The sequence below is a fragment of the Pinus tabuliformis genome, chromosome 8, assembly GCF_031772625.1.
Source record: "Pinus tabuliformis cultivar Carrire ecotype Pingquan chromosome 8, CPIR1, whole genome shotgun sequence".
Lineage (NCBI taxonomy): Eukaryota > Viridiplantae > Streptophyta > Pinopsida > Pinales > Pinaceae > Pinus > Pinus tabuliformis.
The window spans coordinates 332,282,205-332,426,383 of record NC_142294.1 but is presented as its reverse complement, the minus strand read 5'-3'; positions in this window follow the sequence as shown (position 1 = coordinate 332,426,383).

The following is a 144,179-nucleotide window of genomic DNA, read 5'->3' as shown; positions in this document are numbered from 1 at the left end:
AATGCTTATCAAACTTAAAAGAAAATTTTGGGGTTTTCAGAATTATCTTTTTATAAATTGTTTGTGGAAGTTTAATAGGTAAATTAAATTTATTCTAATTTTTGTTCTAATTCTTTTAGTTCCCACATTTTGCAAATAGAATTTGGTATTTGGATGTTTCTTATTAGGCTGAGTGACCTAGAATCCAAGTGATGCTAAGCTTATAAACTAACAGGCTCAGCTTATAATGTAACACACTTGGTGTGATATTATTAACCATTCAATGCCATGTAACAATTATATTCAATAATCTCCATTTATTATTTTTCTCAACCAACTTGAACAAAGTGGTTTTAAAGAGTATGGATAGACTTACTAGTGCTATAGAGACAACGCTAGTATCCAATCTATGATGGTTGGAATGAGACTTGCTAGGCCAGGCCTGCATTAGATGGAAACACACCACGTAGGCAAAAGCACACTGAAGCAGGACCTGTAGGAAGACATTTGGATTAGACAAGAACACATTATGTAAGCAAACACATCTAATCAAGACCTATTTAAAAAAATATGGTTTCACATATCGTGCCCTTGCCTATCTAAGTTTAAGCAAGTTGCCTAGGATGAACTCGCACTAAGTGTGCTTGGTTCGGCCTAGCATAGCCAAGAAAATAAGGTTCAAATACTTGGCAGGTGCTAGCATTTTTGTTTACTCTAAGGCGATGAAAATTCTAGGGATGTGATTTGTTCTAATGAGTAGTTCATGGTAAGCTCTTTCCTTTCATTCTACACAATATTAACTTGAAACAAATACAAATGAATCTGGACATTCTTGTTCCTTGCGATACCAATGGTGAGAAAATTTTTATGGAGCTGATCAGGCACTATGCACCCATTAAGAAATCTACTCAGATAGCATAGGTAAGAAATCTGAGCTGGAGGATTATCTATGCCTTTCTTGTATTGAATTTCAAAATAAAAACCCTCTCATGCCCTTCTTGTATTGAATTTCAAAGTAAGGACCCCCTCATGTCTTGACTTTTGTAGCATATGGGCGTCCCTCTCATCTTTTGTGTCATGCCAGAAAAGATTCAGATGAACCTGGCCATTCTTGTTTGTTGAATGCCAATGGTGAGAAGATTTTTATTGAGATAATTACCTGTTGTGCACCCAATTATAATGTAATGAATGGTCGGCTCACAAAGTTGCTTGACATTAGAGAGCAGTCAAGGTGGTTCACTTCCATCAAAACATTTCTAGGTATGTAGCCCACTGATCCGATCGCCACTCTGCTCGGAGCGTGACCATTGTGGTGGAGGACCTAAGGGTGGTAGCAGACCATCCTTCTATATTTTCTTAACCAAAATCCACATTCCTAGTATTGGACTTATTCCTCATGCTCCTAGTATTTGCATTCATATTCTTACCAAGATTCTTTATGTGTACCTTTCTTTGTTAATTTCTTGTTCGAATGATGAACACTCTGGTGGTTTATTATAGTTACATTAGGTGGGTTACAAGGGCCATTAGTATCATGCGTGTTATTGGCTAGGGTTAGTGTATTCTAATTTAGTCCCTTTATAACTTGTAGTCATGGTATCTATTGTTACCTATGTGAGATATTCTCTGATTTTCATATGGGCTTTCCCAAGTATCAATTGATGAATTTGAATGAAGCAAGATAGGATAGATCTTGAATACATTGATACGTCACTATTTAGTATTAACTCAGAACATACCCAATTCACTATGTCTTGCAGCTTACCATAATTGACCAGCAGTAGGTGAGGAATAGCGTTCTTTTATCATTTCCTTCTTAAAATCTACATTTCTGTAATATATATGTGTAATTCATATAAAAACAAATGAGGTTGCCTAAAAAGGTCTATCCATTTCCCTTTTTTGTGGGTCCTTTTTGAGTTTTGTAGCATATCAACAGCTCTCTCATCCTTTGAATATTTGCATATTTAGCTAATAATTTTATTCTCCATTCCAGTGATACCATAGATATGGCATACAACTCAGATTGCAAAAATAATAAATCTGCTGAAGCATTATTTATGTCTTTTTTGTACTGAATTTCAAAGCGAAAACCTTGTAGTTTACTTTCCTACTTGTTCACTAAAATTCCACTGGGATACTGAATACTTCAAAGTTTCATGATCTATTCGAATTTTGAAGTGTTGTCCCAATAAATGTGGCTTGAATTTTTGCACAACATGAATAAGGGCCAACATTTCCTTATCATAGATGCATAACAACTTCTCCTTGTCTATCAATTTCTACTTTGAAAGGCAATAGGCTGCTGAATTTCCATGACCACATTGTTCATGTCGGTGCTCAAAGCGTCATATTTCAATTCAAAATTCTGTCAGAGGTATGGTAGTGCAAATACTGGTATGGGCCTCTTTCATTTGTTAGAAGGTAGCCCCTTTGTGGCATCCATTCATTTAAATAAATCCTCAAAACCCTTGACAAAACTTCCTATATAAAATGTATATTCTATCAAGTTCTCTCAAATGACTCACAATCACATTCTTGGGAGTTGGCCAGTCAAAGAATAAGGAGTGAAATTCAAGAAATAAAGAGTGAAACAAAGCCAACCCTGGATGATTAAGAAAATTGTTAGGCTTCAGGTTCCTTGATCATAATTTTATAGGAAGCAAAAATAATGGTTTTTCATTCTGAATGTCTTGTGTCTTTTGCCACAATAATGTTGGGATAAATGAATATACTCAGAGAAATAATTATAGACAAGCTTAAGTTACTAATGGAGTCTTGTAATTTCACCTTTTGTTAGAAGTATTTGATAGATGCTTGCTTGAGTGATACAGTTTGCATAGATAAGAAGGTATCCCCTCTACCCCCTCTGTCCATTTAAAGCTATCCTTATTGGTAAGATAAATGAGGGTGTGTCATGATGCTTCCAAAGCCCTTCACAAAATTTCCTATATAAATTGAATATTATATCAAGTTCTCTGAACCAATTCACATTCTTGGGAGTTGGCTAGTCAAGGAATAAAGAGTGAAATCCAAGAAATAAAGAGTGAAATGGAGCCAGCCCAAGATGATTGAGAAAATAGTCAGGGTTCAGGTTCCTTCATCACAATTTGATTCTAAATATCTTGTGTTATTTGCCACAATAATGTTGGGATAAATGGAAATACATTGAAAGAATCAATTGTAGACAAACTTAAGTCATTTATGAAGTCATTTAGTTTCACCTTCTGTTACAAGTATTTTGACAAATGCCTATTTGAGTGTTATAGTTTGGCATGTAGAATAAGCTTTTCTTTTGTCATAGTAATTCCTGGGATTTCCTTCTCTTATATATTCAATTCAACAAACTTTTTGAAGAATGAATTACAAAATTTGTAATGTGGTGATTGTGAATAGAACATGCAACCTTCTGATTTTTAGTTTGATGCTGTCTAGAGTCCAAACTGAGCTATCACACTAGTATATAGACAAAGGGGCTTTTAGTATGCACTATATGATACATGTCTAATAATTATTTTTCTATTCTTTCTCTGTCATCCTTTACTTAGGATACCTATATGGGGGATATTCCACTATTCGAGGGACCCAAAATTATATTTCTACTATTCATCAAGTTGAATTGTGCATGTCCTCTGATGCAAATTCTCCATATTTAGTGAGTAAAACTCAACAATGAATATATCTTTCAATGGTGTGTTTCTTTTCATCAAAGCAATATCATCATGCATAAATAAGCTCCTCTGGACATTGATAGTTTGATGAAATAAAAACAAGTCAATTGTTGTACCATATTTGAAAAATACTGAATTATACAATGTGTTTGGTTCCCAAATCCATCCATATAGATACCTAGTTGTTGTTTGCATGGATTCAGCGGTTAGCCTTGACCTTTGAATGCAGATACAGAGGTGCGTCAATCTTGAATGGGCAGATAATTAGGGTGTTAGGCATGGCATCCTCAATTGATTCATTTCAGTTCTCATTAAAGAGAGGAGTTCCTGGAAGATATCCTTAGTCAACCAATTGTATACCGTGAACATAATTTTACTTATAAGATGTGTAGGATCCTGGGTAAATCCTATTTCTGTTACTGAGATTTGTCTCATGAGGTATAATCTTGCTATTTTGTGTAACATTTTCATCTATGTTGTAGTGATTTTCAAGATGATTGGAGGGAAGGTAGAAGGGACTCATCCCCAGGACGGCTATAAGGTACCAAAATTTTTCAGGGGATGGTGGGTTGGAGACAACAAATCCTCTCATGTGAGAATTGAAGGTCTGATGGTCTGGCAGAAATTTTCCCATTTATCTACTTTAATCAATTTTCATAGGGGCTTTCCTAATTATCAATTGATGAATTTGAATGAAGAAAGATAGAACGGATCTTGAATACCTTGATACATCACTATTTAGTATCCTAGTATTGGCCTTATTCCTCTTGCTCCTATTATTTTCATTCATATTCTTACTAGGATTCTTTATGCATACCTTTATTTTTTAATTTCTTGGTGGAATTAGGCGATCTTTGGTGGTTTATTATAGTTGCATTAGGCAGGTTACAAGGGCCATTAGTATCGTGCGTGTTATTGGGGAGGGTTAGTGTATTATAATTTAGTCCCTTTATAACTTGTAGTTACAGTATCCATTGTTACCTATGTGATATATTCTGTGATTTTCATACGGGCTTACCCAAGTATCAATTGATGAATTTTAATGAAGCAAGATAGGATGGATCTTGAATACCTTGATACATTGCTATTTAGTATTAAATCAAGACAAACCCAATTCACTATGTCTTGCAGCTTACCATAATTGACCAGCAGTAGGTAAGGAATGGCATTATTTTACCATTGGCTTCTTTAAAGCTATATTTCTATACTAGATATGTGCAATTTATATAAAAAATGAGGTTTACTGAAAATGTATACCCATTGCCTTTATCATGGGTCCTTTTTGAGTTTTCTAGCATATTAGTGACTATCATCCTTTGTCGTGGGTCCTTTTTGAGTTTGTCGCATATCAACAACTTTCACATCCTTTGTCGTGGGTCCTTTTTTGAGTTCTGTAGCATATCAGCAACTCTCTCATCCTTTGAATATTTTCATATTCAGCTAATATTTTTTTCTCTATCCCAGTGCTACCATAGATATGGCATGCAACTCAGATTGCAAAGATAAGAAATCTATTGAAGCATTATTTATGCCTTTTTTGTACTGAATTTCAAAGTAAAAATATTGTAGTTTACTTTCCTACTTGTTCACTAAAATTCCACTGGTATATTGAATACTTCAAAGTGTCATGATCTATTTGAATTTTGAAGTGTTGTTTGAATAAATGTGGCTTGACTTTTTGCACAACATGCATAAGGGCCAACATTTCGTTATCATAGATGCATAACAACTTCTCCTTGTCTGTCAATTTCTACATTGAAAGACAATAGGCTGCTAAATTTCCATGACCACATTGTTCATGTTAGAGCTCAAAGCGTCATCTTTCACTTCAAAAGTCTATGAGAAGTCTGGTAGTGAAAATACAGGGCTTGGCCTTTTTCATTTGTCAGAAGGTAGCCCCTTTGTGGACTCCATCCATTTAAATCAATCCTCAAAACCCTTGACAAAAATTCCTATATGAAATGTATATTCTATCAAGTTCTCTCAAATGACTCATAGTGACGTTCATGGGAGTTGGCCAGTCAAAGAATATGGAGTGAAATTGAAGAAATAAAAAACAAAACAGAGTCAGCCTTGGATGATTAAGAAAAATATTAGGCTTCAGGTTCCTTGATCACAATATGATAGGAAGAAAAGCTAACAAATTTTCATTCTAAATGTCTTATGTCATTTGCCACAATAATGTTGGGATAAATGAATATAGTAAGAGAAATAATTATAGACAAACTTAAGTTACTAATGAAGTCTTGTAGTTTCACATTATGTTACAAGTATTTCACACATGCCTACTTGAGTGTTACAATTTGCATAGATAAGAAGGTAGCCCCTCTACCCCCTCTGTCCATTTAAATCGATCCTTATTGGTAGGATCAGTGAGGGTGTGTCATGATGCTTCCAAAACCCTTGACAAAACTTCCTATATAAATTGGATATTCTATAAATTTCTCTAAACTGAGTCACATTCTTGCGAGTTTGCTAGTCAAGGAATAAAGAGTGAAATTCAAGAAATAAAGAGTGAAATGGAGCCAACAGAGGATGATTAACAATATAGTCAGGGTTCAGGCTCCTTGATCACAATTTGATTCTAAATATCTTGTGTCCTTTTACACAATAATGTTGGGATAAATGGAAATACATTGAAATAATCAATTGTAGACAAACTTAAGTTACTGATGAAGTCATTGAGTTTCACCTTCTGTTACAATTATTTGGCAGTTGCTCATTTGAGTGTTACAATTTGGCATGTAGAATAAGCTTTTCTTTTGTCATAGTAATTCTTGGCATTGCCTTCATTTATCTATTCAGTTCAACAAACTTTTTGAAGAATGGATTATAAAATTTGCAATGTGGTGATTGTGAATAGAACATGCAACCTTCTGATTTTCAGTCCGATGCTCTCCAGAGTCCAAACTGAGCTATCACACTAATAGATAGACAAAGGGGATTTTAGTAGGAACTATATGATACATGTCCAATAATTATTTTCCTATTCTTTCTCTCTCATCCTTTACGTAGGATACCTATATGGGGGATATTCCACTGTTCTAAGGACCCACAATTATATTTCTACTGTTCATCAAGGTGAATTGCACATGTCCTCTTATGAAAATTCTCTATATTCATCGGGTAAAAATCAACAAAGAATATATATTTTAATATTGTGTTTCTTTTCATGAAAGAAATATCATCATGCATAAATAAGCTCCTCTAGACGATAGTTTGATCAAATAAGAAAACGGCAATTGTTGTACCATATTTAAAACATATTGAATTGTACAATTCGTTTGGTTCCCAAATCCATCCATATAGATACCCAATTGTTGTTTGCATGGATTCAATTGTTAACCTTGACCTTTGAATCTAGATACAGAGATACTTCAATCTTGAATGGGCAGATAATTAGGGTGTTAGGCATTGCATCCTCAATTGGTTCATTTTGGTTCTCATTAAAAAGAGGAGTTACTGGAAGATATGCTTAGTCAGCCAATTATATATCGTAAACATAATTTTTCTTATAAGATGTGCAAGATCCTGGGTATATCCTATTTTTGTTACTGAGATTGTGCCATGAGGTATAATCTTGCTATTTTGTCTAACATTTGCATCTATGTTGTAGCGATTCTCAAGATGATTGAAGAGCAGGTACAAGGGATTCATCCCCAAGATGGCTAGAACATACCCAAATTTTCTAGGGGATAGTGGGTTGGGGACGACAGCTCGTCTCATGTGAGAATTGAAGGTCTAATGCTCTAGCAAAGATCTTCCCATTAATCTGCTTTAATTAATTTTCATAAGGGCTTGTTCAAGTATCAGTTGATGAATTTGAATGAAGCAAGATAGGATGGATCTTGAATACCTTGATATATTGATATTTAGTATTAACGCAGGACAAACCCAATTCACTATGTCTATTAGCTTACCATAATTGACCAACAATAGGTGAGGAATGGCATTATTTAATCATTGCCTTCTTAAAATATAGATTTTTGTACTAGATATGTGCAGTTCATATAAAAAAAATGAGGTTGCCTAAAAATGTATACCCATTGACTTTGTTGTGGGTCCTTTTTAAGTTTTGTAGCATATCAGCGGCTCTCTCATCCTTTGTCATGGGTCATTTTTGAGTTTTGTAGCATATTAGAAACTCTCTCATCCTTTGAATATTTTCATATTCAGGTAATAATTTTTTTCTCCATCCCAGTGCTACCATAGATATGGCATGCAACTCAGATTCCATAGATAAGAAATCTGTTGAAGCATTATTTATGCCTTTTTTGTACTATATTTCAAAGTAAAAACCTTGTAGTTTACTTTCCTAATTGTTCACTAAAATTCTACTGGGATACTGAATACTTCAAAGTTGCATGATCTGTTTGAATTTTGAAGTGTTGTCCCAATAAATTTGGCTTGAATTTTTTCACAACATGCATAAGGGCCAACATTTCCTTGTCATAGATGCATAACAACTTCTCCTTGTCTGTCAATTTCTACTTTGAAAGGCAATAGGCTGCTGAATTTCCATGACCGCATTGTTCATGTTAGTGCTCAAAGCGTCATATTTCACTTCAAAAGTCTGCGAGAAGTCTGGCAGTGCAAATACAGGGATGGGCCTTTTTCATTTGTCAGAAGGTAGCCCCTTTGTGGCCTCCATCCATTTAAATCAATCCTCAAAACCCTTGACAAAACTTCCTATATAAAATGTATATTCTATCAATTTCCCTCAAATGACTCACAATCATGTTCTTGGGAGTTGGTGAGTCAAAGAATGAGTGAAATTCAAGAAATAAAGAGTGAAACAGAGCTAACAGTTTTTTATTCTAAATGTCTTGTTTCTTTTGCCACAATAATGTTGGGATAAATGAATATACTGAGAGAACTAATTATAGAAAAACTTAAGTTACTAATGAAGTCTTGTAGTTTCACCTTCTGCTATAAGTATTTGATAGATGCCTGCTTGAGTGTTACAGTTTTCATAGATAAGAAGGTAGCCCCTCTATCCCCTCTGTCGATTTAAATTGATCCTTATTGGTAGGATCAGTGAGGGTGTGTCATGATGCTTCCAAAACCCTTGACAAAACTTCCTATATAAATTGGATATTCTATCAAGTTCCCTAAACTGAGTCACATTCTTAGGAGTTGGCTAGTCAAGGAATAAAGAACTAAATTCAAGAAATAAAGAATGAAATGGAGCGAGTCGAGGATGATTGAGAAAATAGTCAAGTTTCAGGCTTCTTGATCGCAATTTGATTCTAAATATCTTGTGCCCTTTGAAAAAATAATGTTGGGGTAAATGGAAATAAATTTAAAGCAACAATTGTAGATAAAAGTAAGTTACTGATGAAGTCATTGAGTTTTACCTTATGTTACAAGTATTTGAAAAATTCTTGTTTGAGTGTTACAGTTTGGTATGTAGAATAAGCTTTTATTTTGTCATATTATTTCCTGGGTTGCCTTCATTTATCTATTCAGTTCAACAAACTTTTTGAAGAATGAATTACAAAATATGCAATGTGGTGATTGTGAATAGAACATGCAACCTTTTGATTTTCAGTCTGATGCTCTCCAGAGTCCAAACTGAGCTATCACACTACTAGATAGACAAAGGGAATTTTAGTAGGCACTATATGATACATGTCCAATAATTATTTTCCTATTCTTTCTCTCTCATCCTTTACTTAGGATACCTGTATGGGGGATATTCCATTGTTCCAGGGACCCAAAACTATATCTTTATTGTTCATCAAGGTGAATTGCACATGTCCTCTAGTGCAAAATTCTCTATATTCATCGGGTAAAAATCAACAGTGAATATATCTTTGAATGTTCTGTTGCCTTTCATGAAAGAAATATCATTATGCATAAATAAGCTCCTTTGGACATTGATAGTTTTATCAAATAAAAATAGGTCAATTGTTGTACCATATTTAAAACATACTAAGCTGTACAATGTGTTTGGTTCCCAAATCCATCCATATAGATACCCAGTTGTTGTTTGCATGGATTTAGTTGTTAACCTTGACCATTGAATCTAGATATAGAGGTGTGTCAATCTTGAATGGGCAGATAATTATGGTGTCAGGCATGGCATCCTCAATTAATTCATTTTGGTTCTCATTAAAGATAGGAGTTCCGGGAAGATATCCTTAGTCAGCCAATTGTATACTGTGAACATAATTTTACTTATAAGATGTGCAGGATCCCGGGTAAATCCTATTTTTGTTACTGAGATTTGTCTCATCAGGTATAATCTTGCTATTTTGTGTAACATTTTCATCTATGTTGCAGTGATTTTCAGGATGATTGAAGGGCAGGTACAAGGGACTCATCCCCTGGATGGCTAGAGCATACCCAAATTTTTCAGGGGATAGTGGGTTGGGGACAACAGCTCCTCTCATGTGAGAATTGAAGGTCTAATGGTCTGGTAGACATTTTCCCATTAATCTACTTTAATTAAAAGAATTCTCTACATTTCTCTGAGGATTGCTTCACTTATACCATTGTATTAGTAATGATGATGAAATGATGCAATAACGTCATTTGCATTTTTAATCCAAAAAACTTAATTGCATTTTGTTGCATGTTTCAGTGTAGTTATATGTCCTTTTATTTCAATTCAACTATTGGCAAGCCTATCGAAGGAATTGGTAGTAAATCAGTTCATGAATTTTGTGCAATTTCTTACCTGCATACTTAAACATCTCAAGGCCATTCCAAACTAACGAGGGATAGTGTAGTGAGATAAAATATGGAAAACCCCACCTTGATAATTAGCAAAACCTTGATATATCCTTTTATGAAATCTGGATACAACTTGTTTCCATGCATTGTGTAACAAATGTATATGATATATGGGGAGAGCCCTCTAGAAATATATAGTGTTTTCTCTCAATAATCCTTCAGAAAGGATCAAAATTTAGGGAGTACTCTCTAGAATCTATAATCCTCCAGAAAAGATCGAAATTTACAGAGTACTCTCTAGAATCTATAGTGAATCTCTTTACAATTCTCTAGAACACTCTAGCCGGAAGAATCCACTGGAATGCAGTATGTTACTATGTAATTGGTAGAAATAATCTTGAAGAATTTACAGGAATGCATATTGTAATTTGTATAAATAATATTTGACATCAAAATTAAATATGCTAATGCATTTAAAATATTTTACATGATTCTTCTAACATAAGTAGTTAAATATGCTAACATCTTTAAAATCTATTTTACAATATTAAGATGATAATTTTCTATAGAATAACAAGTTACAACACCTTTCTCTATGATGTGATAACTTCTAATTCGAGTAAGATTATTTTTACCCTTACATGCTAAATACTTGAGAAAGATTTGCATATTTGGAATCGAATGTTTTGGATTTATGTGACATACAGGCATATATATGTTATTTTATGAAAAAATTCTCCTTTTTCATGTATTTGAAGTCAAGCGGTTTTTCAAACCAGTTTTATTCCTGGTTCCAGTCTAGTGTGATATTTTGGCTTTTTCGGTTCTGGTTTTGATAACTTTGTCTGGTACCACATACATTATTTATTTCCTTGGATGGTTGAAGTGGGTTTTGAATCTTGATCATTAACTTCAATTCAAATAATTTTCCCAATCATGTCAATGAACACATTGTTAGTTTCCACTCTACTTTCTATAGTTTAAACTTTACAGGAAATTTTCTCAATTTTCTCCTAGAGGTTCTCTTTGCACTTGCATTCTTTCAATAATAGATGTTAAATGAATTTATGCATCTGTTTTGAAAACTTGATTACCAAAATTTGGATAATGCACGAAAATATGGATCACATGTCAGAGAGTTTTACTACTGTGCAAGGTCCCTAGTAATTCTTATTTATGTTACTGAGATTTGTCTCATCAGGTATAATCTTGCTACCTTGTGTAACATTTGCATCTATGTTGCAGTGATTTTTAGGATGAGTGAAGGGTAGGGACAGGGGACTCATCCCCAGGATGGCTAGAGCATACCCAAAATTTTCAGGGGATGGTGGGTTGGGGACATCAACTCCTCTCATGTGAGAATTGAAGGTCTAATGGTCTGGTAGGCATTTTCCCATTAAGCTTCTTTAATTAAATGAATTCTCTACATTTCTCTGAGGATTTCTTCACTTATACCATTGTATTAGTAACGATGATGAAATGATGCAATAACGTCATTTGCATTTTTAATCCAAAAAACTAAATTGCATTTTGTTGCCTGTTTCAGTGCAGTTATATGTCCTTTTATTTTAGTTCAACCATTGGCAATCCTGTCAAAGGAATTAGTAGAAAATATGTTCATGAATTTTGTGCAATTTCTTACCTGCATACTTAAACATCTCATGGCCATTCCAAACAGACTAGGGTTAGTGTAGTGAGATAAAATATGGAAAACCCCACCTTGATAATTTGCAAAACCATGATATATCCTTTTATGGAATTTGGATACAACTTGTTTCCATGCGTTGTGTAACAAATGTATATGATATCTGGCGAGAGCCCTCTAGAAATATATAGTAATTTCTCTCAATAATCCCCTCCAGAAAGGATCAAAATTTATGAAGTAATCTCTAGAATATATAATCCTCCAAAATTTTTATTTTCAATGATGTTTTATATGGTAGGATTCTTCTTCAATTTATGCCTCTAGAAATATATAGTGATTTCTCTCAATAATCCCCTTCAGAAAGGATCAAAATTTAGGGAGTACTCTCTAGAATCTATAATCCTCCAGAATTTTTATTTTCAATGATGTTTTATATGGTAGGATTCTTCTTCAATTTATGCCTTACGATGTTTCCTTTGCAACATTTGGTGCAATTTATAGTAAGTAATAAAACTAAAAATTACTAACATGAATGACTAATTTAGTCTAAGAACCAAAATACAACTACCTAACATGTACTACAATAATATGAATCAATTTTTTATGTTAGTCGTCTTAATTGTGTCAAGCAATTTAAACTTACAAGAGATAGGGGATTGAAAGGCTATTAAAGATTGGTTCAAAGGTTATACTTCCTTAATCTCTTCTTCATCCTCACATGATCTATAGGTGAGCCAACTTTGAATTATTTATCTCTAATAATTTTTAATTTTAAAAATATTTTTTTTAATAAAAAAAAATTATTTTTATTTATTTTTAAAAAATCTATTCATTGAATCTAATTGGATCTAGTTCCAATTTGAAATTAATTTGAAGCGAAATTTCAATTTTTAAGACTATAATATCAAATAAAAATGACTTTAATTTCATATTAACTAACCTAGATCCATATTAACCCCAGATATATTAAGCGCCGAGAGGGATCCAATCTCTCGAGGTGAAATTTTTTTTTTCAAGTGCAAAACTTGAGGAAATGTTTGCGCGTCGAGAGATTGCATCCCTCTTGAAACTTGATAGTTATAGGGTTAATATGAATCTAGGAACTGGTTATATCATACTATATAATATCTATATTTGTATTTGTGTCTATTTGTTATTCCCTCTTTCTATCTCACCCCCCAAACATATACACACACTCTCTCCCTCTCTTCCCCTTCTTTGTCTATCTCTCTCTTCCCCTTCTCTCCCTCTCTATGTATATCCTTCTCTATATTCCCTCCCACTCTCCTCTATCCCTCACTCTCTCTCCATGACTCCCTTGTCACCCCCTCTCTCTCTCCACCTTTCTCCCTTTACGTTTTTCTTGTTCCCTCCCTCTCCTGCCACCTCCAGTTCCATCTCTATCTCCTCATCTATATCTTCCTTCCTCTCTATACCTCATCTCCCACATCCCTCTATCTCTCCCCCACAAATCACTCTCGCTCTCTCTCTCTCTCTCTTCCATCTAACTCTATCACTATCTCCCCCACTCCCTATCCTTGTCCATCTCTATGTCTCCATCTCTCTCCCTTCCCCTTCTCTACCTATCTGTATCCTCTCCTCTTCTTTCTCTTCCATCCTCTTCCCTCTCCCTCACTATCTCTCCATCTCTCCCTTCCCACTCCTCTCTCTCTCTCTCTCCACCTCTATCTCTCTATGTCTTTGTTCTTTCCTCCCTCTCTCTCCTACTCCAACTCTCTCTCTCTCTCTCTCTCTCTCTCTCTCTCTCTCTCTCACCCTCTCCCACCTCACTCCCTCTCTACCCCATCACTCTCTCTTTCTCTCTTTCTCTTTGCCTTCCAACTTTTTCACTATCTCTGTCCCTCTCTCCTCCCCCTCCCCAACTCTCTCTTAAATTTGATCACATTGTATTGTGTTTAAGAAATTATCTAAATTAAAAAAACTTAATTGGTTGTAAAATATCAAACCTATATTTTGGATCAATCATGTCAAAGAAAATAAAATAACGAAAAACATTAAAAAATCATGCGCGATATTTAATCTATTATAATTAGTCAATTTTCTTGCTCTCATCCCTTGGATCCTTAGCTAAGATGGGTCTATGTTGGCACTCTCTCTCTCTCTCTCTCTATATATATATATATATCTCTCTCTCTCTCTCTCTCTCTCTCTCTCTCTCTCTCTCTCTATATATATATATATATATATATATATATATATATATATATATATATATATATATATATATATATATATATATATATATATATATATATATATATATATATATATAGAACTGGCATACATCCATGTTAGCTTACTTTTATTAAAACCTGAATTTAATTTCTATGGGAATATTTTTAGTAATTGTGAGGATAGAGGGTTTAGATATATCTCAAATTGTAACATTTCCCTTTTAGATTCAATTAAAAAAATGTTGTAAAATTAAATTAAAATAAAATATTTTTACAATGAAATAATTTATGGCTTTTTGGCATGTGGTATTCATAAGCCATGGTATTGGCGCATGGTATTGCAACAAATCCGTTTTACAAGTTAATATCCATGGTAAAGTGAGGGTGAATATCCATGGTTAACAATCTTGTCATATTGTTATAAAATTTTTTGATTGTGAAATAATTTATGTTTTTTGGGTATGTGGTATTCATAATCCATGGTATTGACCCATGATATTATAACAAAGAATATTTTCTACAAGTTAATAATATCTATCGTAATGTGGGGGTGAATATGTATATTTTTATAAAATATTTTGGTTGTGAAATAAGTTATTATTTTTGGACTTGTAGTATTGATAAGGCATGGTATTGGCCCATGGTATTGTAACAAATCCTGTTCAAAAGTAAATAACAATATCAAAATATAACAAATTGAATTTTATTATTTTTATTAATTTAAATTTGTATTATTAATTGAGTTCATATTTAAATGTTAACAGTCATCGCACTATCATTTTTAACTTCTTCTTATTCTTTTTAATTTAGCATCTTGTGCAAAAATAACAAATTATTATTAAAAATAAATCATTTAACTGAATTGCAATTTATATATTTTCTTTTATATTATAAATATTTCTTTTCTTTTTCATTTCCAATTTAGCTTTGGGTTCAAATAAAATATTCACAGATTACAACATGACATTGTAGTATTTCATTTTTCTCTACCTTGTTGATATCTGCTTGAAAATACCAGAAGAAGGAAGACCATCAACGTGATCTATGGATTTCATGGGATTCTAACCCCATATGGGTATGAAGAATTCGGACTCTGGAGAGTTCTTCCTTTTTACTAAAGATGATTCCTATTCTTATGGGTAAACAATTTCGAGGGGTTATATGATCAAATCATACATTTCAACTAGAGTTTATGGTTTAATGATTATGATAATGCAGATTTTGATTGTGACCAACAATTCATCATAAGGAAATGCACAAGTAGGAATTTTGCATGTCCTTATTGTACAAAGGGTTTAATGATTATGATAATGTAGATCTTGATTGCGGCCAACAATTCATCAAAATAAAATGGACAAGTAAGAATCTTTCATGTCCTTATTGTACATATCAATTCACTCCTCCCTAACATTTCTAGGGTCAGAATTTGTGAAGTTTATTCTTTTCTTTTCACCTATTTTTTAGTGGTTGATTTTTTGTGTAATGGAATCTACCATGCCAAAATTCAAAGGGCTCGAGTAATGCAAGAAATTTTTTTGGTAGGATGCAAATATTATACCTTCCTCAAACTTTGTTACATGAAATTAAAATTTCTTGTAATCATGAACATAAAATCTTTTCTGTTCATCCTTAGATTCTGATCTCAATGCCTATAAATTTAAACCATATTACTATATTTCAAGTATAATATACTTATATCCATTAAAACTTATAGCTCTCTAAATATTTGGTTAATTTCAGCTAAAAAGAAGGAACCTGAATGGAATTTGAAATTTAGACTCAATGCTTACAAACAATGATTAAAAATGGAAGAACCCAAATGGTCTAATAACTTTTACCCAACCCTCAATGTCGAAGACCTTTTTTATTATTTTGAACCTAAATAGAGAGTAGAAGAAGAAGAGGAGCTTGGATGAGGTGGACCTTGACTTGCTTGATACTTTTCAAAATCTAGGCATGCCCTTGACTAGAAGAAGAGATTGACCAATGTTGTTGTATATGTTATTTTTGACAGTTTTCATTGCTACCATGCATAGGTAGACTCTATAGGAAGTTGAAGTTACCTTTTGTTCATTATAAGAGGTAATTTGGGAGTCTCTTGATCTCGTTAGGAATTAGATTAGGAGGGTTGTTCCTCCTACTAATTAGTATTATGCTGCAATTTTTTTTTTTTAGTGATAGCTCCTTCTATTAAATCCCCAAGCACACTTTGTCACCCATCAAAATATCCACTTATTTCAGGAGGAATGAGATGGATACGAGGCATTTTGAGAGGATTCTTATTGTTGTATATGAGAGGAGTTCTATTAGGTGAGAGGAGTTATGTTACATATATTGAAGGATGCACTGCACCATTTTATGACACCAATCATATCCAGGCCACAATAGTGGATCTCTATTGCACCAAGGGAGAAATGATAATGTAATCCACTGTAAAGAATTGGTATGTCGGGGACGAGGAATAAAAACATGGGATTTATAATTTTATTACAAAAGGAGGTTTGTGCGATGGAGACAAATCAAGGATTTCGTGTACCTAAGTAGAGACTGGCTCAACAATCACCTAGAAATACTGAAGCATTGTTTTGAAAGGTGATGATGTAATTGTAGAGTTATATTCTATTGCCTTGAAAAATAACTATCAATAGGGGGGACAAAGATGATCCACATAGGGAATAATTGTAGGATAGGATTGTTTCTAAAATTATTTCTATAGGAAATTCAAGGAACTACTACAGAGGATTAGTGCAGGTGCAACCAAATTCTCATAATGGAAGGAATTTTTCATAGTGTGATTTGATGCTCATCGATGGTGAGGTAACTACAAATACTTATCGTTATGTTTAGGTACAATTTTAGTTTCATTCTAAAGTCTCTAATTTCATTTATTGATAGTCCTTCTTATGTCCTTGTCTCTCTTAGTTTTATTGTGGTAGGGTTGGAATGGGTTAAAAAATCAAGCATATCATTGAGTAAATTAGACACCCACATGTCACTACATGTCATTGTGCATACTCTCTGTTTTTTATACAATTAGAAGTGAACAATATGATGTGTGCACAACTACAAATCCTAGCATGCATGAGGAATCTAGTTTTAAAATGGAAATGGAAACCAAGAATCATAAAATATCAATAAATTTGTGACACAAAGTAACAAACACAATAAAAGATTTTATGCCAACATTGCCTATTTAGTCCAAGATACTACTAATCTTTCATAATTTTCAAAGATGGTGGATGTCATGAAGATGCCCCCAAGCAAAGTTACTGACTTGAAGATAAGATGGCTAGTGCAACTATTTACTTTAAATAGGCTAGATTTAGGTAATTAAAACAACATTGAAAATCACTAGAAACACCAGTTACTGACTTGAAGATAAGATGGTCAGTGCAACTATTTACTTTAAATAGGATAAATTTAGGTAATTAAAACAAGTTTTAAGATCACTAGAAACACCACCCCCACATCATTTTATTTCCAGTTGTACAAGATAATATTTAATAAAATTATGAGCACTGCCATTTAAATTTATTGTACATAAAATATCAAACAAGGTTGATGCTTTTAAAATCTATATCCATATTTAAATATAAGATATGACAAGGGTGGCTCATAATTTTAAAGGGTATATCCATCACCAACTATAATATAAGAGTTAATGAGATGAGAAATTTTTTTGTCTTGATATAACATGTAAGCGTCATATTAATTATAACTCATGGATATTGTATCTTATTGTGCATATGTTAATTGTATAACATCAATCTCAATGTTTCTTTACATTTGAATTGTCAAATATGTAGAAGTTACATTACACTAGCTTAAATCCACACAAATAAGATATCCGAAATATGGCAAGGGAATGAGTAAGCATTTTCAGACTAGTTTAAAATTTCCCCTTGGTTGGAGAAGAACCAATTCAATGCTACTTTTGGTGGAGTATTATGTTATTAACCAAAGAAAAAAGAAAATGTTAGTCTCTTAAATGACAAAATAGAGGATATTTAGAATGTTATATAGAAGTTACATTTCACATAGCTATATCTACCCTGACGTAACTATAATATTTCAACTCCATTTTTTTATATACAAGTTACATTTCATGTATCTATAGAATTTACATTTACGTGTTTTAGATGGAAGCTACATTTTACATAGCTATATCTACCCTGACATAACTATAACATTCCAACTACATTTTTTTCAGACATTTCAACATTTTAAATATTTGTCTATTTTAGTGTGATTATGCAATTAAATAGTTGATATTGTTTAAGACATCTCCTATTTTCAACATTTTGAATTCTTAAGTTGGATCTTGGGTAGGTTTTTGTTACTACGTCCATATATCATGTTTTAGTAGAGGTGTTTTATAATTCACCAAAGAGATTTTAGGAGAAACCTTGAACTGCATGCTTGTTTCCATTATACATCTAATACTTGCAACATTTTCCACATGAAGAACCTAATAGCCCATGTTGAACATAGCAAGTACCTCAAAAAATGGGGAATATCAATTATTCTATTTCCAGGGGGGTCTAGTTTCAGAGAGGGCAATGACAACTATCATAAATGGCTTTTGTCGGGTTGTATTTAATGAAATTCCTCTAGAATTTGCTACTAAAGTAAATCAATTGATGAATTTGAAGCTTGAAGGTAGTGTTGAATAGGTGTTTCAAGGTATATCTATAACACTATCTATCTACATGATTCTAATTCCATGAGATGGTGTCTCAATAACACTATTGTCTAGTGACAGGTGCTAGATGTAGATATATTTCTCATGTCCTACAAGTGAATCGTATCATTATATTTCTATGAAATCTCGGAATGTGTTCAAAGTTTGTCTCAGATAAGGAAATATATATGTACTCTTGAATTTATCTATGTTATAATAATATCAAGAATAAAGTTTTCATTGCAAATGATTGGGATCTACCATGTAATTTTACTTTACTACATGAAATTCTTGATTTGTTAGATCCCAACTAGTTAGGTTTGAATTTATTTTCGATGTAATGAGATCAAGAATAAAGTTTTCATTTTAATCACTGAAATCTACCATGTAAGATTTATTGACTACATGAAATGTTTCATTTGTTAGAGCCCAACTTATTAGGATTATGAAGAGTTCTCTTTCATGACAATATTTATGAATGCTCTGTTCTTACTGAAAGAATTACATATCATAGAAAGGTGGAAAATAAATGAGATGCAATTGAATGGTTTCTCTTTTAAAATGTGTGGAGGGAGTATAAAATCATTTTCACTTATGTTCAAATGTTTTGGAGAACCCACTAAAGTGCTTCATTTTCCTCCTAGTTAATTCCATTTCTACTATCCCAATGCTTCAAGAAGTCCTTCTCCAAAGTGATCCCTTAACTATCTTGGAGGGAAATTGATTACTTGATTGGAACCCACAGATTACAATTTGATTAGGAGCAAGGGATGAGAAAGCTTCATATTCTTGAATATATTCCACAAGTTAAAAGCATATCGAACGATTGCCTTTCTGTTTAATTGATATGACAATCACTCGAATATTTGTTAGGATTTTGAGACCCTTTTCAATGATTTTTTTTAAAGTTATGTTCTCAATTAAATAAATTAAAGAAAAGGTGAAAATGATGCAATTGAAGGATTTTCTGTTTTAGTGCCTAAGAATGCCTTGTTAATGTGAAGGGCTTGGTATTTTCTTGACTCAAGATTAGTCGCATTTGACTTCCTAGCATTTCTTTTAATTTCATTTTTGTTGTGTTTATATTGCTATCCTTGAAGTTGGTGATCTACTATGTGTGTAATAGGAAGTATTAACTACTAAGCACTCTCAAAGGTGATATTGATGGATGAATAATTTTAAATGTCCCTACTTGACACTTCAATATTACATGATCATGTAAATAAATTATTAATCAATATTAAAGGGAATATTATTAATGTGCAATGTTTCTTGCCTTGTCATATAATTACTGCATTTTTGTCCCCAATAATATATTTGAGTCTACTTTTTGGTTGTTACTTGTGGAGCTTCCCTTCGGCTCAGAAAAACATCGAGGATAAACGTCCATTGCATTGGCATTGGACATCATCAAAGAGGATTTCACCAAAAGTAGTAGAGGACATGGGAGAAATTGGTACAATGAGCGGATAACTGCTATAGAAACACCAAGGCACCATAATTTATTGTGTATTTAGATTCACTCAATATTAACTAGTCACAAAAGGTACTTTTTTTTTCCGAATATTTTGATGTATACAAAATACTAAAAACGAAATTTTAGACTAATTATTCAAACTAATAATTATCTGATAGTAATAATTTATAATTAAATAGTATAATATGATTAATATTATAGGACACAACTATAGGGTCTAATAGTGATGGGAATTGTGACAATATATGTACACTTCTCATTGTATTAGACAATCATCTCTTAGAGTGTGATATCGATCCAATGAAATGTACACCTAGAGGCCATTGTGGGATTGAAATTTTTTCTTTCAGTGGACAAGTGGCGATATATTTTCTTAGGTCTTACTGTTCTGCTTCCCTATGGTTTTGACACTATTGTTATCGGGAAATCTAGTGTCCATGCAGAGCTGCTAGTCCCACTAAGACTGGTAGCTATCTTAGAAACAAACAAACTAAAACTACCTTCATTTTCCTTTATGAGAAGTAGATAAGAGGGGAGCAAAGGAGACCAACTGTTGTCTTGCGCTTGGTTCCTTGCTTGATTCCTCTCCCTTCTGATAGATCTTTGCCGCTCGCTTCCTCGTCTAACCAGCTTCAAAGAGCACCTGTGGAATCAAAGCAGCATAACACTATCCAAGAACAGAGATCTACTATCACAAACAATATAGGACCAGATATATATTGACCACACAAACGCATATATCATCAATCATACGAGAATGTGGAGGAAAACTTGAATAGATTTATTAATATCAAGAATACCAAAGGGGATTACAACCAATTGTTCTGACCCAGCGTCATCCTCTCAGTAAGAAAGCCCTTCTTCACCTCATGAAAAGCTTAGATCACCCAACACTATGATGTTACACCAGGAAACCAGCAGCACTTCCTTGCAAGATACAAAATTCCAGCCCCCCCTTGGATCTCTAGGATGAGGGATCCATATATAGATTATTGTAGGGAGGTGAGTCAGCTTCTGAGATTTGATTAGTGTCCTCTCTCTGATAGTTCTTGATTCCACTTGGAGATTGATGATCTCTTACTCATCCCTGGGCGAATTCAGAGAGGCAAGTGTCACAGGAGAAGTTTCTGGAAGATTCCATGATCATCCACCTCGCAAATTGACTCTGCCATTTGTCCACTCTCACCCATCGCACCCCATAGAAGGGCTTTTCAATATGCATCGCACCTCCCATGTGCATTTAGGTGGGATGCATCACACTTTGACCATGGAGCAGGTGAGATGGTCCAGCTTTGACCAGTTCTGAGTAGTTTTTCATGGAGAACTTCTGGGAGATGATGTAATCAACTGACCTTATTCTTTTAGGGGATAGAAAAACACTTTTAGGGACTTAGGAGTCCTTGGTTTATGGAGATGTTTGATTGGGGTTGCAGTGCCCAAAAATGTCTATAACAGTTGCCACCTAAAGCATGAGGTCGTTAATCTTTTGATGTCGGGTGAAATGCTTTATCATCAGGATCCGAAGTTTTTCCGAGCTGGAAGGCGACCTGTAATAAGATATAATACAATACATTATCTTCATAATATTTTTATTATCTAGCTGAGGCGGGCATTCCCATGCTCAGCTTTATAAATTCATTTTCATGTACATAAGATAGACAATTGTCTGTGTGCAGACTGATGATTCTGGTAGAGCCATCATCGCTTAGATTGGATGATTATCTGTGCAGCAATGATGTAAATTTGATGTCTTTATTTTCCTGAATATATATAGCAGCCCAGATGGATGAAACTAGATCCGGGGTCTTCAATCTCCTTCGATCTTCACTCAAAGTACAAGTCGATCCATGTGAGAGATGTTCTAGAGTCGAAGATGGAAAGACATCGCCTGATTACCAGCTAGTGATGTAAGTTGTTAACAGGCACGAGAGGAATCACTGGTAATGATGATGACCCTCAAGGTACAAGAGTACAATTCACGTGGTGTGAAAAAGGGACTTGGTGTCGAACACCACAGAAAATCTTTCGGTCGAAGGCCATTGATGTAAACCTGTCGCCGGAAGTGAGAAACTTGCCATTGAGGCATGCAAGCTTCAAAGTACTGAAAGGGGTGTTCCTAGATCGACTTCCTGGATAATGAGCTGATGTCGACAAGAAGCGATCTGTCATAGGAGGGCCTAGATGAATCCCAAATCTACGACACGGAACGGAGCAAATGATTTTAATGGAGGAGAAAACAATTCGGTGATATAAGGTTCAAGGTGGCGCTCATGAAAGAATGGAGCGTAAATGTATTGCAGTTGAAGGGACATAGGTGAATTCTCTGAGCGACTTCTATTGAACATATCGGCGACACTGACATGATGGATTGGTTGCGCTAACCCCAAATGTGGATGGTGTGATGGACCAATGGTGATATGACCAGTGAACGGAACAACCCAACCCAACTCGGATGCGGAGTGAAAGTGTCATGTTCAAGAGCGACTTGCTACCAATAAAGATTCTTCAAGGTTTCCTCCCAATTTTTCCCTAGTCATTGCTGACCAGTACCTCTTTATTTTTTTCAAGCTTGATGAGGATAACATATGCTTGTTCTATAATTTTCCCTTCGGGCAAACCCATCACTATGTTTTAACGAGCCTAGTGATAGTGAAACCCGTTCTTGTTGGTATGGACAAGTTTGTCACTATTCGGTTTTAACGAGTTTAACGACAAAGATAACTTGGTCCTTTTCAATTTTAGAGAGTTTGAAAGGGATGTAAAGGAAAATCCAATAATCCTTTTTCGTCTTATAATCCCTTAAGTCCGAAAAAGTATAAAATAATACAAAAGGGATGAATTTTCGGTAATTTTAACGAGCCGAAAAAAATAAGTGCTCGATCTTTTTGTGTAATAATCCCTCAAGTCCAAAAAGATTAAGATATAAAGGAGGGATAGCACTCCCGATCACTTTAACAAGCTGAAGAAGCCAATTACTTGGCAATATTTTAAAAGGAGACTCGTTTTTCAAGGAACGAGTGATAAATTTGGGTAGCAGCTAATTCCAGGTAAGGTTTGGAATATTCCAATCACGCCAGTGTCACAAGGATGGCTAACAGGACCACTCTTCACAGCTGTTCCTCAAAAAGGGTAAAAAATCAAATGGAGGTGAATGATGAGCCAAAACATAGTGGAGGTGATGATGAGAACACGACCAAGGCTCAAAGTTTGATAATAATGCATTCACGATGGTTATTTACCAGAAATTGGTTCATTTTTTAGCGAATGAGCTTAAACTCTGGGGGAAACATTTGCTCATTGCTTATGTTTAATTTTTAACGAGTTTGAACTTCACACAAAAAATGCTCAATCCAGTCATATAATAAGGATGTCTCATCTAAGATGCCATTTTTTATGGAGCTTGCACCTTACAAAGCTTTGCCCCACATCCTTTCTTTATGAAAGTTAGGAAGAGGACCTACAAATTTAAAAAATAAATGGTTGCTCTTAGCTTGCATGCCAAAAGGTTTGCATGCCCCTAGGTATAGTGAAAGATTTCTAGGTTACCAAAGATTGTTCCATCCACATTGCAAACAAAACACTTCCTTGGCGATGTCTACTGAAATAGACAAAGGTGAGTGGCGCAACTTGCCTCCACTCACATAACTTTGACAGAGGAATCTTATTCCAGTCTAATCTCATAAACTAGTCATATATCCTTCGCGAAAACCTACCCTATGCCCAAGGTTTTCCTGCCGAAACAGACCAGGGTGCATGCCCCCTGGGTTTCAGTCATGTCCTCCCAAATTAATGAAGAATGAGATTAACTCAGACAAATTACAGAAAAACCACACATAAAAACCAGACACAAAATATGGCGGAAAAAGGCTGAAGCCTCATGCTTCTCTCTCATTACTCTACTAAAATAATTGAATATAATGTTACAAATAAATAGATGAGAGACATTGTTCTCAAGATAGTGCGTGCTATCTTAGACACCTTTGGTTGAGATAACTTCTCCTTTGGTTGAGATAATTTCTCACCAGACACACTAATATAGGAGTTACCTAAACTAACTCCTATCTTAGAGGAACAACCCAAGAGTTAGGCACAAATTCCTAACTTGGAATTTTTAATTAATTAATTTATTTTTGGATTTATTATTGTTTTATGAGAGAGTCTAACATTCCCCCCCTCAATGATAAATCCAAAAACGAGAACCATCTTCCAAGTTCTCATGTTGATCCTCAAAAACATTGCCTGAAAAAACCGCCAAAAATGGATGCTGGAAAAAACTCAAATCTGAAGAGAACATGAATCAACTGCATGCTTGATTCATCTCTGAAGGACGCTTGACAACTCCATCATGTGCCAAGCCGCAAAAGGATCCAACTGTCCTTTGCTTGAAAACAACATCCGGTGTCCACTGACACAATTTGATGATGATTGCCCACTGGCTGAAGATGTCGAAAAACAACTCAATGTTGCTTTTGCTATGATGAAAGCTGCTCACTGCTGCTTTGGCTGTCGATCGCCCACTGGAGAATTTGCTGATGCTCACTGCTGATGACAAATGCCCACTGGCTGATGAAGATGCCCACTGGCTGATGAAGATGCCCACTGGCTGCTTCGCCGATGTTGTCGAGACTTTCAGTCTGACAACCACTTGTCAATTTCATTGACATTTTCCCCCCTTTGTCAGCTGAAAGGAGAGACAATCTGCTCCAAAATATATTTGAACTCCCCCCCTTTAGGTGTAGGATAGTTTCACTGTTGTACTCCCTCATTCAACTGCATGAGAGTACCATCATCTGTTCACTGCTGGCTGCACTATGTAAGTTTGTAGTCGGTTGTAGAACTGAGACAATCGTTTGACTATGGATGACCATTCCCAAGGATCAATCCAGTCATAATGTATCTTCAATCTGCCTGATTTTTGGTGGTTGCGACATTTTGTTGAGGAATGATTGGGCTTGCCACAATGGCAACACGGATGGAGATCAAAACACTGATCTTCCTTATGACCGGTTCTTTGACAATGAGAACACTTTGATGAACACTAGCGCTCATCAGGTGGACGGACTGGGGATTGATGAGACATTCCTTGTGCGAAAAGAACATTCAGGGATGGCATTTGACTATTTGCTATGTGTGAGTCGGGGAATGAAAGTTGGTCTACGAGCTTGACCACTCTTCCTTCATGCAGAAAACACATTACTCTAAAGAGCGAGGAGACAATGGCTCCCATGCAATTAATATAGTCGTGTCCCAGGAGTAGATTATAATCTAGGGGTCCTTGGACTACCATTACGTTCATGTGAACGGTTTTCCTTCTCAATGTTATCGGCACATTGGGAAGGGTCCCTAACAGTCGACTGGTTCCTTTGTCAAAGCCTGTTAGATTTATCATCTCAGGCAAAAGCGATGGCAAACTAAGTGCTTTCCAAGCAGTTGAGGAAAGGATACTCACAGAAGCCCCTTCACCTATGATGGTACCGGCCATGACCATTCTGTATATTTGTGTAATGATTCGAGATGGTACACTAGCCGGTAAACGAGATTTGCCTAGTATATTCCAATAGAAGGAAACAACTATGTTGCTTGGAGGTGGGACTGAATAGACGGCCGGATATGACTCTGACGAACTTCCTTCCTGCGGTAAAGGAACAAGTAGACTGCCCCCATGTTTGTCGGAGTCTGACTTTACAAAGAGAATTTGAACGGTGTCGTTCTTGTTCTCTCTGGTGATTGTATCATCTAAGGATGGACCTTCTGAAGGCAAGACCGAGTCAACTGCCGCCTCGACCTTTTGACTTTCATCTGGTGTGAATCCAGATGGTTTATCTTCAATGGTAGACGGTTCGACCGACCACAATGGCGTGTTAGTCAGATTTTCAACTAGTGATGGACTTGGCAAGTGTTTCTTATATCAAGGAGGAAGCCGTAACGGTGAAACCGGACGATCGTCAAAAACTCTTTTAGCCTCGTCTAGGAAGGGGCAACGGTGGATGGCATGATCGCCTTCACATAGTTTACAAGGGAATTTACTTTTCCTTTTTTGTCCCGACATTTCGCTTTCACTAGTTGACAATGTACTTTCAACATGATCATCAGAGGTTGTTGACATCGGATTGTGAAAACGAGGAGACCAGTCCCTTATGATCTGAGGGATGCAAGGACAATCTCGATGATAGTGATCTCCTTTGCAAATGACACATGGAGATTTAGGCTTTGACATTGTAGTGTGTGGATTTTTACTAGATGATGCCTGGTTGCCCCTTTTTGCCTTTGGCTCCTTCTTCTTCTTCTCTTTTTTCTCCTTCCCCTTCTTCTCCTTCTTAGTTACTTGATTTTTGGCTTTACCAGCTCCATCAAGCATAGAGGAAGGAGGAGATGGAGAATCAGATGAAGTAGAAGGTTCGCAGGTAGCTTTGGTATCGTCTAGTTGCTGACTTGATTGCTCAGGAATCATGGTGTTTTGAACAATAGAGGTCGAGAAGAGCCATACGGGCAGGCCGATTGTCAATCCTGGAAGCAACAATGTGGCCATATGGGGTGCACCAACATCTCCCCAAGAGGAGAAAGGACTAGGATTTCCTCCAAGGGGAAATCCTTGGTTGGTGGATTCCATTTTTCTCAACCTAAGACCAACGTAGGAAAGGTGATGCTTATTCCGATTAAAATAAATTCTCGACGCTTTGACACAACTTGTTTTTTCAATTTTTAAGAGTCGATAAAAAACAAAAGATGACTCTAGTCGCCTTCGATTTTTAATGAGCTTGAAGTGACAAGTGCTTAGATGGACCTTTTCCTTTAAGGAGTCTGAAAAGGAATGAAAGAGACTACTCTGGAAGTCTAGACAGAGGGATTACCCAACCAATCGCAAAACTGCAGAATACCTTTTACGGTACGACAGTCAATCTTCCCGAATGCTGTGTTCAGTGCATTGCGATCAATAGGGTGGCAGACATGGCTTCCTATGGATAGAGGATATAGCCTATTGTGGTCTCCCAATGTATACTCGACGGTACATGGGAGTACAAGTCTGTACTGGCACTTGTCGTCTCAAAGTGGAGGAATCACCCAACCAGCAATGAAAACAACAGTTACCAGGCTTTATGACACTGGAATACGTCTCTAGCCTAGACTTCTAAATGTTGTGTGTCAGGTTCCAAAGCATTTTTTGATTCATTAAATATATTTTACAGTTGATCTTGTTTAAGAAATTTTCCTTTTCAGGTTCACCGTGTGATGTAGATATACAATTCTTAAAATGCAATCTAAGATGATAAACAATCATTTAATCTTCTTTTTGCAATGAAAATCCTAACTACTAAAGAAAGAGAGATGATATTGTTTCAACATAGAGTAGAGAGCACACACTATATGCATTGTCCTAAATCAAACCAACAAACAGTCTAAATGCAAATGCACATGCATGTATTTGTTTTTAGCCTTCTTAATGTGTGAATGATAAAAAGAAAGCTAAGCGCAAATCTGAATTATTTTTCAAAGCGACATTACTAACAAGCTTCTTTTCAAGACAAAATGAAGACAATGATGACACTTTGTGATTTGGAATGGAAAACTTGCTTTCGACACTTGAAAAACTACTAATTCAAATAAAATACAAGAGTAACAGTGTAATCGACTATCAAGAACAATCAGATTCTCTTCTATGACTGAAAACGACACTTGCGACACTTCCAAATCAAGAAATGACAGTTCAATTAGGCTACTTCTTTGTAAAAGAGAACTGAAAATGGCTCACAATACATAAAAACATTTACAGTTATTTGCACAATGGAGGCGGAATAATGGCAAGAAAGGGGGTTTCCACAGAGGTATACTGACTACAGAAAAAAAAAACTCCTGAATAGAGCTGAAAAGAGTGAAGAGAAACCAAAGTCTGGAGGCAAAATTAGCCTTCTCTGAGCATCGCACCTGTTACACAGGGATTCTAGTATGCATCCCACCTACTGCACTCGGGAAGTGCGATGCATACTGATATCCTTAAAGAGAGGGTGCGATGGTACAGTGCGAGACTTTTGATCCAGTTCTTGATCACAATTTGTAGCACAGTTTAGGGATTTAGGCCGAGCAAGTGATAATCAGTAAATAAATCACATGGGTAGATCTAAGGAGGTTACTAGAGCCACCACAAGGGCAATTAGGATGTTTACAAATCAATTGTTCAGTTTATAAACAAAACCCGGAGATAGACTGAAGCAACATTGATCTAGTTTGTACTTGCATAGCAAATGTAGCTCAAAGGCTAGCTGGCTTGACTTCAGGTTCCGTCTATAAGTTTATAAAACAAACCAGCTATTTGCTCCCCAGCGGAGTCGCCATTTTGTTATCGGGAAATCTAGTGTCCATGCAGAGCTGCTAGTCCCACTAAGACTGGTAGCTATCTTAGAAACAAACAAACTAAAACTACTTCCGTTTTCCTTTATGAGAAGTAGATAAGAGGGGAACAAAGGAGACGAACCTCTGCCTTGCGCTTGGTTCCTTGCTTGATTCCTCTCCCTTCTGATAGATCTTTGCCGCTCACTTCCTTGTCTACCCAACTTCAAAGAGCACCTGTGGAATCAAAGTAGCATGCCACTATCCAAGAATAGAGATCTACTATCACAAACAATATAGGACCAGATATATATTGACCACACAAATGCATATATCATCAATCATACAAGAATGTGGAGGAAAACTTGAATAGCTTTATTAATATCAAGAATAGCAAAGAGGATTACAACCAATTGTTCTGACCCAGCGTCATCCTCTCAGCAAGAAAGCCCTTCTTCACCTCATGAAAAGCTTAGATCACCCAACATTATGATGTTACACCAAGAAACTAGCAGCACTTCCTTGCAAGATACAAAATTCCAGCCCCCCTGGATCTCTGGGATGAAGGATCCATATATAGATGATTGCAGGGAGGTGAGTCAGCTTCTGAGATTTGATTAGTGTCCTCTCTCTAATATTTCTTGATTCCACTCGGAGATTGATGATCTCTTACTCATCCCTGGGCGAATTCAGAGAGGCAAGTGTCACAGGAGAAGTTTCTGGAAGATTCCATGATCCTCCACCTCGCAGATTGACCCTGCCATTTGTCGACTCTCACCCATCGCACCCCGTAGAAAGGCTTTTCAGTATGCATCGCACCTCCCATGTGCATTTAGGTGGGATGCATCGCACTTTGACCATGGAGCAGGTGAGATGGTCCAGCTTTGACCAGTTCTTAGTAGTTTTTCATGGAGAACTTTTGGGAGATGATGTAACTAGCTGACCTTGTTCTTTTAGGGGATGGAACAACACTTTTAGGGACTTAGGAGTCCTTGGTTTATGGATATGTTTGATTGGGGTTGCAGTGCCCAAAAATGTCTATAACAACTACTCACAACTAGCACCTTCATTCAACCAAGTGAGGTACTCATCTTCGAAATTTGAATCATTTTGTCTTGATAATCCAATATGACGTTGGATCAATCTCACGATCCAAAAATAATAGGTCATAATAGCGAGGAAATTTCAATGAGGAAAAAGAATATCCAAAATTAAGGAACATGACTCTTTTAGAACAAGCAATAAGGATGTATTTACACTGATATATTTTTTTCCATTTGTTTTCACAAGTTATATATTTCCTGATATTTTTAACATGTTACTTAGTTGGTATGATTGTTCCTAAGGTTTTGTTGAAGATTGAATACTAATTTCCTAAGGTGTTATTTTCTATGGTCACATTTTATTTTCTTTGTTTATACACGTCACATAGCCGCATAGTGGCAACAATTGAATCTTGAGGTATATGTCGTATAAATCTTTTATAGTTTACTTTATTTTATATTTAAGTATTCATTGTCTTTCATGTCTTATACTATGCATTGTATTTTATTTCATTTTCAAAAGAAGAACTCAATATTGATGGTAAGAGGCAACAATTGAATAAAGAGGAGAAAAATAACATTGGAGTGACAAATGAAAAATGAGAGAGAGAAGAGAATATGCCTAGTGATACCCTTAGAGCCAATATCTTGCATAAGACACATTCATTGATATTGATGTTCAAGCCTCCAGAGTTGGTGAATTCACTTGCAATGCTTTGGCAACATAGTGATAATGTTTTGAAATGATGAAACAATATTTCATGTGTAAATTGTAGTCCAACTGATATTAAGTTGTAAACTCATATTGTAATACTTGATATTTTATATAATAAAATTTATATGGTTGAAATTATTTTTATTTGGACTTGATATTATTTAGTCTTGTAATTAACATATGTAGCTTTGTGTTATCATATTAGATAAACATGCACATTGTATGGCACTTTTTTAAAATTTAGTCACAAAATCATACTAATTAATTTATGTTGATTAATAATGAACACATAAAATCAATATAAAACTACTAAATTAGTAGTTTATATTAATTAATAATGAACAGTAATAAAATGAATATATGACTAAATTAGTCATTTATAATGATTATGAATGAAATTAAATGAAATGAATAGAAACTACTTAATCAGTCGTTTATATAATGAATATGAAGATACCAGAAAAATATAAACTACTGCGAATGAGATTTTTTTTATTAAAATGATGACTATATGTGACTACTAGTAGCTAATTTACAGTATCTTATAACATGACCAACATTTTGGTCATTAATTAGTTTTCTCGAGGATTCATATAGTAATATATTTTGTTGTATATTTGGTCATTAATTGCGCAATTAATGACTAAACCAATGAAAAATTAATGACCAAATTAATGACTAAATATATTAATAGATGGTCAAATTGAGGAAACCAATTAATGACTAAGCTAAAAATGACTAAAAGTTAGTCACGTTATAAGATACTGTAAATTAGCTATTGTTGGTCACCGACTAAAAAATGGTTGTTTATATGCAAATTTTAGTTATTTTCTTAGCAAGTAATTAGTCATTTTATACTAGTGTGTTCTATGACTCCTCTAATACAAGTTTGCAGATGAAAGAAATCATTAAAAAACCATAAACATTGTATACAACTCTAACAAAAATTGATTAAAATAGACATTATAAATTTTATGATGATTAAAAATCAAATCATGTAGAGTAGGCAATTCAACAAAGAGACTGAACATGATGGAGCCAACACAAAATCTATTGCACAATTCCCACATAGGCTCCATGAATATACATACCTTTCGAATGTAACTTTTATTAATCCCTCAAAAATTAATACAAAACTCTTACGATATATAAAGGAAGAAAATGGGAATTATAACTTAACTATAAATATTCAAAATCTTGCAAGGCAAATAAATTCAGTATAAAAATTGAACATACGGAATAGAAATTAGATCTTGTGCATGGGACCATTGTTTTATCATTTCTTTCTCCTACTAAGGTCTTGGTTTAAGAGGTATGTTGTTGATATGAATTTGGAGTTGTATGCATTTTTAAAACACACATTCAAACATCTGAAGGGTTAATACTTCACTGCTATACTCAACATATATACATTCTTAACAACTTAACACATACAATTAACTTGCCCTTAATAATGAAAATTTTGTAATCTCTTAAATCATTATGAATGAGAAGAATATGCCATTTATATCTGGTGCCCTAAAGTGTCATTTATAACAGCAAGGTGTTGATTTCTTATCTTGTATGTGTTGTACATGCTTTTAAGCAATTAAATCCCTAATCTTGTTTTCCATAATACTTCATTTCTATACTTAACATGTATAGAGTTCTTGACACCTTGATCTATTGCTCCCGTAATTTATTGAGTTGATATCATTGGTTTTCGTGGCTACAATCAATCAAACATACACATAACAAATGTAATTAACGTGCCCTCAATAATGACAATTTTGCAAGCTCTCAAGTGTTATGAATCAGAAGAATATGCCATTTATATATGTTGTCCTAAATTTTTATTTATGATAGAAGGTTGTTTATTTCTTATGGTGTATGTGTTGCAAATTACTTTAATCAATTAAATCCCTCATCTTGTTGTCCATAATCATAACACTTCTAGCATATGGTGTCTCTAATATTATGGTATCTTGATCCTTAATGCTTGATGACTAAGGGATACATTTTAAATTCATATGATCCTTGACATTGCACCTTATACTTGTATCATTGTTGTGGTTTAAATTTTGGCATGAATAGTATTCAAACAACAACTAAGTCCTTCTAGTAGATATGGTTAATGAATGATACTATATGTTCTTGTGCTTCCATTTTGTATGTGTGCTTCACATGGGAATAAACACTTGAATGGTTGATGCTTCTTTAAACAAATTCCATTCCTTTTCCCAAGCATAATAACATTTCATGAACAAGCACATTTGTCTAAAAAAATCACTATTTAAAGCATGTGGTTTGATAACCTACTCATTTGGTTAAACTTGCATTACATCCTAAAAGTGAGAGTTACAAATTTCTTTAGTCAAGTCGAGTTTGAGAACTGATCTCCCTGCTCACCAATATAGCTTGATTGGACCCTTTGGGACACCCACCTTAGGTTAGAAATTTCCTCCTCTTAGCCTTAAAATGAGAGGTGAGGCCATTCCAGTAACAGTGGGTGGCTTTCCTAATAGTTGCTTCTAGGCTCTCCTACCAAGGTTAGGACTTTTCCTTTAGAGACAGTTTGAGTAATAACACTACAAAAACCCGATGTAAAATTCAATCCCTCTATTGAAATTGAATTTTAAAAACTAGGTTCTTCCCAATTGACTTTCTTTTTTGCATGTGAATTGAATAACATCCACCAGATTATAATGAGTTTTTGAAGACAAAACTTAACTGTGACCATTAATTCATTAATATGAGTTCTACAATGTTGTGAGGATAAACCCCTCCATATCATGGAGAAAGGCACCACTAGATGTAAATAATTTAAACCAATCAGGATGTCTTTTACATGATGAGATGGACCTTTTGCATGGAATATAAGTAGAGGATGTTGCCACAAAAAATTTGGATAATGCAACAAACTTAAAACTATTTCAAATAAGCTCAGTAGTGATATGTTTTCTACTCATGTTTTACCAAGTTTTGTTTGGATGGTACTATGCATAAGTATCATCTTTGTTTACCACTCTCTATGCAACTTTGGTATAGTAGAAACACCGACAAGAAAACATATTAAATTTATAATTTCCTTAACTTCTTAAACCCTCATTCTAGATGCTTGTTCCAACAGACATTTCAATAAAATTATTTAACATACCCTAAAAAGAAGTTGTCAATAGTAATATGGCTCACACTCTTCAATGGGTATGAACAAGCAAGGATGTTAGGTGAGGGCCTTGGTTTAAATAGGATTTTGGAATTGAATAATACTAGTAACATAAGGTACCTTTAATTTAATAATCAAAATGCACATTGTAGGTAAATCACAATAAGAGCTATGAAGTCTGGAACATAAGTCTTCTAGAAGAAAACCCCAAGTTGACCATAGATGCAACCATTAGGGAGGCATTAATTGATCATGCTCTGGAGTAAAAATATTTTCTAAAACTTTAAATAAGAGAAAGTGAATCAAGCAAGGATAAACCTACCTTAGAAATGGTTTTGTTCAAAGGTGGGAAATGAGAGTATAGAACCCTCATTAGTAGAAGGATAGATTTAAAAGTTAAAAGATTGATTGGCATTATTAAGGAGGTTCTTTTCTCTATCCCAACCTAAAAATCCCATGAGTTTGTATCAAGATTCAATGCCAAGTGGCCTTCCAAAATAAATGGGGATGTGCAAGCCTCTCTAATAGGTCAAGGATTCTTTATGGATGTGGTAAGAAGTGAGGATAAGGAAGGATATTTGATAACTTCCCTTATTTGACATCGAAATTTTATAATTAGGCACTAAACTGCTAAGTTCAAGCTACCATTACACATCACAATCATTATCCCAGTTTGGGTTAAACAATCCTTTCTCCTGTCAGAATAGCATGACCCTGTTATACTCAAAACAATTAGGAAAAATCTTGAAACATGTGTCAATAGGACAAACCATGGAAAGAACACTAATATCAAGATATACAAAAAACTACATTCAAGTGGAAAAAGGCTGCATGGCCAGAAAGTTGAACCTTAGTGACTCCATGAAACTTCATACTCTAAAATATAAGGTGGAAAATAAATGCAAACATTCTCTCAAATCTAGGTGTTTCACACAACATACAAAAATACCATTTTAACTTTCTTACCCTAACAATAATGTAATTACTTATGAGAAGAATTATGTCTACTAAATAAAATATAAAACTAGTGTATTATCCAAATTAATTAAAAGAAAAGAAAAATATACCACTCTCGATGTCCATGTTTGACATCCAAATTTTTACATCCAAGTTTTTCATTAATCTCTAAACTTACTTCTGCTCCCTTCCTAGGTGTTGATGGTGCTGGACCCACCAACATTTAGGGGATCACCCTCGTATGAAGTCCCAACTAGACCTCACACCATTTGGTGTGAAAGTGCCATCTGGTATGATGGCCTGGTTGTTGTTGTCTTAAGGATTTTCCTCAACTCTTTCTTGTCAACACAGGAAAGTGCTTCGCTTTGTCTTCGAGAAGTAAGGTTCGTGTGCTTGGTGATTTTAATTGTACCTGTGTCAATGGTTCTTTCACTGTGAGGGTAAGAGAGTGAAGGTGAGTTCCAGGTTGAAGGGGATCAATGCCAACTCAGATAGGAACACACAATAGAAAAGGACATGCACAGCTTCCGGTGGAGCAGTAAACTCAAGTGCGGCTATCACAACATATGAGTTAAGATAACAATTATAGAACTCATGGATCAGTCTGAGATTAGTGTGATGGTTGTTGTAGCAAGGTTCTTGTGAAAGGTTCGTCCGATGTCTGGCATAGTAGTCGACACAGACGAGACAACATTAATAACATATACAACAAATTTCCATTGATAGATGATGCATTACAACAAATGAGTCAGCTTAGATGTAGAACACATGGTTACAGCAACATGCATTACAATTTTTAAAGATCAGTCTTACAACAAATACAATACATGTATGAAAACGTGCTAGCATGTTAACTGGCATCTGAATTAAGCGAAAGTTCCAAGATGCATCGTTACAACATACATCACTAACCCCGTTAGCAGGGTGTTGGAGCCACTACTTACTCCTCAAAGAAAATTTTACAAACTCTCTTGTCTATGTGGGAGGAGCTGAGGTGAAAAGTGCTTTCATATACAAATGAGGGGGGTATTTATAGCCAAGGGTGAAACTGACCCTTGTGGCTATTCGACTACCCTCATGACCATTCGACTTCCATGACATCCCGACTTACATGACTCTACATTCAACAAGTGGGTCCCTTGGACTTCCATGTTACATCACATTGATTAACAACAAGCCCATAGTAGAGATGTGGGCAATATGACTCATGACTTGACTCGAGATGACTTGACATGACATTGCTGGTACATTCATGCTACCGCTGGAGTGCATGTCGAGCTAGAGTATTGTTAAGTGATGGATGTCTTCATGGTGTACCATAGCTTCACCTTCGCATGGTGAAGTGTGTGGAGTCTTCAATGTTCCTTGGTTCGCTTGATGAAGCTTTAGCATGTTGTTCCTTGCTTTCATGTTGGAAGGCTTGACAGGCTCACTTGTTCGCAAAGGTGCATGTTCATCACATTTGTCCGCTCTGAATGCTTCACTTTTTTTTTGTTGGTGAACTCGTCCATCTACATGTTCTCTCTTCATTCATCCCGTTCATCGCCTTGACATGTTTTTTGGTGTACCTGTACCTCCAATCACTCATGACGAGATGATATCAAATCCAAAACCTCCTAGTCTACCATGAAACATGATCATTCGAATGCAAGTGACCAGGAGAGGTAGCAAGGCTGTGATGCAGGATGATGGCTCTGGGAAACTGCTGATGAAAACTACATAAGAGTCACTAAGAGATAGAGATAGCCGATCTGAATCGACAATGACTGACTACAAGGTCTAGCTCGGATGGGAGGCAAAATTGCACAAATTTTGGGAGGAACAGTTCGGGCTACTGGAAGGCAATGCAGGCATGCTCTGCACATATTTTGGAATGAACAGGCAGTAGGTGCTAGACAACCAAATTTGAGCAATTTTCTAGAGGAACAAACTGGGCTACATGAGGGCTCAGTAGGCAGGGATTGCACAATTTTTTTGGGGAACTGCCCAGGAGACTAGTAGCCAGATCTGCAAAATTCCCAGAGGAAACTGCAACTAGATTTCTGCAATTCCCAGAAGGAACTGCGAGTTGGTTGTTGAGGTCACTCGCATCTAGATCTGTGCAATTCCCAGAGGGAATTTCCAATTGGCTACAGCGGTCACTGGTAGCCAGATCTGCGCAATTCCAAGATGGAACTACTAGTTGGCTAATCAGTCACTGGTAGCAAAAACTGCACAATTCCTAGAGGGAACAAGTAGTCTGTTGCTGGGGGCTGCTAGCTAGGAAAACTACATTAAGGATGGGAGGCCAGCATGCTGATCATCTCTGCGCAATGTCTGAGCTAAGCTAACTCATGGGCAGCAGGAGCCCTACTCATGAGCACTGCACAATTTCTGAGATGAACAACCAGTAAACTATCTGGCTTGCCAACATGGGTGTTGATTAAAATTCTTGCGGGCATCACAACTTGAAAGAACTAGCTTAGTGCTTCTACGTTGTTCTAGTTGGCAGTTAATTGAGTCGAAAGCAGGTTTATGGTCTGGTTATCGGTGAAGATTCTAGTCATCAAAACTTTAGTAAAAATGACTAAGTGTGTGAAGAGTCAAAAGATGCATAGGTGATCTTACAGAAACACACTCACACGACTTGACGAACAAACAACCAAACCATCCAGATACACACGTTAAACATTACTGACCAATGGTGCAAGCGACAAGCGAGACACTCGTGATTGATCGTTCATGATCAAGATGACACTTGTGGAACAGTGAATGTGACTCCATGTGTGAGTGCGACAAAGGGTTTCATGGTGACCACATCAAACGCATACGAAGCAAAGACTTTGAGCATAACCTGAAAACAGTTGCAAGCATGACTTAGACATCAACATGGAGATACTTGAGTGCATTAAACAAGTAAGGCGAATGTAAAGACTCACACGAGCTCAAGGAGTGAACCCGAGTGTGTGCAGTCATCAAGTGAATCTCTCCAAGGGAGGCTCCGAAATTAGTGTAGGCCAAAATTTTGGAGGGTGGTTGTAGCCACTACAACACTTGGCAACACACTAGTAGAACTTGAGCTTCTCTGTTTCGGTTCATTGCTACCATAGGGCTTTGGTCTTTTAGGAAGTATTGAATTATTGTGCAAGTTCCTTCAATTTCCCCACTTACCCCATGGACATACATGGTTCACCCTTTGCTAACTCAGTGAAACACAATTGAAATTTCATCTTGAATCTCATCATTTCGAATCCGGGAAGGGTAGTTTAGTTGGTGAGTCAAAGATTTTTAGAGTATAAGTTTTCATCTTTGGTGTTGCTTCACTGCTAGTAGGCCTGGACAATACCCCTGTGGAGTCACATAGGAACACACACATTGCTCCACTACTAGCGAGCCTGGTTAGTACCTTGATGGAGTTGCATGCTTCACTTCTCTATGCAGGTAGCCTTTCTCTTCTTTTGCCTTTGTATTTTTAAGAGAACTGTGCGTAGGAACTTATTATTTTTGGGGTGGAAGAGGGATCCCGACTTATTGAGAGCAGAAGAGGTTATTTGTTCAGAGAAGCATGTAAGACCTCTGACATAGGTTTTCTCATTTAGATTTTCCCCTTCTCCATTTCTACTAATTGGATTAGCTTCAACACAAAGAGCAGAAGGTTGATTATAAGCATGGGGTTTCCCTGTGTGGACACAGGTTCGCAGTTGGACCAAAGCTTCCCTTATGAATGGTTCATATTTTTCATCAGGACTTCATTGGCCGAAGGTTGTAACCAAGCACACAGAAAATGGACACATGACTAGCCAAATGCTGCAGTGTCACAATTCTCTTCGAATTTCAGCCACATACTCTATTCGAAAGCTAGAATGTAGTGGTTGGAAGCACTTATTTCTAGAAAAAAAATAGTAATATATCGAATAAACAAAATGCATGTGAAAAAAATAGTAATCAGAATAAAACAAAGCAACAACAAAGATAATAAGAAAAACAAACCAAATGAAACAACAAGTAGTAAGCAAACTATGTACATGGCATGGGCGCAACTCGACCTATTGGAAATAATGCTTGAGGTCTTGGGCGTTGATGGGAAGGTTGTCAATCCTCCTGTCAAGTGATTACAAATGATACGTATATGGGCCAAGCTTCTCATGAATTGTGTACCGACCAATCCACAGGGACTAGAACTTCGTATGTTTGCCTTTGTCTGCATGGGGTTTATCCCATTTTAGAACTAAGTCATCCACATTGAAGCTAGCTTTCCCTGCAGACATCTTATCGAACCACCTCTTGATATGGTTCTAGTGAAGTATGAATTTTTCTTTTGCTTTCATCCTTTCTTCTTGGAGCTTATGGAGAGCATCCATCCTACATAGAGCTAGCTGGCAAGGCTTGCCTTGGGATTCCTGGGAAAGTTGAAGAGTAGGTGAGTAGATATTTGGTGGGAGGATGGTTTTTTTACCATAGATCAGGATGTACAGTGAGGTGTTCAGAGAGGGCTTAGGTCTTACATGGTCAACCCATAGTGAATTCATCAGGGTGGTATGCCGATTACGATGTTCAGAGAAAACAATCTTCTTGATTATACAAATGAGATTCTTATTTGTAGACTCTTCCAGACAGTTTCCTTGTGGATAGTAATTTGATGATTGCTTTAACAAAATACCATTTTTCCATGCAAATTCATAGAGTTTCAAGGACGAAAAATACGTTGCATTATAAAAAACAAGTGATACTAGAATGCCGAAGCGTGAGATGATATTCTGCTGGAGGAAGCTGATGACCTCTTGGTCATTCAATTGTTTGAGAAGAATTACCTCTATCCACCAGATAAAGTAATCAATTGCTGTTAGGATATAGCTGTGTTGCTTTGAAAAATGAGGGAAAATTTCCCCAATAATGTCCAGGCCCCACTGTTGGAATGGTTTAGTCACCGGAACAGGGTGTAGTGGGGCTGCTGATCTTCGTGTTCTGTCGGGGCACCACTAATAGATCGGGCACTTGCAATCATATGCATGCACATCCTTGAATAATGCGGGACAGTAAAAACTGGCTCGTATAACCTTGTGTGTTGTGGTATTCCCTGCAAAGTGACCCCCAGTGGGTCTGTCATGCAGATCTTGAAGTACCTTCTCTGGTTCCTGTGCCTCTAGGCACCTGAGAAAAACTCCATTATTGTGCTTTCTATAAAGCACTCTGTGCACTGACTGGTATGCTAAGGCTTTCAAGCGTAATTCCCTCTTTTTTTTTATATAAAAGTGAGAGGGTGTGGTGCCATGTTCAAGGTACCATCATATATCTACGTAAAAAGAGGTTCTGTTTTTTGTGGGGGGTGTTCACCTTATTTCATACATTTCAATCCCTTGCTCCCAACCGACGAGCTCTTCTTTGCTCTCCCAAGCATGTAATTCTTCAGCTGCAAGTCTTTAGAGCCCATGTCCTTTGATCGTGTGTACTAGCTTGATTTAAAGATCATATTCTTGCAAACCTATCATCCAGTTCGCATGTTATTCTCCCAACTCTTGTTGTACCAGCAGTGTATTCACTTCTTGGTGGGGAACGAAGACAATGCAGTGGTTTTTCAGCAAGTAGGGATTTAAGTGTTTCATGCCTTGTAAATTGCATAAACTTGTTTTTCAATGGCAGGGTAGTTAAGTTCTAGTCCTTGCATGCTTGCACTCATGAAAGAGATGGGACGTTCATCATTAGCTTCATCTTTCTGAGTGAGTATTGTTGCTGGTGAGTTGTCAAAAGTGAAGGTGTATAGCAAGAAATCCTTTTTTACATTTGGGTTGTACAGTGCAGGAATTTCAGAAATGGCTTGCTTAATCTGGGAAAATGCATTCTTTTCTTTCTTTCCCCAAGTGTACACTGCATCTTTCTTGATCATGTCCTGCATGGGCTTGACTATTTGTGCATAATCCAAGATGAATTTATGGAGGAAGTTTATCTTGCCCAAGAAGGACTCCATGTTTTTCTTGTTCACTAGTTGAGGAATGTTTGTGATAGCATGGACCTGGTCTTGATCCACCTTGATACCGATCTTGGAAGCAATGTGCCCGAGGAGGTTCCCCTCTGACACGGAAAATACACTCGTTTTTGGGTTCAAGAAAATCTCGTATCTTCGGCATCGCTCAAAAATTTTCTTAAGATGGTGTATCTGGTCTTCTCGTTTTTGGGAGAACACAGTCACATCATTGAGGTATACCACCACACTTTTCCCAATGAGTCCACAAAAGGCGTTGTCCATAGAGCACTAAAATGTTGTGCCTACGTTTACAAGCCCAAATGGCATCCGTCTATAAGTGAACGTACCCCACTTGGTACAAAGTAGTTTTGAGTCTCTCAGGTTCTGCTACCAGAACCTGATTGTATCCTTAAAAATCATTAAGGAGAGAGAACATATGTGCCCCAGATACTGTTTTCAAAGTATGGTCCATAGAGGACACGGAGTAGTTATCCTTGTTCGAGGAATGGTTAACATTTCGAAAATCGATGAACAAGTGGATTCCCCAGACTTCTTTCGTATAGGCACAAGGTTAGAGACCCAAGTGGAATGATGAACTTTGTATATGATCTGTGCATCCAAAAATTTAGTAAGCTTTTTCTGTATGAGGGGTTCAAGTGATGGATGTACTTTTCTCAACTTTTGTTGATATGGCTTGAGCCCTTGCTTGATTGGGATGATATGTTGGATGATCCATGTGTCATAAGTTTTCAAATCATCATACGTCCATGTGAACACATCTCGGTATTGTTTGAACAAGTGGATGAAGGCTTACCATTCTTTCTGTGTACAACATGTACCAAGGTTGACAAATTTCAGATCCTTTTCTATTCCCAGGTTTATCAGTTCGTGCCTCATGGTGGAATTGTGGGTATTGTTGTTCCTTGGCCCTTGGAACCACTCTTGAAAGTTGTATATCTTTTCTAGTGATACCACACCTTTTGTGATAATGTGGCTTTTCATGTCATCAGCTCCTGCTTGTAGAGAGCACTCATGCTCATCGTCATCTATTGCTGCATCTTTGAAAATGTCAGTGTTGGCCATAAAATGTAGTATCTATTGATCATCATTAAACACACGTATGCTAGTTATGTTATCTGGGATAGATGTCTTGTAAAACATTTCAATAGTAAATCTATCCCTAATAGGTGACATCCTTGAGGCTACATTTGCTAATGCATTGGTAGTTTCATTATGCGTACCTCGCACAACATTGATATTAAATGCTCAGAAGTTTGAGATTAGTCCCCATGCCTCTTCATGGTAGTTTTTTAGATGTGGTGAGAAACAGTCAATGGTGTCACGTACCTGTCGTACAACTATATCTTAATCACCTACCACTTTAAGCATGACCACATTGAGGCTTATGGATTTTTGCAAGCCCAATACGAGTGCTTCATATTTTGCTACATTTTTTGTGCACTCAAACTCAAAGCAGCTTGACACCAGATGCTTCCTGTTGCAAGGGTTGATCAAAACACACCCGGATCCTGAGCCATCTTGTGTCTTTGATCCATTGAAGTACAAATTCCACAACTCATTTATACATGAATCGCTTGATGTGCTAGTGTTGCTGCTACTACTATCACTGCTACTACTACTAGTATTGGTACAATGTACTATACAAGTTTCATTACCAGCAGGTGGGAAGGAAGGACTACCAACTATGTGTCTGGTGGGGTTGGAGCCAGTCGTGCATGATAACACCCCAATGATGTTTCAAGGAGGCAGTTTCCGAACATGAGTTCTGTGAGAGCCAATGGTTCATTCTTGCCATTGATGGGAGTGACATTATGCCTCATGTACCTCTTGGATTCTACCTGGATTTGGTTGCACTTGCTTTTGTATCGAAGCCACATGTGGGACCAGTCTGTAGAAAAATATCCATTCAACTTGCTGGACCAGTCCTTGCTGAGTAATAAATCATATGCTTTTGGAATGTTCACGACCACAATATTGATGCATTGGTGGACTCGATGGTCATAAGATAGTCGTATGATCACGTCACATAGTTCACTAATGGCTAGTATAGATGTTCTACCAAGTTGTATGATTCCCACGGATGTTTCGCTCCATTGTGCATTGATCCTCTTAGCAATGCAAAGTGGCATGACATTGGCTATCATGCCGAAATCAACCAAGCAGTTATGAACATTGTAGTTGAATACTTCAAAATATAGCAGGAATGAAGGGAAACCTAAGTTTTCTTCTTCCATCTGGAGTGTATTGAGCCCGATTGAGAGTGGTCTGGGAGGTGTGCTTGCTCCCCTGCTAGTAGAGGTTGTGTTTTCCATCGTTGTTTGTCCCAAAGTGGGCAGCAGGATATCTCGCTGACTCTGGATCTTAGCCAACTCAAACAAACTGATGATTTCTTGAGTTTTCTTCATGTCAACAACAATGTTATAATCCAAAGGTGGTAGACTCATTGAGGTGTCCCGGGTGGAACGGGTGTTCGTGTTGTCTAATGGAGTGTTCTGCGATTTGCTGCTGATGGACATACTCTTACCCACCGTAGTATTTCCAGACTTATTTTTTTGCTGTTTCTTTGAGGCAGCCGGTGGATCGGTCTTCCTTATTAGCATTCTGACCTTTTGTTGCATCTCCTTAAATGTGAGGGGAGCCCCTCTACTTCTAATATTGTAATGGTCAATTTGCTTCCAGGGTTGCTTCTTGGTGTTCCTCTTTCCATTGTTTGCAAGCACTGATACGTGTTCACCACATGCTCAGAGCTTGATCGCTCATCAGGTGCAACCTTTGCATCATTATATGTGTCTTTCAGTTGCTCCTGCATATCGCTTCCCACCTTGCATGTACGAAAATAAAAAGTATTCGTGACTTGCTTCCAGCCCGACCAAGAGATTTTAGGATGATATTCTTCATGGAAAGCACAAAATTTCGGATCTTCACACCATTCGAGCTGGAACACAAGCTTCTGTGTAGTTTTTAGAATGAACTGGTCATTGCTTGATGAGTTGGTTGATGAACTGCTTGCCTATCTCTGACTTGGCGGGTGATTGCTTACAAATGTGTTCGATCTGCGTTGTTTGAGTTTGGACATTTCAGTGGACAAGCTCTTGACAAGACGAGTGAGATTCTCAATGTCGATTTCTTCCTTGTCTCTACCCTTTATCATTGTTGCTTGGGACTGCCTACTCTCATCCTTGGAGTCCTTCATTGATTGATCATCCTTGATGACTCCAACTACACGCAGGTCTTTCTCAACACTGACAGCCTCTTCATAGTTTTCCAATAGTGTTGGTCTCGCAACTCGCTTGACAAACTGCATAACGCTAGTTGGCAGTGCGAGCGTGTAGTAATCAGTGGTGATGGAGTCATGAGGCTTAGTGTCTAATGGGAACCTATTCAGTATATGAGTGAACCTCTAATTGAAATCACTCACTTTCTCTTTTCCCTCCATCTTGAGGCTTCCCAATTCTTTGAGTAGAATGGTTGGGGTTTTGTCATCAACAAACTTTTCAAGGAACATACGTTTGAAATAACCTCAGTTCTGTATAGAGTTGGGTGGGAGGTTGTGATACCAAGCAGCTGCCTGGTCATCCAAGGTACATGGAAACAATATACATGCTACGTCTTCATAACGTACCTCAAGGGTCTACAACTGTAGGTAGAATTTGTCTAAGTGGTCTTCTGCCTTCATTACACTATCAAGGATAAACTTGATGTTCATTCTCTCCACTCGATTCAGCATCTTATGCATAACATCTGAGAGAGCCAATGATCCCTGAGTCACCCATTCAAGATTTGGGTCAGCCATCTCTTTGTCTTCTTCATACTCTTCCTCTCCTTTAGAGTTTGATGTCTCTAACTTTGAGTCTGTTGGTCTGTCTCTGCCTCCACCTCCTCTGCTACCTTCCCCTCTGCCTCCTATACCCAAGTCTGATCTCGAGGCCACAAGAGCGCCTTGTTCACTTCGCCGTAGGATGGGAGATTTATTTTCGTTTGCGATAGCTTCTCCTAGACCTTCAAGTGTGGCAAGGGTTTCTTCTTCCACTAATGATACAACAACACTTGTAGGAGTGGCCTTTCGCTTCCTCGTTGCATGTGGAAGATGTTGTCTATCTGGGATCAGTCCGACTGCTTTCACGAATTGGCAAGTGATGGGGCGAACGGAGAAAATGTGTTGATCTGAAGTCTCATGTTCAACACTAGGAGGAGAGGAGTAAACAACCGCTGAGTCATGTGTAGGTGAGAGAGAGTGTGAGTTACTCCTTTGACCAGATGTTTGTTGAATGAGTGAGGGGAGTTTCATCCATGTACAACTGGCTACCCTCCTAGCGCCAAAAATGTTGATGATGTTGGACTTGCCAACATTTAGGGGATCACCTCGGTATGAAGTCCCAACTAGACCTCACACTGTTTGGTGTGGGAGCCCCATCTAGTATGATGGCCCGGTTGCCATTGTCTTAAGGATTTTCCTCAACTCTTGCTTATCAACACAGGAGAGTGGTTCGCTTTGTCTTGGAGAAGTGTGGTACACATGCCTGGTGAGTGTAAGTGTACTTATGTCAATGGTTCTTTCACTATGAGGGGAAGAGAGTAAAGGTGAGTTCCAGGTTGAAAAGGATGAGTCCCAACTCAGTTAGGACCACGCAACACAAAAGGACATGCACAAATTATGGTGGAGTAGTCCACTCGGTGTGGATTTCACAACATACAAGGTAAGATAAAACGTACAACACTCATAGATCAGTTCAAGATGAGTGCAACAGTTGTTGGAGCAAGGTTCATGCGAAAGGTCTGCCTGATGTTCGACAGAGCAGTTGACATAGATGCAACAACAATAATGACATATACAACACATTTCCATTAATATATGATGCATTACAACAAATGAATCAGTTCAGATGTAGAACACATGGTTAAAGAAACATGCATTACAAGGGTTAAAGATCAGTCTTACAACAAATACAATACATGTATGAAAACATACTAGTGTGTTAACAGGCTTCTGAATTAAGCGAAACTTCCAAGACACATCATTACACCATACATCACTTACCTTGTCATCGAGGCATTGGAGCCACTACTTACTCCTCAAAGAAAATATTATAGACTCTCTTGCCTATGTGGGAGGAGCTCAGGTGAAAATTCCTTTCATGTACAAATGAGGGGGGTATTTATAGCCAAGGGTGAAACTGACCCTTGTGGCTGTTCGACTACCCTCATGACCATTCGACTTCCATGACTTCTTGACTTACATGACTTTATGTTCAACAAGTGGGTCTCTTAGACTTCCATGTTACATCAGATTGATTGACAACAAGCCCATAGTAGAGATGTGGGCAATATGACTCATGAATTGACTCGACATGACTTGACATGACATTGATGGCACATTCATATTGCTGCTAGAGTGCATGTCGAGCTAGAGTGTTGCTTAGTGATGGATGTCTTCATGGTGTACCATATCTTCACCTCCACATGTCGAAGTGTATGGAGTCTTCAATGGTCCTTGGTTCTCTTCATGAAGCTTTAGCATGTTGTTCCTTGCTTTCATGCTAGAGGGCTTGACAGGCTCACTTGTTTGCGAAGGTGCATGTTCGTCTTGTTTGTCCGCTTCACATGCTTTGCTCGTTTTTCCCTTGGTGAAACTGTCCATCTACATGTGCTCCCTTCATTCATCCCATTCATCACCTTGACATGTTTGTTGGTGTACCTGTACCTTCAGTCACTCATGACGAGATGATATCAAATCCAAAGCATCCTAGTCTACCATGACACATGATCATTCGAATGCAAGTGACCAGGAGAGGTAGCAGGGTTGTGATGCAGGATGATGGCTCTGAGAAACTGCTGATGAAAACTACATAAGAGTCACTAAGAGATAGAGATAGCCGATCTGAATCGACAGTGACTGACTGCAAGGTCTAGCTCGGATGGGAGGCAAAATTGCGCAAATTTTGGGAGGAACGGTTCGGGCTGTTGGAAGGCAAGGTATGCATGCCCTATGCATTTTCTGAAAAGAACAATCAGTAGGGGTTAGACAGAAAAATTTGCACAATTTTCTAGAGGAACAAACCGGATTGCATGAGGGTCAGTAGGCAGGGATTGCACAATTTTTCTGGGGAACTGCCTAGGAGACTAACAACAAGACCTATGCAATTCCTAGAGGCAATTGCCAGTTGGCTACTGGGGTCACTGGCATCGAGATTTACGCAATTATGAGAGGGAACTGTGAACTGGCTATTGGGGTCACTAGGAACCAGGTCTACGCAATTCCCAGAGGGAACTTCTAGTTGGCTGTTGGGGTCACTAGTAGCCAGATCTGTGGAATTCCTAGAGGGAACTGGTAGTTGGATGCTTAGTCACTAGCAACATAAACTGCACAGTTCCTGGAGGGAACAAGCAGTCTACTGTTGGGAGTTGTTGGCTAGGAAAACTACATTAAGGCTAGGAGGCCAGCCTACTGATCATCTCTGCGCAATTTCAGAGCTCAGTTGACTGATGGGAAGTGGGAGGCCTACTCATGAGCACTGCACTATTTCTGAGATGACCAGTGGGTCGACTATCCTGGTAGCCAGCATGAGTGTTGATTAAAATTCTTGCAGGTAGCACAACTTGAAAGAACTAGCTTGGTGCTTCTATGCTGTTCTAGTTGGCAGTCGATCAAGTTGAAAGCAGGGCAATGGTTCGGCTATCGGTGAAGATTCTGGTTGTAAAAACTTTAGTAAAAATGACTAAGTGTGTGAAGAGTCAAAAGATGCATACGTGATCATACAAACACACACTCGGAAGACTTGACGACGAAACAACCAAACCATCCAGATACACACGTTAAACATTACTGACCAATGGTGCAAGTGACAAGTGAGACACTCGTGATTGATCATTCATGATCAAGACAACGCTTGCGAAACAATGAATGTGACTCTATGTGTGAGTGTGATAGAGGGTTTCATAATGACCACATCAAACACATACGAAGAAAATACTTTGAGCATAACCTGAAAACGGTCGCAAGCATGACTTAGACATCAACGTGGAGATACTTAAGTGCAATAAACAAGCAAGGCGAATGTAAAGACTCACATGAGCTCAAGGAGTGAACCCGAGTGTGTGCAGTCATCAAGTGAATCTCTCCAAATGAGGCTCCAAAATTGGTGCAGGCCAAAATTTTGGAGGGTGGTTGTAGCCTCTACAACACTTGGCGACACATTGGTAGAATTTCAGCTTCTCTGTTTCAGTTCATTGCTAGCACAGGGCGTTGGTATTTTAGGAAGTATTTAATCACTGTGCAGGTTACTTCAATTTCCCCACTTACCCCATGGACATACATGGTTCACCCTTTGCCAACTCAATGAAACACAATCAAAAGTTCATCTTAGATCTCAGTGTTTCGAATCTAGGAAGGGTATTTTAGTTCATGAGTCAAAGATTTTCAGAGTATAAGGTTTCATATCTGGTGTTGCTTCGCTGCCAACAAGCTTGGACAATGCCTCGGCAAATCTCTGCAAGAAATACAGTAAGATCATCTCCTAGACTAGGAAATTTATTTTCTTTTGCATTCGCTCTTAAAGTAAGGGGATGATTGTAGCCACATCCATGGCCCCGGAAGGGTTCCTCCATGCAGCAAAAGCAGGTGGATATGGTCATGAAAGAATACAGGGACATCTTGTCGTCGCCCACAGGAGTACCGTTGCATTGTCAGGTCAAGAATTCATTCAATCTAACTCCTAGTGCACCTCTACCCAATGGGCTGATATATCTCCGCTCCATCGTGTAAAATTCCAAGTACAAGAAGCAACATGATCAACATCGGGTGCCACACAAGTTTCAGGTGGGTTACAAAGTCTGGTTACATTTGCAGAAAGAATTCCCTACAAGAGCCAATCAGAATCTCATGCCACTCTGATATGGTCATTACAACATTACGAAGGTTGTGGGAAACAATGCTTTGGATCACAATATTCCTCCATTCCTGGACACATCCGACATTTGATGTAGATTGCCTTCGGCCATATATTCCACCATTGCTAGACACATCTGACGTTGCAGAAGTTCTCACACCAATGAGCTAAACCCAGACTTCATGGAACAAGCCACCACTGATCGGATCATGGGCACATAGATCAAAAGCACTTTCCAGTAAAATATTCAACTATATTGGGTTTTCAAAGCTGGCTAGCTCCTTCACCAAGGCAAGTGGCTCACCAGGGACAAAGTTTAGCAGAAGATTCCCCATCTCCTGGAGGCACTCAATGCAATGGGGACCATTGCTTCCTAAGGGGGGAGGAATGATCCAGGTGGATATTGGTGGCCACGCACCGATTCCACTTAGACCTCCAACATTGTATCTTTTAAGTTTTCTGTTTCCTTAATTGTGGCACAGTTTACTATTTTTGGCAGTTTTTCGGGTCCTGAACTTCTGCAGCTGTTTTGAGGCCCTAAATGACGTTTTTAGGGAAAACAAAGAGACTGAAAATGTTCCAATCCTCTTAATTGTTTACTTTCCGTCTTCTGTTCGAGATCTTTGAAACGAGGTATTATGATAGCCCAATGGAGATTGTATGCCAAAGTTACGACCTCGGGAAGTTGATGTACCAATTTACCCAAATGGGGTCCACAGTTTTGGCGCTTCATCTCCTAGGGTTAGGTTTTTGGATGTTTAGGGTTTTCCATTTTTCTCAGTAATAAATAGGCCTTTGAGCCTCATTGTAACACAGTTTAGAGGCATGTAGCTGCCACATCTCTTCTCAGAGATAAGCTACCCTCACCCGAGCTAGTCTCATTTCTATTCTGTTTGTAAGCATATTTCATTATTTGATTTTAACGAAAGGAAGTATTATTTCTATTACATCTCTGTATTTATGGTTATATCTATAATTTTTTGCGTTCCTGTTTAAATTTGGATCAAAAGAAGACATAAAATCAAGTAAGAAACCTCACAAAAGATGTTCTTCCAAAGTCGATCACAAAAGAGAATGAAAGGATCCTTGAAGAAGATTTTGACTAGGGACTATAGATCCCATAAGCGCCATTCCCAAACCAATTGGTTGTGATTTAAAGGTTAAACCAAGGGGCAGATAATGCTTCATGGTGAGAACTGAAACCAAATTGAAGATGGATCTTGAGAAAGGAAAATAAAGTAGATTAATTTTTTAAAGCCCACTCCTAGGTACAACATTAGATTAACCAATACTCGAATGCCTTGACACGAAATTCAAGGAGTTGTGTTCACCCTAGAAAAATAAAACCCATAAGAAGAAAGGCTAGAGATGTTAAACCAATGATTGTTCATATGCAAGAGTCAAAATGTTCCAGGCACTGGATCAATGACACTTGCAGGTATTTTTGAACTTGTTTTCCTTCTTTTTCTACTTCAAAAGTCAATGGCCACTTTAATGATCTGATGAGATTATGGAACATTAGCTTTGTTAAAAGTTAAAGCATCAGATGACTGAAATATAAATCATTAGTTAACTCTAAATTTATCATATTTGAATTCAAATTCCATTGTTGTTAATGTACATGGTCAAATTACTAATAGCAGTAGACAAAAATTCTAGAATTCTCTATAATTATAGACTCCTTTGGGACACAATCATGTTGGGAGGAGATTTAACCCCACTTTGAAACACAATGACAAGAAATGGGGTGTAACAAGGCAATGAAAAATATATGGAAATGTTTAAATTTTTTCCAAAATACCAGATTGTTGAACATAGAAACCAGAGAATACTGGGTGAAGCATCCACAATAGAGAAGCTTGACATATTTTTCTTTTTTGAGGACTTTGAAAGAAACAATATAATATTTGAATCAAGGGTTCTCACCACTACACTGTCCTACTAAATTCTATATCCATCCACTTGGGAAGAATATGTATTTTAAACTTAACTGAAAATGGGTTCATAATGTCTAGACTTGGTAGCAAGATTGATCCAAGATATGGGTGTTTAGCCTTCACATTTATGAGGAAGCTTCGGTGGCATGCTTTTCAAAGCCCCTGACCTACAATGGAGGCTTTATATGTTCCTCTCACCAACAATTCCAATAGAATGGTGTGGAAAATGAGATCAAATGTTGAAGAATATAAGGTGCCTTGGTGAGAAAAGCCTCTGCAACTTGAATCAAAACAAAATTTGGTAACATCTATGGTTTCTGAACCACTCTTAATGTAGAACATGCTTCATGCCACTATTGCATCACATAAAGTTACTCACCCATAGCAATTAAATCACAAAAGGATGGCAAGGTTTGTAACATTATGTCTTATGCAAACCAGACAAAGAAGCACTAGACTATCTATTTATATTGAGCACTTTGATGGGAAATCATGGAATGGAATGATGGTGGAATTATATATTGGCATGCAACTATTTTGGTCCATTTCAAAATTCAAGACTTTCAGTCCTTGGGAAGACACGTACACCTTTGGGTTGAAAGGTAATTTACAAAGTTCCATGGCTTGATCTACCAAATATTCTATTTATATATACAAGTGTTAAGAATTGTAGCTGAGACATGAACTTCTACACATGTTCACTGTGAACATGTGAGAAGTAGTTCAAGATATTTTTGAAAAGTAATTCTATGTTTGGAAAACTATTATTTTTTGTCATTCACTATAAAAAATGGAAAGTCTTATGTTTAGAAATTAGGTCAAATTGTATCTCATGCATTACTTGCACTAAGAGTAATCTTAAAAATAGATTCTCCCTTAAAACTATAAAACTAGAGAAAGGTAGATTCTTTCAACACACCTGAGCAATTGAGAAAGACAATGACTCCCTCATATTTACAACATTTTCAATATATCACAAAGATAATTTCAGATTGTAGTGATTTTCTTTGATGGCCTTTATTAATCCCTCAGGAACAGGGAAAAAGAGAACAATGACCCAATTATGTCTGGCCCTACCTTGAAAATTAAGTGCCCTTCTCCCCACAGAAGGATATTTTGGATCAAAGCACTTATTATTTAGAAAATAAAAAATGTCCAAGAAAAATGATTCAATATGGGGTTGATAAAGAAGATCATGACTATAAATAGAGAGCATTGGTGTGGTCACCTCCTATTTAGGATTTTGTGGATGGAGATAACTGATCCAAGTGGATCTTCTAAAATACAAGTGGCATGGAGAAAAGGCTCAAGAATTCAAAGTGGTCAAATGCTAGAAAACTCATCATCAGATTGAAGTTCTCATCTCCTTGATTCCAATGACGTGAATGACACTCTATTCTAAGCTCATATGGAGACAGAGTCAGTCAAAGTTCAGGGTTGACTTGAGTCAAAATCCAGCACGAGAATTTGGTCAACTTTTGGGCAAATTTGTAGCATCGTTAATTTGCATAATGATCCCTAAGGTTTGATAAATATTCTAAAATTCCTAATGAGTTAGGAAAAGAAAAAAAATATATAAAAATTGTTGGTGGGCCACGAACCCCATCACCTCAAATCCTAACTACGCTATATAAATCAAAAGTTAGGTAGGGGCGGGTTGTCACCATTGCCACCATCGCACCTAGTAACAAACGATGACATATATATATATATATATATATATATATATATATATATATATATATATATATTAAAGGGGTGTGGGTTTGTTTGACCGGGAAAGCCACCCTGTGAGCCACAGAATCACTACAGATGATGGGATATGGGACCGGTGGGGGTTGCACCGAGACCCACTTGGCCGGCCTCCGAGTGGGTGGTCCCCCAATGTAACATCACAACCTTACATTCAAACAAAAAAAATAACCACACACCTATTTTGAGATGGTTAGTATTTGATTCGCCGACCTCTCTTCAACCAATTTCTAAGTTTTCTATTGTACAAAACCACTTCGTGTGGTAATGTCCACCCAAGAACAGGTATTTGAACTCGCCTTCGTAGATGCGCCTAGGGGGAGCCAACACGTTTTTCATCAAATGTTAAGATTTTATTGCAGAGGTGGAACACGGACTACCGAACCATGATGACACACATTCTGAGATAGAGAATCTTTTTTAGAGAATATTCCTTGATGCCTAAAAGATTCCATGGGGAGGTAAATTTTCATTTTATCATAATGATATGAAGTTATAGTCATTTTAACTATAATTTCGTAGGGAATGCGATGGTAAAACCTAAATCACCATCTAAGCAATAGACTTTTAGATTCCCAACATAGTAGAATCTTTGAAGAATCTTGAGGGAATCTTCTAGATTCCTTGGATGCTGAAATTTTCCAAAAGCAGAATGTAGTCAACTTTATACTCAAAAGTCTCAGAATATTGCAAGGATCATGATGGAGAGATCAGATTTGTGATTTGAGCAGCAACTCTCTAGTCAGCCCATGGAGCATAATCTTTGGAGAATCTAAGGGGGATCTAAAATATTCCTAGAGGCCCAAATTTTGACGGTGTTAGTATTCGACAAATGGATAGTTAATTTTTACACCTATCAAGGACAACAATTTAGTGGTGTAGTAAGACTTTGCATCTAAGCCTTCCATTTTTTAGCCAAATTCAAAGGTGAAGGTACATGAATGAGTTATGTCATGTTTTCCTTCATAATTGTTGGGATGATGTATTATCTTTGAGATCCTTGCTTGATGTTATGTTGTGGGTTCGCTTTTGCCACATTTTGTGAGATGTATTTTGCTTGTCATGTTATGTATTGCTATTGAGATCCCTGTGTAGCTATGTTAAAGGGATACTCATTGCCACATTGTGTGATATCATGTTAAGTTGTCATTCTAAGATGAAGCCTTCTTGAGTGAGAATTCTTGTAAGTGGAACATCTCGTGGAGTGACAAGCCACTCCTATTTAAGGATGTATGTCCTTACTATGAAATAGAGTCTTCCATGTACATTATGATCTCTTTCAAAATTATATGAAGCGAACTCCACCATATTGGCACTGGGCTCAGAGACATAGCCCACATTGGGTGAACTCCATTATCAAATGTCTCTTGTTATGACTTGCTGATATTGTCATTTTCCCTCTTGTTTAAGCAAGCACATGTGGTCCTTTATGATATTTTAAATTAAATTCTAACAAAATCACAAAAGTAAAATATCTTGGATAATTCTGGTAGTTGAAGGAACTCGAATCGAGTTTGGTATCAAAGCGGTCTTCTCGCTAATGTGAATTGCGAGTGTAAAAAATGATTGAATGTGCAGTAATGTAGGATGAAAAAAACATGTACAAGGCCATGCTCAAGATGTCCAAAATGGTGGAAATGTTGTATGAAGCTTATGAGGGACATGAGAAAGAAGAAGTAGAAAGCAATGCTTCATCCACATCTTCCAGTGTACACTCATTGCCTTCATCGTCTTCTTATCATTCGAATGAGGAGTTCAACAAGAGCCTTCAAGAGGATAATGTTGAATTGAATATGCTTCTATGAGAAGAGAAAGAGGATAAGTAGTGATTTCATCTTAAGTTGCGAGCCGTGGAAGAGGCCCTGGAAGAATCGAAGCGGAATGACTAGAGTCTTCAAGTAGACATGTTGAATTAAGGAGGCTTCTACAAGAAGAGAAAGAGGAGATGCAAAGACTGTAGCTTCAGCTACAAGCCATGACATATGCCTTGGAGGAGTTGAAGCGCAACAAAGGCTTAGAAAAGCCCTCATCACCTGTTTCCAAATCGAAATCTAAGGTAAATAGTTGTGATCATTCTTGAGTTTCATCTTCACATGATATTATTTCTGTTGGACATGTGGAGACACCCATTACATGAACTTGCATGAGACTCATTACCAAGATGGGGTACAAAGGTGGAGGACTTGGCGTTAATGGCGGAGGTATGATTCAACCATTCGAGGTTGTGTAAAGACCTTGATTCACGAGCTTGGGATACATCGAAGGAGAATGCTCAAACGTGTCAGATGCTTCCAAGAGATTTTTGAAACTATTGAGGCAAGAGAATGATGGGAACACATCACCATTATCCCACAATAGTACACATTTTATAGAAAGAGTTGAGGCAAGCTCTCATCACCATAATTCCTCGAGAGACAACCAAGAGAGGTATAAATAGTCTCAATATTCTGACATTCATTTTGATTATGATGAAAGGAGATTTTGGGGTAAGGCAAAGTCCCTTTCATATCAAATTTTCAATCCTGATGCCTGTGGGTTATGGCCCACAATCCTATCGGAAGCGTTTATTGAGGCCTTAAGCCTTTAAACACGGACCACACAACTATAGGAATAGACAAAAAACAACACAACTCACTGTCATAGCCAGACTTCAAACAAAATAAACCTGTGTTGAATAATCATCGTGTCCATTCATTAGAGCCACTTCCGCTGCACTCTTTGATCTCCGATTGGCTCATCGACTATCAATGTATTGCTCATCGGCAATCAACATTCTTACTATCTGTTGTGCTTACCTCTACTATTTATGATTAGTGATTAGATCGCGACCGTCAACCCTGACTCTCAATCCAATGGTCCATGATCTATCGCATCATCGCAATTGCAATCGCTCCACAGTCGATTCCGATAACACATAAAGGGTTTCGCCGATGAGATATCAATTGACTCTATTCTCAGTGATATTATCCTACCCATTCATCATATCAAATCAATGGATCCTATACATTGACCCATCTATTCCTCTTTGGCTTGATTTCACTTGCTTGTTATGGATTTACGCCGCTCGTGGTTTCCTTCTACCATAATCCATTTAAGACATGACATTCATATTATCATTGGATTACCATCGATTTATACAGTGATCGATGTTCAATCAAAAATCTCGCAACACAGGACTAACTCTATATATGAAATACACACAGGCTATCTATACAATAATACACAGGCACACAATTCAACACAAAGAACACTTTTCTATTATACACAGAACAATTACATGCTAAGGCATTTCAACCTTAGAGAAAACTCCCAATCGATTACATTTTTCTCACTCGGCTTACAAATCTCTACCTATTACTATCTCTCGTCTCTCCCCTATTGAACATGCAGGTTCATCATCATCATCATATCCTTTCCTCAAATCTCTCAACTAATCTCTCTATATGCATACATATGGCAGATTACATTTAATTAAGTCCATCAAACTAGCTCTATTTTAATAGAAATTTGTCCCCTATTTTACTCCGATGGTCCATGTCCTCCTTGCTCCGCTTTGGATTCCTCATTTGGTTAAGAGTGACAGATGCTCCTACATCAGACTCCCGAGGCACAAAAAAATTTATGACCTCCTGGTCATATGCTTCTCCTTATCCTTAGAAATTCTATCCACTTCTCTGTGGAACTGCCTTCATGATCTTTTGTGAGCTGCAACCAACCTCTGCAGTAAAGGTCTTCTCTGCTACATGATACCTTACCAAGATTTCTCCTCTGAGCTTAGTCTTTTGGCATCCTTTTGGTCCTCTCTTTTGGAACCGATTGAGCATTCCTTGCTCTAGGTTGCTCCAATATTATCACCTTCGGCTATCGCTATCTACATGACAGTAAATACCATAAACTCTCCATATTTTAAACAACTGTACCTCCTTCTCCTTCTGCTTGCATTGCTTCTTCCTTCTCGCAAGAAATATTTTTCCCTTAACCTTTCCTTGCTCTGATACCAAATGATGAAAGGAGATTTTGGGGTAAGGAAAAATCCCTTTCATATCAAATTTTTGGTCTTGAGGCCTGTGGGTTATGGCCCACAAACCTATCAGAAGTGTTTATTGTGGCCTTAAGCCTTTAAACCCGGGCCACATAACTATTGGAATACATAGAAAACAATGAAACCTATTGTCATAGCTGGACATCAAACAAAACAAACCCACATTCAATAATCGTCGGGTCCATTCATTAAAGCCACTTCCGCTGCACTCTCTGATCTCTGATTGGCTCATCAACTATTAGTGTATCGCCCATCGACAATAGTCATTCCCACTATCTGTTGCGTTTGCCTCTCTGATTTATGATCAGCAATTAGATCATGACCGTCGATCCTGACTCTTGATCCGACGGTCCATGATCTATCGCATCATCCCAATCGCAATCGCTCCATGACCGATTTCGATAACGCATAAAGGGTTTCGCCGATGCGATATCAACTGACTCTGGTCTTAGCGATATGATCCTGTCCGTTCATCATATCAACCCAACGGATCCTATGCATTGGCTCATCCATTCCTCTTTGGCTTGATTTCGCTTGCTTTTGATGGATTTACGCAGCTCGCAGTTTCCTTATGCGATACTCCCTTTAACACACAACATTCATATTATCATTGGATCGCCATTGATCCATAAAGTGATTGATGGTTGATCAAAAATCTTGTAACATAGGACTAACTCCATATATGAAATACACACAGGCTATCTATACGGTAATACACAGGCACACAATTCAACACAATGCACACTTTTCTATTATACATGGAACAACTACATGCTAAGTCATTTCAACCTTAGAAAAACTCCCAATCGATTACATTTTTCTCACTTAGCTTACAAATCTCTACCTATTACTCTGTCTCGTCTCTCCCTTATTGAACATGTAGGTTCATCATATATATATAAGAGAACACTGGATTGGATCACTGTGAAGGATTTGATCATATCCTTTCCTCAAATCTCTCAACTAATCTCTCTATATGCATACATATGGTAGATTACATTTAATTAATTCCATCAAACTAGCTCTATTTTAAAAAAAAATTGTCCCTTGTTTTGCTCCGATGGTCCACGTCCTCCTTGCTTCACTTTGGATTCCTAATTTGATTAAGAGTGTTAGATTCTCTTGCATCAGATTACAAGGATATTAATGGTGAACAGAAATTATGGCATTGAAAAACTTGTAGTTTTGGTGGTTTACATAACCATGTGATTGTTGAGTGTTGGAAGAGAATGGCAGCACGAAAGAGGATGAGTCATAAAAGGCCTTCTCCACAATAGGAGAATAAGCATGTTAAACCGATCTGGAGGAAGAAGAATTTCTGTAGTCATTGCAACATAAGTGATCATCAAAAAGCCATGCGTTGGAGGCTCCATCCAGAGCAGAGCCCTATGGACAAACCACCTATGCAGGAACTAGTTGAAAGAGTTGATCAACAAGCAAATCTTCCACAGGGGAATGACCCATTCACTTTGATAAGTGAGAAATGGTTTTTCTAGATGTTTTAGCTTGTCATGGCCTTATTTTTGTAAATCATTTGTTGTGACTTTAAATTGTAAAAATAATTATGTGTTTTCCATCACGTGTTTATGTGACAATGATATTTTGGCCTTGTTTTGATAGCTGGGCTATTTGTTTCCATTTTGATGTAAACTTCACCAAAGAGTACGTGTTATAAACTTGTGGAAAGTATGGGATTCCTAGGTCATTAGTTGGTCATGTAAATTAAGCATGTAATTTTCAAAAATGTACTACAAGTTTGCAGAAGATGCAGGTGTTGGTTCATCACTTATGGCTTTGAAGGACAAAGGTGAAGGAGGAAGGGTGGCCTATCAGAACACTTGTGGTGAAAACAGGGTACACAACTGTTGCAGATAATTTTCATGCTTTTGGAGGACCCAAAGCTCCTAAGTGGAGAGGATTGGTCCAAGTAGATATCTAAAGTACAAGTCCCATAGGGAAAAGGCTTAAAAATTCAAGGTGGTGAAATGTTAGCAAACACAGCATTAGATCGAAGTCCTCATCTCCCTGATTCCAATGGCATGAATGACACTCAAATTTGAGCTTGTATGGATGAGATAGAGTTAGTCAAAGCTCAGGGTTGACTTGGACAAGTAGGAGACTAAAGAGCAGAAAATTGGTTGAAATTTGGCACCAGAATCTGGTCAACTTCCGGGAAAAAATATATATAAATAGGTGGCGAGCCACCAACCCTGCCACCTCAAATCCTAACTGCACTATATAAATCAAAAGTTTTGTGGGAGTGAGTTGTCACCCCTATCACCCCCGGACCTGGTAACAAACGACGATATATATATATATATATATATATATATATATATATATATATATATATATATATATATATATATATATATATATTAAAGGGGTTTGGGTTTGGTGACTGGGAACCCCACCCCATGAGCCATGGAAAAGCTACAGATCACAGGATATGGGACCGGTGGGGGTCGAACTCGCTCGACCCACTTGGCTGGCCCCCGAGCAGGTGGTCCCCCAATGTAGCATCACAACCTTACATTCAAACAAAATAAAGTAACTGCGCACCTATCTTGAGAGGGTTGGGATTTGATCCCCCAAACTCTCTCCAACCAATTTCCAACTTTTCCATTGTGGTAAACCACTTCGCGTGGAAATGCCCGCTCGAGAACAAGTATTTGAACTAGCTTTCACAGATGCGCCCAAGGGGAGCTGACATGTTTTTCAAAAAATGTTAAGATTTTATTGTAGAGGTAGAACCTAGACTGCAAAACCCTGAGCCTAGAGCAGAACCATGATTTGTAGGCCAGAGGAAAAACCATGATGCCACGCATTCCGAGACAGAGATTCTTTTGCAGAGAATATTCTTTAATGCCTGAAAGATTCCTTAGGGAGGTAAATTTTGATTTTATCAGAATGGTATGAAGTTTACAATGATTTTAACTAGAATTTTGTAGGGAAGATTATGGTGAAACTAGAATCACCAATTTGAGCAACACATTTGCAGATTCCTAGCAGATCTAAGTCTTTAAAGAATCTTGAGGGAAGCTTCTAGATTCCTTGGAGGCTGAAATTTGCTAGAATAAGAATGTAGCCAATTTTATACTCAAAAGTCTTAGAATATCACAAGGATCATGGTGGAAAATCAGATTTGTGATTTGAATAGTAGATCTCCAGTGAGCAGAATATTTGGAGAATCTAAGGGGGATCTAAAAGATTCCTAGAGGCCCATATTTTGACGGTGTCAAAATTTGACAAATGGATAGTTGATTTTACACCTCTCGACGACAGAAATTCAGTGGTGCATTTAGATTTTGTAACTGAGCAATCCATTTTTCGGGCTACTTCAGAGGTGAGGGTACATGAATGAGTCATGTCATGTTTTCCTTCATAATTGTTCAGATGATATATTATGTTTTGAGATCCCCTCTTGATGTTATGTTGTGGGATCACTTTTGCCACACTATGTGAGATGTATTTATCTTGTCATGTTATGTATTATTGTTCATATCCCTATGTAGCTATGCTGAAGAGATACTCATTGCTACATTGTGTGAGATCATGTTAAGTTGTCATGCTGAGAGGAAGCCTTCTTTAGTGAGAATTCCTATAAGCAGAACGTCTTGTTGAGAGACAAGCCACTCCTATTTGAGGGTGTATGTCCTTGCTATGACATAGAGTCTTCCATGTAAATAATCATCTCTTTCGGCATTATATGAAGTGGCCTCCACCATCTTGAAACCATGTCTAGAGATGTTGCCCACACTAGGTGAACTTCGTTATAAAATGTCTCATGTTTTGACATGCTGATCTTGTCATGTTTCCTCTTCTTTAAGCATATGTGTGTGGTTCTTTATGTTAGGATATTCTGACACATAGGAAATAGTTAAGTATAACTTGGTCTATTGTAGAGTTAGGTACAGTGTGTTTCTTTACTATGTGCTTTCGTAACTTACAATCCAACGGTCACGATATGTTCTAGACATGAAGTGATCTAACGGTTCATTCTCTCCTCGGTATTACCCACACTTGATCTGTGGCTTAGCACCCGATTGGTCCAGGACCTCTATTTAAAGAGCATGGAGGGTCATTTGTAGGGTAACCGTTCATGAGAGAAGCTTATGTCAATTTTGATCCTTTTATTGATAAATTGCTTGAAGTGGCAACGTTGGCTCAGGCTGTGAACTATTTCCCTCTTTGAGGGTTTTAACCACGACATGCATATTGATGTATTTATCTGTGATTTGTTTGTAAGTGGTGTCCTTTTGTGTTCTTTCTGAGGAACTTAACTTGTAATTCCTACATGGTATCAGAGCTATTTGAGGGCCACATCCGTTGGTGATCCAAATTTGAAGTCGATACAACTACATCTGACTTCTGTTTCCTAGATCTACTGTTTGTTACTGCTTTCAGGCTAAGAGGACTACTCTATTGTGTTAGGAGAATCTTTTCCAGTGAGGAACCCCTTCCATTTCATGTGAAAATGTTTCTGATAGCCCTAGCTATGTCATTTTTAAGATCTGGAGGTATATAGCCTTTATTTGCAGTTCTAGCTATTCATCTCTCTGTTTATTTCAGTTTATTTAGCTCTCTGTTTTTTATTACCAGGTCTATACCTTTCATTTTTGTGTATGCTCTTTGCCCCGTGACTCTGTGCAATCTGGGAAAATCATAAACAGAAAGGAAGGAGTTTTTTCATGCGTATGCTTTTTTCTACGACGCCTTAGTGTGATCCTGGAATATCAGAAACATAGAGGAAAATATTTGGATTTCGGCTAAAGCTAACTTCAAGACGCAAGATTTGTTTTTTTTTGTATGTCTGTGTTGGGTTTTGTGGTTTTTGTTTTGTAGGCAAAAAAGAGTTTTTTCAAGTAAGCATGCACCCCAAAGCTTCAGTGACTAAAAAAAAAACCCTTCTTCTTTTCCAAAAATTACTAACCTTTTAAACTAGCTCACTTGGTCCAAGGTTACTTTATGAGAATCAAGGTCTTGAGTTCAAGTCTTTCTTTTTGTTGAGTTACTTTTTCAAAAAGCACATGTAACTTATGTTTTAAATTTACTTTATGTAAAAGTGTTCTCACCAATTATAAAAAGTGAGTCACTTATAATTCTAAATCCTCTTTATCTTTTATTCAAGTTAAAATTTAGTGGGTAGCTCATAAAGTACCATTGTAAAAGTGACTTTTACTTATTTATAAAAGTGAGTCACATAATTATTTTTTTTTAAGTGAGATAATTAGATTAATTTTGGAAAGGGGGAGGGGGGGGGGGGATTTTTTTAAAATATATTATCATTTACTTCCACACATTCACGCACTTCGTCGGAATCTTCAACAACTTTTCTTCAAAAAGCCATAACTTCTTCATTCAGAATTCATTTTCAGAGCCATTTTTTTTTAATCGGCCTACTTTTTTGATGTCTTTCCATGGGAACACATAGTTTAAGCATATATAGCTTCAATTTCTATTAAAATGGAAAGTCCATGCCTGGTTATTCTTGATAGCACCAACTACTTCCAATGGTGGTCCTACATTGTGGATTTACTTAGAAGTAAAGGTCTTTACAAAATAACCTTAGGCCAAGAAACCAAACGTCAAGATGAAGATAAGGTAGACGAATGGGAAAGTAGGCAAGATCAAGCATGAGGATTGATAGGGATGTCTATTTCTCCAGACCTTAGATTCCATATCGCAGAACTTGATACTCCTAATGAATCAATGGAATAGCTCACTAAATATTTTGGAATTAAAAATGAAATTAGAGCCCATTAACTCGAATATGAGTTGCTTACATTGGACCCCAATAATTTTTATTCCATTGAAGATTTTTTGTCCAAGTACAAGACCCTTAGAGTTCTCTTAGAAGGTTTTAAGGTTAAGAATGAAGATGGTAGCCTTATCTATTCCATTCTTACTAAGTTAGGACTGACCCACTATGTGTTTGTTGCCACCTTCCATTCTATTAGAGAAGCCTTTATCTCTCAAAGACGAGACTATAAGTCCCGCTGTTTTGATGACTTTTGTGATTCTTTAATAAGAGAACAAGAAAATATCTTATATCTTGGTCTTCTTAATCTTGGAAACTCTTCTAAGAAAGCTTTAGCTGCCCAGCAATAACTAAATTCAAAGAATCCTAAGAAGAAGTATCCTAAAAAGAATGGTCCTAAACCAAACAAGGTTCCTATGCAATTTCAGTCTCAAAATGAAAAATCATTTCAACAAAATGATAAGGCAAATAAAAACAAAGGGAAGAAGATTGATAGACATTGCCACTTTTGTAATCGAGATGACCACTTAGAATCCAAATGCTTTAAGAAGATGGAAGCCTTGGAAGTAGCAACGAAGAAGCATAACATCCAATTAGAGCACTCTTCAACTTCAACTTCATCTTCAGGAATAACGTATTCTGCATGTGGTCGTCAAGCATCTCAGTCTAGTTATGCACTAAATGTATCTTATTCTTCTCATTCTCATGAGTGGCTCATTGATTCTCGAGCTTCTTATAACATGGACAAAAAAAAAGCCATGTTTTCTTCTTTAAATGATTGTAGCACCAAAAATATATATGTTGGTGATGATAGATCTCTCAGTTTTCTAGGGACTGGAACTGTTCATCTAGACAATGGTCAATTTAATGATGTATTATGTGTTCCAACCTTATCCTACAACCTTCTATCTGTATATCAAATAACTAATTCAGGTGAAGGTAAAATCGTTGATTTTTCACCTCACGATGTTGTAATTAAGGACCTAATAGATCCTAGACAGATTTTAGCTACTGGCATGGCTGATGATTCTACAAGTTTGTATAAGTTTAACAACTTTGGGCCATCAAATCTTTCCTCAGTATTTGTTGCTCATAACGATGAAGTGAGCAAACATTTTCATGAGCGATTTTGTCACTTAAACTATCGCTCCCTTCAAAATCTATGTAAAGACAATATGGTGACAGGTCTTCCAATGGTATCTTGTAGAGATGGTGTTTGTTCGGAATGTGTACTTGAAAAACATCATCGGGATAGTTTTGAAAAATGTGCTTCTTGGCACGCCTCAACCCCTTTACACCTTGTGCATAGTGATTTATGCGGTCCACTTCCAGTTGTTTCATTCTCTAGCTACAAGTATTTCTTAACTTTCATTGATGATTTCTCCAGTTGCACTTGGGTATACTTCTTAATACTCAACAGTGAAGTATAACATGTTCTTAGCCTTTAAGGCCTTTGTTGAAAAACAATCTGGACATCAAATTCTTAAGCTAAGATCCGATAATGGTAGAGAATATGTGAACAAAAAATTCATCAACTTTTGCACTAAGAATGAAATTCAAATGCAACATACTGTTCCATATACGCCACAAAAAAATGGTGTAGCTGAAAGGAGAAATCACACCTTAAAGGAAATGGCTAATTATATGCTTCAATCTAAAGGAATTAGTGTTAATTTCTAAGCAGAAGCAATTAACAATGCAAATTACATAGTAAATCACACTCCTACTAAGGCTTTGAAGAATATCACTCCAGTAGAAGCATTGAGCTCAATTAAACCATATGTAAGTCACTTTCGTGTTTCTGGAAGTGAAGTATGGGCCCATATTCTAGATGAGAAACATAAAGCTTTAGAACATAAGAGTGAAAAATATATTTTTTTTGGATATTCTGAAGATGTCAAAGGATATAGACTTATTCCACTGAAGTCCAAAAATGTTATCATTAGAAGAGATGTAAAGTTTGCTGAAAATATATCGGCCTATGAGCCTAGTTCGGCAGATGTGCCACCTCTCTCTATTCCTTCTACTTCTGAAAATATTTCTTCTCTAGATGATGATAGTGAGGATGACAATCCTCCCCCACCTTCTTGGGATCCTCCTTCAGCTCCCCAGCTTCCAAAATGGGTCCGTGCTACTCGAGGTGCAGTAGGTGCTCTTACCAGTGATCATACAGATCAATGGCGTACACATTCTCAGTTCAATAGAGCCTCTTCTTTACTGGCTCAAGCTTTAGCGAATTATGATCTTCACACCTTTGTAGAAGCTTCAGGCCATCCGGATTGGGATGCAACTATCAATGAAGAATATCGTTCATTATTGGCAAATGATACATGGGATCTTGTTCCTCTTCCAAAGGGACGAAAACTTGTTAGATGCAAATGGGTTTATAGAACCAAGTATGGACTAGATGGAAAAGTCAATAAACATAAAGCTCTTCTTGTTGCTAAGGGTTTTTCACAAGTTGAAGGTATTGAATATACTGAAACCTTATCCCGTGTTGCCAAAATGAACTCTATTTGCCTTGTTCTTTCCCTCGCTGCCTCTTTCAAATGGAAATTCCATCAGATGGATGTTAAATTTGCCTTCTTGCATGGGGACTTGCATGAAGAAATCTATATGGAACAACCTACTAACTTGATACAAATAGACTCTAGCCTTGTATTTCAGCTTAATAAATCCCTTTATGGTCTCAAGCAATCCCCTCGAGCTTGTTATGCCAAAATGGATAGCTTTCTTTTTGAAACTGGCTTTTCTAAGTGTCTTTCTAACAATACTATCTACACCAAGAAAGTGGATAAGTCTCTTATCATTCTTGTTCTTTATGTTGATGATATTATCATTAATGCTAGTGATCCCAACCCTTTAAACCATGTGAAGTCCAACCTTAAAAACAAGATTGAAATGACAGACTTAGGACACTTGCATTATTTTCTTAGTCTTCAAGTCTTTCAATCAAAGGAAGGTATTCCCCTTTCCCAGTCCAGGTATGCCTGTGATCTTCTACACCATTTTCACATGGAAGACTGTAAGCCAGCCCCTTCTCCCTTTTAGTCTAGAGCCAAACTTTCAGTCACTTGTGCTTCCCCTAAAGTTGATGCTACCTTATACCATCAACTTGTAAGAAAAATTTTGTATTTGACCCATACTCGTCCTGACCTTTCCTTTTTTGTTGGCCTTATTGCTCGGTTTATGCAAAACCCACATGAAAGTCATTGGAAAGTAGCTAAAAGAATACTTCGTTATGTTCGATGTAGAGTTCAGTTTGGGATTCATTATAATGCAGAAGCATCTCCTCTATTGGTTCGTTTCACTGATTTTGATTGGGCTGGTGACCCTGATGATCGAAAGTCTACTACAGGTTATGTGTTCACTCTTGGTTCAGGACCTATTACTTGGGCTTACAAGAAACAAAGTCCCATTTCTCTTTCTTTAGTAGAAGCATAGTATCATGGTGCCATAGAAGCTAGTAAGGAAGCCTTGTGGCTTCATCAGATCCTGTCAGAGTTTGGCTTTCAGCAACAACATCTGACTACACTTTAGTGTGATAATCAAAGTGCCATTCAACTATGCAAAGATCCAGTCCAACATCAATGCAACAAACACATTGAACTACACATGCAATTCATTAGAAATCTCATTCATGACCATGTTCTTGAAGTGCAATATTGTTCAACAGATGATCAAGTTGCAAACATCTTTACAAAGGATCTCACAGAGGCAAAGTTTACTAAACTTCAATTTATGGTTGGAGTTCAGGAAGTTGTCACTAAGGGGAGATAGGCTCTAATGCCTCCTTCCTTCTCATATTATGTCATATTTGTACATCCTTCAATCCTATCCCAAGTTGTTCTTAACGGGGGATGTTAGGATATTCTAACACATAGGAAATAGTTAAATATAGCTTGGTCTAGTGTAGAGTTAGGTAAAGTGTGTTTCCTTATTATGTACTTTTGTAACTTACAATCCAACGGTTACAATATGTTCTAGACATGAAGTGATCCAATGGTTCATTCTCTCCTCGATATTACTGACACCTATCCATGGATTAACACCCAATTGGTCCATGATATCTATTTAAAGAGAATGGAGGGTCATTTGTAGGGTTCATGAGAGAAGCTTATGTAAATTTTCCTTCTTTTATTAATAAATTGCCTGAAGTGGCCGCGTTGGCTTAGGCCATGGATTGTTTCCCTCTTTGAGGGTTTTAACCACGTCAGGAATATTGGTGTATTGATCTGTGATTTTTTTGTGAGAGGTTTCCTTTGGTGTTCTATCTAGGGAACTTACCCTGTAAATTCCTACACTTTATGCTCTTTTAAATGCAATTCTAACAACATCATAGAAGTAAAATATATTGGATAATTCTAGTAGATGAAGGAACCTAGATCAATAATACGGTGACACATTTCAATGAGGCATTGTTGACTAATCCTCACTAAGCTTTTTCTAGCCACTAGTAGGCAACATTCAAAAATCATTAAATGAGGTGCCATCATTTCCTTGTTTTGCAGATGAATACAACATAAAACATTATAAAAAACTAGAAAAATACTGAGCATCTCCATATTCAGTTATGGAAGGAAGGGTACATGATATGATATACCAATAGGGTTGAACCATTACGCTCGTTATAACAAAACCACCAAACTATGATCCCTATAAACCAATTACTACTTGGTATCCCATCAGACTTTTACAATTATTGTTCATTGTTCTTACTTAGGTCAAATATGCCCCATGTGCTCCCCTGTTGATGTGATTTATATACATATGAGTTGCACCAATTGCTTTATCAATTCTTAAAAAAATCATCTTTCATCTCTTGTCAAAAAATCCATCAATTTTCAGTTGTGTATGCTTTTATTTCCAAGTTCTCTAACAAAAGCATTCTAATTCTAGTCCATTCCAATTTAGAGTCCTTGTTTAGCCCCTTGCTTATAATGTAGACATAAGTGAGGCCCGTCGACCATTCACAAAACTCATGATGCTCATTCTGTAACATTTTTTTTAATTCCCTAACAAATTTACCCATACCAGACCTTCACTGTTTGAGTATTCTTGGTACATTGAGATCCTACTAACATTATTTCATCCCATCTCTCTATATAATTAAATAAGACAACATCATTAACTCCATATTAGAATATGAAACTACTTTGTTCAATTCTTTTGTAACTGAAATAGATATGCACAATGATCTAGTAGATGAGATGTTCTTGCCCTCAAACTAAAAAAAATCATGCAAACGTTTTACACGTGAGATGTTCTACCTCTTTGTTACTTCTACTTTAAGCCATAACTCTTAGTTCTTTTAATTGTACCTTGATGACTAGACAATCCTATTAGCAGCCCTATAATTTAACAAAGGCTTTGCATATGAGTCTCATAGTTTGAGGCATTGCGCAAACTGGATACACTTAGTTTTCCTGGTCAATCATTTAGCATCCTTTACCTGAATTTAAAATGTTTCTAGATTGCTTCAAAAATGAATGCATGTCTTTGGACATGTATGTTCACAATTCAACACTAATTGATTAAGTACAATAACAAGGTCAAGACTCAATCAAATTTTACTAGTAACAAAAATGGGAATGAAGAAATGAAAATGCATATATCTCCGCCCAAGATACATAGTCAACTTAGACTTTATGTCACTCAAGTACCCAATTAGTCACTAACCCAAGTTGTAGTAAACATGTCAAAGATTACAAACGCTGTTTTTCAGTTTGTAACATGGCCCAAGATGTATTTCTACCCAGAACAGACACGTTTTAGGTTTAGGAACTCACTTAAATGTTTCACTGAGAACCCTGAAAAAACAGAGAGACAAAAAATGGAAATTGTCCTCCTTTTGGAATTTCCATTAAAATTTATTGATTCAGCTGAATTAGTGGATCATCCTTGTCTACATGCAAGATCCACATATTTGATGTCGTTTCACTAGGATCTTTCATGGAGAAGGATACCATAGAGAAGAAAATGGATCCTTCCCCCATGAAACTGAACCAAATTGTCTGCCAATGATCGATCCTTTATTAAAGAACTCTCAAAATTTGGGGGCTTGTTTTGAAAACAAATCAACATTGAAAACTATTTTTTAAAGCAAAAACTACAAAGGGAGAAAATCTCAACTTCTTATAATGACAAACATCAAAATTTGGAACACTGAAGCTTTTGGATCAAAATCCATCATCTACAAACTGAACTTCTAGCAAATCTAAAGACTATAGGTCTAGGATCCATCATATGCATATTGAAGTGCTTCAAACTTCAATTGACTTCAACCAACTCATGAAAAGGTCCTGAGAAATGTTATGAAGTTTACAAAAAAATGTAGAAATATTATAGCCCTTGCTCTGTTTATAGAATGGGCATGTAATTTGTCAAACATCTACAATCATTTGCATGGTGGTTGAGAGCTAAAGAACATACAATGTCATTAAAGTGTGATCTAATTTACTTTCACTGCAAAGTATATCGTTCTCTCTTTAGATTGACACTTTCAAAATTCAAATTTCTAAAGTCCAATACCCATGTGAAACACTTAAGGAGAAGATCCTACATGGTCTTAATATTAACATGTATAAAAAACTCAATATTCTATGCAATTAACCATCAAAGAATTCTCACTACTACTAGAAATAATCCTTAGCCTATGTCTTAAAATTGAGCATGTTAAATATCATCAAAATTCTGCTGGACTATGGCATATTGTAGAAATATAAAAAAAATTTATAGATATTCTACAATCGGTCTACAAATTGGTCAAGGATCAACATATCTGCATTTTAAAAATATAACATATATACTATTTTTGAAATTATAGAAATATTTTTATATTTTCTTGCACTTGAAATTTCCCAGCCATATCTCGATCCTAGATTTACAAAATCAAGAAGAAATGCATCACGGTAATTTAGTTCTAAACTAAATGTTGTCACTCACCTTTTATTTATATTTTCCTTTCATTAACTTTAACTTCAACATTATAAGTTGAAAGTTGGACCATGTACAAGATGTTTGGAGATGGAATCAAACCCATCATACCTCACATGAAGAAGATAGAAACTATCTTTTCCATCTTTCAAAGCACTCAACAAATTTTCTGGCATTTTAGCATATATTCAAAACAAGGCCATGTACCCCTTCATCCTCCAACCCTTGAGATTGACACCTATATGTTTCTCAATGATGAATGAACACTAATATCATTACTACATTAAATTTCCACTTATTTCTATCATTATAATTTTCTTGATCATTTGATTCCAATGTTCAAGATATTGTGTAGATATTTTATATTTTATGTTTTTTAATTGACCTGTTTCCCTATTTCCCAAATTTTTGAGGGTTATGTTTCCATGTCGTATCCCTTTCCATGTTTCATGCAACGTAGTTGCTAACTTGAAATTTTTGTTTCATGTATATCTAGGGGAGAAGAAAGTTTGTCTTCATAAAATATTGGGATAAATAGAAAGGGAATTGAGTTTCATATCTATACAAAGGCACAAGAAATGGAACAAGCCAATTAATAAAAAAAGAAAGAGAGGAAGGATCTTTCCAAAGAAGTTGTCCAAAATTGCCAATACCGAACAATAAAAAAAATTCAAACCCAATATCTGATAGATACCAACTGACCAAGCATACCATACTTCGCATTTATATGAATGTTGAGCTTTTGGCATCGGTTCATGCATTTACATGTATTTTTGTTAAGTTGTATCTACCTTTTTATTTATATAAATGTTCAAATTTTGGCATCATTTAGTTAACGGAACATGGATTTGCAGGTATTCTTGTTAGGTTGTATCTGGCTTTATATTTATATGAATTAGAAATTTTTAAAATTAGTTATTTCATGCATTTACATGACTAAATCTTATGTCCTCCAATGCAAAATTACCTAGTCTTTACAAATGTACATCTTAAATTGTTCGTGATTTAATAATACTATTCTATCCACTATTTATAATTCTATGATGTCAGACTTCACAACCATGCCAACAAAGTGTTTATTCAATAGTGAGGTCAAAAGAATGTTAGGCTATGCATGAGGATTCCATTCTCACCTTAATCTTCCCCACTCATATGGCATGTGTTTCAAAGGGATGTGGCTAAGTGTAGGTCCAAGAAGAATTTTTCATAATAGATACCACTGAAAGCTAGTACCAAGGCCAAAGGAAGTTTAATGATGTCTAGGCTATCAGAGGTTTGTTCTACATCTTTTAACAAATAGAGAAGGATGTTCACTCCCAATTTAATAGTTCTTATTCTCTCCTTGTCATCCACATAGGTGGTTTTCTCTAACTTCTCCTAGGAATGTATTTCCAATAATATGTGACATACAAGCCAAAAAATTGTATTTTTGATAATATTTGAGAAGCAAAGAGTCGATTTTGTGTCTATGAAGGGAGAAATACCTCTGTCAAGGAGATTGAAAAAAGACTAAAGAAAAGAAAATAATAGGGAAAAGAAAAGAAAAAAATCAAACCTCTAGCTTCAAAAGGAATGGGGAAAATAAAAGAATAAACTCCAACCTCCAGCTCATAGTTGGCAAGATATGTTTTCCAAGACAATACAACCAAAAGTGAATTAGACATGAAAACCCAGATTAAACCCTAATCCCTTAAATTTCAAAACACCACTTGTAGGTAAGAAAGCAACAAGGAAATGAAGAAACTTTCTAATCATAACCATCCTTTTTTTACCATCATGCATAAATAGATTGGCTATCTCTAGCCAAATAAAATGAAAAATATGGCATTATGTGAACAAACAACGATATGTTTCATGTGAAATGTTCAAATGTAGCCAAAGACAATTGATAGCATAAATGAGAAATTGTACAAACCATGGTGAAAATACCAAGGTAGAAAACACCAATTGAGTACTATGTAAGGAAAGTCCATGTGACGGCTAGCTCATTAGAGATATAAAGAGAATAATATATTGATATAAACTAAAAGAAAATAAGTACCATGCCAAGAGTAGTTTTCAAAACAACAGATGGCAACACACCTCAACTATATAAGATAAGAAATATCTTTCAAATAATAACTTATTTGTAACAAACAACTAATAATATACAGAATCACTAAATAGGGCTTAGACAAACCTATGAATACTAGCAAGATTTTTATCTTTGTCTACCTTTTTATAAGTTTCTATTACAAACTTCTCCATATTTGTTTCAAGCCCCATATCTCATCTTTAATCTCCATCAACCCCTCATGAGGGGCCTTCAACATATTCTAAGTGGCAAGGTCTCGATCCCATGGGACAATAGTAGCTACCATTGATCATTTTGTGAAAGCTTATAGTATATTTTCATATCACTACAACCACAGATTGAATTGTAAATTTTATTCTAGAGTAGAGCCTCTCCCTCTGCTAAGGTATTACTGCAAATATTCAATCTTGATCTACATATTCACTTCCAGCCCATCTGCGAAGAACCTTACAACTAAATTTCCAATGCTTAGGATCACTCATATTTATTATTCAGGTCCTTTGAAATTTCATTTGCATGCAAATGTTTTACCATTTTGGTTTTGGATAAAGGAAGACAAATTTTCATTTTTATGCATAGTGGTTCTTGGGAAAATCTTCCCTCTCCATGAAAACTTGTCTTTTATACTTTAACCCTGCCATAGATGAATATGAGACCATGCTGAATTGGGATATATTCCTAAAACTGCTGCAATATTTTAGGGAAAGTGCAATTCTTGAAGGCATCAAGCACTAGTTCGGAAACTAAAACTCTCCCTCCCTTAAGATTTTACTTTAATTGTTCAATCTTGAAGGAAAATACTTTTCGCAATAAAGGTTTGATATGAAGATTCACTTCTGGCCCCTCTATAAAGAACTTTACAACTGGATTTCCAATGCTTAGGATCATTCAGATTTATTATTTAGGTTCTTTGAAATTTCATTTACATGCAATGCGTTGACCATTTTGGTTTTGACTAGAGGAAGGCAAATTTTCAGTTTTTTAGGATAGACCCTGGTTCTTGGGGAAATATACCCTCTACATGAAAACTTTTCTTTTTAAATTTTAACCCTCCCCAAATAAAAAAATATAATAGACAACATACCGATGGTTTACATTCTAGTGGTCAAAGAAATCTCAAATTTTGACAACCAGAGTGTAAATATTATCCATGAAGTTTGAAATTAGTGAAGCTGATATAATTCATAAAAAGTGCATATACAACAAAAAAGACAATGTTTAAAAAAAAAGAACTTGCGCTAGACTCATGTTCGAAATCAGCCAACCAAGGTAAACATGTGATGAGAGGCTAATATGATATGATTCGACCTCCTAAGTCACCTTAAGGAAGTGGAACCGATGGAAACACACCATACAAACTTTCCACATAAGCAACATGAGTGCTAGGAACCATCCTAGCCTCTTAGGTAACTAGCCCTTGGGTCCCATTGAGTTTTTAGACCAATTAACCCCCATATGTTCCCATGATATGGGGATACCTGCATCCACAAGGCTTTGGATGCTCCCACAACATGGTATGCCAGTGTCCAAGGAATTTTCTGCTCAGTGTTGTGTCATCATCCCCAGGATTTGTGGCATTTTTTCAGACCCAAAGGCTAGGTCATTGCCTAAAACTAAATGTCACCTTAAGAATGAAGATATAACAAAGGAATAATGTTAAAAATACAATTACTTGAATAAGGGCTTGACTAGACGCCCACTAGCCATGACAGACATTTCGTCAAACATATTACAAATATGTAATCTACAGGTGTAAACAACAAATTTAAGCATAGGGGTCTCATACTTATCTGAGAATAGCTATGAAGAATTGTTCCCTTATATCATTAGCTACATTATCATATATTACGTCATAGATACATTTTTCATTCATTTACAAATCAAAACATGAGGAAAGACATACATCATCACTATCATAATTCATGCTTATAACCAACATAATAACAACAAGAATACCAAGGATACATCAGCCATAAATTCCAGATATAAACCAATACATTTATACATAATATGTGAAGGAGTGAACCTCTTATTAATGAATTGAAAATCCAACCCTAGATGGGACTACCATGTTCCACCTGACCATAGAATGATTGAGCGAATTCTCTTTTCAGCCATTCACCCCTGTGCCATATTCCAAGCATGAATGTGGGACTCAATCCAAAAGAACGAATCCTGAGGCTAAACCACCTCACCCTCATCAATAGAAACTATGCTTTATTATAATCCATCTCAGATCACTAGGCCAACACAATAAACATGTAATAACAGACTTTACTGTGATCTTCGCCAGATCACTAGGCCAAAACAGGCATGGACGCCACTAGATTTCTCCACCTACACTGTGAGGAATTTCCCTATCTCCTAGTCTCTTAGGATTTACCACAGTCCATAGTCTAATCCAGGGATCACTAGTCTGTAAACAGAGACACCACCCTCTAATCTTTACCACATATCTCACCATTCACTAGGAAGGATTCCTAGGCCTAATAAAAAGAAACCACCTCTAGGCTTTACCCTATATCCTGCCATTCACCGGTTGAGGATTCCTAGGCACACCGAGGTAACACAAAAGTCAACTTTACCACAACCCACAGTCTGGTTCATGGGTTACTAGGCCATGTGTTATATTATTCAGAGATCCACCTCACTCAGCTTCGAATCCATCCAACAATCCAACTCAACCAAAACATGAGAACCCCATGACACCATGGATATCAGGAAATGGAAAGGCTAGGATTAAAACACTGTGACACCTAGCAAAGCCCATGCCATAATAGGAAAAAAACCACATGCAATACTATGCATGCCAAATATAGCAAGGAAAACACACATGAAAATTGATACCTACAAACAATCTTGTTGTAGCTACTTGATCCTGCTCTTCCTTGTTTTCTCCTTCATTCCTCTTGCCTTATTCTCTTTCTTTCTCTGATGCAAAAGTGCTCCAAGAAAACTCTAAGTGTCTGATAGCGAGAGAGAGAGAGAGAGAGAGAGAGAGAGAATAATGAGAGAGCTCCAAAATTGAACTAACAAAAGGTACCCACTGATCCTCATAAGTCTTTTTATCAATTATGCATCTATTTTCTTCATTTTCCATTATTTTCCATTATTTTCCTTTATTTTCCTCCTCACATGCAACCCGTTACCTTTTGTTGGGTTGTGTTATATTCCTTCCACAGCTAGCCCACGTAGTTAACCAAGGGGTTAGAGGGAGGCAGATCCCCCCTTCGTTGTGCCGATTGTGTAGAGGGAGGGGGGTTCACAGGGGGTTTGAGGCATACTCATAACCCCACTTTATGGGGTCTTGGGCAGCACCCCAGAAAATTTTAGTTTTGGACTCTATGTTAGGATGGGCAGACCCACCTATGGTTTTGTGCATGTTTTTGTATGCGATGGATTTCGGTCTATGATATTGGATGCAATGGTTTTCGGTCCATGGTATTGGATGCTTTAGCATGTATAAATATGTATTATAACATTGAAAGGAACATAATGAAAAATCAAGCTGGCAGTCCCGGTTTTGGGATCCAGGGGAAAATCTCTATGTATATGTGTTTTATGTGTTATGCTCTCACATTGTTTATTTTATGTGTTTTAGAATTTGTATGCAAGTAATTTTTGTATGGGGTTAAAACCTACATTTGGTATCAGAGCTGTTTTTCACTTCAAGGGGATGCCTTTGTTGCTGAGGGGTTTCACTTGGGCCTGTGGTAGACCCTATTCAATGGGAGATCTATGAGATTGATTCTAGTGGTGAAAGAAGATGGCGAGCAGTGGAAAGATAGAGGTTGAGAAATTTAATGGTCAGATTTTTGAGTTGTGGAAACTCAAAATGGAGGATCTGTTGGTGGATAAATATCAGTGGATCGTGGTAGATCCGGGTAGTAAACCAATGGCAGTGTCCGATGAAGAATGGAAGAAGTTGGATTGGAAGGCAAAGAGCACAATACGATTGTGTGTCTCATATTCAGTATTGTTGAATGTATCAGTGGAAGCTACAACAAAGGATTTTTGGAACAAGTTAGGGACTTTGTACCAATCTAAGTCTCTGGTGAATACACTGTTCCTGTGGAAAAAACTATATAACCTGAGGATGGAAGATGGAGACTCGGTCACAGAGCATCTGAATGCATTTAATACTGTGGTAAGTCAGTTAGCATTTGTTGATATTAAAATTTCAGATGAAGATAAGTGCATTAGTTTGTAGTTTTCTCTACCAGATTCGTGGGATAGTCTGGTTATTGCAATAGGTAGCAATGCAACTGCCTTGCAGTTTGATGAAATAGTCTCAGCTTTGCTGATGGAGGAGATGAGATGACAAAATATGGAGAACCAGAATGGTGATGCCTTTTCTATATGAGGATGGTCCCAAAACATAAACAAAAATAAGTCATCGAGTGGGAGATCTAAATCTAGAGGCATCTCTAAATCTCCAGGAAAACCTGTAAAGGTGGTGTGCTGGAAATGTGGAAAGGAAGGGAAGTACAAAACGGACTGTAAATCTAAAGTTCCTGACAAAGGAAAGGGATCTGATGAGGCTCCTTCTACAGAGGCGAAAACCACCTCATATGAAGGTGAGGATGTGTACTTGGCTTCTTCAAGTACACATGTAGATCATGAGGCATGGTTGATTGACTCAAGTGCATCCTTTCACTTCACTCCCCATAGAGAGTGGTTCTGTGAGTATGAGAAATATGATGGTGGTGATGTCTTCTTGAGGGATGACGGGAAGGCTAGAATCATTGGCCGTGGAAAAGTAAAGTTGAAGCTGCAAGGTGGAAGGGTTAGAACACTTTTGAGTGTTTTGCATATTCTTGCATTGGCCAGAAATCTGATTTCTGTAAGCAAGCTAGATGATGTAGGTGTAAAAATAGTGTTTGAGAAGGATACCTGCAAAATTGTTCGGGGACCACTCGTATTGATGTGGGAAGTTCGAGTTGGAGCTCTGTACAAGCTGAAAGGTAGCACTGTTATTGATGGGTGCAATAGTTCTGTGGTTCCTGAAAGTGGAGCAAAAAATCTAGTGGTCTCTGGAGAGAAGACCATGTTGTGGCATCAGAGGCTTGGACATATTGGAGAGAAGCGCCTTTGAATACTTCATGGTAAAGGTATGCTAGAAGGTATGAGTAATAGCTCGCTAGATTTTGATTTTTGTGAAAATTGTGTATATGGGAAGAAGAATCAAGTGAGTTTCCCCTCTAGTAGTAAGAGGGCGAAACAGATATTAGAACTTGTGCATAGTGATGTGTTTGGACCTCTGAAGGTTCCATCACTGGGTAAGTCTATGTAGTATGTATCATTTATAGATGACTTCTCAATGAATACATGGATGTATTTCATTAAGAATAAATTTGAAGCCTTTAACAGGTTTAAAGAATTTAAGGCTCTCGTGGAAAATCAGACAGAGAAGAAGATAAAGGTACCGAGGAAAGATAATGGTGGAGAGTTTTGTAGCAAGGAGTTTGAAGAATTCTATATGAAGTTTGTTATAGCAAGATAGAAGACTACTCCATATACACCTCAGTAAAATGGAGTTGCAGAAAGAATGAATAAGATGTTTATGAAAAGGGCAAGAAGCATGCTCAGTGGTGCCGGGTTAGGACAGGAATTCTAGGTAGAGACAGTGGATACTGCATGTTACCTAGTCAACAAGTCACCTTCATCAACGTTGGAGGATAAGACTCCACAAGAGGTATGGACTAGTAAGAAACCCTCTCTTTCACATCTGAGGGTATTTGGATGTGATGCATATGTACATGTTCGAAAGGAGAAATCAACCAAGTTAGATAGTAAATATGAAAAGTGCATATTTATTGGGTATAAGGATGGTTTAAAGGGTTATAAGCTTTGGAACCCAGTCACACAAAAGGTTGTGTACAACTGAGATGTGGTGTTCAGAGAGGTGAAAGATGTTATTAAACATGAAGTCCAACCAAAGGAACTTGAGAAGATAGAGTTTGAGCTAAAGGAGGAAGAATCAGAATCTACAGCAGGGGAGGAATCAGAAGATGAAGAGCCTCAAACTTGGAGTGTGAGAAGATCAGTTCGAGAAAGAAGGAAGCCAGAAAGGTATAGTCCATTCGCTTTCCGTTCAAATTTTTTCTTTATGTATTACTGACGATGATCCCAGAACTTTGAAGGAAGCAGTACATTCAGAGGATGGCAAACTCTGGAAAGAGGTCATGGTTGACGAAATGGCATCTTTGCACAAAAATAACGCTTGGGATCTGGTGGAGTTACCAGCTGGAAGGAAACCCATTGGCAGCAAATGGGTGTTCAAGAAGAAGACAAATTCAGAAGGAAAGGTGGAGAAATACAAATCTCGATTGGTAGCAAAAGATTATTCCCAGGTGCTGGGAATTGATTTTGGTGATATTTTTTCTCCTGTTGCCAAGGTAACTTCTATTAGGTTACTTTTATATGTTGTTGCTGCTTTTGATTTTGAGGTAGAACAGATGGATGTGAAGACAACATTTCTTCACGAGGATCTGGAAGAGGAGATCTACATGAAGCAACCTGAAGGCTTTGCGGTGAAGGGTAAGAAAGAACTGTTATGCAAGTTAAAGAAGTCTCTGTATGAGTTAAAACAGTCACCAAGGATGTTGTATAAAAAATTTGATACATTTATACGGGGACTTGGATTCAATAGAAGCAAAGCAGATCACTATGTGTATTTTAAATTAATTGGTGACCATGTTATTTATCTAGTCTTGTATGTGGATGATATGTTGCTGGTTGGAAATGAAAAAGAAATTATCCAGGATTTGAAGACCCAATTATCCCCCAAATTCGACATGAAAGATCTTGGTGCTGCAAACTATATTTTGGGCATGGAAATTAAAAGAGATTAGGCAAAGAGCAAGCTCTGGTTGAACCAGAGGAAGTATGTTGAGACAATACTGCAAAGGTTTAATATGCAGGATAGTAAACCAGTGAAGGTTCCTATTCCTGTAGGTGTGAGGTTATCTATTGAACAATGTCCCAAGACACAAGAAAAGAAAGAGGACATGTCCAATGTTCCATATGCAAGTGAAGTCGGTAGCTTGATGTATGTAATGGTCTATACTAGACCAGACATTGCACATGCAGTGGGAGTATTGAGCAGGTTTATGTCAAAACTAGGGAAGGAGCATTGGACAGTAGTGAAGCAGGTTTTCAGGTATTTGCATGGCACTAGTGATTATGGTTTATGGTACAAAGGAATACCAGGATTGGACAAAATGTTGGATATTCATGGTTTTTTTGATGCAGATTGGGTTGGAGTTTTGTATTAGAGAAGATCTACAAGTGGGTATGTGTTTAACCTATTTGGAGGTGCAGTTAGTTGGATGAGTAAGAAACAATCTGTAGTGGCACTATCAACTACGGAGGTAGAATACATGGTAGCCATTCATGCAAGCAGGGAAGGAGTTTGGTTGCAGAGATTGTGTTCAAGTATGGAGTTAGTACAGCGAGCTATAAGGATAGACTGTGACAGCCAAAGTGCAATTTTCTTGGTAAAGAACCCCGCATATCATTCAAAGATAAAGCACATTGATGTTCAGTATCACTTTGTGAGAGATATGATAGAAGACAAAAATGTGTTGCTGGTAAAGGTGGACACTTTGAAGAATACTGCAGATGCATTGACAAAATCTGCGAGCTCTGAGAAGTTATCTTGCTGTAGAGAGACAATGGGAATTTCAGGGCTGGAAAAATGACAAAGCTCTCTTGTGGCCCCCTGTGGAAAGAAAACAACAAGTGGGAGAATGTTGGGTTGTGTTATATTCTTTCCACGACTAGCCCATGTAGTTAACCGGGGGGTTGGAGGTGGGGCGGAGGCCCCCTTCATTGCACCGATTGTGTAGTGGGGGGGGGGGTCACATGGGGTTTGAGGGATACTCGTAACCCCACTTTATGGGATTTGAGGTAGCGCCCATAAAAATTTTGGGTTTGGACCATATGTTAGGATGGGTAGACCTACCTATGGTTTTTTGCATGATTTTCACACATATTTTTGGACACAATGGTTTTCGGTCCATGGTATTGGATGGTTCGGCATGTATAAATATGTATTATTATAACATTGAAAGGAACATAATGAAAAATCAAGCTAGTAGTCCCAGTTTTGGGATCCAAGGGAAATCTCTGTGTATATGTGTTTTATGTGTTATGCTCTCGCATTATTTATTTTATGTTTTTTAGAATTTGTATGCAGGTAATTTCTGTCCGGGGTTAAAACCTACATCTTTCAGCTGCCTTTTCTCATAATTTCCATTATTTTCATAATAAATGTACCAAAAATTTCATTACCTTTGTCGATTCCCTTAGCCATAATAAACCGAATGAACACCCAGTAAGATGATTTGCCCAACATTCTACTTGGAATAAGTGTCCCATCAATCGTGGTTATTATTTTTGCCTTTATTAACTTTTATTACATGGAATTTTCCACTAGGGTTGTTACGGAACCCTCCCCCTTGGGGGAAACCATCCTCGGTGTTCAACCACACCTATACCTCAGCAAAATCAATAAAAAGAAAACATACTGCCCATGGATCTTTATAACATAGCTCGATGCAATATTTACAATGATCACCATGATAAAAAGGAAACTAACATGAAAACATAACAACATGACAACTATAATGACATGACACCCATACCACTTATTGGAGCTTTATAACATAGCTCAATGCGGTATTTAAATCCATATACATATGTACATATATCAAAACATCACCCAAACATGTGCCAAAACATACACCAAACATCTTACCAAAATTTCTTTGCCGAAACTGACAAATAGTGAAGGATACATAGCCCGCATATGATCCACCATCTACCATGTAGATTCATCGGGTCCAAAGTGCTTCCACTACACTTAAACCTACTCAATTGCTCGGATCCTAAGAAAAATCACCTTTTTCTACAATATACACTAAGGTTTTGACTTGAATTCTCCATCTAGCTTCACCTACAACATGGAACAATCAATCACATGATCAACATATTTAACATACTTCTTAAGCAATCACACATGGAAAACATCATGGATTTTCACTATCAGAGGTAGTGTAAGTCGATAGTCTATTGGCCCAATCCTCTCAATAATCTTAAAATGTCCACAAAACCAGGGTGCCAGCTTGGCACATGAGCCAATCCACAAGGAGCTCTTCTTTGGTTTGATGCGCAAGTACACCTATTCCCCAACCTAGAAATCTTTGAATAACATGTTCTGATCTCCATAGCTCTTGTTCCTATCTTGTGCAGCTTTCAAATTCTTCTTGATTACTTGCATTTCTCACTCCATGTCTACCAATATGTCCTTTCTAAATCTTAACTGGATCACTCCAACTGATGGGAGTATTACAACTTTTCCCATTCAATGCCTCAAACACGCTCATCTCAAAATATTCTTGATACCTGTTGTTATGAGAAAAATCAACTAGTGGAAGATACGCTTCCCACTTTTGTTGTTCATGCATAATGTACATCCTCAACATGTCCTCCAATATCATGTTAACCCTCTCAGTATGTCCATTTGTCTGTGGATGATAAGCTGTACACAAAGCCAACTCTATGTCTGAACCGACAAATAATGCCTTCGAAAACTTGGAAGTGAACTTTGCATCCCTATATGACACAATATTCTTCAGAACTTCATGTAATTTGACCATGTCCCTAATGAAGACTTGTGCTACATTACTCGTTGAGAATTTAGATTTCACTGGAATAAAGTCTGGAATCTTTGTCAGCATATCCACAACAACCATGGTGAAATCATGCTGCCTCACTTCTTTCGAAAACCCTATGATAGAGTCCATGTAAATGACCTCCAATTTCCACTCAGGAATTGTAATTGGCTGTAGCAGTCCACTTGGATGCCTACACTATTCATTTACCTACTGACAATCAAAACACCTAGCCATAAACTGTGCTATGTCTCTCTTCGAATTCGGAAAATAGTAAAACTTATTCACCTCTGTTAGTGTCTTCTAATAACATGGGTGAGAAAAATATGGTTTCACATGAAACTCCCTCAAGATCACCTTCTTGAGCTCACTTCTATCAGACACATATATCCTATCTCTAAACCCGACCAATCTATCTGCTGTGAGACATTAGTGCACACACTATGCACCTACATCTGTACCTATACCTATACCACTACTTGTACATGTACCTATACTCTGCTAAAACTTGTGCACAATCTCCATATTGTTGACATTATGCTGACCTTCCTGCAAGATCCTATCTTGTAGATCTGTCCCATGGGAACTCATAGTTTCTATATGATTTACTTGTACCCGCTTGCTAAGAGCATGCGATACCTTATTCTCATTTCCTTTGATGTATCTGATATCAAAATAAAACTCACTAATCATGGCCAACCATCTAGCTTGCCTGGCATTTAGATTTGACTAATTAAACAAGTATCTCAACCCACTGCGATCGCTCATCAATGAAAACCTCCTGTGAAGACGATAGTGCCTCCACATCTTCAATGCACGTATGTTCTTTGTTAGCTCAATACATGCATAATATAGTTATGGTCATGCTCATTCAATTTCCTTGACTCATAGCATACTACCTGTCCTTCCTGCATAAGGACCCTAGAAATTCCTCTCTCTCAAGCATCTGTACATACTACAAACACTTTTTCTAGATCTGCAATCTTTAACATTGGTGAATGTGTCAACAACTTTTTAAGTTGCTCAAAACTGGTCTCACACTCCTCTATCCATTAAAACTTCTGACCTTTGCTCTACAATGATGTAATAGGATAAGGAATCTGTGAGGAGTTCCTGATGAACCTCCTGTAGTAACCTGCCAATCCCATGAAGGATCTCACCTCATATACATTTATAGGATCTTCCCACTCCATGATATCTCTTATTTTGTTTGGATCCACTGCTATGCCCTCCTTGAAGACAACATGTCCCAAGTAATGTACCTTAGTCTAAAAGAATCTTCACTTGTTGAGCTTAGCATACAATTGATTCTCTCTCAATAACCTCAACACTGCTACTAAATGCTCAACTTGGTATTTCTCATTTTTAGAATATACCAATATGTCATCAATGAACACAATAACAAACTTCTCAAAATTGGGATGCAACACACTATTCATCAAACACATAAAAGTAGTTGGAGCATTAGTCAAACCGAATGGAACTACAACAAACTCATAATGCCCATACCTGGTCCGGAAAGTTGTCTTGTAAATTTCCTCCTCTTTAATCCTTACCTGATGATATTCATATGTCAAGTCAATCTTATAGAACACTATTGCTCCCTTTAGCTGATCAAACAAGTCATCAATCCTCAGCAGTGAATACCTATTGTTATGGTCTCTTTGTTCAACATCATGTAGTCAATATCACATAATCTGAGGGTACCATCCTTATTCTTCACAAACAATATCGGTGTGCCCCAAGGTGATACACTTGGCCTAATGTATCTATTGTCAAGCATAGCTTTCAGCTTCAACTTTAACTCTAGCAACTAAGGTGTGCTCATCCTGTAAGTTTCTTTTGATGCTGGAGCTACCCGAGGCACTAACTCAATAGAAAATTATACTTCCCTGTGAGGTGGAAAATATGAAATCTATGTGTGAAATAAAACCTGAAACAACTGTAGAATTGGGTACCTACTCAAAACATCTACATCCTCAACTTTCTTACCTTTTTCACTAGAAATATGCACTGTAAATAACACACACCCTTTCCTATGACTGCACTTTTCCTGCATAGCTATCACCATCCTAAATTATGTGGATTTCTTCTTCCCCTGTAAGACTCTTGGTTCCCCATTGTCATCCAATCACTTAATGGATTTTTCATTAAAATCCACCTTGGTCTTATGAAGGTACAACCAATCCATGCTTAACAATAGACTGTATGATCCCAATGGTAATACATTCAATGTGTTGTGGTAGGTATACCATTCAAATCAAATGCAAAAGCTCTTACCCAATAATGAACTCACTTCTTTATACCTATAGCCAACTTCACTAACCAAGATTTTTCATGCACTTATTTATTCAAACCATACTCATCCACCAAGTCAGGGCTAACATAACTATAATTAGATCTCGGGTAAATCAAAATATAAACAACCTAATCACAAATCTTACCACCCATCTCAATGATAGATGCCTGATGGTCTCCCTATTTGTTATCTAATGCTGCATATATATGAGGAACGCTCTAACCAACATCCCCAACCATATGCGCCTCTTGTGCACTATATGTATGAGGCCTATCACCCTAATTTTATGGGAAATCTCTCTCAAGGCATTCCTTACCACATGTCCAACACTCCAACCATCTAGTACCATCACCTTTATCTTGCTATTGTGATCTATGTCCTTGCGTAGATACATTGAACTTCTTTTATGGTGCCACATTTTCTTTCTCTTCTGCATTGTGAGGCCTTGTTATTTTCAGCTGCCATTTACCCTTAGCTTTATCCTTATCTTTCCCTTTCCATCCTTGATGAGATTCACTCTTACACTTTTACTATTAATAACAATGCTTCAATTTCCCAATAACTTCCTCAAGTGGCCGAGGCTCATCATACTCAATCTGATCTTTAAATGATAATGTAAAACCACTGACAAATAACTGAACTTTAGCCTTCTCATCTTTAGGATATGGTACATGCCTCAATAGCTCCAAGAACTTGTTCATATACTCTTCATATGTCAACGATCCCATCTTTAGCTCATAGAGTTCTTTAGCCTTATTGTCTTAGTACCTTTCTAACAAATACTTCTTTGTCAAAAGACTCTTGAAATCATGCCAACTCAAGTCCTCTGTCTTGATATCTTTGACCCACTTCACATCTTCCCACCAAACATCTGCTTTAACTTTCACGCCGAAGATAAAATTTCTAGCCTTCATGTTTTTTGTGTACTCATGCATGTCAGAGAACCTTTCCATCCCAAGTATCCAAGCCTCTGCATCTTCTGGTTTCTTCATGTATACATCAAAATTATGTGGATTTTCTTTCTTAAATTTATCTGGAAAGTATCCCCTATCAATCCTCCTATAAGAATGATATTGATCATGATCATGATGTCTGTAAGAACCAAAACTAGAATAATACATGTATCCATCCCTTCTTCTATCCAAAATATCCAAAAGTATGCCATCTCTAACTGTGCCATCTCTATCCAACCTATGACCACCATGAGACATACTGCCATACACCCCATTAGTTATGTCATCTTGTCCATGGTTGATCCAAAGTGGCCCCTGTTACTACAATTATGGTAAACTCTGAAGAAGTATGGCATTAACTTCTGCTTATTTCTCTTGTGCCTGTGTGATTTTGTCATTGTCCAACTTACAACTCCTTATTTCTTCCTTCAATATTCTCAATGTCTCTAATAAATTAGAAGATTTCCCAACACCACGTTTGTCATCCAATTCATAGGGAGAATATTTATAGACTGCCATCTTTCTAGTCATTTCTAATCTCTTCCTACAAGGTATATCATGTCAACTAAACCAAAACACAATAAACCGAGGTACCTTAGCAAAATTTGGGGAGGATATTTCATCTGTAATATCAACTAAATGAACATAATAGATTTAGAAACATAATCATGACATCATATATAAATATAATGCATAATAATATAACCATATAACCAACATTCTAGCTAAATTCTAGTCATCATTGCATGACCATATCACTACACATACCATGAACTCATGCATGACAACAACAACCATACCAAGGTATACTATCAATAAAAAATCATAAACAAAATTTAACCAATCATACACTCATGATGACACACTTCACAACAACAACATCCTCCTTCACATGGTGACACCACTACAACCATGACCGACACCATTCATATGTAACAAGTACATGGTCTTATATTCACAAGAAACACACATGCAACCGACATGAATGAATGAGCAACACACAACCCATCTAGTGTGACGGGTGAACCATGCTCTAATACCACTCGATAACACCCTTCTCCCACATCTACCCAAGCAATCGGCCAACTAGGGTAAACATGTGACGAGAGTCTACTATGATATGATTCCACCTCCTAAGTCACCTCAAGGAAGTGGAATTGATGGAAACACACCATACAAACCTTCCACATCAGAAACAGGACTCCAAGGAACCATCCCAACCTCTCAGCTAACCGACCCCTAGGTCGCACTGAGTTTCAGACTAATTATCCCCTGGACATTCCCATGATATGGGCATGCTTGTGTCCAGAAGGCTCTTGATGCTCCCACAACATGGTATGCCAACATCTGGGGAATTTTTTGCTCAACGTTGTGCCATTGTCCCCGGGATGTGAGCCACTTTTTCAGGCCCAGATCCCAAGCCACTGCCCAAAACTAAATGATACCTTCAAAACAAAAAGATAAAAAGGTAATATTGATACAAATACAATTACTTGAACAAGGGCATGACTGGACCCCCACTAGCCATGAGAGGCATTTTGTCAACCTTATCAAAAATATGTAATCTACATGTGTAAACAATAGATTTAAGCATAGGGGTCTCATACTTATCTGAGAATTGTAGGTTTTAATCTTGTATAGAAATTACCAAAGCATTCCTAAACTCTAATCCATTAAACCTGGATTAGAACACAACTGTAGTTCCCTTGACTAGATATACAAGATACCATGGGAAGAAAACCATGATGCCCAAAACCATGTGCAAAAGCCATGCACAAAACGATAGGTAGGTCCGCCCACCTAATATGGGGTCCATTTTTTTTGTTTTCTTGGGGTGCTAGCCTGAACCTCGTGCAGGGGGGATATTGCCCACATGCAAACCCATCAACGCCCCTGTGACGCCAGCACTATGCCCTTCTTCAGGAAAGAATATAACACACACCCAAAATTATCCCACTTGTTGTTTTATTTCCACACAAGGGCTCATAGTAGAGCTTAGTCATTGGTCCAATCCTGCAGTGCCCATTGTTTCTATACACCAAGAAAACTTCCCAGTGCTCATAGACTTTGTCAATGCATCTACATCATTATTCAAAGTGTTCAACTTTACCAACAACACCCTTTTTTCCGCAACCATATCCCTCACAAAGTGATACTGAGCATCAATGCGCTTTTTCTTTGAATGATTAGTAGGGTTCTTTACCAGAAAAATTGCACCTTGGTTTTCACTGTCTATCCTTATAGCTCGCTGCACTAACCCCATACTTGAACACAATCTCTGCAATGAAACAAATTCCTTGCTTGCATGAGTGGATGCCATGTATTCTTCCTCTTTAGTTGAAAGTGGCACTGCAGATTGGCTCTTTCTCATCCAATTGATTGCACCTACAAATAGGTAAAACTCATACCCACTTGTATATATTCTTTGATACAAATCTCAACCCAAGTTTGCACAAACAAGGCCATGGATATACAAAACTCTATCCAATCATGGTATTCCTTGGTAGCATAAACCATAATCACTAGTGCCACACAAATACATGAAATCCCGCTTCACTATATATCCTTCCATTCATCAGAAAAGATTACTAGGCCTAATTAAGGGAAACCATCTTTATGATTTACCATATATCCATCCATTCATCGGTTCAGGATTCCTAGGCCCACAGAGGCAACACAAAATCCTACTTTACTGCAACCATCAGTCCAGTTCAGTGGTTATTAGGCCATGTGTTCTATTATTCAAAGATCCACCTCACTCAACTTCAAATCCATTCGGCAACCCAGCTCAACCAAAACATGAGAACCCCATCACACCATGGTTGTCTGGAAATGGTAAGGCTAGGCTGAAAACACTAACACACCTTGAAAAACATATGCCATGACAACAAAAGAACCACATGAAACACCATGCATGCCAAATATAGCAAGGAAAATGCACATGTAGATAGATATCTACAAAGAATATTGTTGTAGTTGTTTGATCCTGCTCTTCCTTTCTTGATCTCTGCTTCCACTTGCCTTCTTTGCCTTTCTTTCTCCAATGCCAAAGTGCTCCAATAAAACTCTAAGTGTTCAAGAGTGAGAGAGAGAGAGAGAGAGAGAGAATAATGAGAGAGCTCCAAAATTGAACTGAGAAAAGGTACCAACTGATCCTTAGAAGCCTTTTTATCAATTAGGCATCTATTTTCTTAATTTTCCATTACTTTCCTTCATTTTCCTTCATTTTCCTCCTCACATGCAACTAGTGACCTTTCACCTTTGTTTTCTCCTAATTTCCATTACTTTAACAAAATAAATGTGCCACATATGCCATTTCCTTATCCATAATAAACCAAATGAACAACCACTAGGATTCAACTTGGAATAAGTGTCCCATCAACTGTGGTTATTATTTTTTCCTCTATTAACTTTTATTACATGGAATTTTCACCAAGGTTGTTACACTAGAATGAAGGAACGTGCCAAAACAGGGCATTAATAAAAACTAAACTCCAAAGAGAGGCAACCATTGGTTTCTAATAGGAATTGGAAAATGTAATTACCTGAGAAAGGCCATGTTCCTAGATGTCAAAATATGACAGGAAAAATAGAGGAAACATATGAGAACCTACATGGAAGGACAAATTATTAGTGCCATTATAAAATCTTTGAAATAAAGAGATAAATAACAAAATAAAACCTATAGAACTTGACAATTAGCAAGTAACTATGCTTTGCATAGTATTCAAGATTTCCTCTATGAACATGACATTTATTTAGAGAATAACAAAGGAAACACTGGCAAATGTGAATAAGGAGAGCCAGGGTCGAGGGAAAATTCTCCTAGCTACTGGAAAATTTGCCAAGGAAAATAGAGAAATTGAATTGAATTGAATTTAAATGATGTCCACGACAGGTCTAAGGGACATAAAACTCCAGACAAATAAAACATCACATTCTAAAGTTTCCCTCTAAGAACCCCTCTTTCTATGAATCTTCAAAAATTCACATTTCTGTGAGACCTTGCTTCTTCAAACAGCTCCCTTAAACTATTCAAATTACTTTCAAACTAATTAGGAATGTCCTCATAAGTCAATCGAACATTCCATGATGAAGTGCCACTAGGTTTCAACCACTCTTTTCCTACAAAAGATACAAGTTCTTTCCTTCGACTCTTCCTTAAGTGTTATTCATCTACCTTTTTCACACGTAAGATGGTGAGATATGTTCCTAAACTCCTATACTATTAAAATTTTATCATTTCCCTTGATTGTGGCACTCTTTTAAGTTTTGTCATCTTGAGACTGTGTTGAGTTGAAATTTTTGACATGTAGAATTTTTTTCACCCAATCTATTTTTCCCACATGCAATCCTGAATTTTTCAAGCACCTAATTTCTTAATCTCCTTTTTATAATCCTAATAATATTTCCAATTAATTCCACATTTTCTCATCCACTTGTCATTTTTCTTCCTCCAATTTTTCTTCCTATGCTTTAGTTCCTCTAAAATAATCATCTTGGGCCAATAGTGCTCAACCATGCTTTCCATTTTTTTAAATAACTTAACAAATAATGATTGTTGAAGCCTCCATAGGGAAGATACTAGCCTCAGCTAGTAGGATCTCATATGGGATCATTGACTTAGCCTTGATGTTACTAATGATCAAGTGTTGTTGAATTATTTCTAGTTGTCTCCACTTGTGATTTGACATGTTGCACACCCAAACTTCACAACCATAGAGGACAACTGGGGTGACCAAGACCGAAAAAGAGTTGTCTGGTTTTTACAAGCCAATTATTCTACTTTCCTGCATATGTTTTGAAGAGGGTAAGAATCTCTCCATCCCCCTTGAATCCATTTAGTTTTGCACATCTCCCAACTGATCCTGTTGTAAAATACAATTCATGCGTACTCTACCAATACCTCCATGGATTTTCCCTCAAATATAAAGCTACTTTGTTGTTTTTTCCACTTCGAAGAGAACATCCTGACTTCGGTTTCGCTAGTGTTTACTTGCATCTCAAGCTCTTGACAAAAGAGCTCTAATTCCTTCAAATTCTCCCTCAAACCATGAGCATATTTTTCAATTAGGATAAGATCATTAGCATACAAAAATAACTTTATCACATAACCCACTAGTTGAATACCATCTCCACTGGTGTTATTTAACCATTATTCTACCCTATCAATATATAAAGAAATAGAGTGGGGGGAAGCGGGCACCCCTACTTGACCCGAATGCCAATTCCAAAAATTCAAAAAAATCCCTCCTTATTTCTCATTTTAGCACTAACTTTCTCATAAAGTTTATGGACACCAACTCTATATTCACTTGGGATTCCATGCTCTTCCATTCTTCTCCAAATCTTGTCCCTAAGAATAATGCCAAAAGAGTTTTTGAAACCAATGAAGCAACAAAAGGCTTCCCTACTCTAGATGTCCCATATTTGTTTTATGAAGTGCCTAAGAGTCATGCAATGATCAATTCTAGAGTGCCTTAGTCTAAAACCAACTTGTCCTTCTTGTCTTTTACTCTCTTTTTCTCCCTAGTTGTTGATTCCACACTCCATCATGTTCTCAAATAATTTTCTAAGAACAAGTTTTACCATAATAGTGTGATAATTAGAGGGATTATTAATGTCTCCACTTTTGTAAACAAGGATAGCAACACTCATTGTCCATTCAACTGGAAAATCGCCTTGTGTGATGTTATTAAGGATCCTTTTGATGATTGGGGCCAAGATCTCAACACCCCATTTAAAAAAAAAATCTTGCAACCCATCAATGTCTTGGGCTTTACCAATTGCTAACTTTTTTATACCACCCTTGACATCCTCCACTAAAAATAACTCAGTTGTATTGTTGATTATGGGAGGGCTACTTTTCTCTTTTTTTCTCTCGTAGACTCGAGATTAACATATTCCAACCAATGTGTATTCGAGATATTATTATCTATTTGATTTCTATTTTATTGAAGTTCCCACCATAATATTTTATGGTTGTGCTTTCCCAAAGATATTAATTCATTCCATCTTGAAGTCACATAAATTTATTTATCTTTTTTTATTGGATTTTTATACCTTTTCCTGCTTTCATTGTTTGTCTCCTTCTCCTTAAGGAATATTTTAGTAGCCTTGCACTCTTCATCATACCAAGTATTAGTTAGAAAAATCTTATTATGTTAAGTTATTTTGCACACCTTCAAGGCTTTGTGGATTAGAGAAATCAACATTTGATGCAAATGCACTCTATTTCTACATTTTCTTGTTTTCTATGTTGCTTCTAGTTCATTGAAAGTGTTTTTCAAAAGTACATGATGTAATCATATTAACTTGGGCAACATTATGAGGAGGATTTGGTGGAGGGAATGCAAAATTTCCCATTAGAGAAGAGTCTTTGAGAAGACCAACACCAACTTCTTCATATGGAGTAGTCGATTTTCCAACAAAAGGAATACTACTAGTAGAATTAGGGTCTGAAGTGTAATAGGACAATTGGTCTACTTTCAAAATTTTTCCTTTGTGAGGAAACATGATCATTTGAAAAAATGATGAGACCACTATTGACATGGCATAAGTCCAACTTTGGCTAAGTAAAAGGTTATAGTCAAGTTGAACATCAACAACCTCAAATTCAACTGCAATTTTTTTACCTTCTATTTCTATAGGTAAATCATTTAAAATTCCAAAAGGGTAAAAACCTCTTCCATCAAAGGATTTCAAAGTTGTGGGAGACTGATTGATTGTTGGAGAACCTAAAGCTTTCCAACGAGTAATAGAAATAATACATGTATACACCCCTTCATCAATTATTGTTCGAAAAACCCGTCTAGTTTTGACATGGACTGGTATCTAAAAGGCTAGTTGATATGGGAGTCGTGGGATATGATTTTTGAGATAAAAAAATAATTAAATTATAGTCCTGTAGATCTATTGCTCCAATAGCTGATACAAGTAATTTCCTTTGTGTTGGACAAGTTTGCAGCACTTCAAGAGATGACATAGTTGAAGGTGACATAACTAAATCTTTAAAAATGTCATAATTCTGAGTAGCCCTAGCATGAGGGTTAAAGGATGACTTTCGAAGAACACCCTTAGGGGGTGGTCGAACTACCATATCAGGTTTCATTCATAAGTAGCAGCATTAGATGTGGAAGTTTGACCAAGTGAACTGGAATCATCTCCATCTTTGATAGGATGTTTTGATCCATAGTCTTTAGATATCGCTGCTACCATAACTTGCGAAGACATCATCATGATATCTAACATTGTGGAGGAGGAAAATTGGTTATGAGAAACCATTTTACTGTCTTAAGGAGGGAAAGGGTCCTTCAAAATAGTTGGGGTGGGTTAATCTTTGATGAATTTAGAAAATTCGATGGGATGAGGGCACTCCTTAGTGTAATTATATTCATCACAAATTAGACAAGGATGATGTGGTTTCTTCTTTTTATTAGATGTTTCTTTCTTGTTTGACTTCTTCTTAAGAGAAGTGTCTTGTTTAGCTTTTCCTTTTCCCTTTTCCTTACCTCAAGATTGCTTTTTTCCCTAGTAGATGATTCTATAGGGTTTATTTCATAAGTAATTTCAGGAGAAGGACCTTCTTTGGGTGAATCAGTTAAAGTAAAAATTTGCATTTTCTTAGAGTTGTTCTTTTTATTCTTAGATTTTTGGCTCACAGAACCAATCATACCATCAACAAAATGTGAGCCTGTAACGGTTGGGTTGGTTTGACCAAGATGAGGCAAATATGGGATCTCCTCATACAAATTGCCATATTGAGTATAAAAAGGATCCAAGTATTGGGTAGGAGCAATAACTTGCTCCTGAGTTACAATTCCCCCCTTTGGCAACATCTTCAGTAATTACCAGCAAAATAAGTTTTATCAACCATTTGTCCAAAATTTGGTCTGGGATATAAACTTTAACCAACCAACATCTTCTTCTCCATTCATGAATGTGATTTGAAATATAGGTTGAAGTTTACTGTTCTAAAGAGGTTAAAAGTTCAGTTCCATTATCGTATCGAATAGGTAACTAAGAATGTGTCAAAAAAGGAGTAGTAAGGGCATTGAATGTACTAAAGGAATCTCGCAACAATTATACATACCATTTGGTTCCAAACCAATTAAGGTTCGTTGAAAAAGACATAATCTAATGGAATCATCAGTTAATCATTTCGGCGTGCCCCAAAAATGATAAGTCATAACATGATTTAATGGGTATTCTCCTATTTACCTTCAAATTTAGGAATATCACTGAGCTACTTCATAGGGATTGCCGACCAATACGTTAAATAGTAAATAGGATCATTGGTTAACCAAGATAGGTCAAGTAAATCCAAAATTGCAATAAATGTTAACTGGTACTTAGGATCCTATTGTACATGTTGATAACCCCGAGGGAAGAGTCCTGTTCTAGGAAGAGGATATTTAGGATATCTTGGAATAGCCTGAGTAGTTGGAATTTGGATACCTTTTGGATATTCGAGATGAGCCATACATGATTTCGATTGAATAAGTACTTGCAAAGTATGACGGGGGTATGGTTGATATTGGAAAATAGGACCTTGACCCATTTTACTTAGATAAACTATCCTTGAACGTGTTGATTATGGTATGATTGAACTTGAAAGAATTGATTTTGAAAAGGTTGGCCTTGAAAAAACTGACTCTAAGGTTGACTTGGCAGAACTTGCCCATGAAACGACGTTTTCACATACGGTATACTAGACTGCACCATAGGTATTTGGGGTATAGACTGAATTGTAGAAGTAGTTTGATAAGAAAATACCTGAGGAATAGTCTGAGTAATTGGTTGTACCATTACTTGAGATGAAATGGGAATAGTTACCTGTGATACTCTTGTGATGGAAGTTCGTGGTGAACTCGTAATTGGAGTTTGAACATATATTAGCACAACAGACTGAACCTAGTTTTGTGGAGTACTTGGGATAGGTTGCTACAATGGTTGTTGAACAAGTTTCGATGGATAACCCTAAAAGGGTTGTTAGACTTGAATAGGAATTCCTTGAATAAGCATTGCATGGATAGGTTGTCTGACAGGTTGAATAGGTAGATAATCGAGAACCTGAGGAAAAATTGCAATGATTGTTGGTTATATGATGAATTCCAGATAATTTTCACTCTAGGGAACATAGTACCGACAATGGGTTGAGATACAAGAGGTTGTCCTAAACTAGTTTGATGGACTTGACCATAAAGTGGATAATTTTCGGTAGGAGGTTGTCATCCTAGAGGAGGATAATATGGTTGCCCCTGAGTCAGGAAATAAATGCATGTTGGGTTCATTTGAGGATTACCTACTTTGACATAAATAATTTTTATATACTAATAAGATGTCAAACCCTGAAGTGTAGGATCAGGTAACCTAGACATAGTTAAAGTTTGACTTGAGGGAGAAGCTCCTAAATATGTCCCAGTGAGAGATTGATATCCAGGAGGCACTGATGGGCCACCATACAAAGCTGGCTCTAGAGAGGTGGAAAATATAGATATGATTGATGACATACTTCCATAAACAATTATAGACCAAGCAAAACCTGGCATGGTAGAGTGAGGAGTAGTGTATCATGGAATACTGTGACTAGAAAGTTCAAGGGTGTGAAATACCAAGGGTTAGGGTGAATATATCTAAAGAGAAGTTCTGAAATGTATGTTTGATCACTGGTAAAAACTTAGGTATGAGGTGATTCTTCCTCTTTATCTAAGCCAAGCTCTTCGATGCTAATAAGACCAAGAGGAAGACTATTGGTAATAAGCAATTTTACACGTGGTGAACATGGAGGACTCGAAGTAGGGGATATAGCAATTGAAGGTGACTCAGGCTCAGAAATGTCAGACTTAGGTTCTTTGATATCTGGTTCAGTTAATTGTGAATCTGAAACCTCAGCTATATCTAATTCTGTTTGAAAAAATTTAGTAATTATTAAATCAGTTCCTTCTAAGTGTGATTCTAATTTTGGAGGTTTTTTAAGTTCGTATTTTGTCACTTCAGATCCTAGAATAGTAGATGTTTTTGGTTGATTTACTTCAATTCTTGTTACATCAAATTCTATAATAGTAGAAGTTTTAGGTTCTATTGTAGTCCTAGATCCTGATGATTTCGATTTTTTAGCTTTGATATTTTCTAACTGACTCAGTGTATACTCAGGGGGTTTCCCTAGCATTCTACGTGATTTTCTTGGTAATTCAACCATGATGAAATATTTAATTAATTATTTACACAATATTTAAATTACACCTAAAGTCTCTAAAAATTAAAAACAACAAACAAAGTAACACACACTAAAAATCTAGGAGTTCAAACCACACAAACTGACTTCTCATAGAGATCAATAATTACTAGTTGGTGATGAAATCCAATGTCACAAAGATCAAGGTGAAAATCTTTATAGATATGAGCATTTGGAACCAGTTACCCTGACAACCTACTTAATGAAACAATTTGGGGCAAGTAACTTCACTTATATCATCTCGAGCAAAGATTACCCTCCAAAAAGTCCAAGTGAGTCTAGTCAACGTCTATTCCAAGTACAATAGGACCTTCCCTGTGCCGTCACCTTAGGTAGAGCCCTAAGATCATGGTCACTAAGTTTACCAAATACAAAAAATTTACTTCGGGGGATAGTCATAGATTGGACGTACACAGAAGGGCAAAGTAACAAGCTCAATCCCCTTGAAGGCTCCTCCACGTGATCAATTGGATGTTTACTTTCGGGTGACCCCAAGTACCTTTTGGTACTATTTTAATACGTGAAAATCACTCTATCATAGCGAATGAAGTGGGTACGATCACTTCACCAGATCCGACGTGATCTCGTGCTTAACTCATGTACAAGAAGAGCTTCCTAGAGAAAAAACTGAAATAATTGGATTTTCTCTCCCTATCATAAGATTCTATGGTCTATCTGTAGCATTGAAAAGTTTACTCACTTTCCTATTCCAAATATCTACACTTAAGCTACTGTAGGTGGTAAGAACCCTAAAAATATAAAATTCTAGATAAATTTTAATTAACGTTGTGTTATTAAGTTGTTATTTACTCAGCAGGTGATGAAAGTGAAACTTATGATATATAGACATGACCGAAAAGCCTAATGTAATCGAACATGCAATTTGAAATTTTTTAATTCAATGAACTTCTAATTAAGAGAAGGTAAGAGTTTCTTTGATTTTTCAAAATGAAATTCAAAACTCAAAACTTCACCAATCCTTTATAAGACAACCAATTTCATTTCCAATGCAATGAACATGTAGAAATAAACTAAGATCCAAATTTTCCTAAAGATCAAACAAACCAAAAATACCCTTTATCATTTATCACTCAAAACTTTTAAACACACATACGTCAATCAAGAGTTGGAGAAAAACACATTTTTCCCTATGATACCTTTGATCTAATCATATCAAGAGTGTAATTGCAAAATATTTCAAGTTTGAAAAGAAACAATTCCTTCAATCATTCAAAAATGACAACAATTCCTCACAAAAGAATTAAATCTCGAGAAACCCTTAATTTGTAATTAAATAAGAATTTGATCACAAATAGTAAAGATTATGAAGTAGACCACTGTGTTTGATAGAAAAATATAGCGAGATAGTAACCTTAAGGATAACCTATCTCTTTTTATCAACGATCAAACCAACCAGACGAAACCCTAATCAATTTTTGCATAAGGGACTAATTATCAAGAAAACTTAACAAAAAACTCAAACGAGTTTAGAAGAGATGTTAAATAGTCTAAACAAACACAATGATGCTTCCAGAAATCAAAATTTAGATCATGGTTGAGAGGAAAGCTAAATTTTCAAAAATTTCAAAGGACTATGGAGGTTAACATTGTAGCATAGTGAACATGCACTTGGTTTCTAAGGGACTACAACACAGATATGTGCTTTGTGGGTGAACAAAAACAACACATTGGTCATAAGACCAAGAAAAAGTAAAAAAAATAGACAATCAACTATACAGATATGAAAAGTGATTATTTTATGAAGACTTGGGTCAAGGTAACCAAGAAGGATTAGAAAGAAAAACTAAGGAAAAGAAAGAGAATAGTAAAATTCCCCAGTGGAGTCGCCAACTTGTTAGGAAGATAAATCCCTCTTACTGACAAGAGCAATCCCCCTAGATCCTAGACAGAAACTAGAAACAAACAAACAATTGAAATGACTCTTTCCCTAAGTTAATATCATTTGAATTATGGATATAAAATGTGGTAAATTAGCCTCTTAACCGTTTGCCAAAATTCTTGATGAATATCCCTTGTTGTGTCTCAATGGAACCCTTCAAAGCTTGATAAAACCTAAAACCATAAACATAACAAGGATCAAAAGCATATGTGACATAATCGTTCAAATAAACTTAACCTAATGATAAAGGATATTAGGAATTGAAATTTATTTAATGAACATCTAATAATTATATACCATTTGTCATTCTGATAAGATAATTCAATGGGGAAAAGCATTCATTTGTATTAATAAATGATAAAGAAGAGCCTTACAACCTTTTCTTTGATGTAGCGAGGTTCCTCCAAAGTGCATCAAATATCCTCCTTAGATGATAAACTTTCTAATATCAAACTAGCAGCATAATTTTATCTTCTTTGAGTTTTGATCTCCTCAATCCCTCTACCCTGTAGTCATTTTATAGGCCAACAAAAGAAGTTTCAGATCCAAAAGAGGGTGAGATCCTCTAATTGAGGGATTAGGGTTCCTTGAGGAAAGGGATTAAGATCCATCATCTAAGAGTTATGTCTCGAATAGGCATCACCTTGAAGCTTTTAGTTGGGATATATTCAACTAGCTATGTTTCTAGAATGTAATTTTTTATTTTTACTTTCTTTCATTCATATGTGCAGTCCACAGTGGCAGACAGAGCATAGTTATGCACTGTTCTTAGGGATAAGTTCATTGAATGTATAGAAACTTCTAGGTAAAAGATTGCAGGACATACTTAAAAAATTATATAAGCCATTTTCCCCCAAGTTCTCATATTATTTAAGGTATTTTTGGTTGTTTGACCTCTAAGGGATTTCAATGGAACATGTTCACGAACGGAGAGAAATTCGTTTGTATCGATCAAGTGACATGGTGATAAAATGATCTGTAACATAGGGAGACTTAGGAAAATCGTGATTAAGGGAAAGATATCTATATCAGAAGAGTGAGAAAGGATTATCATAAGAGTCAAAATGATTTATATTTGCCACCATTTTTATTAGGAATTATATTTCCCACCAACATTTTTAGGAGAGGATGGAAAATATTCCTATTGGAGTAAATGAAATTGATTGGATTGAATTCACTAGAATATGACCTGACCCTAAATTCAAGGTAAAAATGAAAGACATATCTACTTGTTATCATCAAATAATATTTCACTTTGAATCCTTGCATACAATCAACTTCAATCTAAGCATCCAATTTTTATTGAGTTGCAGGAGAAGGAAAAAGAAAATAAGGAAAATAAGGCATTAGAATAAATGACCCACACTTCTAGCCATAGAGGTTACTTTAGGGTTGAACATGAACTTTTAAGTTGTAACAAAATCTATTTTTTTGTTCATAATTACGAACTTCAAATATACTTATCTAGACTGTTGTATTTTTTATGACTAGAATCAAACTTGTAATCAAAATGGTATGCCTGTAAATAGGGTTGATGTGTGGATGAAATTCCATACAAAGAAGAATGACACTCCATTTTCATAATTTAGTGTAGAGAGAATAGTTAGTTCCCAACCTGTTCTTGTATCTGTTGTTTTAAATGTTAATGATGTTTCTTATGTGAACTTGTTGAAATGTTTACATTTCTAGAAAGATATTGAATCAGTACATTATGGTTCAGTTTTTAATTCATATGAAACAAAGGAAGTTGTCGTTTCAATAGTTTTGTGACCTAAGAGGAGGGTTTGTGTATGTGGCATTGGCTTTGGAGTAACTTCAATTGAATTTTTCGGAAAATAGCATGCTTACAAGAGGAAATTGCATAATACATAAGAGAAATTGAGAGAAAATTACAAGGAATTTAGAAGATTGAAAGAAGTTGTTGAAGAATTAATGGAATGGAAAGTTTCCACAAATGCAGGAAAATAAAATTTCCCAGTTGATCCCCAACCAACAATGTAAGAATTACATGTGTAGACTATTTAACTTTTTATGTATGTCATCTTTGAAGATTGGGATTTTAAAGCATGATGCCAATATGAACATGATTGTATTATTGTAGGATGTAATTAATGAAAAATTATTTTTTTAGCTTAACCCTTCATCTTCTGATTTCATGGTACTCATGCAAACTATTTATTTTTTACCAAAGTTACTTGAGTTCTAGTCAGGCTTTGCCAAAACAAACTCCATTGACTTCGAGACAAAATATTAATGATCCAATTGGTGACTCAATAACACAAGTAATTTCTATGCTAGTTTATTTTCTTATTTAATATTATCTTCTTATTATGTAGAATCTTACAAGAATGTGTTTATTGGCAGGTTCAACTGCAATTACTACCTTCAAATATGGGATTGAAGGAAAAAAATGTTTACTTGCATATTTTAATGATCAAGTGAATGTTGCAAAGGGTTGCATGAAAAACAATGAACCAAACTTTGTCATGTGCAATGGAGAAGAATTATGAGAAGGATATTATTTTGTGTGCCCATAATCAATTTGGTTGATCTTGATTACGAAATCAAAATTAAGTTTAGAAGTAATCGATGTAATTATTTAGCAAATGCACTTAACAATTTTATATGTTGGAAGAGTGGGGACATTGAATCGATCAATGATTGAGAGAAATGACTTGGGAAGTTACTATTCCAACCATTGATTATGATATTAACAACTCTTATTCAAGTGGAACAAGGGATGAAAAATTCTCAAGTTGAGTTTTAGTATTCTTATTAACTATGGATTGAGTTCATTTGTAAATTTGATTGAATTGATGGAGTTCATTTCAAACTGTAAAATTGAATTTGTATGCAACATTGAGACTTTGAAAATAATTATAAGTGTTGAAATTTGTCCTTTGTCAAAAATTACAAGCTTAAGTAGATTATTTTCCTTGTCATTTTGCCCTTAATTTTCTTGATTTTTTCTTGTGCCATTTGTCTAACCTTATACAACTTCTTGAGGACTGTAAATTACATTAAATTTTTTTATTAAGCTACATTTGTAACAAATCCCACCTTAACTATACTAGTAACTAGTGTAGTTACTATGTTAACATAGTTCTCAAGGTTCAGTTATGAGAATGGGGTAAAATACTTGTTTTTTTTTTCATATGTATAAATTTACATGCATATTTTGGGTGAAACCTTTGCAACACTATAAATAAGTTTGGAAGTTGGGATTGATGCCTTAGGTTTTTCTTAATACATACCAAATTAACTGATTTCAAGTGTTCTATTCTAGGCTTTGTGGTTTATTGGAAGTCATACATACTCCACTAGGATGTGTATATGCATTGTAACGATGGTGAAAGTTAGTGACAAAAGGTCAGTTGTTTCTCCAATGTGGACAACCACCTCTAGGGTTTTGACCAAGTTTCTTAATTATATAAAACCATAACCCTAATCAACATTATTTTCAATCACATACTAACCTTACCTTGTGTGTATGAGTCAACTATAAGATGATGAGGTATGCTATACACCATAACAAGAATTAATTAAATGTTAATGTCTCAAACCTAATCATTAGTATCTTCATGGGTCATCAAAAACTTGTTGGCCCTAGCTTTTGTATGCACTACATATATGATATAGCCTAATGTTATAGTGACACAAATTGATGAATGTTAGTACAATGGTAAGGATAATTCTCTTGCATGCTTCAAAATGCCCTGGATTCATATGAAGACTCTTAGTTAATTTCTCTGTTTCTTCTATTCTTAATGAATTTTTGAGTGAAACTCATTTCCTCACTATTATTTAGGTAGCATGAGAGGAGGATTTATTTGTTAGTTTGTAATGCCAATAAAAATGTCAATAGTGGGAAAATTTTAATTTCCATTTTGTCATTGCCAATTGACATGAAAATTGTTGTGCTATATGTTAGTCCAACCAAGCATTCTTACATAGGTTTGCTTTATGTGTTGTCAAGTTTTTAATACCTAGGTCCCATCCCATAGGAAGCAAAATGGGTGCAATCAATGATGCGTGATGTTCAACTGAAAAAAAATGGGTTGGAAACAAATCAATTTTTGGCATGTTCGAACTTCAGAGATAGAAATTATCTTTTGAGAAATTATGGATTTTGTGAGGGCTTAAGGATGATAAACATGGATGAAACAAGGGAAGCCAATCACCAAAATCCTCCAATATAGATCTCACATCTCCTTGTCCTTGTTATCTTTCAGATCCTTCGACACTGCATGGGCTTCCGGCTGGCTCTATGCCAAGCATGCATATCTAGTTTGGAAATATTTTGTAGGAACATTATGTGACATTTCTCCTTACCAAATTTTTAGTGATGATTATGTTAAAAAATAAACCTCAAGAGTGTTTAACTATTTGTAATTCAATTAATTTTTTATTTTTTATTTTTTATTTTTATTTTGACAAAAATATAAAGATTTCATTGGACTTTCAATGATTATTGACGAAAGAGATGTTGTCCATGTTATGAAACCAGCTCACAAAAAGATAGAAAGATAGATCAACGCCTTAGAAATAAGCCTCTTCAAGGGGGAAACCCCCTTTACATTACATAAATGAACAATTCTTAGATGATACAAATGACAAGACCTCCTTTCTATATATAGTCGTCTAAGGGGTCATAATATAAACAGAGCCGACATAACAATAATAATGTAAGGGCACAATAATAACAATAGTGGGCTTCTATGGCACACAATAATAATAATATGGGGACTACATGGGAACAACAATATAATAAGGGGGTGGTACTAATAACAATAAGGGGTTACACTAGTAGTATAGGGACCTAACATGCCCCTCTCCTTCAAAAAGTGTTGTCCTCAATGCTTGAGTAGTTCTTGATGGTTCTATATAAAATTCTTGTCCTCCCATGTGGAATCTTCAGTGCGTAAGTTCTTCCACATGCTAAGATACTCTGAAATTGATCAATTTCGTAGTGTCAGGTTCTTGTTTTTGCGGCTGCTCCAAGTTCCAATATGATTTTTCCTTCCTCATCAAGTTCTGGCAATATTGTTTGAACTGGGATGTTCTGCAACTTTTGAATGTGTGGCCACACATCTTCATCTTTCTTCCATTCATCCCTTGCTTCTTTTATCCAATCTTGTTGGATAATAGAAACAACACAAAACAATGCTTCCACATCCTCATCATTTCTTGAGAGTGCATCTGCAACAACATTTTTCTTCCCTTTTTTGTAGATGATTTCAAAGACATAACCCAACATATTTGTGACCCATTTTTTCTGTTCTTCTAAAGATAATCTTTGTTCTAAAAAGTATTCTTTGTTCTAAAAAGTATTTAAGGCTATCCATCTTTTCGTGATCCATTTTTATCTTGAAGTGTCTTCCCATTAGGTAAGGTTGCCATTTCTTAAGTGCATGTAGTATTTCCAACATTTCCTTCTCATAAATACCTTTCTTGAGATGTATCCGTAAAAATACCCAATCACCTACATCAAAACTTCTTTCACTGTGATGTTGATTTGCATGTTGTTTGATTCGATTTTGCACCAAAGTGGCATTATCCTTTAAAAGATGGAGAACTTGTTTTTGATTCTCAATGTGATCTTTCACTGCTTGAATCTTTCTCTTCTTGATATGTCCTTCTATCTTGAGAGTTTGAGGAGTGGTAATTTCTTCCAATGCATTACAAGATATGGTCGGATTCATTTCTTGACGCTCAATGTGATCTTTCACTTCTTGAACATTTTTCTTCTTGATATGTCCTTCTATCTTGATAGTTTGAAGAGTGGTAATTCTGGCCAATGCATTACAAGATATGGTTGGATTCATTTCTTCTTTCTCGATGTGATCTTTCAGTTCTTGGACCTTTTGCTTCTTGATATGCCCTTCTATCTTGAGAGTTTGAGGAGTGGTAATTCTTGCCAATGCTTTACAAGATATGGTCAGATTCATTTCTTCTTTCTCTGGGATTGGTTCCTACTGTATATCCTCTTCTTTTGATGTTTCTTGATTCTTTTCTTCCTCCTCTTCATAATCAATGTAAAATAATTTCTTCTCAACACACTTATGACCTTTAATGTATTTGTTATCACAATTGTAACAAAGCCCTTTTGCTATTTTTTCTTCCAATTGTTGTGGTGTCAACATTGTAGGTTCTAGAAGGCTAGGAGAAACAACACTTCCATATTTACAGTTGTGACGGGTAGATTTCCTGGTTTCCATAATTTTTCTTTCCATTTTTCTTTCCAACCTGAATGCATTCTCCAACGAATCAAGTTCCCAAAGATGAACCTCATGTTGAATGTTATCCTTTAAAGTCCCTATGGAGAGATCAATCCTTTGCTTCCCTGGAATATCATTTTCCCTTATATTCAATTTTTGAAAGTCCTCAATGTGCTATGCCATTGAACACTTTTGTTTGACTTTTATCAATTGGCTAAAGAAGGCGCTTCTCTTTGTATCCTCATGATGTGCTATTGTTTCCTCCGTGAAAATTGACCATGTAACAAGTGATTTACGAGAACAATGCCCTTTATACCATAAAAATTGATCCAATTCTAAATATGAAGATGAAATACGTACATTTTGTAACAGTTCAACCTCATGTAGATCAAAATACTATTCCATCTATAGTATCTTATTTATCAGATCCTTACCATCAAACTTCCTCATATTTCCTTTTCTTGATTTTAGGAGCTCTATCTTGAAACAATTGTAACTCTGTAATTTTGAATTTTCCAGTTCTGAAATCATGACCTACAGTAGCCCTCTGTGTCCTCTTTCCAATGCCACCAATCTAATTGAAATTGGATTCTCCAAGAAAGCGTTATGCACAATCTCCCAAGATGACCTGATTATATAACTTTTCAGAAGAGTGAACTTGTATGAAGTGTCACGTGTCACTATTTTGACATTCGGATCTGAAAAGTATACACAAAAAACTAAAGTCCATCCTCTTTCTGTAAACTCTTACAAAATTTCAATAAGATGTTCAAAGAGATAGTTATGATGATTTTCCCTAGGTCACCTTTTTAGGATATAATTCAGGCTTCTTCCAAAACCCTAACTTCCTCAGATCATATATCCGCAATTATAGCAGGACAAGATGTGAAATTAGTCCTCGAGGTTTAGATCGATTGCTTCTCACATGGGTGTTTTTTTTAGCTTCTGAAACTTCATATCAACAAAGTTATAGCGAAAATTTCACGATGACCTGTTTTAGATGAAATTCTAGAGCTTGCAAAAACCCTATCCTCCTCAGATCATATCTCCTAAAATATAGAGAGATAAGATCTAAAATTTGGATTCGAGGTTCAACAACATTTCCCCTCAAATGGGTTTTGTTTTTAACTTCTGAACCATCGTATAAAAATAGTTATAGCGAAAATGCCACGATGACCTGTTTGGAGCAGCAAAACCCTAGAATCCAAAGCTCTGATACCAAATGTTATGAAACCAGCTCACAAAATAATAGAAAAGATAGATCAACGCCTTAGAAATAAGACTCTCCAAGGGGGAAACCTCCTTTACATTACACAAATGAACAATTCTTAGATGATAAAAATGACAAGACCTCTTTTCTATATATAGTAGTCTAAGGGGTCATAATATAATCGGAGCCAACATAACAATAATAATGTAAGGGCACAATAATAACAATAGTGAGCTTCTATGGGGCACAATAATAAAAATATGGAGTCTACATGGGGACAAAAATATAATAAGGGAGTGGTACTAATAATGATAAGGGGTTACACTAGTAGTATAGGGACCTAACAATCCAACTGGAAAAATATCAACTTTGTCAAATGTCGGTATTCCAATAGATAAATAATTGACTTAGTCAAACATTAGATAAGTAACAAAAATTCAATTTCCTTTGCAGATCCGATGAAAAAAATTATCGTTGGATATATGATTAACAATTCATTAGATATGTGGTGATAATTGTGTTTGTCGGATATCCAAAATGTTGGGGCTTTAAAAAGAAAGTACAACATATATTTACAAGTAAAAGTTGATAGTATGATCAAACAATCGAAGTACAACATTGGATATTATGCCCATATGCACCAGTAGGGGTTAGGGGTTATGGGTTAACGGTGTTGAGTTAAGAGGATAAGGATTTAGGGCTTAGGGGGTTTGTGGATTTTAGGTTAGGGGTTAGTGGCTTAAGGTTTAATGGTTAAAGAGGTTAATAGGTTATGACTTATGAGTGTATACAATAAGGGGATAGGGAATTTAGTGGTTATGGGTTAAGGGCTTATGGGTTATCATAATGGGACCCCTAATCCCCTTATCACCACTATTGGGGGTTTCCCTATCAATAGCTCTCATTTCCTTCCCTTTAGGCCCCTTATCCCATATGACATTAGTTCCTAATTCTCCTTCTCATTATCTAATGAAATGATTATAGATCTTTTTAAACCATGCTTGGGCCTCCCCTGGCCCCATTCAATACACAATAAGGTACACCTCCCACCTTTTTGGTCATTCTATGTAACTTATCCTAATGTTATGAACCCCCAAATTTGGTCCTAATGCCCTTACACATCCACCCTTTAGTCTCCTTGGCTAAGGGCTTAAATGTAAATGTGGTGTATGGGTTGTGATAAGGGAGCCCCTAATCCCCTTATAAAAACTATTAGGAGTTCCCTAATGAACTTCAATTTGATGATACATAAGAAAAATTGAGAGAAAAAGTCAAGGAATTTGGAAAATTGAAAGAAATTGTTGAATAATTAATGGAATGAAAAGCTACCATGCAAATGGCGAAATAAAATGGTGGAGTTAATGTAAAACAATCCAACAATGTAGAAGTTACATGTGTAGTCTGTTTAATTTTGTATATATGTTTGACCTTTGTTTGACAATAAGGTTGAGTTTGACCTATGTTTTCTTCTCTTAATGTATCTTCTAGACCCACATATGTTGAGGGTACTATTGTAATTCTGTTTAGAAGCAATTTATTCCTAAATAATGAGGTGAGATTCTCACCAGATGAAAAAGGGAGTTCCAATTGTAAGATTACCTTGGTTAGCATTGTATTGAAGTCACAAAAAGGGGGTCAAAAGGGGATGAACCTAGATATGGATAACTTGAAAATTGCACCATTCATGTAGTTGAGGACTATGGGTGTCAGTTTCAAATAGAATTAGAGGAAACTAGGGAAATTTGAGTGTTGTTTTGAGAATGTTGTGGATAAAACCTTTCAGAAAGATTTTATTGTATGGCACTGTTACCCATACATTCAGTAAGATAATTGGCCAATGTTAAAGGATGGTGAAACCTAAAGGGACATCTGTATATCCTATTTTTTCTTTTGAGTGGACATGAATTACATTTAGGTCATGTATGGAGATGAAACTTACTTTATTCCTATGAACTTAGATGCATTTTTGGAGTCCATTAGAAGACCTTATTATTTCTATTTTCAAGAAAATAAATGGAGGATATTTGTGGGAAATGTGAATTTCCATAAATGTAGATTATATTTTGGGATCTTGTGGCTCTTTTCCTTGGACCCTAGTAGTGCTTGGAGGTTGTATTTAGAGGGGTTAGCAGACAAAATTTAATATGACCAAGAAGATTAGTGTTGGAGCAACAATGGTTTGGGAGAAAGGCTTAGGGGTTTTAGGAGTTAATGGGTTTAGGGGTTTAGGAGTCCAGGGTTAGGGAGTTGAGGTCTAGGGGGTTTATGGGTAAGATGTTAATGGCTTCAAGGGTTAATGGTTAAGCACTAAGGGCTTAGCAGTCACAGGATTTAGGAGTTAAGTGTTGAGAAATTGAGAGGGCTAGTGATGTTTATGATTTCTCTATCTAGATAATTGCTTGTGAAGTAATTTTTGTTCTTTAGACAATTCAAACAAGATCTTTTATATGTTAGATATTATTAAATTCATCAACTATCTACCATGCATAATAAAAAAATAAAAATAACACAAGATATAGGCAACAGCCAGCGCAAAAGCTCTCCAAACCTAAGAGGAAAACCCACAATAATTCTTCTTATAGTTTCTTCGCTTGACAAAATTTCTAAGATCAATAAAAATATCCTTGAAATTAAGTGACTTCAAGATCATGGCTAGAATTGCCTCTTACTACTGCAACATGGATCTGAACTGGTACCAACCACGAAGGATTTTTCTTCCTTCTCCCTTCCTCTCCTTCTTCCAAACTTCTCTTGCTTAAGGTAGTTCATTGGATGAGAAGATCACTTTAATACATGCATTCAAAAAGGGTGGTCTGATCCATTCAGTTGACTATATAGAAACCCTTATTGTAGTCCTCAAACTATTGTAGGTTCTCCATGTGTAAGTGAACAATTTTCTCTTATAATCCTTCTCTTACTGCGCTATGATAGTGGCTCCTTCCTAGCCCAATATCCAAACCTTTTTTTTTATTTATAACCAATCATCATTACAAAAATATTCTAGGACTAAATCACAACCCTAACAAGGATCATATTCTCCACACATGTGATAGAATCATGGCCTTTCTAGCTTGCTAAATCCTCGATCTAGAATTTTTTATTCTTCAAACATATCTTCCCTTCAAGTAGACTTGAAATAGAATACTATAGTTTGTGGTGATGGCTTGTATGATGATGCCCTAGTCTCGCACAACAATACTTGTGGTTAAGGACAACAGAATAATCCTTATGCTTCTCGACCTTTAGTTTCTTGAATAGACCCTTTCCTCACACTGTTGATAGGCTCCTCCACATAGGAAGTAGATCCTTCCTTCACCCTTTTCGCATTGCCATAGACCCAATCCAAGTGTGTTTCTGAGTGCATGAGGAGGGCGTATGTTTATAGTGTATAAGGCCTCCTTAACAAGCTGACATGACCCATTCCTTATGTTAGCTACCTATACCAATAGGTTTCATATTTCATGATTGGCAAGGAAAGTTCCAAATATGCTCTGCTTTGATGATGCAAAGATCCCATATTTCCAAGAGAAGACAAGGTGTGTATATAGCTTGATTTGGACTCAATTTTGATGGATGGTCCAACAGCCTAATCTGGATCATGCCATGTTTTAAATTTTCAATTGTAGAATAGAGAAAGAAGTCTGTCCAAACTGTTTAACCTTGGCAGACAAGTAGCTTACGTAGAGAAGTAAGGCTCCCAACTGCTTAATCTGGGACCTTGGAAGCAATAAGGGTAGCATTAGATAGAAAATCAAAAGGAAAAAGCCAGAAAGAAGAAAAGGAAAATAAGGGTCTGCAAGTCTAAGTGCACCCTCCAAGAAGAAACAAAAAATGCTAGGCAAATAGATGGGTAGGCAGATGGGGTTGCAGAAGTGTCATTCCTTACAATTGAAGGTGTGCTAACCTATTTCACAAAGCAAAATCAATGGATTGAGAAGGTCTTCTTCTCTATCAGGTTGCGGAAAAGCAAAGAAGCATGTCTAACTTCCCAATTTTCCCCTTTTCCATTCATTACTAACATCCCCTCATCAATTGAGATTCATGGAAAAATTGGTGGTTTTATGGTGGTTCTTAGTCCTTTAAAAGCCACATTTCTTGTCTAAAATTCTTTTCATTTTGATCTACTCCCTAAGCTAAGCGATTTTCAAATAAACTTAGTGTTATCACTCCCCATCCACCCTTTTCATCTATATAAACCCCTAACATCTATTATATAATTCCCCTATGTTACCCTTTCCCTACTATTATAACACCATGGTGTATAAACCCCAAACATGGTATAAATATCCCTCCCCTTGGCATTATAGCCATATGTTCTCTGTCAGGGATCAAATTGACATCTGGTCAGCTTGAGAAACCTAAGCCTTACCCCCCTTCTCCCTTACGAATCCATTTGACCCATTAAACCCTTTATTGGCTAAGAAAACCTTATGAACAACCCCTTTAACCCATAACCCGCTTCATCTGCAAAAAGCACATAAAAACCCACTTTTTTGACTTATCCAAAGTATCGGCGCCATTTTATTTTTATTTTAAAATGCATTGAAAAACCATTACAATCCGCCACATCCCAAAGGTTTCCGCCGAGCACAAATCCCGAAAGAAATATTAATTTAATCCCGCCCCCCTTCCGTATTGTCCGATCACCTCACTGATCCGTCAATCGTCGGATCGGACCCCTTTGATCCGACGGCCCTCATCCATATCGAACCGGCCCCGACGTCCGACAGATACCTTCCGATATCTGTCAGAGGGTGACGTCAGGCCTCTGCCACGCATCACCCCCACAGCGTATCGGAGGTACGACTGACAATTCTACTTCCATATCAAAAGCGGTGCGATGAGAAATCGTTAACCACTTTCGGTTTCGGTTGATCCGCCCGGCCAACGTCATCACCACGTCAGACCCACGTCAGTTCCACCCCGCCGTCGCGTCAGCACCCTTGTCCGCCCCTGCGCTAATATGCCTGCCACCTCATTATCCCCGTGGACCAATCACAGCTTGCCACATCACCCGATGACGTCATGTTGACGTCATCCGGCCTTGACCCCACCTAATGACGTCATGCTGACGTCATCCAAAAAAGGTGCCAATGTCCCAAAAAATCCATATTTTGGCCGAATTTTCGCGTTTTTTATACTTTTTTGCCAAAACGTTGTTGCTTTCTCTGCATGGTTTTTACGTTCAAACGTGCACCACCTTGCTGAATTCGACCTGGAGACCTTCAACGCGTCATTTCTACATGCATTCGTGACCGTTGCTCGCTATATACCAGGTATTTATCCTCGTAAATCCTTCATACACCTGATTTGTCTGTAAATTCCCTCAAAAAAGATTAAGAGACAAAGAAACTTGCAATTCGCCGGAAAAATCCCTGTGCCTAGTCCCCATTTGCAACTGTAAGGTCGAAAATCATCAGCTGAGCCTTGTTTGCCTAAATTCTCACCAAAAAACTGCACTCTGTTCGCGCAATCGCGAACCGGTTACTCAAACTGTACCTACTTGCTATAAGAGAGAGATTAAGACCAGACATTAGTCTTATCCGCACTTTAAAGCAATATTTCAATTGCTGCCGCTGATCATTTATCCTTTATCCCTGAATAATTCACATTTCTCTGTTAAAGAAAACTCCTTTGTGTTGCTCTGCATAGCAACACCCATCTATAATCCTAGGAGAAACCATGGATCCACTAGTGGCCCCGGTGGCATTAAACGTTGCTCCATTGAATGCCCCTCAGAGACAATTGGAGTGGCAGCCTCTGGCAGACCTGAACTATCAAATTTCAGAGGAAATGCTGATGAGGACCAAGTTCCACATCCACCTGCTCAATGAATTGAAGGCCAAACATGAGACTGGAACAGATGTGCTCGGCATATGGGATTCTTTCCTCCCTATTTTCAAGCTCCCTCAGGTTAACCAATTCCCTGATTTGATCCACCTATGTGCTGAAAACTATGACCCTACTCAGAGGGCAGTTCTTGACCCTTCATGCTCAGCTGTGTTCTATATCACCCCAGAAGCTATCAAAGAAATGCTCTGCTTCGGGACTGAGAAGAAACTGGTCCCTCTATCACTCATAGACTTGATAAATCAAGGAGCCAGATTGACAAATGCTCAGGTCACCAAAATAAATCAGCTGTACATTGACTCTGACTCTGTGAAGTATCCTCCTATCAATCAAGTATACCTCAACCAATTCGGCAGAGATCTTGCAGACATGATTAGTCCCACTTTGGGCTACAATTCAATTGAGTTTGTTGATGAAACTGTGCTGGTAATGATGCTTATGTTTGCCCCGGGCAAGTCTGCTATCTGCTATGACTATGCCACCTATATATCAGACAAAATACATGAGCAATTAATGAACCTGGCAAGAGAAAGGGTGTTCAGATACATCTCTTACATTTACCACTCAATCTTATATCATCAACATCAGAAGTTCTCTTTTCCAATCAAAATAGTGGATGCCCAAGGCAATCCAAGATCAGTGTTCTATTGGTCCTTTGTTTTCCACTGTAGATCCGAGTCTCCTTATACTTATTGTGAGTTCATAGATCTCTTCATCCACCCAGCTATGTCTATGTTGATGAGCTCACCTCCTCCAAGGCTCACTGGTGACATGCAAAGGATCCTTCAGTTATCCAAATCATACAGCATTAGGGAGTGGTACTTTTACCAGAACCACACCGTCATCAGGATATATGGGTGTGAATTGCCTCCCTACAGACTACCCAGATATGTGCCTATGAGGCTGTTTGCCCTAGAATACTTCAGGCAGTTTGGCAATGTTGATGTGCTTCACTTTTCAGGCAAAGGCAAGAAAGCACAGTTGAAGGTCAGGAACCAACTTGGCCACTTTATCTATAACCAGAGGGAGGAAGGTTGGAAAGAAGCAGACAGGATACTTGAGTCCCTTGGCCTTCAAACCAGTTTCCTTTGGAAACCTTATGACCCCAATCACTTCATAGCTTTGAGAAGGCTCAAATATAAGCTGTCTGGCTATGATCATGTAAAGATTCCTCACATTGAAAAATATGCAAACCAAGTAAAATGGAGGAGAGGAACCTTAGAAGAGCTTGTTACACAAGAAGAGCTGAATCAAAGAGCGGCGAGGAATCTAAAGAAGATGGCTGACCTTGAACTTTGTTCACAGGTGTTTTCCCTTCCAAGCACACAAGTGGGAGCAGTTGCATCCTCCTCGACTGCAAATCAGCAAGTAGCCAAATCCACTGAGAATATATCTAGCAAAGGCCAGGAAAAGGAAATGGAGACCGAACAGCCACCTCATGAGAAGGTGCAGCAACAACAGCAGCAGGTAGAACAACAACAACAACAGGAATTACAGCAAGAAGAAGGGCAGCATGACAAAGAGCAGCCCCCAGAGCAAGAAGGGGCAGTTGAGGCCCAAATTTTCACTGAGCAGCAGGCACAAAACACGATGCCTCCTAGGCAAGAAGTTACTACCGAAGCCTCAATCCTCCAAACTCCACAAAAGGGAGATATAAGCAGGAAAAGGGACAGAGAGACTCCCTTAACCACATCAATAAGTCATGGTGAGTAAAGGCACAGAATGAATCCCTTCTCTGAGGAGGAAATGCCAATAGGGCAGTCTCTGGGCATGGGCCCACCTAGTAGAGAAGCATCTGCTAGCTCCTTCCAGCAGGGACAAGACAGAACAATAGGAGGAGAGGTCAGCTCCTCAAGCCACCAAAGAGAAGCTGAAGGAGGAATCAAACAACAGTTTATTGATATTAAAAGGAAAAATGAGCCACTTAAAATACAACTCTACAATCATCTGCTGAAAATGGCTCCTACCAACTAGCAAAGACTGATGTCTGCCTATGATGTACAGGAGGGAAAAATGATCACGAGTCATTTTATGCCAGCTGTAGCACAGCCCCAGTCCCCTGCAAATTATATAAGGACCAATCTTGAGGTCCTTACCAAGGACATCCACCCGATGGACAAAATCGAATTACATAAGCAAACGGGTGAGATGGTGTATGCCTCCTTGGCAGACAAGACATTGGATAATTATAGGCTAGAAAATAGCCTTAATAATACAGCTACCCAAATTGAGTTGGATAGAGCATCCTCTCAAGCAAAGGACAACAAAATTAGGTCCTTAGAAGATATAATCATAGAGATTGGGCATGATCCCAAGGATATCAAGGGCATACAGGAAATATTAAAGTTGAGGGATGCAGACATGGCAGCTTTGAGGAGAAAGATCAAAATTCCAGCCACTATTCACCCTCAAACAGACGAAGTTTCCCAGCAGAGGCATGATCAAGATGCCACAGCCTTGCTGGTGTCTCTATATAAGTAGCTAATCCAAACTCAAGAAAAGTTGGGAGAATCAGAGGCAACACAGGCAGCATTACAGGCAGCTTTGAAGCAAAAAGAAAAAGGTCAGACCTCCCAGCCTCCTCCTGAAATAATTAACCTTGAGGAAGCTGCTCTAACTACTGTTCCTCCTCCTCAACAAACTGAACAAGCAGCACCATCCACCTCAGCAGCTCCACCAACAACAGAGCAGGCCCCAAGCCTGGACATGCAAAAGCTGAGAAATGAGATTCAGGCCTTGGAAGCACAAATGACAGAATTAAATGAGGCCAGGGAGAAATTAGCCAAGGTAAATGAAAGATATGACAAATCCAAGCAGACTGTGGCAGAAAAGGGCAGGGAAATAAAAGCCCTCAAAGACAGGATAAAGGAGCTAGAGAAGGAGCTCCAACTGGATAAAGTAGTGGCTGAGATCAAGACAGTGCTGTGGGCCAATATTGGCCAGTCTATTACTGACCAATGGCAGTATATTGACACAATCCATGAGCAGTTGGAGCTCATTGCAAAAGCACAGAAGGAAATTCAGAGATCAAGGGCAGCTCTAGGCAATATGCCTGAAGTTGCCACCAGGATGATCAATGTGCTCAATAATAGAACAAGTTCTCAGTTAACAACTATGGGAATTTCTAACAGGACTGAGACTATTTTGTTGATAAAGAGGGTCCTTACACTGAGAAACTTAGTGCAGACATTAGAGAGAAGGACCCAAGACATGCAGACTGAGGTGAACAGATTTATGGACAAATTTGTGGTATTACAGAACAGAGGTCTCCCTGGCTTACTGAACAGTGCAGGAAGACTGCTTACCCATGAGCAATATGCCAAGAGGGTCAATACATTCGCCACAAGTCAGATCACTGAAAGGCCCAGCACCTCAGAGGAAACAGGGCCAGCTACAGGACAAAGTCTCTACAACAGGGTAGAGAATTTATTCTTTATAATGAATGAAATTAATCACCTGTTTGAAGTGCCTCCTAACTTCTATAAATACACAGAGGCAGATGAGACTATGGATGCAATTCTTAGGCATCAACTGCCCACACAGGAATGATGGACTAAGGCAATACAGATGATCTTATAGACCATGAAGCCATTCACTAACTTTTTTCATCAACAATACAAGGTGGCATGCACAGGAAAAGTTAATAAAACCAGCATGCATAAAAGGTGAAAGCTGAGCCAACTCAGCAGAACTTTCGGCCAGCAGGTCAAGATGGACAGCTACAGGTGACAAGGCCGAAAAGTTACAGCAGAGCATCCACAAAAGCGCATTTTCCAGCATTTAAAGCAGATCATTCCAACCGACTCAGTGGCCTCCAAAGGCCAAAATATCTTCTGACTGATAGAAATGAGCATTTATGTTGTATTAAAGGCAGCAATAACTTCTTATCGGCTGTTCTGTAAAAAGTTGGTGAAACATTTATTTCTCAGATGACTCAACGCCTTAGATATTGGTATTACCGTTTGTATATATTTGCCCCTCGCATAAGCTTGCAGGGGTTGTTGTTGATTTCTTTTGAAGAAGTTTCCTATGCTGTAATCTTTGCAGAGTTTAATAACAGAAGTAATGGAATTTCTGAAGTTCTGAGTTGTTTGAATGCGTTCATGGTGTTTGTTGAAGTTGGCCGGATCCCTGTGCATCTCATATACAATAAGTTTTCTGTAACTCTCTTCGTTTTGTGTTTTAATCTTTTACAACCCATAAATGTTTCTAAGTTCTAAGTATTTAGCAGCAAAGAAAAAGAATAGCCTTCAGTATTTATTCATGGAATACCCTGAGCTCAATCTATGTTGTTACTGAATGTTTTCCTCAGTTATAATCTTGATAAGTGTAATTTTTAATTGCTACACTTTCAGAATATATCTTTCACAGTGATCCTTTTTTCAGGAATTCAAGTTTGCTCCTGAGCAATATATTTCACTTTCACAGCATTAGCTTAACGGAGAATTCTTAAATTGCTTTCCATTGGCTAAACATGCATCATCATACATCATCACCTAAGCTTTAAATTTTGTTTGTTGAGATACCCAATAGGCCCTGCAGTCTGAACATTCCCACTGAAACATTTCAAACATTTCATAGCTCTAGACTCCATTTCCCAATGAAATACAATTGTCTAAACATTACATCTTAGGTATTGAAAGACATCCTTCAACCAAGACATAAACAAAAACCTGGGCATAATAGCTAGCCTAAAATACTATCATAACAGAGAGAAATCATAAAGAGAGAGCCCTCTCTGATTACAGTTTGGCTAGAAACTGTAATCCAAAGATTGGTTAGTGGTTACCCCGGCCGTATTCCCTTGGGAGTCATAGGGAACAACCTGGGTGTTAACATAAATGGCGACTCCACTGGGGACCTGAGCACATTGTTTTCCAAGCTGTTGTCTATCCATAGACAGTGGTTCTAAGAAAAAGCTTAAACAGTCCCTTAAACAATCCTAAAATATCTTAGAGAACACCAATAAACAAATTCAGAAGCTGGCTCCTAAAAGGGAAGCCAGGCACACTAGGTCAAACCCTGACCCAAATCCACCAGCAGTGTTTGAAAATCCAAATACAATTCCCAAAATAATTAGGAAACAGCAAAGGCAGGAAAATCCTAGTGATTTGAGTCCTGAGACAGCTCACCCTGAACCAGTTCCAACTCCTATCAAGGTTCTATTTCGGCCCACTCCTGTTTCCCCCAGTTCACCATCTACATCTCAAAGCCCTCCTCTCACATCTTCACCCACTGCACATATCCCCTTGACCAACACGCTAGGTGCTGCTACACCTGTTACCCCTGTGGTACACACCGTTCCTTTTATCCCAGTTGCTCCTGTAAATCCCCCAAACCTTGTGAATATGGCTAACAGATATGCACCCTTGCAGTTACCAGCTAATGCTGCAGCTCTACCCCAAGACTACCAAACTAAAATCTCATATTTTGACTCCACTGGCCATTTCACAGCTATTCAACATGCCAAAAGGATGCAAGACCATTTTGAGACCTATGAAATAGATGATGACAGTGTGAGAATGAGGATGTTTGTTCAAAGTCTGACTGGGGATGTAAGAACTTGGTTTAGATCCCTGAATGCAAATGCCATCACAACTCCTGATGAACTTTATCAAGCCTTTACTAACATATGCGAGAAAAAGAAAGATCCTCTGCACATACTTGCTGAATATGACACCATCAAAAGGGGTCCCCAAGAGACTGTTTTGGAGTATTGTGCAAGATTTAACAATGTAAATAACGCAATCCCGCAAAATTTAAGACCTCCCCCTGATTTGGCCTTGTACAAATTTCCTGATGGTTTTGACCCTAATATGGCCTATCAGTTGAAGGAGAGAGACCCTCAAACCCTTGCAGATGCCCAAAAGGTTGCTGTCACAGTGGAAGCTAACCTGATTGCCAAAAGAAACAGAGCAAGGTTGGAAAAGAGAACCACTTTCAAAGAGGAACCCTCGGCCTTTGATCAAAAATTGGATGCAATACTCACTGGTATGAAGAGACTGGGTGACAGAGTAGAGTCAGTTGAGAGAAAGTCATCATGGGAAGCACCACAAAACAACCCTCCTAGGAATCCAAATTTTAGGAGAAATCAAAATCCAAACGTTGGCAAGACCAATTCTGACCCAGACATAAGACCCCCTTTCCAAGAAAACTATGCTGAAACCTCCACATCAAGTGAACCCAATGAATATTCTCAGATTAATTTAATGGGTTTGGATGGTGAAAGTCAAGTCTTTTTAACACAAGAAGATCATGAGAATGATGAAATCAAGCCGTTCCAAACCAAATCAGGTGAGTCATTTGACTTTAAGCAGGGCTATGACACAGCTGTTTATGAAGTCCATAAACAATACAAGCTAAGGAGCAGAACTGTAAATGTAACTCAGCCTGAAAAGACAAAGGACAGCCAGCAGCCCAAAAGAGCCATTGTCACAGAACCAAGTAATAAAACTGGTCCAAATACAGATGAAATAACCGTTGAGGAAATAGCTGAAACCTTTTCCTCAAAACAACAGCCAGTAGATCCCTCACCCTTGAAGCCCAACCTAGGTAACACCTCTCAAGAGATGAGCAAGAAGGGCAAGCCTCAAGATCAAGATAAAAATCAAGAAGAATAGTTAGTGAACAAGGAAAGAACTGTCATCCACAGCCCAAAGACCCAATCTGAAAGACCCTTTGACTTAGAAACTGAAATTAGTAAATTGAAGATAGCAATTCCTCTCTCGGAATTGGCCAAGCACAGCATCTACAAACAACAAATCAGGAAATCCCTCCAACTTACTAGCAACAAAGATGATGTTAATGTGTTGGATGATACCCCAGAGCTACTTTTCGGCCCAAAGGTGGATGGAAAGACAGCAGGTGTAGGCATTTTACCTTTCTATGTCAGCCTGCATGTGCATGACAAGATATTAAACAATGCAATGTTTGACTCAGGTGCCTCTCACAACCTCATGCCCAAATCAGTCATGGAAAGACTAAACCTGGATATTACAAGACCATACAAGGACCTGTTCTCCTTTGATTCCAGCCAAGTCAAGTGCTTAGGCCTAATAAAAGATCTATGTGTGTCTCTTGTTCAGTACCCAAACAAAACAATTCTAATGGATGTGGTAGTTGCTGACATCCCACCCAAGTATGGGATGCTGTTATCAAGGTCATGGGGGGCTAAACTTCAAGGTTCCCTACAGTTAGATATGTCATATGCTACCATCACTGTTTTTGGGCAACCAAAGAGATTGTACAGAGAAACATTAATGAAATACATGGTCAGCAGTGAAGAAAAGCCTCAAAACTTTCCCATATATGCTGTCCATTCAGACATAGACTCATACATTCTCTTCAATGATAATACAACTCTCTCAGATAATGAGGTTGAACCCAAGACACTCATACAAGAGGAAGACACTAACGAGCAAACTCCTACCCAAGAAACAATGATTAAGCAAACATTAAACACAGCTGCTGCTCAAGAAAGCGAACAGGTTCCATCAAGTGAGGAGACTGCCCTAGAAAACAAACCAGATGGCAAACCAGAGCTTCAACTCACAATTCCAGCACACAAGGAGGTCATTAAGTTCTCCCTGGGACAAGAGATCCTACGGTTCCTTGAATTTGATGGGTCAGTCAACAAATTAGGGGCAGGAGCTAGAGTTTGGATACATAATAAACAAGACAGTCATGCAGAAGACCGAGCCTATAGACTAAACTTCAAGTGTACTAATAATATGGCAGAATATGAAGCTCTTTTACTAGGCCTCAAGCTAGTAAAGTTCTTACAAGCCACAAAAGTCTCAATTATGGGGGATTCAGATTTAGTCATCCAACAAGTGAAGGGAAATTTTGTCACCAATGACAAGAGACTGAGGTCTTATAGATCTGCTGTGGCTGAAATACTAAGCTTCTTCTCTGAATTCCAAATCACCAAAATTTCTAGGACCCATAATCTTCATGCTCATAGTTTAGCCACATTTGCAAGTACCTACAAGCTACCTCTTGAGCCCCACCACTGTTTTACAGCTGAGGTAAAACACAGACCTTCTGTCCCAAACAATATCAAGGACTGGCAAGTATTTGAAGACATGCACAAATAAACAATTTCTTGACCTTGCAACAAGAATTTGCAGGACTAAATATTGACACTGAAAGAGCAAGTCAATCACAAATACTTGAAAGAGCAAGTCAATCACAAATACTTGAAAGAGCAAGTCAATCACAAATACAGTTTGAACAGACTAACCACCCAATATCACCCAAAACAGCAAAACAAATGCTAAATCCAACTATTTTCAACAAGGAGAACATACAACAAATTCAACAAACCAATCATGAGGAAGCAGCTGTTGTAGAGGCTGAAATCATAGAGCTGAAAGACAATTTTCTCCCAACAGGCCTAACTCCATTAGAAGACATCTTTGACTCAAATGACATCCCTAGAAAACCAAAAATGCAGCCCCTAAATGCAGCCATTGAAGAATGCAACATTGGCACTGTTGATAAGCCCAAGATAATAAAGCTATCTGCATCTCTGCCTCCTGACCAAAAACCCAAATACATTGACCTTTTCAAAGAGTTTCAGGATGTCTTCGCATGGGGTTATGAGGATTTAAAATCCTATGACACCTCTGTTATCCAGCATACTATCCCTCTCAAGCCTAATCAGAAGCCATTCAAACAAAAATTGAGAAGGATTAATCCCATGCTCCTCCCTTCAATTGAAAAGGAATTGCAAAAAATGTTTAAAGCAGGCATCATAGCACCAATCAGGTTTTCTGATTGGATTTCAAATTTGGTCCCTACAAGAAAGAAAACTGGTGAAATAAGGCTTTGTGTGGATCTTAGGAACTTGAATCAAGTATCCCTCAAAGATAATTATCCCTTACCCAAGATGGATCACATCCTCCAAAGAGTGGTAGGTGCCTCAAGGATCTCACTACTTGATGGATTCTCAGGCTTTAATCAAATCTTAGTACACCCTGATGATCAAGACAAAACTGCATTTACAACCCCATGGGGAACTTTCAAATATGTAAAAATGCCTTTTGGATTGAAAAATGCAGGGGCAATGTTTCAAAGAGCAATGGATATTGCTTTTGCCAAGGAGATTCATGACTTTCTTGTCATTTACTTAGATGACCTCACACCTTTCTCAAAATCAGACGAAGAACATTTGAAACATTTGAGACAGATCTTCCTAACATGTAGGAAATATGGAATCTCCTTGAATCCCAAGAAATCCTTGTTTGGTTTAGAGGAAGGTAAGCTATTGGGACATATCATTTCAAAAGATGGCATTAGAATTGACCCAGATAGAATACAAGCTATCTTACAAATGCCCCACCCAAGAAGTATCAAAGAATTGCAAGCATTCTTGGGAAAGATCAACTTCTTGAGAAGGTTTATCCCAAACCTAGCAGAACTGATGAGATTACTGAATAATATGCTAAAGAAGGATTCAAAAGTGAAATGGACAGTTGAAGCAAAACAAGCCTTTGAAGGTATAAAATTGGCCCTTACTCAAACTCCAGTCCTAACAAATCCTCAATTTGATAAAGAATTCATCATTTTTTCCTTTGCCTCCCAACATACTATTGCTGCTGTTTTATTACAGAAAGATGACCAAGGAAATGAAAAGCCCATTGCTTTCTTTAGCAGAGCTCTTAGAGATGCACCTCTAAAATACCAAATCATGGAAAAACAAGCCTATGCTTTGGTTAAGGCCATTAAGGACTTTAGGATTTATATCCTTTATTCCCATGTTATAGCTTATGTGCCAAGTCCTATTGTTAAAGACATTCTCACCCAAGAGAACTTAGAAGGCAGAAGGGGAAAATGGATTGCAAATATTCTAGAATTTGACATTGAAATAAAACCTACAAAACTGATAAAAGGGCAAGGTTTGGCCAAACTAATGACAGAGGCAAACTTCCAAGCCTTAGACATCAACCAGCTGGACAGTGAACCGGAGCTGGCGACTCCAAAGATCAAGGTAGCCTTTGAACAATCCCCTTGGTACTCTGATATATGTTATGTATTCAAAACCGGTGTGCTCCCCCAGGATTGTCCAGAACTAAATGTAGGTTCCTAAAAATGAAAGCTTCTAAATTTTGTGTTATGGATGGAAATTTACTTTGGAAAAACCATGAAGGGATATTGTTAAACTGCTTAATTGAGAATGAAACTAACAATATCATAAAAGAATTTCATGCAGGTGACTGTGGTGGACACTTGTACTGGAAGTCCACTGTGGATAAAATACTGAGGGCTGGTTACTACTGGCCCACCATGTTCTCTGATTTCAAGAAATTCACCACCTCATGTCATAAATGTCAAGTGTTTGAGGGAAAGAGACAGTTACTGCCACTTCCCTTAAGGCCTATTGCAACAGAGAGACCTTTTCAACAATGGGGCTTGGATTTCATTGGGGAAATTCATCCCTCATCTTCAGGCCAACATAGATGGATCTTAACAGCCACAGACTACTTCACTAAGTGGATTGAAGCTGCTCCATGCAGACAGGCAAATGATTCAATAATCATTCAGTTTTTGGAGAATAACATATTGGCTAGATTTGGCTGCCCTGACAAAATAATAACAGACAATGCTGCTGCTTTCAGATCTAAGAAGATGGTGAATTTCTGCCACAAATTTCACATTACCTTGGGCCATTCTACTGCATACTATCCCCAAGGAAATGGCCTTGCAGAATCATCAAATAAAAGCCTGGTAAACATTATAAAGAAGGTGTTAGAAGAAAATAAAAAGAATTGGCATAAGAAGCTTGTCAATGCCTTATGGGCAGATAGACTAACAACCAAGAGATCAATTGGGGTCAGCCCATATGAGTTGGTTTATGGATTAGAAGCCAAATTCCCTTCATCACTAGGAGTTCCTGTTATGAAACTTCTTCAAGAAAGTCAAGCTGAACCAAATGATATGCAAAGAAGGATCAATCAAATAATATGTTTGCAGCAAACTAGAGATCAAGTCTACAACAGAGTTCAAGTTTTACAAGAAAAATTAAAGAAGGCCTTTGACAGAAGGACCAAGGCAGAAGATTTCAACATTGGTGACAAAGTCCTCAAGTGGGATTCAAGAAGGGAAGATAAAGGAAAACATGGAAAATTTGATTCCCTTTGGAGAGGACCATTTGCTGTCCAAGCAGTACAAGGAAACAATACTTATTTCCTTAAAAGTCTTAATGAAACTGATTTGGATGAAGGTCCTGTGAATGGCAGGATGCTGAAGCACTATTTTGACTACTACCCATAAGTGCAGCCTGAGTTTCCATTGTACATATTCAAGTGTATATATTACTCTCTGTAGGATGTAAAGTTGCAGTTTCTCAAATTTTATTAACTATCAGCAAGAGGCAAATAGGATCAGAGATCTACCAAGATGGGAAGAGCACAATTTTGGCATTTTAAAGCAGCATACTTCAAATATTGGTGAAAGCAGGCAAAGGCCAAGGCATTCTGACCTGCTGTTCTTGGTCTTTCTAATGAAAAACCATCCCCATGTGGAGCCACTGTTAGCTACCTATACCAATAGGTTTCATATTTCATGATTGGAAAGGAAAGTTCCAAATATGCTCTGCTTTGATGATGCAAAGATCCCATATTTCCAAGAGAAGACAAGGTGTGTATATAGCTTGATATGGACTCAATTTTGATGGATGGTCCAACAACCTAATCTGGATCATGCCATGTTTTAAATTTTCAGTTGTAGAATAGAGAAAGAAGTCTGTCCAAACTGTTTAATCTTGGCAGACAAGTAGCTTAGGTAGAGAAGTAAGGCTCCCAACTGCTTAATCTGGGACCTTGGAAGCAATAAGGGTAGCATTAGATAGAAAATCAAAAGGAAAAAGCCAGAGAAAAGAAAAGGAAAATAAGGGTCTGCAAGTCTAAGTGCACCCTCCAAGAAGAAACAAAAAATGCTAGGCAAATAGATGGGTAGGCAGATGGGGTTGCAGAAGTGTCATTCCTTACAATTGAAGGTGTGCTAACCTATTTCACAAAGCAAAATCAATGGATTGAGAAGGTCTTCTTCTCTATCAGGTTGCAGCAAAGCAAAGAAGCATGTCTAACTTCCCAATTTTCCCCTTTTCCATTCATTACTAACATCCCCTCATCAATTGAGATTCATGGAAAATTGGTGGTTTTATGGTGGTTCTTAGTCCTTTAAAAGCCACATTTCTTGTCTAAAATTCTTTTCATTTTGATCTACTCCCTAAGCTAAGTGATTTTCAAATAAACTTAGTGTTATCACTCCCCATCCACCCTTTTCATCTATATTAACCCCTAACATCTATTATATAATTCCCCTATGTTACCCTTTCCCTACTATTATAACACCATGGTGTATAAACCCCAAACATGGTATAAATATCCCTCCCCTTGGCATTATAGCCATATGTTCTCTGTCAGGGATCAAATTGACATCTGGTCAGCTTGAGAAACCTAAGCCTTACCCCCCTTCTCCCTTCTGAATCCATTTGACCCATTAAACCTTTATTGGCTAAGAAAACCTTATGAACAACCCCTTTACCCATAACCCGCTTCATCTGCAAAAAGCACATAAAAACCCACTTTTTTGACTTATCCAAAGTATCGGCGCCATATTATTTTTATTTTAAAATGCATTGAAAAACCATTACAATCCGCCACATCCCAAAGGTTTCCGCCGAGCACAAATCCCGAAAGAAATATTAATTTAATCCCGCCCCCTTCCGTATTGTCCGATCACCTCACTGATCCGTCAACCGTCGGATCGGACCCCTTTGATCCGACGGCCCTCATCCATATCGGACCGGCCCCGACGTCCGACAGATACCTTCCGATATCTGTCAGAGGGTGACGTCAGGCCTCTGCCACGCGTCACCCCCACAGCGTATCGGAGGTACGCCTGACAATTCTGCTTCCGTATCAAAAGCGGTGCGATGAGAAACCGCTAACCACTTCCGGTTTCGGTTGATCCGCCCGGCCAACGTCATCACCACGTCAGACCCACGTCAGTGCCACCCCGCCGTCGCGTCAGCACCCTTGTCCGCCCCTGCGCTAATATGCCTGCCACCTCATTATCCCCGTGGACCAATCACAGCTTGCCACATCACCCGATGATGTCATGCTGACGTCATCCGGCCTTGACCCCACCTGATGACGTCATGCTGACGTCATCCAAAAAAGGCACCAATGTCCCAAAAAATCCATATTTTGGCCGAATTTTCGCGTTTTTTATACTTTTTTGCCAAAAATTTGTTGCTTTCTCTGCATGGTTTTTACGTTCAAACGTGCACCACCTTGCTGAATTCGACCTGGAGACCTTCAGCGCATCATTTCTACATGCATTCGTGACCGTTGCTCGCTATATACCAGGTATTTATCCTCGTAAATCCTTCATACACCTGATTTGTCTGTAAATTCCCTCAAAAAAGCTAAAGACAAAGAAACTTGCAATTCGCCGGCAAAATCCCTGTGCCTAGTCCCCATTTGCAACTGTAAGGTCGAAAATCATCAGCTGAGCCTTGTTTGCCTAAATTTTCACCAAAAAACTGCACTCTGTTCGCGCAATCGCGAACCGGTTACTCAAACTGTACCTACTTGCTATAAGAGAGAGATTAAGACCAGACATTAGTCTTATCCGCACTTTAAAGCAGTATTTCAATTGCTGCAGCTGATCATTTATCCTTTATCCCTGAATAATTCACATTTCTCTGTTAAAGAAAACTCCTTTGTGTTGCTCTGCATAGCAACACCCATCTATAATCCTAGGAGAAACCATGGATCCACCAGTGGCCCCGGTGGCATTAAACGTTGCTCCATTGAATGCCCCTCAGAGACAATTGGAGTGGCAGCCTCTGGCAGACATGGACTATCAAATTTCAGAGGAAATGCTGATGAGGACCAAGTTCCACATCCACCTGCTCAATGAATTGAAGGCCAAACATGAGACTGGAACAGATGTGCTGGGCATATGGGATTCTTTCCTCCCTATTTTCAAGCTCCCTCAGGTTAACCAATTCCCTGATTTGATCCACCTATGTGCTGAAAACTATGACCCTACTCAGAGGGCATTTCTTGACCCTTCAGGCTCAGCTGTGTTCTATATCACCCCAGAAGCTATCAAAGAAATGCTCTGCTTCAGGACTGAGAAGAAACTGGTCCCTCTATCACTTATAGACTTGATAAATCAAGGAGCCAGATTGACAGATGCTCAGGTCACCAAATTAAATCAGCTGTACATTGACTCTGACTCTGTGAAGTATCCTCCTATCAATCAAGTATACCTCAACCAATTGGGCAGAGATCTTGCAGACATGATTAGTCCCACTTTGGGCTACAATTCAATTGAGTTTGTTGATGAAACTGTGCTGGTAATGATGCTTATGTTTGCCCCGGGAAAGTCTCCTATCTGCTATGACTATGCCACCTATATATCAGACAAAATACATGAGCAATTAATGAACCTGGCAAGAGAAAGGGTGTTCAGATACACCTCTTACATTTACCACTCAATCTTATATCATCAACATCAGAAGTTCTCTTTTCCAATCAAAAGAGTGGATGCCCAAGGCAATCCAAGATCAGTGGTCTATTGGTCCTCTGTTTTCCACTGTAGATCCGAGTCTCCTTATACTTATTGTGAGTTCATAGATCTCTTCATCCACCCAGCTATGTCTATGTTGATGAGCTCACCTCCTCCAAGGCTCACTGATGACATGCAAAGGATCCTTCAGTTATCCAAATCATACAGCATTGGGGACTGGTACTTTTACCAGAACCACACCATCATCATGATATATGGGTGTGAATTGCCTCCCTACAGACTACCCAGATATGTGCCTATGAGGCTGTTTGCCCTAGAATACTTCAGGCAGTTTGGAAATGTTGATGTGTTTCACTTTTCAGACAGAGGCAAGAAAGCACAGTTGAAGGTCAGGAACCAACTTGGCCACTTTATCTATAACCAGAGGGAGGAAGGTTGGAAAGAAGCAGACAGGATGCTTGAGTCCCTTGGCCTTCAAACCAGTTTCCTTTGGAAACCTTATGACCCCAATCACTTCATAGCTTTGAGAAGGCTCAAATATAAGCTGTCTGGCTATGATCATGTAAAGATTCCTCACATTGAAAAATATGCAAACCAAGTAAAATGGAGGAGAGGAACCTTAGAAGAGCCTGTTACACAAGAAGAGCTGAATCAAAGAGCGGTGAGGAATCTAAAGAAGATGGCTGACCTTGAACTTTGTTCACAGGTGTTTTCCCTTCCAAGCACACAAGTGGGAGCAGTTGCATCCTCCTCGACTGCAAATCAGCAAGCAGCCAAAGCCACTAAGAATATATCTAGCAAAGGCCAGGAAAAGGAAATGGAGACCGAACAGCCACCTCATGAGAAGGTGCAGCAACAACAGCAGCAGGTAGAACAACAACAACAATAGGAATTACAGCAAGAAGAAGGGCAGCATGACAAAGAGCAGCCCCCAGAGCAAGAAGGGGCAGTTGAGGCCCCAATTTTCACTGAGCAGCAGGCACAAAACACGGTGCCTCCTAGGCAAGAAGTTACTACCGAAGCCTCAGTCCTCCAAACTCCACAAAAGGAAGATATAAGAAGGAAAAGGGACAGAGAGACTCCCTTAACCACATCAATAAGTCATGGTGAGAAAAGGCACAGAATGAATCCCTTCTCTGAGGAGGAAATGCCAATAGGGCAGTTTCTGGGCATGGGCCCACCTAGTAGAGAAGCATCTGCTAGCTCCTTCCAGCAGGGACAAGACAGAACAATAGGAGGAGAGGTCAACTCCTCAAGCCACCAAAGAGAAGCTGAAGGAGGAATCAAACAGCAGTTTATTGATATTAAAAGGAAAAATGAGCCACTTAAAATACAACTCTACAATCATCTGCTGAAAATGGCTCCTACGAACCAGCAAAGACTGATGTCTGCCTATGATGTACAAGAGGGAAAAATGATCATGAGTCATTTTATGCCAGCTGTAGCACAGCCCCAGTCCCCTGCAGATTATATAAGGACCAATCTTGAGGTCCTTGCCAAGGACATCCACCCGATGGACAAAATCGAATTACATAAGCAAACGGGTGAGATGGTGTATGCCTCCTTGGCAGACAAGACATTGGATAATTATAGGCTAGAAAATAGCCTTAATAATACAGCTGCTCAACTTGAGTTGGAGAGAGAATCCTCTCAAGCAAAGGACAACAGAATTAGGTCCTTAGAAGATATAATCATAGAGATTGGGCATGATCCCAAGGATATCAAGGGCATACAGGAAATATTAAAGTTGAGGGATGCAGACATGGCAGCTTTGAGGAGAAAGATCAAAATTCCAGCCACTATTCACCCTCAAACAGACGAAGTTGCCCAGCAGAGGCATGATCAAGATGCCACAGCCTTGCTGGTGTCTCTATATAAGCAGCTAATCCAAACTCAAGAAAAGCTGGGAGAATCAGAGGCAGCACATGCAGCATTACAGGTAGCTTTGAAGCAAAAAGAAAAAGGTCAGACCTCCGAGCCTCCTCCTGAAATAATTAACCTTGAGGAAGCTACTCCAACTATTGTTCCTCCTCCTCAACAAACTGAACGAGCAGCACCATCCACCTCAGCAGCTCCACCAACAACAGAGCAGGCCCCAAGCCTGGACATGCAAAAGCTGAGAAATGAGATTGAGGCCTTGGAAGCACAAATGATAGAATTAAATGAGGCCAGGGAGAAATTAGCCAAGGTAAATGAAAGATATGACAAATCCAAGCAGACTGTGGCAGAAAAGGGAAAGGAAATAAAAGCCCTCAAAGACAGGATAAAGGAGCTAGAGAAGGAGCTCCAACTGGATAAAGTAGTGGCTGAGATCAAGACAGTGCTGTGGGCCAATATTGGCCAGTCTATTACTGACCAATGGCAGTATATTGACACAATCCATGAGCAGTTGGAGCTCATTCCAAAAGCACAGAAGGAAATTCAGAGATCAAGGGCAGCTCTAGGCAATATGCCTGATGTTGCCACCAGGATGATCAATGTGCTCAATAATAGAACAAGTTCTCAGTTAGCAACTATGGGAATTTCCAACAGGACTGAGACTATTTTGTTGATATAGAGGGTCCTTACACTGAGAAACTTAGTGCAGACATTAGAGAGAAGGACCCAAGACATGCAGACCGAGGTGAACAGATTTATGGACAAATTTGTGGTATTACAGAACAGAGGTCCCCCTGGCTTACTGAACAGTGTAGGAAGACTGCTTACCCATGAGCAATATGCCAAGAGGGTCAATACATTCGCCACAAGTCAGATCACTGAAAGGCCCAGCACCTCAGAGGAAACAGGGCCAACTACAGGACAAAGTCTGTACAACAGGGTAGAGAATTTATTCTTTATAATGAATGAAATTAATCACCTGTTTGAAGTGCCTCCTAACTTCTATAAATACACAGAGGCAGATGAGACTATGGATGCAATTCTTAGGCATCAACTGCCCACACAGGAATGGTGGACTAAGGCAATACAGATGATCTTATAGACCAGGAAGCCATTCACTAACTTTTTTCATGAAAAATACAAGGTGGCATGCACAAGAAAAGTTAATAAAACCAGCATGCATAAAAGGTGAAAGTTGAGCCAACTCAGCAGAACTTTCGGCCAGCAGGTCAAGATGGACAGCTACAGGTGACAGGGCCGAAAAGTTACAGCAGAGCATCCACAAAAGCGCATTTTCCAGCATTTAAAGCAGATCATTCCAACCGACTCAGTGGCCTCCAAAGGCCAAAATATCTTCTGACTGATAGAAATGAACATTTATGTTGTATTAAAGGCAGCAATAACTTCTTATCTGCTGTTCTGTACAAAGTTGGTGAAACATTTATTTCTCAGATGACTCAACGCCTTAGATATTTTGTATTACCGTTTGTATATATTTGCCCCTCGCATAAGCTTGCAGGGGTTGTTGTTGATTTCTTTTGAAGAAGTTTCCTATGCTGTAATCTTTGCAGAGTTTAATAACAAAAGTAATGGAATTTCTGAAGTTCTGAGTTGTTTGAATGCATTCATGGTGTTTGTTGAAGTTGGTCAGATCCCTGTGCATCTCATATACAATAAGTTTTCTGTAACTCTCTTCGTTTTGTGTTTTAATCTTTTACAACCCATAAATGTTTCTAAGTTCTAAGTATTTAGCAGCAAATAAAAAGAATAGCCTTCAGGATTTATTCATGGAATACCCTAAGCTCAATCTATGTTGTTACTGAATGTTTTCCTCAGTTATAATCTTGATAAGTGTAATTCTTAATTGCTACACTTTCAGAATATATCTTTCACAGTGATCCTTTTTTCAGGAATTCAAGTTTGCTCCTGAGCAATATATTTCACTTTCACAGCATTAGCTTAACGGAAAATTCTTAAATTGCTTTCCATTGGCTAAACATGCATCATCATACATCATCACTTAAGCTTTAAATTTTGTTTGTTGAGATACCCAATAGGCCCTGCAGTCTGAACATTCCCACTGAAACATTTCAAACATTTCACAGCTCTAGACTCCATTGCCCAATGAAATACAACTGTCTAAACATTACATCTTAGGTATTGAAAGACATCCTTCAACCAAGACGTAAACAAAAACCTGAGCATAATAGCTAGCCTAAAATACTATCATAACAGAGACAAATCATAAAGAGAGAGCCCTCTCTGATTACAGTTTGGCTAGAAACTGTAATCCAAAGATTGGTTAGTGGTTACCCCAGCCGTATTCCCTTGGGAGTCATAGGGAACAACCTGGGTGTTAACACCTTAGCTAACTTGAAGCTGAAATTAAACTTCAATAATAAATATATCTTATGCCAAAAAATATATTTATTATACTTTATGCATTTGGAGTGATCATTTAGTAGCCCTTTTGATCTTCCCTTTCGAGGAGACTTTGCCACATGATTCTTCCCTTGATATTGGAGTCATACTTGTACATTTCAAGTGTAAACATTAATGACACAACCTATTACCTAGAGATCATAAGGAGAGCTACAAAGACAAATACATTTTTTATCATGAAACCCTTCAAATTTACAAAATACTTCACTAGATACAATTTACATCATTTGTATTGGCTTGTGTCATTACGAAGACCAAACCTAGTTACACTTTATTCAACGCTCCCTCTTAACTAGGGAGGTACTCATACATACATGATCATTGTACAATTTTCCAAGTTCACAGAAGAATTCTCATAAGAAGATCGAATTTACAATCCATCTGTTATAGCATCATTTCAACCAACATTGTTTCCATATAGTAAGGCCTTGACTAACAACTCTATCTCTCACTTAGATAAGAGCACACAATGTTACTGAGACCAAAGACTGATAGACACGCATCATCATTATCTCTCTTAGGTTCATACCCACCCGTGAGTTCTCCGAGTATGCCCTACTAGGACTATTCTCATCTTGGGTTCCCAACCCTCAAGAATATCGGTCCTATTTGCCACACTTATCTTGGATGCCCTACCACATCCTCAAAGAGTGTCGAATGCTAGATGATTACACAATCATCCATTATTTCTTCCAAACTAAAGAAAAGAATGTTTTGTATGACTTTTCCTCTTACCCACGGATTAGTTCTGAGTTTCTCTTTATTCGGAAACTTACTCAAGTTCCTTTACGCATAGGAACCTTCCAGAGAACCCTCTTAAATAGGGACTCTATCATCAATACTTTATAGGGTCTTCTAGTTGACTAATGATCCAACACGTTGATGTCATCAATTTCTTCATATGTAGGGTTCAACCATCCATAGCTTTCCTTCATTAGGTCATTCCTTCCTTCCTAGAAATCATTCTCCTTGGATTTGCATCTGGGGCTTCGTTCATAGGGCCATCTAGCTCCACCTTTCTTTCAGCGGTGATTGCTCTATATCCCAAGGTACATAGTTGAGACATCCTTCACAACTCTTCTTACCAAGACCCTTTTTGGTGATGGCCTTTTTCTAGTAACATATCCTTGTATATATCAACATCCTACATACATGTTGACACATCTCCGTAGATATATGTAGTCAAGGATCTTTAACCTTTCATACTTCTATCTAAGTCTTCATATATTTATGGGAGATTTCCTCGTCAAATCTTTTCTAGATGTTGACTGTTTCCATCATGTTTTTATACCTCACGATCTCTATCACCCTTATACCTTGCATTCCCAGGGGCTTCCAATCAGAGTTTCTTAATTGTAGTCAACTACCTCATACTCCATATGAGGACATATTATCTTGATTTCATATTTAAACCGTTCAGAGGAGGAAATCCTTTATTCTCTTGTTCATGCTTGATACATGCTACCTACAACCATGTGACGTGATGTTATAATATCAAACAAGAATATACATATATCATTTTTCTTGAATCATGTCATGATTCTTGTAGTGGAATTCTTGAGGGATCTTTGACCTACAATGTAGTTGATAAGTACCATTGACCTAGATCCTTTAGAGAGGATATTTGCTTGTAGAAATTCTTCAAAGATTCAGAGAACCAATATGTTCTCATCTTAGAATTTCCTACACATAACAATTTCATTTCTACCTATAATACTTACATAAAGAGATACAATGTACATTAATAATAACCATTAACAGTATTTCTAGAGGATTCAACGTATCCTGATTCATCAATAGTTCATCCATGGATGTTACCAAATCCATAATCAATTCATTCTCTAAAATATTTACTTAAACAACACATATGAATGTTCATGAATCACAACATGCTATGCTGACCAAGACTTATGAAAGAAAAAAAGGAGGTGATCTTTTAATCATAGTAAAGATCCTCAAGCTCCTCCTTCTTCGGCTTCTTTTCATTATCTTTTGTTTCTTGAGTGACATGAGCTGCTTCATACTTCCTTGTGCCATTATTCTTTCGCTTGGGAGAATATATTCAGTACTATCCATATTCGTGACATTCAAAGCATTGGATATTTGACATGTCTTTCTTGGGATGTTTCTAGTGATGATATCTTTCAAACTTTCCTAACTTCCCTTTTATTTTAGACCTAGTAGCAAATGATTTCTCTTTGGATCCAACCACAATATCTTCCTTGGCCTTTAATTGTGATTCCTCCAGTTTGCATATTTCCCATAGATCGTTGAGTGAAGATTCCTCCTTCTTGGCCCATATTTTTGCTGTAAAGTTTCCCTGCTCCTTAGGTAATGCATTCACCACTATCATAGTCCTTACTTGGTTAGATATTATTTCTCCTCATTCCTGCAACTAATCTCTTATTTGAGAGACCCTCATTAAAAATGAAGTTATACCTTCTTATTTGCTGATCTTCTTGTATAACTCATTCCTTAGAGAGGCCCCTTCTCTTGTGGTGCCGACGGAGAATAAGTCTATCAGTTTGTCATAGATCTCTTTGGCTATTTCAAGCATGGCTACATAAGGAATCAGAAGAGTCCTTGATAGATTCTATGATAATATTTTAAGGTCTCACTTCATTCTTGTTATGCTTAGCTAGTTCTTGACTATTAGAAGGAGCAACAATTTTCTTTTGTACATAATCAATAACTTCTTGTTCCTTCAAAGTGAGATCATTCCTCTTCTTCCAAGCAAGGAATTTGGAAACACCAACTAACTTATTTCTTTCCTTGCAAGAAGACATCTTTTTCAATATTAGGTATTCTCAAATCAATAATCTACTTACGTGATGTAATGATCCTTGAAGCTTGACTTTATATGGTTGCCTTGGAGGAGCTTGAGGAAGCTTGACTACCCTTGACTACTAGGAAACCTAAGATCTGCTTGCATTATCCTTGAGGATCTATTGTTTGACTGAAGTAAGAGGATTCTTGACAACTTCCTCTTATAGATCCCTCACTTTGATAGATCTTGGAGTTTTATAATTTGGATCTGAATTCTGAATCTTGCTTTGCCTTCAACTTCATCTATATTTCCTCTTCCTGAATGTTATATATCATCCCTTTCTTGATCTACTACCAACCCTCTGATACCATGTTGAGAAATCGAAAGGGCTAGTGAGGTTTATGATTTCTCTATGTAGATAACTGCTTGTGAAGTAGTTTTGTTCTTTAGGCAATTCAAACAAGACCTTTTATATGTTATAGATTATTAACTTCATCAACTAGCTACCATGCATAATAAACAAAATAAAAACAACATAAGATATAGGTAGTAGCCAAGGAAAAACCTGTCCAAACTTGAGAGGAAAACGCTTGGTAATTCTTCTTATAGTTTCTTCTCTTCAAAAAATTTCCAAGATCAATAAAAGGACCCTTGAAATCAAGTGACTCCAAGATCAAGGTTAGAATCTCTTCTTACTGTTGCAACATGGACTTGAATTGCTACCAATCATGAAGGATTTTACTTCCTTCTCCATTCCTCTCATTCTTCCAAACTTCTCTTGCTTAAGGTAGTTCATTGGCCGATAACATCACTTCATTAAATGAATTCAACAAGGGTGATCGGATCCCTTAAATTGACTATCTAGAAACCCTTACTGTAGTCTTGAAGCTACTGTAGGTTCTCCACATGTAAGTGAACAATTTGATCTTATAATCCTTCTCTTACTATGCTATGATAGTGACTCCTTACTAGCCCAATATTCGAACCTTTTTAGATCGGGAATCAGCCCTTATTATAGAAATATTCTGGGACTATATCAGAGCCCTAACGAGGATCAGATTCTCTACATGTGTGATAGAATCATGGTATTTCTAGCTTGTTAGATCCTCGATCTAGAAGTTTTTATTCTTGAGACGTACCTTCCCTTCAAGTAGACTTGGAATCGAATACTATACTTCATGGTGATGGCTTGTAAGGTGATGCCCTAGCCTCCCACAACAATCCTTGTGGTTAAGGATGATAGAGTAGTCCTTATGCTTCTCGACCTATGACTACTTGAATAGACCCTTTCCTCACATTGTTGATAGGCTCCTTCACATAGAAAGCATATCCTTCCTTCACCCTTCTCCATATAGACATAGACCTAATCCAAGTGTGTTTCCAAATGCATTAGGAGGGGGTCTATATATAATTTAAAAGGCCTCCTTAACAAGCCAACATGACCCATTTCTTGGCCAACTTGAAGTCAACATGATACTTCAATAATAAATATATTTTATGCTTAAAAATACATTGATTCTATTGCATGCATTTGGAGGGATCTTTTAGTAGCCCTTTTGATCTTCCCTTTCAGGGAGACTTTGACACATGAATCATCCCTTGATCTTGGAGTCATACTTATACATTTCAAGTGTAAACATTAATGACATAATCTATTACCCAGAGTTCATAATGAGAGCTACAAAGACAAATACATTTTTAATCATGAAACCCATGATTCAAATTTACAAAATACTTCACTAGATACAATTTACATCATTTATATTGGCTTCTGTCATTATGAAGACTGAACCTAGTTACACTTTCTTCAACATTAAGTTTATAAGGGTTATGGGATTTAGGGGTTATGGGATTTAGGGGTTAAGGGTTAAGGGTCAAGGTTTAAGAGGATAAGGGGTTAAGGCCTAGTGGATCCAAGGATTCTAAGTTAGGAGTTAGGGCTTAAGAGGTTATTGTCATAGGATTTAAGCGATCAAGGGTGTTATAGACATTTTTGGGCACTGCAACCCCAATCATAATTGTCCATAAACCAAGGGCTCTTATGTCCCTAAAAGTGTTGTTCCAACCACTAAAATAACAAGGTCAGCTGATTACATCATCTCCCAGAAGTTCTCCATGAAAAACTAGTCAGAACTGGTCAAAACTAAACCATCTCACCTCCTCCATGGTAAAAGTGCACTGCATCCCACCTAAATGCACATGGGAGGTGCGATGCATACTAAAAATCCCTTCTATGGGGTGCGATGGGCGAGAGTGGACAAATGGCAGGGTCAATCTGCGAGGTGGAGGATCATGGAATCTTCCAGAAGCTTCTCCTGTGACACTTGCCTCTCTGCATCCGCCCAGGGATGAGTAAGCGATCATCAATCTCCAAGTGGAATCAAGAACTATCAGAGAGAGGACACTAATCACAAAATATGACTCACCCCCCTTGCAAACATATATATATGGATCTCTCATCCCAGAGATCCAGAGGCTGGAATTTTGTATCTTGTAAGGAAGTGTTGCCGGTTTCTTGGTGTAACATCATAGTGTTGGGTGATCTAAGCTTTTCATGAGGTGAAGAAGGGCTGTCTTGCTGAGAGGATGACACTGGGTCAGAACAATTGGTTGTAATCCTCTTTGCTATTCTTGATTATTAATAAAGCTATTCAAGTTTTCCTCCACATTCTTGTATGATTGATGATACATGCATTTGTGTGGTCAATATATATCTGGTCCTATATTGTTTATGATAGTAGATCTCTGTTCTTGGATAGTTTTATGCTGCTTTGATTCTACAGGTACTCCTTGAAGCTGGGTAAACAAGGAAGCAAGTGGAAAAGGTCTATCAGAAGGGAGAGGAATCAAGCAAGGAACCAAGCGCAAGACAAAGGTTGGTCTCCTTCTTTCCCCTCTTATTTACTTCTCATAAAGGAAAACGAAAGTGATTTTAGTTTGTTTGTTTCTAAGGTAGCTACCAACCTTAGTGGGACTAGCAGCTTTGCATAGACACTAGATTTCCTGATAACAAAATGACGACTCTGCTGGGGAGCGAATAGATTGTTTGTTTTTCTATATTTTTTTGCTTTATAAACTTACAGACGGAGCCTGAAGTCAAGCGAGCTAGCCTTCGAACTGCATTTGCTATGCAAGTGCAACGTAGATCAATGCTACTTCAGTCTATCTCTGGGTTTTGTTTATGAATTGAACAATCGATTTACAAGCTCTATAATTTCCCTTGTGGTGGCTCTAGTAATCTCCTTATATCTACCCCTGTGATTTATTTACTGATTACAACTTGCTCGGCCTAAATCCCTGAACTGAGATGCAAACTATGGCGGGAACCTAGTTGAAGTCTCATCCCTGGACCATCACACTGTCTCTTCTTTGGAGTCTGGATGCATCGCACTTCCTGTGTGTAGTAGGTGTGCTGCATCTCACTTTCCCTGTGTTATTGGTGTGTTGATCAGACAAGACCTCTTCTGCTCTTAGATTTTGGTTTCTGTGTTCACTCTTTTCAGCTCTATTTAGGAGTTTTGTTGTCTGTAGTTAGTATACCTCTGTTGAAACCCCCTTTCCTTACCATTATCCCGCCTCCATTGTGTAAAGAACTGTAAATGTTTTTATGTATTGTGAGCCATTTTCAGTCCTCTTTTACAAAGAAGTAGCGTAATTGAACTGTCGTTTCTTGATTTGGAAGTGTCAGAAGTGTCGTTTTCAGTCATAGAAGAGAATCCGATTGTTCTTGATAGTCGATTACACTGTTACTCTTGTATTTGATTTGAATTAGTAGTTTTTCAAGTGTCGAAAGCAAGTTTTCAATTCCAAATCACAAAGTGTTGTCATTGTCTTCATTTTGTCTTGAAAAGAAACTTGTTAGTAATGTCGCTTTGAAAAATAATTCAGATTTGCGCTTAGCTTTATTTTTATCATTCACAAATTAAGAAGGCTGAAAACAAATACATGCATGTGCATTTGAATTCAGATTGTTTGTTGGTTTGATTTAGGACAGTGCATATAGTGTGTGCTCTCTTCTCTATGTTGAAAGAATATCATCTTTCTTTCCTTACTAGCTAGGATTTTCATTGCAAAAAGAAGATTAAATGATTGTTTATCATCTTAGATTGCATTTTAGGAATTTTATATCTCCATCACACGGTGAACCTAAAAGGAAAATTTCTTAAGAAAGATCAACTGTAAAATAAATTTAATGAATCTAAAAATGCTTTGGAACCTAACGCACAACATTTAGAAGCCTAGGCTAGAGATGTATTCCAGCCTCGTAAAGCCTGGTAACTATTGTTTTCATTGCTGGTTGGGTGATTCCTCCACTTTGAGACGATAAGTGCCAGTACGGACTTGTGCTCCCACGTACGGTTGAGTATACATTGGGAGACCACAATAGGCTTTATCCTTTATCCATAGGAAGCCGTGTCTGCCGTCCTACCGATCGCAATGCACTGAACACATCATTCGGGAAGATTGACTGGCGTACCGTAAAAAGTATTCTGCAGTTTTGCGATTGGTTTGGTAATCCCTCTGTCTAGATTTCCAGAGTAGTCTCTTTTGTTCCTTTTCAGACTCCTTAAAGGAAAGGGTCCATCTGAGCACTTGTCACTTCAAGGTCATTAAAAATTGAAGGCGACTAGAGTCATCTTTTGTTTTTTCTCGACTCTTAAAAATTGAAAAAACAAGTTGTGTCAAAGCGTCTAAAGTTTATTTTAATCGGAATAAACATCACCTTTCCTACGTTGGTCTTAGGTTGAGAAAAATGGAATCTGCCAACCAAGGATTTCCCCTTGGAGGAAATCCTAGTCCTTTCTCCTCTTGGGGAGATGTTGGTGCACCCCATATGGCCACATTGTCGCTTCCAGGATTGAAAATCGGCTTGCCCGTATGGCTCTTCTCGACCTCTATCCTTCAGAACATCGTGATTCCTGAATAATCAAGTCAGCAACTAAATGATACCAAAGTTACCCCCCAACCTTCTACTTCATCCAATTCTCCCTCTCCTCCTCCCTCTTCGCTTGATGAAGCTGGTAACGCCAAAAATCAAGTAACTGAGAAGAAGAAGGAGAAGAAGAAGAAAGAGAAGAAGAAGAAGGAGCCAAAGGTGAAAAGGGGCAACCAGGCATCGTCTAGTGAAAATCCACACACTGCACCACCGAGGCCTAAATCGCCATGTGTCATTTGCAAAGGAGACCACTATCATCGAGATTGTCCTTGCATCCCTCTGATCTTAAGGGACTGGTCTCCTCGTTTGCACAATCCAGTGTCATCAACCTCTGACGATCATGTTGAGAATACACTGTCAACTAGTGAAAGTGAAGCCCCTGGACAAAAAGGAAAATGTAAATTTCCTTGTAAACTGTGTGAAGGCGATCACGCTGTCCACCATTGTCCCTTCTTAGATTAGGCTAAAAGAGTTTTGGACGACCGTCTGGTTTCACCGTTACGGTTTCCTCCTGGATATAAGAAGCTCTTGCCGAGTCAATCACTAGTTGAGAATCCGGCTGACACGCCCTTGTGGTCAGTTGAAGCGTCTATCATTGAAGATAAACCATCTGAATCCACACCAGACGGAAGTCAAAACGTCGAGGCGGCAGTTGACCCGGTCTTGCCTTGAGAGGATCCATCTTCAGATGATACAGTCACCGGAGAGAACAAGAACGACACCGTTCAAATTCTGTTCGTAAGCACAGAATCTAATGAACATGGGGGCAGTCTACCTGTTCCTTTACTGTAGGAAGGAAGTTCGTTAGAGTCGTATCTAGCCATCTATTCGGTCCCACCTCCAAGCAACCTAGTTGTTTCCTTCGATTGGAATCTACTAGGCAGACCCCGCTTACCAGATATTGTACCATTTCGAATCATTTCTCAAATATATAGAATGGTCATGGCCGGTACCATCATAGATGAAGGGGCTTCTGTGAGTATCCTTTCCTCAACTGCTTGGAAAGCGCTGGGTTCACCATCACTTTTGCCTAAAATGAGAAATCTAACAGGATTTGACAAAGGAACCAATTGACCGTTAGGGATCCTTCCCAATGTGTCGATAACATTGAGAAGGAAAATCGTTCATATGAACGTAATGGTAGTCCAAGGACCCCTGGATTATAATCTACTCCTTGGATGCGACTATATTTATTGCATGGGAGCCATTGTCTCCTCACTCTTTAGAGTAATGTGTTTTTCGCATGAAGGAAGAGTGGTCAAGCTCGTAGACCAGCTTTCATTCCCCGGTTCACACATAGTAAATAGTCAGATACCATCCCTGAATGGTCTTTTCACGCAAGGAATGTCTCATCAATCCCCAGTCCATCCACCTAATGAGCGCGAGTGATTCAGAGGACGTGACTAAAACCCAGGGGGCATGCACCCTGGCCTATTTCGACAGGAAAACCTTGGGTATAGGGTAGGTTTCCGCGAAGGATATATGACTAGTTTATGAAATTAGACTGGAATAAGATTCCTTTGTCAAAGTTATGTGAGTGGAGCCAGTTGCGCCACTCACCTTTGTTTATTTCGGTAGACATTACTGAGGAAGTGTTTTGCCTGAAGTATGGATAGAACAATCTTTGGTAACCTGGAAATTTTTCGCTATACTCGGGGGCATGCAAACCTTTTGGCGTGCAAGCGAAGAGCGACCATTTATTTTTTAAATTTGTAGGTCCTCTAGCCCTTTAAACTTGTAGGATTGGTCGTTTCCTAACTTGCATAAAGAAAGGATGCAGGGCAAAGCTTTGAAAAAATGACATTTTATATGAGACATCCCTATTATACGACTGGATCGAGCAGTTTTAACGCGGAATTCAAGCTTGTTAAAAAATAAACATAAGCAATGAGAAAATTTTCCCCCAGAGTTTAAGCTCATTAAAAAATGAACCAATTTCCGGTAAATAACTATCGTGAATGCATTATCTTCAGCCTTTTAAGCCTTGGTCGTGTTCTCATCATCACCTCCACTCTATATTGGCCGGTCATTCACCTCCATTTGATTGTTTACCCTTTTTGAGGAATAGTTGCGAAGAGTGATCCTGTTAGCCATCCTTGTGACACTGCAGTGATTGGAAAATTCCAAACCGTACCTGGAATTATCTGCTACCCAAATTTATCACTCGTTCCTCAAAAAACGAGTCTCCTTTAAGATCTTTTCAACTGACTCGTAAAATATGAAAAGGTTGCCGGGTAATTGGCCTCTCCAGCTTGTTAAAGTGACTGGAAGTGCTATCCCTCCTTTAGATTTTAATCTTTTTTTACTTGAGGGATTATTACACAAAAAGATCGAGCGCTTGTTTTGTTCGACTCATTAAAAGTGCTGAAAATTCATCCCTTTTGTATTGTTTTATACTTTTTCGGACTCAAGGGATTATATGATGAAAAAGGATTATTGGAGTTTTCTTTACGTCCCTTTTCAGACTCTCTAAAATTGAAAAGGACCGAGTTATCTTTGTCGTTAAACTCGTTAAAGCCGAATAGCGACAAACTTGTCCATACAGACAAGAACGAGTTTCACTATCGCTAGGCTTGTTAAAATATAGCGATGGGTTTGCCCGAAGGGCAAATTATAGAACAAGCATATGTTATCCTCATCAAGCTTGACAAAAATAAAGAGGTACTGGTCAGCAATGACTGGGGAAAAATTGGGAAGAAAACTTGAAGAAACTTTATTGGTAGCAAGTCACTCTTGAACATGACATTTTCACTCTGCATTCGAGTCAGGTTGGGTTGGTCCATTCACTGCTCATATCACCATTGGTCCATCACACCATCCATATTTGGGGTTAACGCTACCAATCCATCATGTCAGTGTCACCGATATGTTCAAGAGAAGTCGCTCAGAGAATTCACCTGTGTCTCATCCACTGCAATACATTTACGTTCCATTCTTTCATGACCGCCACCCTGAACCTTATATCACCAGATCGTTTTCACCTCCATTAAAATCATTTGCTCCGTTCCGTGTCATTGATGTGGGATTCACTAAGGCCCTCCTATGATAGATCGCTTCTTGTCGACATCAGCTCATTATCCAAGAAGTCTGTTGGGTCCCTATAATACTAGTGATTACCACATTACTATTGTAGTTATACCCCTTATTTATATTGTTGTGCCCCTATTACCCCCATATTGTTATTTCTGTGCCCCATAGAATCCCTCTATTGTTATTTTTGTGGCTTTATATTATTATTGTTAGGTCGGCTGTATTATATTGTGACTCCTTAGACTCCTATATATAGAAAGGAGGTTTTGTCATTTGTATAATCCAAGAATTGTTCATTTATGTAATGTAAAGGAGGTTGCCCCCTCTAAGAGGCAGAATTCTAAGGCGTTGATCTATCTTTTCTATCTTTTCTTGAGCTGGTTTCATAACATTTGGTATCAGAGCTTTGGATTCTAGGGTTTCGCTGCTCCAAACAGGTCATCGTGGCATTTTTGCTATAACTTTTTTTTCTGTGACGTTTCAGAAGTTTCAAAACAAACCCATTTGAGAAGAATGGGCGCTGAACCTTGGGTCCAAATTTTAGAGCTTTTTGCGCGATAATTTCGGAGATATGATCTGAGGAAATTGGTCTTTTGGCAGACTCCTGAATTACATTAAAAACAGGTGACCTGGGGAAAAGCGTCATAACTTTCTCTCTGAGGATCGGATTGAAATTTTGTAAAAAGTTACAGAACGAGGACGGACTGTAGTTTCTTGTGTGTGTGTTTCAGATTCAAAGGTTGAAATAGTGACTTGTGGCACTTCGTACAAGTTCGCTCTACTGAACCAGTCTAAAAGCAAGTCACTGTCGGAGATTTCACATAACTCATCCTTGGAGAATCAAATTTGGCTCAGACTTGTGGCATTGGAAAGAGGACGCAGAAGGCTACTACAGATAGCAATTTTAGAACTGGATGATCTGAAATTACAGAGATACATCAGATTCAATATCAGGACTCTATAAAGTGAAAAAAGGTGTGTAGTTTTTTTTTTTTAATTTTTGTGTAAGCTTGGTTTAATGGAATTCAAAGGGCATAGTAAAGCATTATTATCAGTAATTGATGCCCCAATGAAAGAAAATGAAAACACCTAGTAAGGAACCTGAAAGCTCTAGCATGACTCATGAAGAAGAAGAAGAAATGCTACATGATATATCAAAATTACAAGAACAAGTGCAACAAATGTCACGCTCACAAAAGCTAACAGAAGCTAAGATAAGTGGCGTGGAATCTAAGATAAAGGGCATGGAAGCTAGGATGGATGATTCTAAGACAGATTTGAAGAGAGACATGGCAGATTTGAAGATAGATTTGAAGACAAATATGGAAGAATTGAAGAAGTTGCTACAAGAAAGGGTCACTAATGGTGAAAAGGTAGTAAAGGAAACTCATGATGAGAACAAAAGAAATTTCAATCATGATACCATAGACGCTAATGTTGGATCGAAGAATCACTATATTCCAAAAATCGATATGAGGAAGTTTGATGGCAAGGATCCCGCTACATGGATATTACAGATGGAGCAATTCTTCGATCTCAATAATGTGCAAAACGCACAAAAGGTACGTATGGAAACTGTATATTTGGAACCAAATCAGTTTGTATGGTATCAATGGCTTTGCTCTCGTAAACAATTTATCACTTGGGCAATTTTTAGGGAAGAATTGATAGCACATTATGAAGATACAAAAAGCAACACTTTTTTTAGCCAATTGATAAGTCTCAAACAAAAGGGTTCAATAATGGAGCACATTGAGGAGTTCCAAAAATTGAACATAAGGGTAAAAGATATTCCAGAGGAGCATAGGATTGATGTGTTCATAGGGTCTTTAAAGGATAATATCCAACATGATGTTCGCCTTTGGGAACCGATTCATTAGAGAAGGCATTCAGGTTAGCAAGAAAAATGGAAAGCAAAATTATGGCAACCAGGAAGCATACCACTCACAACTATAAAGACGGAAGTGTTGTTGCCCCTAGTCTTCCACAACCTATAAGGTTGACACCACAACAATTGGAAGAAAAAAGAGCAAAAGGGCTTTGTTACAGTTGTGATAGCAAATACACTAAAGGTCATAAGTGTGCTGAGAAGAAATTATTCTACATAGATTGTGAAGAGGAAGAAGAAAAGGAGCAAGAAAGGTCAAAAGAAGAAGATATACTCCAGGAACAAAGCCTAGATGAAGAACAAATAAATCCGACCATATCTTGTAATGCATTGGCGGGAATTACCACTCCTCAAACCATCAAGATAGAAGGACAAATCAAGAAGAAAAAGGTAATAGTGTTGATTGATTCAGGAAGCACCCACAATTTTATTCATTGTAGGGTAGCAAAAGAATTGAATTGCTTCCTATATCCAGCACCAGAGTGTCAAGTGATGATTGCAAATGGAGGAACAATAAATTGCTCTGGAAAGTGCCATAATATCAAGCTATCCATGGGAGAATATGTATTGACTAGCCCAATGCTTTCCATTCCAATGGGAGGTGCTGATGTTGTACTAGGAGTCCAATGGCTACAATCCTTGGGTACAATAGCTTTTAATTTTCAAGAACTTTTCATCAAATTTTCTACGGAAGGAAAGGAAGTTGAATTAAGGGGTATTGCAGGGAAACCAGGAAAGATAATCAGCTCTAATGGTATGACAAAGCTTCTAAAAAAGGAGCAAAGAGGTGTAATTGCACAATTATGTTCGCTAGATGTTTCCACATTGGAATCATCTATTTCTCCAGATCTCCAAAAAGTCTTGGACAATCATTCCAAGGTATTTGAGACTCCCAAGGGTCTCCCACCTATGCGTGATCATGATCATGCTATTCATCTGATTCCAGGAAGTGTTCCTCCAAACATCAGGCCGTACAGATATCCCTATGTCCAAAAAAGTGAAATTGAACGTATTGTTGCAGAAATGCTAGAGGCTGGTATAATTCAACCGAGTCAAAGTTCTTTCTCAGCTCCAGTAGTATTGGTGCACAAGAAGGATGGATCATGGCGCATGTGTCCAGATTATAGGGAGCTCAACAAGCTCACTATTAAAGATAAGTCCCCATTCCTGTTATTGATGAATTACTGGATGAATTGCATGGATCAATTTACTTCACCAAGTTGGATCTTCGTTCAGGATATCATCAAATCAGAATGAAGACTGAAGACATTCCGAAAACGGCATTTAGAACTCATGAGGGTCATTATGAATTTTTGGTCATGCCTTTTGGCCTTACCAATGCACCTTCAACATTTCAAGGTTTGATGAATTCAATTTTCAAACCATTCCTTAGAAAATTTGTGTTAGTATTTTTTGATGATATACTAATCTACAGCAAGTCTTGGAAGGATCATGTTGAACATGTTGACAGGGTGCTACAACTATTGGAGGAGAAACAATTATATGCAAAAAGATCCAAATGTTTCTTTGGAGTACAGGAGGTGGAATATTTGGGTCATATTGTATCTCATGAAGGAGTTAAGGTAGACCCTAGCAAAATTAAAGCCATTAAGGAATGGAAAATCCCCACATCCATAAAGCATCTGCGAGGATTTCTTGGGTTGACAGGGTATTATCGCAAGTTTGTTAAGAATTATGGGAGAATAGCAGCACCTCTAACAACATTATTGAAGAAAGATTCATTTTCATGGACTCCGGAAGCAACAAAGGCCTTTGAACATCTTAAAGAGGCAATGTGCCAAGCACCGGTCTTAGCTACACCGGACTTCACAAAAACCTTTATTGTGGAATGTGATGCTTCAGGAAATGGAATTGGTGCTGTTCTAATGCAAGATGAAAGACCCATTGCTTTTGAAAGTCGTCCAATCAAGGGAAAGTTTTTAAGCAAAGCTATTTATGAGAAGGAAATGTTGGCAATACTCCATGCACTTAAGAAATGGCGACCCTACCTAATGGGAAGACACTTCAAGGTAAAAATGGATCATGATAGCCTTAAATACTTTTTAGAACAAAGATTATCCTCTGAAGAGCAACAAAATTGGGTCACAAAGATGTTGAAATCATCTACAAAAAAGGGAAGCAAAATGTGGTGGCAGATGCACTCTCAAGAAAGGATGAGGATGTGGAAGCATTGTTGTGTGCCATTTCTATTATCCAACCAGATTGGATAAACGAAGCAAGGGAGGAATGGAAGAATGACGAAGAAGTGTGGGCACTTATTCGAAAGCTACAACAAGATTCCAGTACTTCTGATACATTTAGCTGGCAAAATGATTCGTTATGGTACAAAGATCGCTTATACCTCTGTAAGAATTCCCAGCTAAAACAAAAGATTCTTATGGAATTGCACACTTCTCCCTTAGGAGGGCACTCAGGATTTTTAAAAACTTACCACAGGTTTAAGAAGGAATTTTTTTGGGATGGCCTTAAATCAGATATTCAAAAGTTTGTGGCGGAATGTTTGGTTTGCCAAGCAAAATAAAGTTGAAACAATTAAGACACCGGGTCTATTACAACCTTTATCCATTCCAAGCCAACGTTGGGAGGAGGTTTCAATGGATTTTATCACAGGTTTACCCAAGTCTGAGGGAAAGAGTGTCATCATGGTGGTAGTTGACAGACTTACCAAGTATGCACACTTTTGTGCATTATCACATCCATTTAAAGCCAGTACAGTTTCTACTGCATTTATGGAAACAGTTCAAAAGCTACATGGAAACCCAAAGATTATTGTAAGTGACAGAGATCCCATTTTCACTGGAAATTTTTGGACAGAATTATTTTCTTGTCTTGGTACTCAGTTAGCTCATAGCTCATCTTATCATCCTCAATCTGATGGGCAAACTGAGATAGTAAACAAATGTTTGGAAGGATATCTTCGTTGCTTTGTATCTGATAAACAGACACAATGGGTCAAATGGTTGCCTCTGGCTGAATGGTGGTATAACACTTCCTTCCATACAGCAACAAAAATGACCCCATTTATGGCACTTTATGGGTATCAACCACCATCCATCACATCATATTTAAGAGAAAATTCTAAGGTTCAGGCAGTGGAACATCACATCGAACATCAACAACAAGTCCTCCAACTCTTAAAGGATAACCTCGTGTTGGCACAAAATAGAATGAAACAACAGGCAGATCAACATCGCAGTGAAAGAAGTTTTGATGTAGGTGATTGGGTATTCCTACGGCTACAACCATATAAGCAAATGTCCCTAAAGCAAGCTAAGAAGGATAATAAATTATCACCAAAGTATTATGGTCCGTACAAGGTGTTGCAAAAGATTGGTACTATGGCATACAAATTGGAGCTTCCTGCAGCTTCTCGATTGCACCCAGTTTTCCATGTTTCATGTTTAAAGAAGGTTATAGGTGACAAGCTCCCAATTCAAACAATATTGCCAGAACTTGACAAGGAAG